This window comes from Notolepis coatsorum, assembly GCF_963971535.1.
Source record: "Notolepis coatsorum genome assembly, chromosome: 7".
Classification (NCBI taxonomy): domain Eukaryota; kingdom Metazoa; phylum Chordata; class Actinopteri; order Aulopiformes; family Paralepididae; genus Notolepis; species Notolepis coatsorum.
This window is the reverse complement of record NC_140171.1, coordinates 83,799,137-83,940,166: the sequence shown is the minus strand read 5'-3', so window position 1 is coordinate 83,940,166 and position 141,030 is coordinate 83,799,137. Positions and strand designations below refer to the sequence as shown.

Sequence of the window (141,030 nt, the reverse complement as noted above, 5' to 3'; positions counted from 1 at the left end):
ACACACACACACACACACACACACACACACACACACACACACACACACTAATGAATGGCAGAGGTCGTGTTCTAATCCATCAGATTAATTGGAAGTGCCTTGCCTTGGTTTGAGGAATTGTTCATCCCACCTCTCTCTCTCTCCTCCTCTATATCTCTCTCTGCCCCCCCCCTCTCTCTCTCATACAATCTGCAATTACTATTTTACTATTAGTCAAGTCAAGTCAAGTCAAGAGTTTTAATTGTCACGGCATACAGGTATACAATGAAATGCGGGTGGTCTTGCCCGCAACGATGTGCAATACAGTGGTACATATAATAGAATCAAAAGAAGAAAACAACATTGTGCAGTAACAGGTAGCAGGTAACATGGAGTGACATCTCGGTATCTGTACATAGTTATTTACAGAGCATGTGTGACATGCTAGTTAGCTTTGGTAGTGCAATACACTGTTCCTGTTATTCTAATTTAAAGTGTCCTTTCCTTTGGCCATAAGTGTGCGTGTGTGCGACATGAGTGTGTGCCCGCTCATGTTAAAGTGTTAAGTGGCTGCTCGTGTGTGAGCGTGCACAGTGTGCGTGTCGTGTGTGTGTTCATGTGTGCTTGTGTGTGGACAGTTCAATGTTCTGAGCACTCAATGTTCATTGTTCATGGCTCTGATGGCCTGGGGGAAGAAGCTGAGCCTAAGCCGCTCTGTCCTAGTAGCTGGGGTTCGCAGGCGTCTGCCTGACCTCAGCAGCTGAAACAGGCTGTTATTGGGGTGGTGAGGGTATTTCATTATCCTGCAGGCTCTGGATTTGCACCTCTTGTTGTATAGAACCTGCAGGGGGGGTAGTGCAATACCCGTGGTACGCTCGGCTGAGCGCACCACTTTCTGTAGGGCCTTCTTGTCCTGTGCCGTGCTGTTTCCATACCAGGCAGTGATGTTTCCGGTCAGGATGCTCTCTACAGCTCCTGAGTAGAAGGACTGGAGTATCTTCCCCGATACTCTGAACTTCCTTAACTGTCTCAGGTGGTAGAGACGCTGTTTCGCCTTCTTTACTACTGTGTCTATGTGTGTTGACCATGTCAGGTCCTCTGAGATGTGGACCCCCAGGTACTTGAAGCTGCTCACCCTGTCCACGGTAGCCCCGTTTATCATCAGTGGTGTGTGTGTCTCCTGCTGTCCTCTCCTATAATCCACGATCAGTTCCTTGGTTTTGCCAATGTTCAGGAGCAGGCTGTTGTCCTGGCACCAGCGTTCCAGTACCTCAACCTCCTCCCGGTAGGCCTTCTCGTCGTTGTCCGAGATCAGCCCCACCACCACCGTGTCATCTGCGAACTTCACTATGGAGTTGGAGCTGAACTTGGCCACACAGTCGTGTGTGTAGAGTGAGTACAGCAGGGGGCTCAGAACACAGCCCTGGGGGGACCCGATGCTCAGGGTGATGGTGTTGGAGGTCTGACCCCCCACCCTGACCGCCTGGGGTCTTTCGCTCAGAAAGTCCAGTACCCAGGCGCTCAGGGCGGAGCTCAGACCTAGCTCGATCAGCTTGTCCACCAGTCTGGTGGGGACTATGGTGTTGAACGCTGAGCTGTAGTCAATGAACAACAGTCTCACATAGCCCCCCCTTCTGACGGTCAAGGTGCGAGAGGGTGCTGTGCAGTACCTGGGAGACCGCGTCGTCGGTGGACCTGTTTGTCCTGTATGCAAATTGCATAGGGTCCATATCACTGGGGAGGGAGGCACAAATGTGGTCCTTGACCAGCCTCTCGAAACATTTCATGACCACAGAGGTGAGTGCCACCGGTCTGTAGTCATTTGGACATGCTGGGGAGGGTTTCTTCGGCACAGGGATGATGGTAGACATCTTGAAGCAGGCAGGGACCACTGACTCCGCCAGTGATTGATTAAATATGGCGGTGAACACAGGGGCCAGCTGGTTGGCACAGGTCTTGAGTATACGTCCTGTTATGCCATCTGGGCCAGCAGCCTTCCTGGTGTTCACCTGCATAAATGCTCTTCTCACACTGTGTTCCGACAACGAGAGAGCGTCCCCCCCCCCCTCGCGGTTGCCCCCCCCCCTCCACAACAGCCGGCGCGCCAGTGACGTCACTAGCCGGAGAGCCAGCAGCGCCACTGTCTACACCAAACCGAGCGTAGAAGGTGTTGAGCTTGTCCGCGAGGGAGGCGTCGTCGCTCCCCATTGAGGGGGCGCTGACTTTATAGTCAGTTATTGTCTTCAGTCCCTGCCATAATCCTCTTGTGTCGTTTTGTGCCATTTGTGTCTCCAGTTTATCAGCATATGTCCTCTTAGCAAGTTTGACAGCTTTGCGTAGAGTATAGACTGAAGCCTTATACTCCTCCATGTTTCCTGACTCTCTACCCAGGTTGTAGGCGGTGGTACGAGAGTTCAGAGCTGCTCTAATAGTGCTATCCACCCACGGTTTCTGGTTTGGGAAAATCCGCACCGTTTTCCTGAGGACAATACCATCAGCTATTGTTGTTATGTAGCACACCACTGTGTCTGCTAGTTCACTGACGTCACTGGCGCTTCCTATGAACATATCCCAATCCGTGTCTGCAAGCACGTCCTTGAGCGTGGCCTCTGATTCGTCGGTCCACTTCTTTGTCTCACGTGACACGACGGCGTCACGTGATCTCTGTTGATATGCCGGAAATAGCAAGATGGAGTCATGATCGCTCGAGCTTGTGGACCCCCGTTAATGGCGGAGCGGCTACTGCCTTGTAACCCGCTTTGAACGGGGAATAGCAGTGGTCGAGTGTGTTCTTCCCTCTGGTGGAGCAAGCGATGTGCTGGAAAAAGGACGGCATCACTTTCTTCAGGTTGGCCTGGTTGAAATCGCCGGCCACTACCATCGCTGCGTCTGGGTGTTTGATCTGGTGTCTGTTGAGATGATCGTGTAGTTCGCCCAGCGCTTTGCCCGTATTCGCGTGTGGGGGAATATACACGGCAGTCATGACGACTGCTGTGAACTCCCTCGGGAGGTGAAACGGACGACATAGGACATATTACTGTGTGTGTGTGTGTGTGTGTGTGTGATGTAACAGGCAGGTACACTTGATACTATATGTATCTATACCTGTACATTATCCAATCCAATCCAACTTTATTTATTAAGCGCTTTAACAGCCACAGGGGCACAAAGTGCTGTACAGAGGAAGCATATTAAAGTACCAAAAAGAGAAAAAAGGGGTAAACATAGGCAGCAATAAAAATGTAAATAGATCAGAGTACTTACAAAATATTTAAAAGCAAAGGACACAGTAACAATAACACAGTAAAACAATAAGATCATAAAATCAACAAGCTACATGGTGTCGAAAGCCAGAGAGAAAAGGTGGGTCTTAACACTTTGAGTGCCAGCGACATGTTATGTCATCTTTTCATGCCCCCCGTTGAGTGCCGACGACGCGAATTGTCGTTTGATGTTTTTATTAGCGATCTGAATTCATATTTCATCAACCGAGTCTCCCGTTGGTACAGCAGCCCCTCTAGGAGCTCCGATGGGAAAATACCGCCCCCTATCGTCTATCCCTGTGTAACTGCAGGCCATTCGATTATACTGATGGATCTGTGGAGGGGGAGCCTCCTTGCTCTACTATGCTGGCGAGGGATCTGATGACGAGGGAAGTGATCGCGAGATGGAAAGCAGCCTGGAATATATATTTAAAGCAGCCAATAATCAATCAATAAACGCGATCGATATTTGGAATGGCGATCAGGAATTGGAATAATCTTTTTGGAGAACATCTGATCTAAGGTAAGGAGTCTATGTTACCAGTTTTAGGATAATCAGAGCTGTCTTCACTGAGATAACAGCGTGTCCCGTATGTGTATATGTGTGTGTGTGTGTGTGCTGTTGAGGAAATGAGAGATTCGATTTCTCAGCTCGCTTCTATAGCGTGCATAAGTACACATATACTATCGATAATCTAGCGTTTATTTGAAAACGATTCATAAATAGGCAGACAAATGACAACGTGTCTAGTGTATTCGAGAATATTCCGTAAAATGCCGTTTATGAGGGAATCTTTCTATTTTCCGGAAGTTTTCGAGAAAACGATAGCTTTTCGAAATGCTATAAAAAGGATATGAACTGATTAAAAAACAATCCGTTTCGACAATGTTGACTGCAAACAAGTCATTGATAAGCGACGGGCAGATTAGACACATAGCCATAATTTAAAACATAGATTATGCGTTTTTAACGCTATCATTGAAGTGGATGCTGGCACTCAAGGACATTCATCAACGTTATGGCTGGCACTGAAAGTGTTAAGGAGGCCTTTGAAATGGGGCAGTGATGAGGCCTGCCTAATCTGCAGCGGCAGCTCGTTCCACATTTTGGGGCGACAACGGAGAAGGCACGGTCCCCCCTGAGCTTACGCCTAGTTGTAGGCACTACTAGGAGCAGCTGGTCAGCATTATCTCTTACCTACTCTAACTACTTGCGCCGCTGGCCAGTATGACTTACTACCATAGTGTATTTATACCTGTATCACTGTACATTATTAATATCACTACACCCAGTAGTACTAATTTATATATTGTATACCCAGTTTAATCACCTGTACATTGTATATTACTGTTACATTTGCACTCTGGTTGGATGTCAAACCTCTTTTTCTTGTACTGTACTTGTGCTGTACGATGACAATACATTTTACTCTAATGCAGGCATTAACACGTTCAGTGCCCAGCAGGGGGCGCACGATTTAGTGCTTGAATGCCCAGCATCCACTTCAATGTTAGCGTTAATATCGCCTAATCTATGTTTTAAATTATGGCTATGTGTCTAATCTGCCCGTCGCTTATCAATGACAAATTTTTCAGTCAACATTGTCGAAGCGGATTGGTTTTTTATCGGTTCATTTTCGTTTTATAGCATCTTGAAAAGCCCTCGTTTTCAAGGAAAATTTTAATATTCAATAATAATAATTCAATAATATTTATGAATCGTTTTCAAATAAACGCTAGATTATCGATAGTATATGTGTACGTATGCTAGTTTTGTCAAAAATATCGAAATATCGATACTGAATATTTAAAACGGTTTCGATACTCATTTCCCAAAATACCGATACTTTCTGCAGTATCGATACCAGCTGGCTTGCTCGCAGTGTTATACCGCAAGTTGTTGACAGACAGACACGCTGCTGCAGAGCACGCTGGCCCCTCCTCCGCCTCCGCTGCAGCCCTCCCCCTCGCAGACCTGTCTTCAGTTTGTAAACAAAAGATTTTAGCTCCGAAAATGGCCAGTGCAGAGCCTCCGCAACTTGTGCTTGTGGATAAAGAAAATAGCAGAAGTGCTGTTTGGAAGTAGTTCGGGTTTGAAGTAAACGACAAAGGAAAAGCTAAAGCGTTGTTACAGAGCAGTGCCAACGATAGCTATTAGCTAACGTTAGCTTATGCTAGCTAGCTGGCCACCTTTATAAGTACTTCATGGAAACAGAGTAACGTTAAGTCGAGTTCATACTAACTACACTTGTACACGTATGAACTCGACATAACGTTACCCCGTTTCGGGAAAAGCTAAAGATGCCACGATGCCCATTTGCAAGCGTTGTTACAGAGCAGTGCCAACGATAGCTATTAGCTAACGTTAGCTTATGCTAGCTAGCTGGCCACCTTTATAATTACTTCATGGAAACGGAGTAACGTTAAGTCGAGTTCATACTAACTACACTATTACACGTATGAACTCGACATAACGTTACCCCGTTTCCATGAAGTGTTTAAGTAGCAGCAATCTTGTTGAAAATGTAACGTTAATAAATGCTCCGAGTCCGAGCATAGCTCCGGAGAGAAATCTCTCTCTCTCTCTCTCTATCTTTCTTTCTCTCTCTCTCTCTCTCTCTCTCTCTCTCTCTCTCTCTCTCTCTCTCTCTCTCTCTCTCTCTCTCTCTCTCTCTCTCTCTCTCTCTCTCTCTCTCTCTCTCTCTCTCTCTCTCTCTCTCTCTCTCTCTCTCTCTCTCTCTCTCTCTCTCTCTCTCTCTCGCCGTCATGAAAATTGTTGTAATTGTTGTTTTAACCAAATAAAAAGCAGCAGCACTATTGCATAACTGAGTCATGTTTGCTATGTATTTCTTTCTTTAGGGGAGTTTGTTTCACAGTTTTAGCATGATGTTTTATAGATGGCTAGGTAATTAGATAATTAGATAATTTAGTTATTTTTAAATGTCTGATCTAAAGATAAACAAATGGTTTTAAAAGTGTTATATTTATCTTTTCTTATAGTACCAGAGAGAAGCTGAGGAGAATCAACCAGCAACAAAAGCAAAATTAGTTAAAAAAAAAAAAAAAAAAATATATATATATATATATATATATATATATTAGAGCTGGGCCGTTAACGGTGTTAACGTGCTGCGTTAACGCGAGACTAGTATCGCGTGATAATATAATTGACGCCGTTAATCTTTTTCTCACCGTTGGGTCTGTATTGTCCTTAAATACTTGCCGTAGTTCCCAGCTGTGGTACCAGGAAGTGATTGCACTACCGGAGCTGTAATCAGAATAATGTGTTAAACTAAAGTAGTCGTCCGGTAATCATTGTTATACAGGTGAGGTTAAGAAGTCCTCAGGATATAACACAATTCGGCGATGAGGACGTCTGAATCTGTGCAATGCAAGAAAGAAGAAGTTTGTTGCAAGCTTTGTTTACATCAGTGGTTCTCAACTGGTCTAGCCTCGGGACCCAACATTTTCCTTAGTCATTAAGTCGCGACCCAACATTTTTAACCACTATGATTTATGTAAAAAAATAAATTGCAGTAATACGCAATCTTTCAAAACATGAAATAAACACAAAAAAGTGCAACAAAAGTGCAACTATTGCTAAAAACCCAATGAAATAAAAGAATAATAAATAATATATGCTTCTTAGCAGATTTCTTAGCTTAAGTTTGCAACAAAAGTGAAACTAGGGCTAAAACCCAATGAAATAAAATAATAATAAATAATATGCTTCTTAGCAGATTTCTTAGCTTATCATAACAGACCTAAGTTTGGGGGAACTAATGGTAAATGGCTGCTTTTTTATATAGCGCTTTTATCCAAAGCGTTTTACAATTTGTTACTCACATTTTACCCATTCACACACCGATGGCGGAGGCAACCATGCAAGGTGCCAACCTGCTCATCGGGAGCAATTAGGGGTTAAGTGTCTTGCTCAAGGACACATCGACACGCTGCCTGGGAGGAGCAGGAATCGAACCGGGAACCTCCGGATTGCCAGACGACTGCTCTACCTCCTGAGCCACTGTCGCCCCTAATGGGATAACTGGGGTTGCAACAAAAGTGCAACTAGGGCTAAAAACCCAATGAAATTAAATAATAATAATAATAAATAATTATGCTTCTTAGCAGACTTCTTAGCTTAACATAACAGACCTAAGTTTGGGGGAACTAATGGGATAACTGGGATTGCAATAAAAGTGCAACTAGGGCTAAAAACCCAATGAAATAAAATAATAATAAATAATATGCTTCTTAGCAGATTTCTTATCTTAACATAACAGACCTACGTTTGGGGGAACTAATGGGATAACTGGGGTTGCAACAAAAGTGCAACTAAGGGCTAAAAACACAATGAAATAAAATAATAATAATAAATAATATATCCTTCTTAGCAGACTTCTTAGCTTAACATGCAGGGAACTAATGGGATAACTGGGGATGATGTTTGCTCCTGACAAGAGTCTCAAAGTCTGGGGTGATGGTAGACAAAGCAACTCTGAGGGCATGCTCAATGTCCAATATGTTCCCCCCGCTTTGTCTTCAGCTGGACCAGAGCTGAGAAGCCACTTTCACAAAGATAGGTAGTGAAAAAAAAAAAAATAAAAATTACTTTTTTCTTTTTCTTTTACACACACATCCGCGACCCACTCAAAATGGCCCCGCGACCCACTTTTGGGTCGCGACCCACCAGTTGAGAAACACTGGTTTACATTATTAACGTTAGTGAGTTAGCATGTTAGCTCACGTTGATCGGGCGGCACTTGCAAACATCTACAAGGGGAGGAAATCAACTTTACACACTAAAGGAAGGATCGACTGGACTATCGTGAGTGTTTACAACAGAAATGGCTTGGGTTATTGGAAATATTGGACCGTTTGATGACAATGTAGCCCCTTTCGTGACTGTGATGCACGGAGTGAATCCACAGTCACTTGCTCCTCAATAGGAAACCAACCTAGATTTACCATGAAGGACTGGTTCTGGCCGAGCCGTTCGTTATACAAGAATCACAGAGACGTTTCAAAGGTGCTCACAGTTGCACGAGGGTTTCGGACAGAGATACGGGATGGTTTGAAAGCTCTGCGTTGCTAATAAACATTTTAAATAATTTTTATAAACTGCTCAAAACGGCATTATTTCCGCCGTTGGGTGATCACAGCGCATGTGCACCATCCCGTATCTCTGTCCGAAACCCTCGTGCAACTGTGAATTTCTCTATACTTGTATAACGAACGGTTCGGCCAGAACCAGTCCTTCATGGTAAATCTAGGTTGGTTTCCTATTGAGGAGCAAGTGACTGTGGATTCACTCGGTGCATCACAGTCACGAAAGGGGCTAATGACAATGTGGAGCAATATGAAATGAAAATGGGGGACCCTGATGTAAACAAGTCAAACGTCTTTCTCTGGTCTGCATCCCCTTAACAATTGTATGTATTGAGCCGTACTGTATTGTACACATTCGGCAATCTGTTAAATAACGTTTTCATTCATTCATTCATTCATTCATTCATTCATGGAACTGTTACACTGAGCTTGCACTGAATTTGTTGAGAAACCTGCTTCTGCAGCAGTCTGTGTGTGAGCAACCAGTCAGCAGCATTGTGAATTTAGAGATTCACTAAAAGACACATTGAGAGACAGGTTTGTGTGTGGATTAAGAAATGAAGGTGCACAGAAGAAACTAATGACAGAGAGTGATTTGACACTGGAGAGAGCTGTCAATATCAGTGTAACAATGTTAATGGCATCAAAGGAAGGGCACAGAAAATTACGATAAATCTGGTTTTAAAAGAAACACTGGAAATTACAAAAAGAAGAGACATGTTCATGCTGTTGAACAAGGAGATAGAACAGCTAGTGACTCCTCAGATGAAGAGGAGAGGATAAATCTCCTCCTCTGGTCATTATTTGGGTAGAACACACCTATTTTGAATGCCTTTGGCAGACTTTTTTTTTTTTTTGCCATTTTAATCTAGATTAATCTAGATTAATTCCAGGATTGCAGGTAGATTAATCTAGATTAAACAATTGAATCTATGCCCAGCTCTAATATATATATATATATTTATTTAAAAAAAAATTATTGAAAATATCGATACTTTCGATACTTTTCAAGGTATCGTATCGAAGTCGAAATTCCAGTATCGTGACAACACTAACGTATGCACGCTATATAGGCAATCTGATATCTGCTCTGATATATTTCCTGATTGCTCGCACAGCCAAACAGCCATGTCAAACATAGGGGAAAAGCTTATATCTCCGTGAAAACAGGTCTGATTATCCTAAGACTGGTAAAATAGATTCCTTACCTGAGATCAGATGGTATACAAAAAGATTATTCCAATTCCTGATCGTCATTCCAAAAATCGATCCTTTTATTGATCCATCGCTACATACTGTAAAGACATATTACACGCTGTTCTGAGGCTCCACAATGACTAGGATCATCTCCGGTTACATGCGTGAGAAGTAAAATGTGGATTCTGGAGGTTTTTTTTTTATCCATTTTCATTGAGTCCATTCCAAAAGGGTGCATTACCATCTGGAAGACGATAGGGGGCGCTTTTTTCACATCTGAGCTCCTGATGAGGCTGGTTTCCCAGCGGTTGACTCGGTTGATGAAATATGAATTCAGATTGCTAATTAAAAAAAAATCACACGAATTGTCGTGCTGGGCATTCAGGGGGCGGGCTGTTAACACGTGTTATGTCGTGGCTGGCATTCAAATTGTTAAAGCGTTCCGTAAATTTTATTCTGAGTTCCGTCAATTTGATTCGGAGTCTGACGGATTTCCTGTCAATTGGCTACCTGGTATAATATGATTTGTAGATGCATACTGTAGCGGTGTCCACTTATAGTGCCTATAACATTCACCGTTGGGCGCCAGACACGGTCAAACCCTGCCAATGAAGATCAAATTACCTTTTGGATTTGATTAATTAGGCCTATAGCTCCGGCATAAGACTGTACCACATAATAGACAAATAATATAATAATTTGATTAATAGTAGGCCTGGACTAATGGCCAAGCTAAATACTAGATTAGTTTGCTAACAAAGAAACACTCAGGAGTCATGCTCAATTCAGAGTCAAAATGTCCATGTATTGGATTAAAGTCAAAATCATAAGCAAACATTTTAGAACACAAAACAATTCATTTTCAGACCAGCCTGTGGTTAAATTCCCATAAACCAGTCCGTTCACTCAGTTCAGTGCATTGTGTGAACAGGTATAGGCGTTTGCCAATAGTTCCAACTGTCAAGAGTTTGTGATGACCGCAACGCAACTGAGTGAATGAATGAAAAAATAGAAAGTCTCTAAAGAAAATATGTGTGTGTGTGTGTGTGTGTGTGTGTGTGTGTGTGTGTGTGTGTGTGTGTGTGTGTGTGTGTGTGTGTGTGTGTGTGTGTGTGTGTGTGTGTGTGTGTGTGTGTGTGTGTGTGTGTGTGTGTGTGTGTGTGTGTGTGTGTGTGTGTGTGTGATGCGAGAGCAGGGGAAAGAGAGGGGCGTTGGACTTGGGCTGGAGGGGGTAGAGAGAGAGATGTTTGCCTTGGGCTGGAGGGGTAGAGAGAGATGTTTGGCTTGGGCTGGAGGGGTAGAGAGAGAGATGTTTGGCTTGGGCTGGAGGTTGCAGAGAGAGATAGAGAGGCGCGTTTGGTCTGGGCTATGTGTCGCCGTCGTTAGGAAGCTTGGAGAGGGGAATGTTTGAGTCGGAGACGCTTGCGTCACAGCCTCGGAACAGGAGCAAAACAAACAGTGCAGCGTGTACCCTACCGCACCGAAGTTCGCGTTGGGTGAAGATGATCAGGTCGTAGATGTCCGGACTATCCACGTTGGTCATCCATCCCGTGTCAGGTAATGTTTACTTGCGCGTTTTCAACGTTATCTAACTACGGTTCACGCTCTCCTTGCTCTTTATATCGGCTGCACGTCTTCCTTCAGTGAAACAACATTCAAACTCGCCGCTCTCACTTCCGCGTCATGACTTCTCTCACGTCTCTTGTCTCACGTCTCACAAGGCCAACCCACCACCGTCTGACGTCTCACCTCTTATCCGCTATCAGATCCTAGATGAGCGCATCCGTAATTGACAGCCATAAAGGGACAGGCGCACTTTTACCAGGCAGGTTAAAGCCGCTCTGTTACACTCTCCCCCCATTGTGAAAAACCACCTTTGGTGGTGAACATCAGTTACTCAAAACCTAGGAACTCGTCTTCTGAGCTATCTTCATTTAGTATCTCCAGGACTTCCTTCTTTTCCTGTTCGTCCAAATCCTCCGCTGTAGGGTAGAAAGGTTTGAGGTTACAGACATGTACTGTTCTCACATCTCCACCAGTGTCCTCTCGTACAACTTGGTAGTTGGCGGGACCAGTTTGTTTTATTACGTGATAGGGTCCTTTCCATTTGCTGGCCAGTTTGGCAGTAAAGTTCTTGGCTGCACTGGACTGTGGAAAGTTCCTTACCCACACCCTTTCTTGGAACTTGAAACTGACATCCCTCCTGTTCTTGTTATAATTCCGTAGCTGTCTCACACGAGCCTTATTGCTACTTTCCTTGGCTTTGGCGTGGAGAGTCTTCAGCTGATGAACCACATCATACGCTTGAGCATCAGGAGGAAGAGTATTGCCTCTCAGGACTTTGTCCATTGGACTCTTCAGTTTCCTTCCAAGCTGTAACTCTGCAGGGGTAACTCCTGTGGGTTCTTGAACTGCCGAATTCAAGGCAAATCTGAACTCTGGTAAGTACTGATCCCACTTCCGGTGGTTGTCTTCCACGTAGGAGGAGATCATACACTTCAGAGTGCGATTCACCCGTTCTGTCATGTTCGTCTGTGGGTGATAGGCTGTCGTGAGTTTGGGTGTCACTGTCCATTTCTCGCAGAGCTCTTTGAATAAAGACGACACAAACTGTGATCCTCTGTCTGACAATATAAAATCTGGCACACCCCATCTCGTAAAGATTTATTTCTTCAGTATGCAGGCGATTGTCTGTGAGTTTGCTTGTCGCATGGGGAAGAATTCCACCCATTTTGTGAAATAGTCCACTAGGGCAAGAAGATATTCATTTTGTTCTGGACGGGGTCCCATTATATCCACTCCTAGCAACTCATTTGGTCCCTTTACTGAATGTTGCTGAATCATTCCTGCAGGCTTCCTGTTGTCGGACTTCAGGCTCTGACACTTCACACAGCATTTAACATGTGCCTTGACATCGGTCCACATTCCTGGCCAGAATGCCACTTCCTGAAGCCTCTTGTAGGTTTTGAAGATACCCCCATGTCCACATAGCGGGTTCTCATGGTAAGCCTGGAGGACTTGCGGAATCAGGGTTGCTGGGACATAGACCCGATAATGACACTGTCCATCTTGTCCTTGTGTTTTTCGGTACACCTTATCTTCCAGGACTGCGTAGTCATTTTCCACAGAACTTCCTTCCTCTGCCAGAGCCTTAAAGATGGTCTCAATTTTGGCATCTTTGTGTTGTTCCTCCCATATCTGTGCAAGGGATATCGGAAGTGTTCCAGAATCCTTCTTGCCGGAATACAGGTTGCATCCAGCACCTGTTGGAATCCTGGAAAGTGCATCTGGAGCACTATTCAGTTTTCCTTTTCGATATTCAATGATGAAGTCGAATCGCTGAAGTCGCAGAGCCCACCTGATCAAACGACTTGTAGTCTTCGTGGATATCAGGACCCACTGTAAGGCAGAGTGATCAGTGATGACAGTGAAGAGTCGTGGTTCCAGATAGTGCTGCCATTTCTCCAGAGCCCAAATGATTCCAAGGCACTCTTTCTCTGTTGCAGAATAGTTGCTTTCTGCTCGGTTTAATGTCTGACTTGCGTACGCCAGCACTTCTTCAGTACCACCTTCCTTCTTCTGTGTCAGTATGGCTCCAAGACCAGTATCACTTGCGTCAGTGTACACAAGAAAAGGATGATCTGGGTTGGGGTGACCCAAGATGGGAGGAGATGACAAACATTCCCTCAGTTTGTTGAATGCATTCTGGCACTCAGGACTCCATATGAATGGTCGCCCTTTCTTTTTTAGATAATTTATCGGCTCAGCAATCTTGGAGAATCCTGGAACGAATATGTGGTACCATCCGGCAAACCCCAGGAACCGCTGAACCTCTTTGATATTCTTCGGAACTGGATAGGTTCGGATGGCCTCAACCTTGTCAGGGTCTGCACAAACTCCCTTGGCACTGACGATGTGTCCAAGAAACTTTATTTCCTGGAGGCAGAACTTGGACTTCTTCAGGTTGATGGTCAGATTTGCTTTTGCAAGCCTCTCTATGACTTGCTGTAGATGCTGGAAATGTTAGGTCACAGACGTAGAATAAACAATGATATCGTCGAGGTAGACGAGACAGATATGACCACGGAGATCTCTCAAGACAGTCTCCATTAGTCTTTGGAATGTCGCAGGAGCATTTTTCAGTCCAAAAGGCATTACATTGAAGTGGTACAACCCACGAGATGTGATGAATGAAGTTTTTGACTTGCTCTCTGGATCCATGGGCACTTGCCAATAGCCGCTGTTGAGATCAATCGTGGAGAAGATCACTGATCCAGAGAGTGATTCAAGGATCTCGTTGATGTTGGATAGCGGATACACATCAGTTTTGGTCACCGCATTGACCCATCTGAAGTCCACACAAAACCGGTGGATTTCATCCTTCTTTGGAGGCAGCACCACTGGGGAGGCCCATCCTGAGTATGATGGTTCGATGATCCCCGCACTTAGCATATCTTTCAGTTGTTCCTCCACAATGGCTTGCTTTCCCGGAGACATCCTGTAAGGCCTTTGTTTGATCGACACATTGGTGGTGGGGTATATCTTGTGAAGTAGCACATCAGTTCTCCCCGCCTCATTTGTGCACACTTTGGGGTACGACTCAAGAATACCTTTTAACTGCTCCTTTTCATCATCTTGCAGTTGCGCTTGTGTGACAGCATTGTGGATATACTCCTTCGCATCCAGGCGTACAGGTTCCAGCGTCAACACAGGAGGAGGAAGAGCACTTATCAGGCATAATTTCCTGGGATAGTGTCGATTCTCCTTCCTAGGACCATTTGCACTACCTGGTTGAAATGGAAATACTTCGGCAGGGTTAGATTTGAAACTATACTCCCCGTCTGCCACGTTGATTTGTAGCCCACTGAGATAAATTAAGTCCAACCCCAGGACAACTCCAAAAGCCAGGCCTCTCTGATCCAGCACCACTACTGGTAAGGTGAAGAGTTTCCCCGTGAAGGTCGATTTCCAGCTTCCCCCAACCAAGTGGAACTTGTGCCTGTCCATTAGCAAGATACAAAGGTCCATCTTCCCAGGGAGTAAGCTCTTCTTTGGTTCTGTTGAGCTCCGCCCATAGATACTCATGGAGAAGGGTGTAACTTGCACCTGTATCCAAGACAGCCTTTCCCCGCCAGGCTCCCAGAGTGATGGGTACCACCAATAGGGTAGGTGGGCCACAAGGAGAACTTTGTTTTGAAGTACTCGGAGAGAGGTTCTCCACGGAAGGTTGTGCTGACTTGTCACGTCGTTTTGAGGTGACAGCTGTGGACACCAAGCTGTTACTTGGGTGTTGACCTTTCGGCGCAGAATAGGTTTTTTGTTGTCGATTGAAAGATTTGGAGTGGTCAGGAGGTGTATATTGGGGACAAGATCCAGGAGGATGTTGTCCCTTACATCTCCAACACATCACAGGCGGTCCATCCTGGACTCGATTTTGAACGCTGGGCGCTCTATTCTGAGTTTGAGGAGCTCTTAAGTTGGTCCTCTTGTCATACTCAAGTTGGAGCTTGTGATCCCTTTCAAGTTGGATTCCCAGACGCACCAACTCATCGGTGGTCTGAACTCGCCCTCGGAGTTGACTTGCAAGATACGGTTTGATGTTTTTCAAAATCATTTTTACTATGAGCTCTTCAGTGAGAGAGGGTTTCCACTTTTTACAAAGAGCCCTATAAGAGAAAGCGAAGTCTCTTATAGTTTCCTTCTCTCCTTGGATTTTTGTTCTGATTCGGTCTGCTAACTCATCTTCATAATCATCAGTTAGATAAGCAGACATAAAAGCAGTTTCAAATTGGCTCCATGTAGTTACAGAGGATCTGGCAATCTCCCACCAGTCACGAGCTGTACCATGAAGCACGGTTCTGAATGTTGCCAGGAGGTCCCAGTCGGATAAGGGCTGTAGAGCCAGAAAATCATGGCATTTGGTCAGATAATTCAGTGGATCAGGGTCATCATCCAGCTTTCCATAGGTTGGAAAAGTCAGTTTGATACTCTTGGTGATGACTGATCTTGTAGATAATGTGGTTGGATCAGTGGTTGGTACCGTGGTTGGTACAGTTCTTGAGCTGGCCGTTGCCAGCGGAGAACCTGTACTGAATGCTGAAGGTTGTGTGAAAATAGAGCCTGTAGGCAATCCCTGATAGGTTGGGGGATGAAACAGTGAGGTGGGAGGAATGTTAGTGAGTTTTTGATCGAGAGCATCCAGTTTCTTTTCCATAGAGAGAACTTTGCTCTCGTGGTTATCCGATTGTTCCTTCATCTTTACTCTCATCTCCTCCAGTTGGCTGTTTACCCGAGTCACCTGTGTAATACGGTATTCCACTCCTTTGGATATCCTATCCACTCCTTCCTGTGTGACTTGTTTCACCTCTTTGATTTCCTTCTGAACTTCTACTTGGGACTGTACCACCATGAAATTAATCTGCTGGGTGAGAGTTTGTTCAGATGCCTGATTCTCATCAGCCATTATGATTTTGGTGGTTTTGGCCAGATTATCCATTTCCTTTAACACATTATCTTGGAGGGTGACGATGCATGTCTTGAGATGATTATAGTTTGCCACTGACTGATTTCCAATAGCTTGGATTCTTAGGTCAGAGCGGGTATTGAAGTCCAGCACATATTTGGTCAATTGTTGCATTGTCAATTTCTGCTGATCCATTGTCTGACACAATCTCATTTGTATAACACCCCTTTGGTCAGGTCTCTCCGTATCAGACTTTAAGGGGGTATCAACATCAGGAGGGTCTGGTCCCTTTAGATCCAACCCTAGACCTTCTGTTTTAGTGTCTAGGTCTGGTGGGTTTGGAGGCGGGTTGCTTGGTGCAGGTGCAGCCTCTGCACCATTAGACATTGTGAAATCAGTGGGTGGAATGTGCTTTATGTAAAGTTATAAACCCAAAATCAATTATTTAGAGCAGCACACAGCACATTAATGAACCCACATAGTCGAGCAATGCTTCAAACCTTCACAATATAATTTGTTTCACCTTTCAAAAGTTGTCAACTGCACCTTTAAACAAAAAAACATAATGCACCTTTAAAGAAAATAGTGCCATGCACCTTTAAACAAAACAGCGTAATGCACCTTTAAGGGAGATAGTGCCATGCACCTTTAAACAAAATAGGGTAATGTACCTTTAAAGAAAATAGTGCCATGCACCTATAACCAAAATAGCATAATGCACCTTTAAAGAAGATAGTGCCATGCACCTTTAAACAAAAATAGGGTAATGTACCTTCAAAGAAAATAGTGCCATGCACTTATAACCAAAATAGCATAATGCACCTTTAAAGAAAACAACAAAGTAACATATATATATATATATATATATATATATATATATATATATATATATATATATATATATATATATATATATTTTTAACACAGTACCTTTAAACATTGGTTCAGTTAGGCCATCAGCCCCACGTTGGGCGCCATTTTATGTAGCGGTGTCCACTTATAGTGCCTATAACATTTACCGTTGGGCGCCAGACAGGGTCAAACCCTGCCAATGAAGATCAAATTACCTTTTGGATTTGATTAATTAGGCCTATAGCTCCGGCATAAGACTGTACCACATAATAGACAAATAATATAATAATTTTATTAATAGTAGGCCTGGACTAATGGCCAAGCTAAATACTAGATTAGTTTGCTAACAAAGAAACACTCAGGAGTCATGCTCAATTCAGAGTCAAAATGTCCATGTATTGGATTAAAGTCAAAATCATAAGCAAACATTTTAGAACACAAAACAATTCATTTTCAGACCAGCCTGTGGTTAAATTCCCATAAACCAGTCCGTTCACTCAGTTCAGTGCATTGTATGAACAGGTATAGGCGTTTGCCAATACTTCCAACTATCAAGAGTTCGTGATGACCGCAACGCAACTGAGCGAATGAATGAAAAAATAGGAAGTCTCTAAAGAAAATATGTGTGTGTGTGTGTGTGTGTGTGTGTGTGTGTGTGTGTGTGTGTGTGTGTGTGTGTGTGTGTGTGTGTGTGTGTGTGTGTGTGTGTGTGTGTGTGTGTGTGTGTGTGTGTGTGTGTGTGTGTGTGTGTGTGTGTGTGTGTGTGCGTGCGTGCGTGCGTGCGTGCGTGCGTGCGTGCGCGTGTGTGTGTGATGCGAGAGCAGGGGAAAGAGAGGGGCGTTGGACTTGGGCTGGAGGGGGTAGAGAGAGATGTTTGGCTTGGGCTGGAGGGGTAGAGAGAGATGTTTGGCTTGGGCTGGAGGGGTAGAGAGAGAGATGTTTGGCTTGGGCTGGAGGTTGCAGAGAGAGATAGAGAGGCGTGTTTGGTCTGGGCTATGTGTCGCCGTCGTTAGGAAGCTTGGAGAGGGGAATGTTTGAGTCGGAGACGCTTGCGTCACAGCCTCGGAACAGGAGCAAAACAAACAGTGCAGCGTGTACCCTACCGCACCGAAGTTCGCGTTGGGTGAAGATGATCAGGTCGTAGACGTCCGGACTATCCACGTTGGTCATCCATCCCGTGTCAGGTAATGTTTACTTGCGCGTTTTCAACGTTATCTAACTACGGTTCACGCTCTCCTTGCTCTTTATATCGGCTGCACGTCTTCCTTCAGTGAAACAACATTCAAACTCGCCGCTCTCACTTCCGCGTCATGACTTCTCTCACGTCTCTTGTCTCACGTCTCACAAGGCCAACCCACCACCGTCTGACGTCTCACCTCTTATCCGCTATCAGATCCCAGATGAGCGCATCCGTAATTGACAGCCATAAAGGGACAGGCGCACTTTTACCAGGCAGGTTAAAGCCGCTCTGTTACAATACAGATTGAAACTAAATTGAGCCAATCGGAGGCGTCAAATATCATGAAAAAGGGCATTTATTTCCTACCGCGGCTGCGCCAAGCAGAGTCATGGTGAGCAATAATGGCAGGACGCACACAGCGACTCGAGATAAATGTATAATAATCGCAAGATACATTCAGACTGTTGGATCTAGCGGAGGCGCGACGGTTCTACCGGAGTCCGTCAGCCTGTTATATGAAAATGTAATAATACTTAATAATAAGAAACGCATGTCAGAAAACATGAGTCTTACGACAGTCGCCTTTTTTGCAGCCCTCGCGTGTCAATTCTCTCCTTGTTTACCGAAGTCACATCCACCACCTGCTTGCACTAACGTTATGCACGCCTGCTATACCGATTAGCTAACGTTAGCATAATAACGTTAATGGAAGGAGTAAGCCGGCCACTAAAAAGAAAACCCACGCGGTGTTCTCAGACGAAAAGGATGAGCGGCACCACCCAACAAAAGAACGTTTTGAGAAGAATGGAAGTTTGAAGATAGCAGTGTTTCAAGAGACTAGCTAGGCTACAGTATGATGCAGGGGCTGTAGACAGTGGTGAGTTGTTAACTTGTTCCGTGTTACGCAACTATGTCAAAAAGAAAAAAGAAAAACAGAACACATTTGTCATTGTCGTGTTACTTCACAGTACAAATACGTGAGTCCTCTGCTGTGGTTGTGACGAGTATCCTTTATTAGCTTAACTCCGTAGCAACATCACACAGGTGTATCTGTAGACAGTCTCCTCCCCACCGTATATTCTCTCCCCACTGTATGTATCTTTTTTCTCCCACCCACCCACGCCCCCTAATGTACAGTCCTCCCCATCATAATGTATATAATCTCTGTTAGGATCTATGGGTAACAGTACTGTATATTTGCATATCGTATATGTCACAAATGTAACATTACTATATACCTGTATGTCATGTATGTCCCTATGCCATAAATGTTGTGTATGTCATAAATGTCACTATAAATTGAAAATGGGGGACCCTGTTGTAAACAAGACAAACGTCTTTCTCTGGTCTGCATCCCCTTAACTCTTTCAGTGCCACGCCTGGTTTTCCGTTTTACCGCTTGAATGCCACCATCGACGCCAATGTTAACGTTAATATCGCCTAATCTATGTTTTAAATTATGTCTAATCTGCCCATCGCATTATCAAAGACTATTTTCCAGTCAGTGCTGTGAAGACAGATTTTTTTTTATCGCGTCGTTTCCGTTTCAGAGCAGTTAGAAAAGCCCCCGTTTTGATATAAAAAACAGCTCATTCTGGAGCATTCTATGAAAATCGTCTTTTAGTGGAATATTCCACAACGTTGATATTCGTCTGCCTTTTTATGAATCGTTTTCAAATAAACGCTAGATGATCAATATTATACGTGCACGCAAGCACATTACGGCCGCGCACTGATAATCGCTCCGTTGATTTCCTCACAGACTTTTACAGTGAAACCGAAAGAAGACATTTCACAAAACAGCTTATAACTTCATCAAACTTACTCCGATTATCCTACCACTGATAACATAGAGTCCTTACCTGACATCAGATGGTATCCAACTGGTATATTCCAATTCCTGATCACCATTCGAAAAAATCTATACGTGTATGGATCCAACGCGACACAGTAGATCTCCATGATCCGCGGGGATCTGAGGCTCCAGAATTAACTGTGGTAACCCCGGCTGGATCAGTGAACTGGAAAATGTGGAGTACCGGATTTTTTCCCCCATTCATTTTCATTGAGTCCATTCCAAAATCACTTATGTCATCTGGGAGACGACAGGGGGCGCTTTTTTCCACAGTGATCACCGGCGCAGCTCGGCTATACTCGGGTAGGCTCGGGTGATGCAATAATTTTTCAGATCGCAAAAAATAATAATAATAATAATTCCGAGAAATCTCGTGAGTGGCACGCAACCACCTATAAAAAAAACCAAGAAATCTCGTGAGTGGCACTGAAAGAGTTAACAATTGTGTGTATTGAGCCGTACTGTATTGTGCATGCATTACCTTATGGTATTCTTGTTTTTTCTTGACGTTTCTTCTTGACTTGTTTAAAGAAGACGTGTCTCTGTTAAGCACTTTGAGTTGTGTAACTGAGGGGTACAATTCCCTGACTGTATTGATAAGTATGGTATCATTAAACCACTACCGCTTTATGTACTTTAACTACTGGCCATACAGTACACAATATATGAATATGATGAACACTTCCCACAATGAAATCGGTTCCAGTCAAAGGTATTAATCAAGTATTTAATGGAGCAAAAGGTACATATGATACTTATATTACATTTGATTGCACTTGTAAGGCAAATGAGTATTCGTAGGCAAATCAACACTGAATGTCCATTCTCTGGTTACGCAGGAGGCAAGTATACAACCTGGCTCTTAGGGAATTATATCTATGGTACACTTAATGATATAGCGGGATATACTGGAAGGGGTCCTCCCGGTTGTAAGCCGGCAGGGGGGGTAGGAGAGCTGTCGGTAGTAGAACGTCTGGTCAACGATATCTAGGGAGACTTCGAGTACAGAAGACAGTGCGATAGACTCTTGATCCGCAGACGAATACAGCTTGGTTCTCTTGTAGGCTGTAGCTCCACAGTGAAGAAAGCTAGGCGGCCTCAGGCTCTCTGAGCGCCGACTCGACCTTGACTCCTCTCGGGGGTAAATCCAACACTCACAGGCGTCGGCGATTATCCGCTCCACAAATCACAGTACCAAAGCAAATATATATTCCAGCCGCACAGGGCTAAGCAGTCATCGGGTAGGTAATCCAGTGTACATGTCCATTCGGTCCTCGCCTAGATCTCCTCGGATGAAAGCGCCATGTGGTCGGCCCAGCCTGGATAAGAATCTAGCTAACACGAGGAAGCGTTGGAGATGCTGGTCCCTTTAGAACTCTAACCGCACGATGCACCATACACAATAGACTATTATTAACTTGATAGAAATACGTCGCACTCGACGGTACAGTGCCAAACTCTGACAATTCAGTTATTAATTTGCACGCGGTCTCAATGCTATTCTGGGGCCAAACAGGCCATACTTCACCGCACGTCGTATCGTGGGTGAGGCTTCACGTTGGTTACTAAGTTTCTGACTAAGGTGCCTCTGTATTCACTTGCGCCATATTTATATGCACGGTGAACAAATAGTGCCACTCTCATTTCTGTCGCCGTATCCCTGGGCAGGGCCGGGGCTAGTACAGACATGTCTTGTCGGTAACTTTGAACTTGACTCCGGGGGCTGGTCCCCTGGCGCCTGGTCCTTTGTCCAATAGGAGAATGAACTATTATGGGCTATAGTAGGCTAAAGGGATATTCCGTGTATATGTACAAGGAATATACAAGGGATATCAAACGATATACAAATACTATTCAATATATATCAACAAATAAATATATATATACTCGGTTTAATCTGATCCTTCGTAACAAGTTGCACTCTGTGTATGAAAGGTGCTATATAAATGAAGATTATTATTTCTGAAATCTGTTAAATATTGATTGATTGATTGATTGATTGATTGTTATTAACAGATTGCAGAATGAGTACAATACAGTACAGCTCAATACACACAATTGTTAAGGGGATGCAGACCAGAGAAATACGTTCCTCTTGTTTACATCAGGGTCCCCCATTGTCAATTCATCATAACATACATGACATACAGATAGACAATACTGCTACATCTATAGGTTGGGTGGAGGGGGGGGGGGTGGACTGTACATTGGAGGTGGTTGGGTGGGTGGGGGTGTTGGGTAGGCGGGGTGGGGGGGGGGGGGTAACTGTACATTGGATTATCGACGAAACCGAAACAAGTATGCTCCCTTAAAACGCTAACGCTATTTAAAAAATAATACAGTGGAGGTTAAAATAAGAATATGACTTGGCCTGAAAAAAAGTTCAGTCAGGAGATTTGTTTTTTGCTTTAATCCCTGCTCTAATGTAATCTAATATGTGTAGAGCAAGACAGAGTGAGAAAGCTTCTTGCTGAGAGCAGGATGGAAGTTCATCTTCATCCACTCAAACATCTCCTTCTTTCAGAGCCGACCAAAGGACCTTTTAGGACCCAGGAGGTTTTTGAAGCCAGAGTCCCCCGTTCCGTTAGTTTGTCTTTTCAGCATCAGCTCCTGAGGATGTCCCACAACTAATTGTTCATAACTTGTTCACAGAATAACAGGCTTCAGATTTTATCCACAAATCTGCTAAATTAGCTTTCCTCACACACGGCTGTCCCGGGAATGATTTCAGTCCAGTAAACGATCTCTTTGCATCCAGCATAAATATATGAGTGAATATTCTTATGCCAGGGATAATTTTCCTGACATAACTGATAACAGTGTGAAACTGATTTAGAATGATGGGGATTTTGATTTTGTATTTAGTTTCAAGCAACATTCTGTATCATCATGTATCATGGTTAACACTTTGATCGCCATGGGTTAAATTCATAATTTACCATCCCTCGCCAGCTCTATTTGTCTATGGAGAAGTTCCCCTTCTTTGCAGGGCTATAACTTTTTAAATTCTATTGCTAAATTGCCATTATTATGGCCCATTCAATGTCCTATATGTATTGTTCAGGGTGTAGCAACGTTAAACTTTTTCATTCACATATTCATACTAAAATATGGTCTAAAGTATAAGTATGTTTTTTATCGTTTTCTGCAGCTTTCTCCAGAACTTGATTTATAGCTCCAAATGCATTATATTGATGATGAAATACAGTTTGATAGCAATCGGCGCGAGATAAAAAATTTCAACTAGACGTGGTTCTAGAAGTTACTACGTGTCATCTGATGATGACCGGATGGGCGGGGGATCGTTTATAATTCCGTGGGCAGCGTTAGATGATTCATCCAGAGTGGGTCATATGTTCATCATAGCAGTTTATATGGAACACGTTAGAATATAACGCTGAATCTTACCGTGGCTTCCTCGCGCCGCTGGCAGATGAGCGTGGAACAGAATTTTTTCTATTATGGGATGGAGAAATGCCCGATCCATTTCCAGGTTGTATAATAGTATATACGTCCAAATCATGTTGTTTTTTCGAGTTATTTGCACCGATCGATGTTCACTGTGTCAATACGGAGTCTCTCTAACGATAGCGAGTGCCCGGACCACATATGGATGAGCACTACCGGTTCAAAGGCTCATTTCCGGTTGGCGATCTGCCGATCGACCACCAGATGGCGCTCTTGAACCGCTAGAGAGTTGAGTGGAGCTTTGCAGTGTGTCTCAGGGCTCCGGAGGGGAAATATGATTTCGGTCACAGATTTTTGAAATATTGACATCAAAGACGAGTTACGGCGTCTTCGGCAGAATGAGCATGGCTAGGAATGACGTCTTAACTCGTCCCCGGCGATCATAGTGTTAACGATACCCCTGCCCCAAAAAACAACATAAAACTAAAATAAATGCACAACCTGATAACATACATATACAATATACAGCACATATTGGGTGTACTACCCATCTCTACTTCAACGTCACAGTACTGCCCATCCCTACCTCAATGTCACAGTACTACCCATCTCTACCTCAACGTCACAGTATTGTCCATCCCTACCTCAATGACACAGTATTGTCCATCCCTACCTCAATGTCACAGTATTGCCCATCCCTACCTCAATGTCACAGTATTGCCCATCCCTACCTCAATGTCACAGTATTGCCCATCCCTACCTCAATGTCACAGTATTGTCCATCCCTACCTCAATGTCACAGCATTGCCCATCCCTACCTCAATGTCACAGTATTGTCCATCCCTACCTCAATGTCACAGTACTACCCATCTCCCTCAATGTCACAGTACTACCCATCCTTACCTCAATGTCATAAGAGCACCACATTAAGTGTCTACTAACAGAAACAGTACAGAGCAAAGTGTCTACTAACAGAAACAGAGTACAGAGCACCACATTAAGTGTCTATTAACAGAAACAGATTACACTACAGAGCACCACATTAAGTGTCTACTAACAGAAACATAGTATACGCTTCCATCTTACCTCGTCTTTGCAGTGCTTCCACGTGCATCATGTCAATCAATGTATTTCGTAAATCATTGCGTTGATTACGTTGATGCTTCAGGCCAGCTCTAACACACGCACGCACGCGCACACACACACACACACACACACACACACACACACACACACACACACACACACACACACACACACACACACACACACACTTTAGGAACCACTGGAATAGACGACGTAGAGACAACCGGGCGGGTAGTGATCATTCAAAAGGAGATGATACTCTGTTTTCTGGTAAACAGCTCACTTTTGTTTATATTCACATTTCCACCCAGACAGTTTTCTATTGTTGTATTATAGACAAGCTGAATACATGTCCTACCTCATATAGCCTCTACAAAGTCTATGTTGGCTGGGGCAGCCCGGTTCAGCTCACTGTCACCAGCGACATCTGATGGTTAAAGCGTGAACGCACTCAAACAGCAGGTCTGAGATCAGTGTGACGTGCAACACTTGGTGCTTCCAATCACAACAAGCTCCAACTTCCATGCCTAGCAACATTAGCTAGCTAGCTAGCTACACAGTATGGTTATATCGTATATCCAGAACATTACCGTTGCTTCAAGCTGAAGTGATGCAGGTGAGGCAGCTGGAGCACGGCTTGGTGGCCTGGAGCACGGACTACCTCACCAACAGACTGCACGTCAGACTGCACGACAGTCATTCTGATGTGCTGGTGAGCAACACCGGCGCCCCCAAAGGAACTGTCCAGTTCACCCTTTACACCTCTGACTTCTGCCACAACTCGAGCAGGTGCCACCTGCAGAAGTTATCTAATGACTCCTCCACTGACAACAATGACGATGAGTATAGAGCCTTGGTGGAGCTTTGTAGGGTGGAGCGACAGCAACCACCTCCAAGTCAACATCAACAAGACCAAGGAGCTGGTGGTGGACTACCGGAGAGGCAAGAAGAGCCGACCCTGACTCCCATCACCATCCGGGGGGACACAGAAGCCTTCTACAGGAAGGGACAGAGCAGGCTGCAGTCGTTTTACCTGCTGCAGACTGCTGCAGTCGTTTTACCAGTCTGTAGTAGTCAGCGTCCTACAGCGTCCTACTGAGGAAGGCTAGCTATGTGGTGGGAGTCAAGCTGGTCAGACTAGAGGTGGAGGCAGAGAGGAGGATGAGAAGGAAGCTGGTCGCTATCCTGGAACCCCTCCCACCCCCTCTATGAGGAGCTAGTCAAGACGCGGAGCACGTTCAGCTGAAGTTGTCTGAAGTTTATGCAATTTTTTATTTTGTCAATTTGTGTGCTGATTTTATGCCCATGTAAATTTTTATTTTCTTTAAAAAAAAGTTATACTAATTGCTGTGGTGCACTCTGGACTGAGAGTACTATGTAGATAGCTATTAATATTTATTATTGTTATATTGTAGAAATGTGTGCATTGAAATGTCTGTAAAGTCTCGAAAGTCTTGACTACATTGAAAATGAGGGTGACCTCAATTGTAATTTCGAGAATAAATAAAGGTTGATGATGAACTACACGCACACACACACATATACTGTACACATTCACATATACACACACCCATACATCTACACATACACACACACACACACACACACACACACACACACACACACACACACACACACACACACACACACACAGTATGAGTACAGTACGAGAGCTTGACATGTCCTATATGCATGTCAGCATATCAGCAGGGTGAGTGTGTATTAGAAGAGACAGCTGCTCCGAGCCATGAGACTAACAGTGTGTGTGTGTGTGTGTGTGTGTGTGTGTGTGTGTGTGTGTGTGTGTGTGTGTGTGTGTGTGTGTGTGTGTGTGTGTGTGTGTGTGTGTGAGAGTGAATGAATGAATGAATGAATGAATGAATGACTTTATTTGACAATATAAAAAAAAATAAACATGTGACAGAAGAGCACAGTCAGGATATACTGCCAAGGATGAAACACAAACAAGCTCAGAGCTGTGTGTGTCTGTGTGTGTGTGTGTGTCTGTGTGTGTGTGTGTGTGTGTGTGTGTGTGTGTGTGTGTGTGTGTGTGTTTGTGTTTGTGTTTGTGTTTCTTGTTCAGTGAACAGTGTAAGTGGGTAATGGATTAGATCATATGACCATATGTTTTTTCTTTTGATTAAGTGTATTTTTAATACTGTTTTGACAACCGGCGTGACCCCTCGCTCTCTTTCATTTTCTCCCTCTCTCTATTTCACTTTCTCCCTCTCTCTATCTCTCCCTTTCACTTTCTCCCTCTCTCTATTTCACTTTCTCCCTATCTTTCTTTATCTCTCGCTCTCCTTCACTTTCTTTCTCTCTCTATCTCTCTCTCTCTCTCTCTCTCTCTCTCTCTCTCTCTCTCTCTCTCTCTCTCTCTCTCTCTCTCTCTCTCTCTCTCTCTCTCTCTCTCTCTCTCTCTCTCTCTCTCTCTCTCTCTCTCTCTCTCTATCTATCTATCTATCTCTCTATATCTCTATCTCTCTAACACACTCTCTCTCTTCCTCTCACACACTATCTTCCTCTCTCTCTCTGTCTTTTGTCTTGTGTTTGTGTATGTTCAAGTTTCAAGTTTGTGTATTATTTGTCACAAATAAAATACACATACTTTACATTGAAATGCCTTGTTCTGTATGTGTGTTTATATGTGTGTGTAATAGTCACATTGTGTGTCTGTGTGTGTTAGGGGTGTAACGGTACACAAAAACCACGGTACGGTACGTACCTCGGTTTTGAAGTCACAGTTCGGTACGAGTTTTCGGTACAGTGGGGGGAAATTTGGCTTTCCATGTTCCACTCAGGGGTGATGTAGTGTGCAGTAACTAATTGTACTTGTAGGGCTGTCAACGAATATTCTATATTGAAATTAATAATCGACTTGTAATATTTTTTTTATAATAATAATAATTATATTAGATTGTGAAAAAAACAGCCCCCGGTGGGCGGTCGTTAGTGGTTAACATACCGTTGTATTCATTCGGTACACTACACAGCCGTTCGGTACGGTACGGTACACACTGAAACTGTTCGGTTCGGTACGGATACGCGTACCTTTACACCCCTAGTGTGTGTGTGTGTGTGTGTGTGTGTGTGTGTGTGTGTGTGTCTCACTGAGTGGGCTGACAGGTCAACACAAGCCTAGAGACACATTTACAATCTGACGAGAATATAATAATAATAATAATTCATTTAATTTATATAGCGCTTCTCAATAACCCGAAGTCGCTGACAGTAGTCGGGAGCAGGGGTACAAACAAAGAAACGAAAGCAAAGAAACAAAAACAAAACAACAAATAAACAAAAACAAAAGGAACATGAGACCATGGGGGGAACGGGGGAGACAGCCTGATGGCACAAAAAAAGACTGGAGACATATCAATCAGGTTGGAGGGGAGGGGGGGGGTTTAGGGGTGGGGGGGGTTGAAGGCAAGGGAGAACAGGTGGGTTTTGAGGCGAGCTTTGAAGGTGGAGAGTGTAGGGGAGTCTCTGATGGACTGGGGGAGGGAGTTCCAGAGTCGGGGTGCAGTGCGAGAGAAGGCCCGATCTCCGAAGTTTTTAAGCTTGGATGTCGGGACAGTGAGGGAGGCAGTGGAGGAGGACCGGAGGGAACGGGTGGGGCGGTAGGGGAGAAGGAGATCAGTCAGGTAGGGGGGGGCCAGGCTGTGGAGGGCTTTGAAGGTGAGGAGTAGTGTTTTAAAGTTAATGCAGTGTTTGATCGGGAGCCAGTGGAGGGAGTGGAGGACAGGAGTGATGTGTTCGCGAGACCGGGTGTTAGTGAGGAGGCGGGCGGCTGAATTTTGGACCATTTGCAGTTTATGGAGGGAGCGGGAGGTGATACCAGTGAGGAGGGAGTTGCAGTAGTCCAGGCGGGAGGAGATGAAGGCGTGAATGAGGGATTCAGCAGCGGGGGGGGAGAGGCAGTGACGGATTTTTGCGATGTTGCGGAGGTGAAAGTAGGATGTTTTCACGATGGAGCGGACGTGGGGGTCAAATGAGAGGGTGGGGTCAAGGAGGACACCAAGGTTGCGGACTAGGGGGGAGGGGGTGATGGTGGAGTCGTTGATGGTGAGTGTGATGGGTCCGGATCTGGTGAGGGTGGTTTTGGTGCCAATGATGAGAAGTTCAGTCTTGTCACTGTTCAGTTTGAGGAAGTTGTGGGTCATCCAAGTTTGGAGTTCGGTGATGCATGATTCGATGTGACTGAGGGGTGGGCTGTGGGGGGATTGTGTACTGATGTAGATTTGGGTGTCGTCAGCGTAACAGTGGAAGTTGAGGTGGTATTTGCGGATGATGTGACCAAGGGGGAGAATGTAGCAGATGAAGAGCAGGGGGCCAAGGACTGAGCATTGGGGGACCCCCTGTGTGACTGGGGAGGGGGAGGAGGTGTGGCCAGAGAGGGAGATGAATTGGTGTCTGTCAGTGAGGTAGGAGGAGAACCAGTCAAGTGCTGTGCCCTCAACACCCAGTTGGTGCAGCCTTTGGAGGAGGATGGAGTGACACACTGTGTCAAAGGCTGCACTGAGATCGAGTAGGATCAGGATGTTGAGGGCACAGGAGTCAGCGGAGATGAGGAGGTCGTTGATGACCTTTACCAGTGCAGTTTCGGTGCTGTGAGCGGGACGGAAGCCAGACTGAAGGGGTTCATAGAGGGTGTTGGACTGGAGATGGGAGTGGAGTTGGGAGGCAGCAATACGTTCCAGTGTTTTTGAGAAAAAAGGAAGATTGGATATGGGGCGGTAGTTGGAGAGGCTGGATGGGTCAAGAGTGGGTTTTTTGAGGACAGGGGTGACAGCGGCGAGTTTGTAGGGGGAGGGGACGTGGCCTAGGGATAGTGACTGGTTGAAAAGGGCGGTGAGGTGGGGGATGAGAGCAGGGAGGCAGGCTTTGGTGAGAGTAGTGGGTAGGGGGTCAAGGGAGCAGGTAGTGGTCTTGGAGGTAGTCATGAGGTCCATGATGAAGGAGGAGTCAACTGGGGCGAAGGCAGTAAAAGGGGTTGGAGGGATGGAGTCAGGTGGGGGAAAAATGTTGGTGGGGGGGGCGAGGGTGGGGGAATTGGCGATGCGGGCACTCAGTGAGCTGTTGATTAAAGATACTTTATTATTGAAGAAGAGGAGAAACGAGTTGCAGAGGTCAGGGGAGGAGAGTGAGTTATTGTCCGGGGGTTGTAGGGGTTTCTTGACAGTGGAGAAGAGGGTCCGGGGGTTGCGGTTGCTGCTGTTGATGATGGTGGAGTAGTGGGCAGATTTGGCAGCTTGGAGTGCATCACGGTAGGAGGAGACGTGCTGTTTGTGGAGGTCGGCGTGGATGGTGAGGCGGGTTTTTTTATAGAGGAGAGAAAGGAGGTATAGAGAGATAAACATGCAGTAGATAGTAAGAGAGAAACTACATTGCCATTATGGCTCCCTTGTATATCAGTTTCCATCATATCAAGGCAAAAGATAGCATTCAGTGTGAAACCGGGCGTCCATTTTTGCTTCAGCTTTTTAAACAGCCTTTTTGTCTTCATTTCTGGTGCAGAGATTTTATTCACAAAGAAAATGAGGCGGGCAGGGGCGCTCCAGTAGCACATCATGTATCGCGCTGCGTCGCGAAGCGGCCGTCCCGGGTCCGCTTCCCACTCCCGGTGACTTCCATTTGTCGCATGTCCTCCCCCTCTTCTCCCGTTCATCCTCTCCTCATCTGTTGGTCATGTCTGACCATGAAAAGCGATAAACGCTAAAAAATGTATTTGTCCTTCTCCCTATTTGTTTGTACATGGGTGGACATTTGAGTATTTTTTCAACCTATCATGTATACTCCTGCTGCTGGCATGGAGAGAGGAATGTTTTGTCACATATCAAGTACTAGGGGAGATACATGTGGATTATGTCTCAATATACTGTGTATATGTACTGTATGTATATATGTATATATATATTTCCTTTTTCTATATTTCTGTATCTGTATTATACTATTATTCTATTGTGCTTCTATTTAATTTAGTTTATATCTCATTTTATTTATTTTTATTTACATTGGCCACTGGCTGTGGAACTGGGTAGATTCCAAGGTAAACATGAGGAGGGGCGGTTGTGTGTTCTATGTGATCTGGGAATGGTGGAGGATGCATATAATTTTGTTTTTCACTGCCCCTTGTACACCGATTTGAGGAGGGCTTTATTTGAGAAAATTCTTTGTAAATCCGGATTTTTTTTGGCAGTCTGAGAGTTGTATGTTGAGTTGTTTTTTTTGTGGAGGAGATTTTCAGTTTTGCAGGATTTTTGGAGAAAGCATGGCACTTGAGGCAAAACACATTATATCCTATATAATTGTATATGAATTATTCTTGTTTATTTGTTTACATACATTGTTTACAGCTTGTTATATTATGTTTTCTTTTGTTTTCTTTTTTTGTGGCCATCTTGGTATATATGCTTACTGTCAAGTATACTATATATTAATATTGATAAAACATCAATCAATAAATCAATCAAAATGTACAGCCATGGCCTATTTATTTTCATAATTATATTCTATTGTGCTTCTATCTTAACCTGTTAAGCTGTAGCCCTATTTTCTGAAATTTTGCCTAAAGGTACATGCCTAAGTAAATGGAAGATTGCTCCACTTCTACAAGGTCAATGTGCATGTTCTTGGTATCTAGGAACATCTAGGCACCTGGGGGTATGTTTTCTCAGTGTCAGAAATATTGTGTATGTTACTAGGCTTGAGTAAATTGTAATAAAAAAAGGAGAATATAAATTATGATTTTATTTAGCATCTGTGCCGGTGAATAACACCATGAAAACATTGAGCTAAGCAAATGAATAAAGGGAAGATGATTAAACAGAAGGATTTGTAGATACAGTAATAAATTAGAATCCATTTTAATTATGAATTAATATTTGACTTTGAACTTGACCTTGACCTTGGCCAAATCATACATCTATGGATAGGGAAAAGGCTCCTCTTTCCAATGGCAGTGTCTGGATTTAGTCATTTCCTCACAGTTTTACGATAAAATAGATATAATTAGAATTTGTTTTATACATTCTTATTTTCGGTAAATCTTATAAAACATTGGTAAACATGAAAATATACACTTCGACTGCTGTTTTGATATGGTTTATGGTTATTTACTCTTGGATAAAAAAATTATTTAATGAAGAAAATAAAAACATTCGCGATTTACGACACGCCACTTTGCCGACCTCTAGCGGCTCGGGTGTGCATTTCTTTTAATACAAAATATAGATAGAATTAAAGCCTTATTTGTTGCCTGTCGATTGCCCTTCCAGGTGACAAAATCTGTTCAGCGGTTCTCGAGTTACATGCCGATATGTGAGGCATATGCCAAAGTACACATTACCACCCCCGACTCCCGGGGCTCTAGCTCCGTCAATCATTTGGTGATCTCGAATTTTTTTTTACCGGGTTGTAGCCAATGAGTGTGGCTTTCCAATGATACCCCACATGGGGATCTAACATGGTCTCTATTGATCGATTTATGATAAAGAAAAGCAGGGTCCCCTTAAGCCTTTATTGCTGTCAGTCTTTGACAAGGCAACACGCATGTCATCCTCAAGGCTCAACTTGGCCCTATATTTTGTTTTCAGAGCTGTCATGGATGAAAAGCCAGCTTCACACAGATATGTGGTGCTGAATGGTATCAACACCGTAACTGCTGCATCATGAGATACTTGGTACTCAGCACCACACTCTGAAACTAGAGTTTGTGTCAGGAAGCTTTGTCTCAATGTTGTCTGTAACGTTTTTTTTTATCGAGAGTAACTTGGTGATCCTTTTCTGTGTTTTATTAAATAATGATATTTATGGGGGGGGGGGGGGGGGGGGTAGTTTATGATGCTTTGATTGCCAGTAACGGCATTCGTGTTGAACACTACAGAAGCCGATCAGCTGGATGGATATGAAAACATTGTTGGATCAAGCTAAAATTGATGTCAGATAGTCCTTACCTGTGGTCGGTGGTATTCCAAAAAGAATATTCCAATTGTCTGATCGTGATTTCCAGTATCGGTGTCTATCTGGTCCCGGACATAATTTGGCACAACTTTTGGATTGAGTGTGCCAGATGCGTTTCGAATAGGTAGGATGAAGCGACTAACTCGGCTCCGTCTAAATATAGCGCCAGGAGACATTTGAGAGTAACACAGAGTTAGATATAAGGTTTCAAAGGTTGGGCGACACTGCCATCTGGCAGGATGTGGCCGGTATTGCACTTTGGCAATCTCAAAATCCTTTCATATGGCAACACCGAGGTCAATGGATGAATAATGAATGAAAATAGCGAATAAAAGAAAAAACTACCAAAACCGAGGTATCTCGGGTTCTGGTCTCCAACGCATGGTGAGTTAACCCGAGATATCGCTGGTCTGGCAATTAAAGAGTTAACAGGTTAATTTAGTTCATATTCCATTTGATTTTATTCCACCTTTTTATTTGAGTATCTGTACGCTATTGTCGTACCGAAATCGACCAAAGCAAATTCCTTGTGAAAACTAGTTGGCAATAAAGACCTTTCTGATTCTGATTCTGATTCTGATCTGTATTGTTCAAGAGAAGTAATGGATCGTAACAGCAAAAAAGGGAAAATGAGACTATAATAATAATTTGCTGCTCCCCTGATCTCACTCTCCTACCTTCATTCATACCGTGGATGCTTTTAAAAAGGGCCTCAAAACACATCTTTTTAATAGAGCCTTTTGTTGATTTTTATCTAGTTTTAGTTCCACACACTTTATGTTCTTTTACTCTTTTACTAGTTTTAGCCCTTCTTATTATTTTATGTTCTTTTACTCTTTCTAGTTTGAGCCCTTCTTATTTTATGTTATTTTACTCTTTTACTAGTGTTAGCCCTACTTATTTTATGTTATTTTTTTACTCTCTTACTAGTTTTTCTGTTATTCTACACTAAGCGCCTTGAGATTTGTTCCACTAATATAAAGCGCCATTACAAATCAAATATATTATTATTATTATTATTATTATTATTATTATTATTATTATTATTATTATTATTATTATTATTATTATTATTATTATTATTATTATTATTCTTTGTGGCCCTCTTTGGTCCTCTGTGTCAAACTGGAGTGTCCCGTTTGCAGTGAGGTTCTGCCAAATTGCAATTATAACAATGTTTGACAGAGATCTCTCCCTCTCTCCAACAGAGCTACATCCACGGCAGCAGTCAAGCGCAGTTTGTAGCGGAGTCCCACATCATCCTCCTGCTGAGTATCCTTTTACGCTGACGACACCACCGTCTCTACGCGCGCGCGCGCGCGTGTGTGTGTGTGTGTGTGTGTGTGTGTGTGTGTGTGTGTGTGTGTGTGTGTGTGTGTGTGTGTGTGTGTGTGTGTGTGTGTACTTATGTGTGCATTTATCCGATCAACAGCAACAAGAAGTGTCTTATCTGCTGTGATAGCTGTCAAATTGTGTTTTTCTCTCCGCCTAGAGACCAGTTTTATTATCTTGCCAGGCTGCTTGTGTACGTGTGTGTGTGTGTGTGTGTGTGTGTGTGTGTGTGTGTGTGTGTGTTTTAGGGCTGATAAATGTGCACACTGTGTGTGTCAGGGCTTCTCAAAAGCGGTAAGATGACTGTGCGGTCGATGCATGTCAACTATAAACAGGTTCAGGAGCGGCTGCAGCTAAATGAAAATATATATATATGTGTGTGTGTGTGTAATGGTAGTGTTTAGTTATAATCACCATGTCGCCCACCCCTAGGCCTCATGGGAAATAGGAAAGCAGAGGCCACACCTGCTGCTCAGCGATGTTTGTCCACAGTATAGGTGTGTGTGTGTGTGTCTGCTGATGTACTGTACCTGTGTGTGTTAATATGTGCATCTGTATATGTCTGTGCCTGTGTATGATCACACAAGCAGAAACAGGTGTGTGTGTGTGTGTGTGTTGGAAGATACCCATCACTGCATCTGCTGTTGACCAATGGGTTTGTACACACACACACACACACACACACACACACACACACACACACACACACACACACACACACACACACACACACACACACACACACACACACACACACACACACACACACACACACACACACACACATACACACAGAAACACAGACAGGTTGTTCTGATCACAGATGAACACACTCTCTTTCTTCATCACATTCATCCCTCTCAATTTCTTCTCTATTTCTCTCCATCTCTGTATTTCTGTATCTCTCTATCTCTCTCAATATCTCTCTCTTTCTATCTCTCTCTCTCAATCTCTCTCTTTCTATCTCTCTATCTGGCTCTCTATTTCGCTCACTCTCAATCTAACGGAACGTAGACCAATCTCAGTCACTCTCTTTGTCTGGGACCAAATTCGGTCACGCCCCATTTTGTGCGACATCCAGGTTTTTTTACCGTCAGCGTTTGGGAATTTCATGTCGACAGGTAGATGAAGTGAAATTATACTTATTTTAGAATATATATATATATCAAATTTCATGAGTATTCATCTATATTTAGTAGGGATGTCCGATATTATCGGCATACCGATATTATCGGCCGATATTGGCATTAAAATGTGATATCAGAAAATATCGGTATTGGTAAAAAAAATTATTTTTTTACATTTCTATAACCTTTATTTAACCAGGCAAGCAAGTAAGAACAAATTCTGATTTAATTTATTGTCAAAAGTATGCATAATGTTGTGTTAATTCCACAACAAGAGATATGTAATGTTAATTACCTGAAATTATTCAGTTTTTTTGGGGGGGAAACCCTGCATATCGGTATCGGTTGATATCGGTATCGGAAATTAAGAGTTGGACAATATCGGTAAATCGGTATCGGTAAAAACGCCAATATCGAGCATCCCTAATATTTAGTCATCTAAAGACTATTAGATATGAACCTATGTACCAGTAAAAAGTGGGAATATCTAGAATGTGTTTTGGGCGACGGTGTTTACACGTGTGCGGGTAGCCTCTCAATTTAACGTTATAGACAACACTTTCTGTTGTCAGTAGATGGCAGCATTGGTTTAAAAGGTGAAAATGAATTAATGTTATGACTACAAAATGAATACAATTCCCAAGACCTTTAGCACCTAGTTCACAGGTCACTGGTCAGCGCCGGATTAGGAAAACGCGATCTGAACAGCGTTAAACTATTAATGGGACCTGAGTACAGTGATCGAGAATGGTCACCTAATTATCTTAACAAACGTGCATCATTAGCATTATGTTTGTTGTCTAAAGGGAAACATAATGGTACAATTTAAGATTTGAATGTTATCCGCATATAAAGGACAAATAAAACATCGTTAATTTGTAAGAAACCTCAATGAAAACGGCGCAGGGTAAGTTATATTCGCTATTGTTATGAAAATGTGATAGAATCCTATAAAAATGTGGATGCATTTGGTCACCGTGACGTTATCTCTGTCTCTCTCTTTCTCTCTCTCTCTATGTCTCGTTCTTTCTCCCTCTCTTTTCTGTTTCCCGCTATCTTAATCTCTCTTTCTCCCTCTCTTTCTCTCTCTCGTCTCTCTCCCTCTCTCTTTCTCCCTCCTTTCTGTTTCCCTCAATATCTCAATCTCTCTATCTCTCTTTATCTCTCTCCCATTTCATTGTATTTGTTGGGGCGTTCTCACATCTGCAGCTTCCCAGTGGACACAACCTTTTCTCCCTGCAATCTGTCTCTGTCTCACACACACACACACACACACGCACACGCACATGCACACACACACACACACACACACACACACACACACACACACACACACACACACACACACACACACACACACACACACACACACACACACACACACACACACACACACACACACATTCGAATCAATACCCATGTGCACATGAACACACAACACACAGAGGTATGCGGCCAAAACCGCGGACATACCCCAACACACACAACACACATACATGCACACAGACATACTGTACATATGTACACACAAACATACTAGTACATGCACAAATAAACACACTCACACATAAACACACACACACATGAACATGCGGTTCCTACATTGCAGTAGTAATAGAGAAACTACATTGCCATTATGGCTCCCTTGTATATCAGTTTCCACCATATCACGGCAAAATATAGCATTCAGTGTGAAACCGGGCGTCCATTTTGGCTTCAGCACACACACACATACACACGTACATACACACACACACACACACACACACACGCACGCACGCACGCACACACACACACACACACACACACACACACACCTCCTACCCCCTACACACACACACACACACACACACACACATATACACACACACACACACACACACACACACACACACACACACACACACACACACACACACACACAGTTACATGATGCATCTCATCCTGCGATTAGCAGACAGGCACACAGAGACCCAGATAGCCAGGTAGTCTTACCTGCAGGGAACAGGCTGTCTCCAGATCAGTCACATTGTTCCACCATGTTCCAGGTAGTCTTACCTGCAGGGAACAGGCTGACCACAGATCAGTCACTGTGTTCCACCATGTTCCAGGTACAGTAGTCTTACCTGCAGGGAACAGGCTGTCTCCAGATCAGTCACAGTGTTCCACCATGTTCCAGGTAGTCTTACCTGCAGGGAACAGGCTGTCTCCAGATCAGTCACATTGTTCCACCATGTTCCAGGTAGTCTTAACTGCAGGGAACAGGCTGACCACAGATCAGTCACTGTGTTCCACCATGTTCCAGGTACAGTAGCCTTACCTGCAGGGAACAGGCTGTCTCCAGATCAGTCACAGTGTTCCACCATGTTCCAGGTAGTCTTACCTGCAGGGAACACGCTGTCTCCAGATCAGTCACAGTGTTCCACCATGTTTCAGGTAGTCTGACCTGCAGAGAACAGGCTGACCACAGATCAGTGTTTCTAACAGAACAGGGGGACGTCTCACTTTAACGTGCAACACAACTCGCTTTGTGGCTCTCCATACAATCGTGACCCTGGGGTTCAAAATGTTGGTCATGTGATATCTCTCCTGTTGTCTGATAGGATAAAAAAAAACATGCTGGCTTCTTCGACGCTCCACATTCTCGACGACACAGAGAGCAGAGCGTGTTTCAACGTCGCAAGTGTCTTAATTTTGAACAGATGTATGGCGTGTTTCAAGCTGGTTCTCAACCGTCTCATAGCAACAGCTGGAGCACTGGCTAGCACTGTGTCCAATGAACACACACACACACATGCATGCACACACACACACACACACACATGCATGCGCGCACACACACGCAGACCTCAGCTGTGTGCCTTTTATTCATGGTTATTAAAAACCTTTCTCTTCCAGTTTTAATCACACTGCTTTGTTTATACTGGACTGGCCCAGACAAACACAACAACCACACACACACAACCACAACCACAACCACAACCACAACCACACACACACACACACACACACACACACACACACACACACACACACACACACACACACACACACACACACACACACACACACACACACACACACACACACACACACACACACACACACACACACACACACACACACACATTGAGGTCAGGTGGACATAACAACACTCCCCCAATGCACCAGCTTTCCAGAACCCGTCCTGTTGGATTTGGATGCCCTCCTGCTGGCTCCATCCAGAACTGAGCCCCATCACTATGGGCCTGTTCTTCACTGAAGGGGAAATATGTTAACCAGTCACTTTAGTCAGGTAACAGATGCCTTATCCACAGTGACTCACAACAAAGCACAACAATAGAATGGGCTCACATTCTACTAGCACCAAAATAGCAAATAGATGGATAGATAGAGATTGATAGATTGATAAAAATAAAAGATTGATAGATAGTACAGTATGATAGGTCGATAGATAGAGATATAGAGATAGAAATATCGCGAATAGATAGATACGGTGTGATTAGATATTAGGGAGGTGTTGTCTGACGTCACTGGTTGTTCCACCCGTATAGGGATTTATCATTGGGAAAATGGATTATCGGCTATTATAACAATTCTGCCGCATGAACATTGGCAAGCTTTCCATTTTTGCACAAAATGAGTTCCCTTCTACCACTAACATTATTGTTTAAGCATTTTTGGTTGAAATAAAGGTAGTTATAAGGTTTTTAATTTGTCGTAAAAAAAGAACTACACTTACCAGTAGGCAGCCTGTTGTTCAGTACGCTATGCTATTGGCCTGTTAGACTGTCGCATTATCCCTGTCACGGCCAGCTGACCAAGCTAGCTAGCTAACGTTAACGTTACCCCGCTAATTATGTCTACTGTCGTGAACCGTGAATAACGTTGTTATTTTGCTACCTTTACGATTAATTGCGAATATTTTCATGTTGAGCTATAGATTGTGGATGAATACGCACAGAAAGGTACACCATGCCAACGTTAATGCTTTATTTATCTAAAACGAGCCAATTTAGAAATGGTCAATGGGGAAATGCATTAACACATTAACTGCCACAGAGTTTGCCCGTCTCATACCACTCTCTGCCACCACTCTAAGCCTATGGAGATGTTCACCTTCTTTGCAGGGCTATAACTTTTTAAATTGTATTGCTAAATTGACATTACTATGGCCCATTCAACATCGAATATCTATCGTTCAGGATGTAGGAACGTTATACTTTTTCATTCATATGAAAATACCGTCTAGAATATAAATATGTTTTTATCGTTTTCTGCAGTAATTCCTAGAATGTGAGTTATAGGCATAAACGCATATATAGATGATCAACTGCCGTTTGTTGCCGATACACACTATATAAAAAATGTCAACTGTACATGATCCTAAACAATGATCCTAAATAATAATAATAATAAACGCCCAAATCATATCGATTATTGAGTTATGGCAGCGATCCATATACACGGATGTGTGTCTAGAGTCCCGCAACAATATGTGAGTGCCGGACGCATTTCCCAGATGCACGGAGATCACCAGAGATCCATCCACCAGGCGGCAGTATTGAAGCGTTGCAGAGTTGTGCAGGCTCCCACTGTATCAGCCGAGGCTGGGTGAGGGAATTATGAATACCATGGCGAAAAAATGAAATATGATATCAATAACGGAAAAACCGAAAATGACGTAACCACTATACCTCCCTATAGATAGGCAGATAGATATATAATACAAATACATCTACAAATGAATACATCTACAAATAAATGCATCCTACAAGTAAATACATCTACAAATAAATAGATCTATAGAATAAATACTACAATAATAATATATAAATACATCCATAGAAAACAAATGTACAAATACATAGAAAGCACTGTACTGTAGGCAATGTTTATGTGAGCTCTTGCACCTAAAGGAGCTTCATTCAGGTTCAGATCTTCTATAAACCTTGTTTTGGGTGCAAGGGCTCACACACACCACATGACCTCATAAGCCACATGCATTGTCTATGGAGCAGCCTCAGCTTTTACATCCCAGTGACATCACTGAGTGGAGGGTTCTCTCTCTGATGTCTAGCTTTAGGAGAGTGTGTTAACTGACTGAACTGTCCTGAGGCACAGGAAGAACATACTGACTGAACTGTGCTGGAGCACAATAAGAACATACTGACTGAACGTTCCTGGAGCACAGGAAGAACATACTGACTGAACTGTGCTGGAGCACAATAAGAACATACTGACTGAACGGTCCTGGAGCACAGGAAGAACATACTGACTGAAGTGTCCTGAGACACAGGAATAACATACTGACTGAACTGTCCTGAGACACAGGAAGAACATACTGACTGAACTGTCCTGAGACACAGGAAGAACATACTGACTGAACTGTCCTGAGACACAGGAAGAACATACTGACTGAACTGTCCTGATACACAGGAAGAACATACTGACTGAACTGTCCTGAGACACAGCCAAGGTGATTTAAAAAACGACCAGCCAGGCAGATCTTTTACCAGCCAAAAATTCAAAAACGCATTTGTGTGACATATATATAAAAAAAATTCAGTACATTTCAAGTAGATAAAGAGTTAAATAAGAGGCCAGAGTAACATTTTAAGCTAATTTTAATATATTGATTGATGATTGATTAATCAATACAAGTCTATTTTAAGCTTAAATTATAAACTAATGTTAAACATCATCAGACTCCTCACTCTAGCCTCTTTGCAGGATTTAACAGATCATAATGAAATGTGAAGGTTTTGTAAACCTAACTTAAACCTCCTCAATCATGTCCTCATCAGAGTCCACAATCTGATTGATTTACTACCAATGACTGTGGTGTTATGTCCTGGAGCACAGGACGGACATACTGACTGAACTGTCCTGGGACACAGGAAGAACATACTGACTGAACTGTCCTGGGACACAGGAAGAACATACTGACTGTGTGTTTGTTTGTGTTTGTATCACTCTCCTATCTGAGACAGTGTGTACACCAGTCTCTCTTTTTCTGGTTGTTGTTGTTGCCTTCACAACCTTTTCCCAGATGCTGCCATCACCATGGGAATGGTCCTACTGAACGAGGCTGCTACCTCCAAGGGAGACGTCGGCAAGAGGAGGAGTAAGTCTGTCTCTCTTGCTCTGTCTCTCTCTATCTGTCTCTATCTATCTGTGCCTCTCTCTCTGTGTCTCTATTTGTCTCTCTCACTGTCCCTTTATCTGTGTCTCTCTGACTCTGTCTATCCATCTCTCTCTCTCTCTCTCTCTCTCTCTCTCTCTCTCTCTCTCTCTCTCTCTCTCTCTCTCTCTCTCTCTCTCTCTCTCTCTCTCTCTCTCTCTCTCTCTCTCTCTCTCTCTCTCTCTCTCTCTCTCTCTCTCTCTCTCTCTCTCTCTCTCTCTCTCTCTCTCTCTCTCTCTCTCTCTCTCTCTCTCTCTCCCCCTAGGGTCATGATCAGATCATGCTTGACAGCTCTATGTTTTTCCAGAGCGCGTAGAGCGTGTATGAGTGGAACTGATCTGGCTGTGGACTGAGAGTGTGTATGACTGGAACTGATCTGGCTGTGGACTGAGAGTGTGTATGAGTGGAACTGATCTGGCTGTGGACTGAGAGTGTGTATGAGTGGAACTGATCTGTCTGTGGACTGAGAGTGTGTATGAGTGGAACTGATCTGGCTGTGGACTGAGTATAGGAGTGGAACTGATCTGGCTGTGGACTGAGAGTGTGTATGAGTGGAACTGATCTGGCTGTGGACTGAGAGCGTGTATGAGTGGAACTGATCTGGCTGTGGACTGAGAGCGTATATGAGTGGAACTGATCTGGGGTCAGTGACTCTCAGGGGCGAATTCACAAAGAATGGATTGTGCGGTAATAGCACCCTTAACACTTTGGATGCCAGCGACGACAATTGTCGTCTTATCAGACCCCCCCATTGAGTGCCGACGACGCGATTTGTCGTTTGTTTGCCGTATTTTTTTGTATTGGCGATTTGAATTCATATTTCATCAAACGAGCCTCGGGTTAGTGCTGCAGAGTCTCTCTGAGCTCAATTGGGAAGATACCGCCCCCTATCGTCTCTCCCTGTGTAACTGCACCCCATCAGTTCTGACTGATGCAGGGGAGTGGTCAGTTTCCTCATTTAATTTTTTCCCTCAAGGCATCTGAAGGATCGATTGTGCTCGCCGGCCCGGAAAACACATGGATTATGTATTTACAGTACTCAACACTGTAATCAATAAGCGTGATCGATATTTGGAATGGCGATCAGGAATTGGAATAATCTTTTTGGATAACATCTGATCTCAGGTAAGGAATCTATTTTACCAGTCTTAGGATAATCAGACCTGTTTTCACAGAGATATAAGTGTTTGCCCTATGTGTGTATGTGGCTGTGTGGCTGTGATCGCTGATGAGGAAATGAGAGAATCGATTTTTCAGCCCGCCTCTATAGCGTGCATAAGTACACATATACTATCGATAATCTAGCGTTTATTTGAAAACTATTCATAAATAGGCCGAAAATGACAAAATGTTTGTGTATTCTAGAATATTCCAGTAAATGCCTTTATCACAGAATCTTTATATTTTCCTTGAAAACAAGGGCTTTTCAAAATGCTATAAAAAGGATATGAACCGATTAAAAAACAATCCGTTTCGACAATGTTGACTGCAAACAAGTCATTGATAAGCGACGGGCAGATTAGACACATAGCCATAATTTAAAACATAGATTATGCGTTTTTAACGCTATCATTGAAGTGGATGCTGGCACTCAACGGGGTTTTCAATGTTAAATGGCCGGCACTGAAATTGTTAACTGCGCGTGATTTGCGGATGAGATACTAGCGCAAACCCGCCCATAGGTGTGCAATTTGCTCCTGATTTGCTCCAGCGCAGTTGGCTCGTTGAACAGTCTGCACCTGCCAGCGCTGTTGGCAGATATCAGGAAGGGGAAGAAATAAACCCGAAATGAGAAAGAGGAAATTAAGCTCTTAAATCCAATGCACACGGCAGGCGATTCTTGCCAGGCTGTTATTGCTGTTATTGCTTCCATTGTTATGAATGAGAAAACCCACACAGCAGGAGATTTTCTAGCGACAATCGTGCAGCACGTTCACAATGAGGAAATAACATGACTTCTACTGGTGTTTCATTTGTAATATGCATTTATTTATCAATACATTCATTGATCAATAACCTACGTATTATTACGATGCTATTTATGTTAGTTATTAATTAACTAAGTTAGTTTGTCATTTATATGTGCTGCTTAACACATTCTGCGCCATAAACGAGTTAACTCATTATTGGCCGCCATGCGTTGAGCGCCAGAAACGAGTTAACTCGTTTTTGGGATCTTTTTTCATTTATTCGCTATATCTATTCATAATTCATAGCTGCAGCCTCTGGTCAACACCGCCCTCTACTGCCAGGCGGAGCTATTGCATCTCATTGAAAATGGGTTGGTGTGTTTTAGGAGGCGATCTGAGCCGGGCGGGCAGGGTTTAAATACTCGGGCGAACCAGTTCTATACAACGTGGCATCGAGCAGTAACTCCGCCCGCCCGTCATTGTGAACTGGTCGGTAGTGTGGTGCGGACCTCCACAAGCATTATTTGGAATTGCGACCAGATATTTGGATTATCTCTTTTGCATTACATCAGATACAAGGTAAAATGATTATATATAAATTTGATCGTTGATCTGACATTTATTTCGACCGCGATCACAGCTATATGTGTGGACTGTGTATGGCTGTTTACCGTTGGCTGCGGTGGGGGTTGGGGGGAGCGCCCCGCTACGACGGTCATTTCATGTATGGACGAGGAGACCTACTAATGATAATCTAGCGTTGATTTCAGGATGATTAGATAATCAGCCGAAAAATTACAATGTGATGACTGGATTACAGTAAAACGCCTTTTTCTCGCCTTTTTCCTGGAATTACTGAAAAACACCTAAACCATACAATTCCAAAAGAAATAACGATTAAAACCCGACTATACTACGGGCGGCTGGGTGGCGCAGCGGAGATTGCGCTCATCACCAATGCGAGAGACTCCGGTCTCGAATCCGGGTGTCAGCATTGCCTCCGGCTTGGGCCAGCCGTCATACTAATTCGTTTGGCTGAGTTAGCAAGAGGGAAGTTGATGGGTGGTAATCTGGAGTTGTGGACAGCGACTCCTACAGGTCAGGTCTGGGCGCCTGCACAGCAAAAGACAGGAAGTGGTGAAGGCAGCGTGACCTCCCACGCGTTACACTTCACCAATGAGAGTCTGCGCTGTCAGGTGAAAAGAGAGCCGCTGGCTGTCTCCGCATGTGTCGGAGGAAGCATGTGGTAGACCTCAGGGCTCCCTAGACCGACCAATAGGGGGCGCATGCGCACAACGACCAGGTAGGGAAGGGGGGAATTGGCATAACGACTAAATTGGGATGGGAGGAAAAAGCACAGAAAATCAGGCAAAAAAAAAAACTACTATACTCGTGATTGCCGGTCAAGCGTCGGCGAGTTAACCCGACTATACTCGGGTCTGGCGTCCAATGTGTTAATGTATAGTGACTTGCACAGGGGCCGACTGCCTGCAAACAGGCCATCAGAATGTTTATTTATTTATGACATACATAATCGAATGTCCAATCTAATTGTTCTATTCATGCAATATTTGAAGCATTTTTAAGTAAGGTGACTAACCTCTCAAGCACGCATTGCTTTGTTCACTCACACTCATTTGTCATATTATTCAATAGGCAGTGTTTCTCAATTCTCCACTTGAAATAATTTATCAAAATGTCCAATCTAACGAATTTTGTTTGCCCATAATAGCCTACTGCTGAATAACATGGACAAATAAATTATAAATTATTTTGTGCAGACCGTGCATGGTGCAGAATCTTTAGACAGAAGTTAGGCACTGTGCCAGTGAGAATGTTGTATTTAATGTTAATAGTTTAGAGGATCAGTGACTCAGAGCGTGTATGAGTAGAACTGGTCTGGGATCAGTGACAGAGCGTGTCTGAGTGGAACTGGTCTGTGATCAGTGACATAGCGTGTGTGAGTGGAACTGGTCTGGGATCAGTGACAGAGCGTGTCTGAGTGGAACTGAAAGGCCTCTGGACCGTCTGCCTTCACACCATCTGTGTCCGTTCACTGTTGTAATTCATGTGGACATAAATAAATCGTTCAAATGAGGGAAAGATCGTCCAATACGAACACAAACACACTTCACATGTTCCTAATAGTGTGTAGACACATACATACACACACAAGCACACATACACACATACATTCACACACACACACACATACACACACACACACACACACACACACACACACACACACACACACACACACACACACACACACACACACACACACACACACACACACACACACACACACACACACACACACACACACACATACATTCACACACACATACACACACCCACACATACATACATACATACATACATACATACATACATACATACATACATACATACATACATACATACATACATACATACACACACAGACGCGTGGTTCCAGTGTTATCATTAGCGCCGCATTTATTTGCATAACTGTCAATTAGACGGAGCAGCTGTGAAGAGGAGCCTTCGTTTTGCTATCCAGTTAGTCACTGGTGGGTGGGGTGACCCACTCACCTCCTCATTACCGCCCGTGAACACTCCACCGCTGATGTTTAAATACGCCTGGCGTGCACACAGCACACATCCTCACCACGTACCCACACATTTAAGTACACATGAGATGGCTGTGATTGTGTGTGTGTAGGCTTGACATGTGCTAGATGTAGCTTGACAAGCATATTTATATGGATTTTATTTGCTTTAGTGTAAATGAGTGGTTTCCTTTTTTCTCCTCAGTGTTGTTTACTTAGTTTTTAACACTTTGAGCGCCACGCCTGGTTTTCCTTTTTACCGGCTGAATGCCACCATCGGCGCCAATGTTAACGTTAATATCGCCTAATCTATGTTTTAAATTATGGCTATGTGTCTAATCTGCCCATCGCGTTATCAAAGACTATTTTCCAGTCAGTGCTGTCAAGGCAGATTGTTTTTTTATCTCGTCGTTTCCGTTTCAGAGCAGTTAGAAAAGCCCCTGTTTTGATCTAAAAAACAGCTCATTCTGGAGCATTCTATGAAAATCGTCTTTTAGTGGAATATTCCACAACGTTGATATTCGTCTGCCTTTTTTTTTTTTTTTACTTTGACCAGACAGCTGGTTCTTTTAGCGTTTATCGCTTTTTTCTGGTCAAGCATGACCGACAGATACAGGTTGAATGGGGTATAGATCGGGGGAAGACACTCTGAGAAAATACGGCGAGTCCGGGAGTCGAACTCGTGTACCCCAGATCCGTGACGCGCACGGTTGTCCCCGACGCCGCAATAGCGCCGAGATACGCGGTGAGCTACTGGAGCTCCCCTTTTCGTCTGCCTTTTTATGAATCGTTTCAAATAAACGCTAGATGATCAATATTATACGTGCACGCAAGCACATTACGGCCGCGCACGGATAATCGCCTCGTTGATTTCCTCTCGGACTTTTACAGTGAAACCGAAAGAAGACATTTCACAAAACAGCCTATATCTTCATCAAACTTACTCTGATTATCCTAACACTGATAACATAGAGTCCTTACCTGACATCAGATGGTATCCAACTGGTATATTCCAATTCCTGATCACCATTCGAAAAAATCGATACGTGTATGGATCCAACGCGATACTGTAGAACTCCATGATCAGCGGGGATCTGAGGTTCCTTCCAGAATGAACTGTGGTAACCCCGGCTGGATCAGTGGACTGGAAAATGTGGAGTACCGGATTTTTTTCCCCATTCATTTTCATTGAGTCCATTCCAAAATCACTTATGTCATCTGGGAGACGACAGGGGGCGCTTTTTTCCACAGTGATCGCCGGCGCCGCTCGGCTATACTCGGGTAGGCTCGGGTGATGCAATAATTTTTCAGATTGCTAAAAAAAAAATAATAATAATAATAATAATTCCGAGAAATCTCGTGAGTGGCTTTCAACCACCTATAAAAAAACACGAGAAATCTTGTGAGTGGCACGGAAAGAGTTAAATAAACATAATTAAACTGGCCACACGCAACCGTTACTGTTGTGTTAGTGTCGGTGGGGCTCATTCTAAACTGCTACTCAAAAGCAGCTTGCGTGTCAGGGAAATTGATTTAAACGAGTTGAGTTAAATGATTTTGCAGCTGGACAGCTTGTGGGTTTAAAGGTTGAACTATAAACCTGTCCGCTGTATACAAACATACCGTGTTCGAGCCAATCGGCAATACCAACTGAGTCACGTGACTAAGTAGCCCCGGACCTGCGTGAGCTGCTGTGCTAAGAAAGTACAATGGGGCTCTATGGAGAAACCATGACACTCCCCTAACTAAAAGTAGTTTCAAACGAAAACGGATGGATGTAATTTTGCCAAATCAGCATGGCTGTGAGTGTGAGTCTTTCACCTTTTACATATCTAGTTTAGGCATGGATTGTCTGTACGCAAACTGAGTCTGACATGGACAGCGAACAGGTCTCTAATGAATGTTTTACATGGGCTCTAAAGCCAAGATGGCAGCAGGTAGCCGTCCATGTTGTTGTTGAAACACAGGTGTAACTGAGGGGTACAATTCCCTGACTGTATTGAGAGTATGGTATTATTAAACCACTACTTAGTTATGTACTTTAATTACTGGCCATACAGTACACGGTATATCTGGTGAACACCCACACAAGAATACTTCAATGACAAAGAAAGTTATATTTGGAGGGATTTATTATTATAGCAACGATAGGTTACAATATTGAGAATTATGAATTGCGCTTATATGGCGAAGAACACTTAAGTAGGTCAAGAGCGTAAGAGTCCATGAGCAGGGCCGCCTGGGAGAAATGCGAGGCCCTGTGCGAGATTTAACGCGAGCCCCCCCCCCCCCCCCCCCCCCAAAGGTAAAAAAAAATAAAAAATTATATATATATATATATATATATATATATATATTTTTTTTTTTTTTATATATACAGTCAACATATTCTTAAATAATAGCGCTGCCCGAGGCGGGGCATGATACAGTCAACATATAGCAAAAGAGAGAGCGAGAGAGAGCTCCCGTTCTACAGTCAATATACAGTGTACAGAGAGAGAGAGAGAGAGAACATGTGTGTTTGTCATGTGTGTGTGTGTTAGAGAGAGACTAGAGCATGTATGACAGATTCAAAAGGACAAAGATCAACACTTAAATCCAAGAGAGAGAGAGAGAGAGAGAGAGAGAGAGAGAGAGAGAGAGAGAGAGAGAGAGAGAGAGAGAGAGAGAGAGAGAGACATTGGAAAGAAATTGAAATGCTATTTGGCCCTAAACAGAGAGTACACAGTGGCAGAATACCTGAGCACTGTGACTGAAGATCCTTGAGCACAGCCTAGCCATCGAGAAAGGCCGCCATAGGCAGACTGTGTGTGTTAGAAAGAGAGAGAGAGAGAGAGAACATGTGTGTTTGTCATGTGTGTGTGTGTTAGAGAGAGACTAGAGCATGTATGACAGATTCAAAAGGACAAAGATCAACACTTAAATCCAACAAGAAGAGGGTATACCAGAGAAACCAAAGCAGCAAGGAGCCAATGGCCGACATCAGCTAAATAGGCTAGCCAGGTACTGTGACACCAGGCCACACACAGCTTTGGCCAATGGCCCAACGCTACCCAAGCTACACAAACGACCATTCACACACAGCACATGTCGTATCTCCAAATGTTGTGAAGTAGCATATGTTTTGCCTGGAAAAAAACATCGTTATTAACAAAACATTCGGGAGGGGAAGGAAGGAAGAGTGGGGTAATGTCATGACATTTTCATTAATCTTAGTTACCTGCACGAGGAACGCAGGGCGAAAGGCCGCAACACAGGTCTCCACGTTGACGAAAGGCCTCTCGCTGGCGGGACAAAAAGCTATGGCCAGAGCCTTGTCATGGTGCAGGCCCGACTACATCTTCTGTCAAAGGGCCTGCTATTCTCAAGGCTAACTGATAGCATCAAACGAACGTTCCCAGCTGACGCTAAACAGCTAACTGGCTAACAGTTAGCTCAATCAGGCACCTCAGGCTCTCACCACCAGGCACACACCGTTAGCGTTAGCTACTAGTAGTATTAGCTAGTCGACCAGTTTGGCTCCAGAGAGAGAGAGAAAGAGAGATGTCAGGTCCACGGCGGGTATATAATCATAGGTTGACTCACGTCACTCACCATAACGCAGTATCAACGTGGAAGGAGACTTTCTTGGCCCCACGGTGTAATTTCTTCTTCGAGTACTTTCCGGCAGACTGGACACCTTTCGGCGTATTGCTGCCTAACAGATTTATCTGCTCACAAGTTCTCTTCTCCTTCTTTTGAAAAGACATCCACTCGCCTCGCCTCGCTCCTCTGGATAGGTTAGCTAACGCTAGTTAGCCGTTAGCTAAGCTAGCTACTAGCCGACAGCATCATGGCTATCCCGACTGAACCACACGTTAGCACTCAATATTATAACGTAGCTAAAGCTAACTAGCTGTCCCTGTCTTTAGCCGGGATGGCTAGCCTGACTGAACTGTCTAACATGCAACAACTTTCATCTTCAGTCCATCTGCCGAACGATGTCCTCTTCACCTTGGCTGGGATAAACTCCAATGCTGCACGCACGGAATAGTCAGACGCTTTAGAATAGTGTAACCCCTCCCCTCATTGAAACCAATGCCTGCTGCAGAGCACCAGAGCTCCAATAGTGACCCAGGTGCAGACCCAGGAACAAGTCATTCTACAAACGTGTCTAATGTGAAATATATAAGCATATAAGCAAAACTAGATTTTAGGTCTGTGATGAAAAAGGGCCTCGCGGGAAGGGGGGCCTCGCAAAAAAATAAAAAATAAAATAAAAATAAAAATAAAAAAAAATAATACAAAAAAATAATAATATTTTTTTTTTTTTTTTTTTTTTTGCGAGGCCCCCCTTCCCGCGAGGCCCTGTGCGACCGCACTGCTCGCACACCCCCTGAGGCGGCCCTGTCCATGAGCATATTAAGATGGGTATAATTGACGCCACCTGTAGCATAAGAATTACATAAGGCACACTCGTAGTCAGCTGGAGATACTAAGGGGTTCCCTCCGGTTGTAAGCCAGCAGGGGAGAGGAATGTTCGAATGCAAAGTCTGGGTCAACGAGGAATAAATAAGCTCCAGCTACGGGAGGCGGTACATATACTCCCCTCGATCGGCAGACAAAAGCAGCAGCTATAATCCAGTATGTGCGACAGCATGGATGAAAGCCAGCCAGCCTCTTCCTAGAGACGGGCTCGAGTGATGCTCCTCACGGGTAGATCCCACACAGCAGTGGGGTAGACGATTCTCTGCTCCAGCAGCCACAGTACCGAAAGCAATATAATCCAGCCGGAAAAGGCTCTGCATTCGCCGGTGTAGACTCTCCGGTGCACTACACTTCACATTCAACTAGGTCGAACTTGACGTTATTTCACTAAGCTCTGACACTTTTACTATCCTATTCGCACGCGGTTCTAAGTGCTCTATTTAGACGCAAGGTTGCTCACTTCACTTGGTCGTTGACTTGTGGTGAAGGCTTTAACGTTTGATAAGACGATACGTTACTTTGAACGAATGATGAACTGAATGAACTGATACTTTGAACGAAGTGCTGCTGTTTCCACCTGCGCCGTATTTATACGTAAGGTGAATAATCTAGTGCCAACCTCAGTTCTGTCTCGTATTACTGCGCAAACCTGGACATGTTGAGACAAGCCTTGGCGGTGGCTTTGAACTCGCCATTGGGGGTATGGTCGTTGGCGCCTAGGGGTCGCTGTCCAATAGGAGAACGAATATTATGGTCTGGTTTGTACCTAGGCAAAGGGATATTCCGTGTATATATACAAAGAATATACAAGGGATATCAGACGATATACAAATATTATACAAGGGATATCAAGCAATAAATATATATATTTGGTTTAATCTGACCCTTTGTAACAACAGGCTATGGAGTTTTCTTTACTTCTGATCTAGAGTCCGAGATTATGGTGCAAAGTGAGGGCTTTTCATCACTTTCTCCTCTGGTCCAAGTTGAGTGAACTTACCATTGGAACCTGAGGCTGGTTCAGAACATGCTGCTAGGCAGTGGTGGAAGAAATACATAGTTCCTTTACTTAAGTAAAAGTATAAATACCCAGATAAATGAGTACTCTGGTAAAAGTAAAAGTCCTCCATTCAAATTCGACTTAAGTACATTAAATTGCAAATACTTATCTACTTTTACTTAAAGGAAAACTCCAACATTTTGGGAAATTAGCTTATTTAACATCTTCCCTGGACAAGAAGATACATACATTTTTTGTCTCTGTGCATGCAGTAGGCTTAGGGAACGCCTGCACCGTTAGCGTAGCTTAGCTTCATCGAGAGGGCCTACCTGGAAGAGGTAGAGAATCTGTCACAGTGGTGTCAGGAGAACTGCCTCTCCCTGAACGTCAGCAAAACAAAAGAGATGATTGTGGACTTCAGGAGGTCGGGGGTCAAGGACTACAGCCCCCTCAGCATCGACGGGGCACCGGTTGAGAGAGTGAACAGTTTCAAGTACCTCGGAGCCCACATATCCGAGGACTTGACATGGACCACACACATTGACAGTGTTGTGAAGAAGGCACAACAACGCCTCTACTTCCTCAGGCGCCTAAGGAAGTTCCAAGTCAGTCAGAAGATCCTTAGGAACTTCTACTCATGTACAATAGAGAGCATCCTGACTGGCAACATCACCTCCTGGTTTGGGAATAGCACTGCACAAGACCGTAGCAGACTACAAAGAGTGACACGTTCAGCCGAACGCACAATTGGAGGGGGGCTTCCCACCCTCCAGAACATTTACAACAAGCGGTGCAGGGGGAAGGCTAAGAGAATCATCAAGGACTCCAGCCACCCGAACAACTGCCTCTTTGAACTGCTGCGGTCAGGCAAGCGATACCGGAGTCTTAAGGCGAGCACAGAAAGACTCAGAAGAAGCTTCTATCCCCAGGCCATCAGGCTGCTAAACGAACAATAAACACTATGCAACAACCATCAAATGCACACAGCACACACACACACACACGCACACACTCACTTAAACAAACAACACTCCACACTTTAGATCACACAAACACACTTTATATTTATTGATAAAGGATTTGCACTACAACTCGTACACCTACTGTAAATTGTACCTAAATTGCACCTCATCCCATTTCTGCCTTGCACTATATAGTATTGTATATTAGTACACTGCATAGTATTGTATATTATATGGTAACTCAGTTACGTCTATTCTGCATCGAACATTGTACATATGTCTATACTGAACACTGTGACCTCATTTTTTTACTTCTAATTTACATGCTATACTATGTTATTTTATTTCATACTTATCTTGTCTTGCACAGTCTCTGGAGCGAAACAGTAAGAAGCATTTTGTATAAAAGTATTCTGTACTTCTGTATGACAACTATTAAAGAAACTGACACTGGAAGTGGGGCAGTCCTTTACCCTGAAGTTCCCTACAGTCCCCTACAGTCACTAAATACACTCCAAATACAACTCCAAAACGTTCCTGTAAACATGTTGTGACCTGTGTATTTACCACGTGGAGAAATAAAAAATAATTGAATTAGACATTTACGTTTTCTAAGCAAATATACTCGGAACTATTTTTTGCCTAACCACTCCTCTCTGGGCGCAGTGATTTCACGCAACGCAGTGCTACTTTCTAACGTGACGCCAGTGTTTGTTTACATTTTCATTTCATTCAAAGGATCCGAACCGATTGAAGTTTATGGATACCATGACTGTGGTAACTTTTAATTTATGTTTTTAGATGGAAGGCTGTATTCCATCTGTCTAACGTTAGGGTGACCAAACGTCCTCTTTTGCCCGGACATGTCCTCTTTTCACGCCCTGTCCGGGGCGTCCGGGGGGGATTTATAAATTCATGGAAATGTCCGGGTTTCATTGTTTTTCAGTTTCAGTTTCAGTTTCACGGCCCTTTGCGAGCATCTGAAGGCTCGGGACTGCATTTTTCGCCGAACATATAAATTACAGAATTAAAGCGCCATTCGTTGCCGTTCGAACGCCATCTGAATCATGCCGATATGTCAGGCGTGCGACTTTTTACACGGCGCGCCAGATTATCACCCCGGAGTCCCGGAGAAGCATGTGAGGGCCGCTCAGCAGCGCCACCCACCCAATGGCTGAATTGGAGTATTGCACTGTGCGGGCACAGCTGTGAGATCCGCGCGAGGCCAGAGGATGTTTTTGATTGATTGATTGATTGATTGAAAACTTTATTAACACATTGCAGAATGGGTACAATACAGTACAGCTCAATCAATGTACATACTGTATGAGTAAATTAACTATACTTTTGCTCACACAATATCTTGAATGAATGCGTTTATTTATTTCGAACATAAATTGAAAATAAATAATAATAAAAAACAAGTAATAAACAGATTAAAAAACAAACAAGCAGGAGTAGGATGAAGCGTAAACGTATGTATTCCTACTAGTGCACTGCAACCCTGCCCAAGCCCGACGGGGCCCTACCCGACCCGACGGGTTGTCATCAGATAAACATTTGGATGTAATTACCGCAGCGCGCAGGGAGAACTCAGAGGAGAACTCGAGGGAGAACAGTGATGACCCTCAGGTGGATTGATGAACAAATGAACCGGACCGAAGTGGCATTGGTTGTGTTGGAACATAGCCAGTTGGCGAACGTTTTAATTTGTTCTTGGATGTATGTAGCCGGTTGGCGAAGTTTTGTTAACGTTGTTCAACGCGTTGCTGACGTCAACAGCGAAGTGGTGAGTCTGATGTTTATTATTTACTGGGTGCTGCTGCCCTGTTTTGTTGTGCTTTCATTATGTTGCTCTGCTCGAAATCTGATTTCTGTTTTCTGTTTGTTTGTATAGTGACTGAGTAGGCTATTGTGTCGTGTGTGTGTGTGTGTGTCAAAGAAGATTATATAGCCTTCAATACGTTTTACGAGGCTGTCTAATAAGCGAGCACTGGGACGGCATTCTAATAAGAGCGAAACAGGCTATGTAAATGCTTCTTAGTTTTCAGCGTGATATGTGTTATTTAGGCAGACCTATTGGACATTTTCGTTTTTGTTTATTTATTAAGTTAATATATAAAGTGTTTAGAATATTTAAAACAAAAAAATAATTTTATATTGGACTATATAATAGAATTTGCGAATCAGGCTATAGAATGGTTTATTAGTTTTCAGCGTGATATGTGTTATTTAGTTAGACCTATTGGACATTTTGTTTTTGTTTATTTATTAAGTTCATATAAAACAGTGTTTCGAATATTTAAAACAAATACAAAAAAGATTTTAATAATAATAACAATAATTTTTTTTTCAGGGTTTCACGCGGGCTAGGGCTTAAAATATTATTTACAGTCGGGCTTATTTTCGGGTAGGGCCTGAAGTTCACGGGCTCGGGCTGGGCACGGGCTTTATTTCAAGGCCCTTGCAGACCACTAATTCCTACTAGGGATGCTCGATATTGGCTTTTTTACCGATACCGATATTCCGATATTGTCCAACTCTTGATTTCTGATACCGATATCAACCGATATCAACCGATACCGATATATGCAGGGTTTCCCACCCCAAAAAACGGAATAATTTCAGGTAACTAATCATTTCACTGGATATATATATAACAAATATTGTTATTGTTTTTTTCTTTTTTTAAACCGATACCGATATTTTCCGATATCACATTTTACTGCCGATATCGGCCGATAATATCGGTCGGCTGATAATATCGGACATCCATAATTCCTACCCCCTTGATTGATTGATTGATTGATTGATTGATTGATTGATTGATTGATTGATTGATTGATTGATTGATTGATTGATTGATTGATTGAAAACTTTATTAACAGATTGCAGAATGGGTACAATACAGTACGGCTGCAGACCAGAGAAATACTTTCGTCTTGTTTACATCAGGGTCCCCCATTTTCAATTCATCATAACATATATGACATACATGACATACAGATAGACAGTATTCAGTATACCTTCACACTCTATTATCTTATGCAACTCATATTCACTCCACAAACTGAAATATACATACATTGTTGAATCAACAGCCTGTTTCTTGAAGTTAGACTCTCCTCTAAATTGTAACCCCCTCTCTATAACAGAATTTTTGGATGTTACCCGGGAGTGAATTGTTTCGTGCTTTAAACATGATTTGTGCAGTCTTAAATTCAGCCAGGTCCCAGAGTTTCATGGCATGTGATTTAAAAAAATGCTACTCTATTTCATTAGCACTAACAGTGATTTTCCTTTTTTGCATTAGTAACTTCAGAATGTTATCTTTCAAAAGAGACCAGGCTTATGCGTGTGCTAAGCATAACGTATAAAGATAAGCTTTGCAAAAAAAGAATGCAGTCCTCAAGTTCAAGTAAAAAAAAATGTCCGCTTTTCTGGGTGCATGTTAAAACAATAAAGGCATCTTTGAGTAAACTTAATAATAATAATAATTTAGGACCTGCTCAGAGGTCATCAATCGGCACACATGCGATGCATGTATGCGATTTGTCTCTGCGATTAACCCATCCCATCATCCTTCCCCCCCAAGGGCAGCCGGGAGCAGACAGGCGTCAACGTGAGCCGCGCCAGGGGACCAATCCAAGTGCTCCTGTCCGTCTTCGTCAAGGACGCCACAGCGTTAGCGATCTTGTTGTTGTGCATGTTTTTCCATTGGGCTTATCTTATCGGGGGGGAAACCCTTGCGAGCACGGGGAGAACATGCAAACTCCACACAGAAAGGCCTGGGCCCTCATTTATCAAGTTTCCTCAGAAAATGTTCTATTTCCACACGTAAGCACAGAATTTAGAATGTGTGCATGCACAAAAAAAACAGGATTTATCACACGTGCGTACACAGGTCCTACGCACACCTGTCATGATAAATATCACCTTGCTTCTACGCTAAGGCTCGTGCACACTTTCACGTATTTGCATACCAAAACCGCCCCGATGAACCATATACGGTAATGGAACACCCCCATGAAATGTGGAAAAATGGACTAAACCGAGGGAAGCGTGTTATGAGACAGGCTGACAGACGTGTACACGTACGGTGATGTCGGATATGATATCTATTAACCATTGCTGCCTGGGCAGCGCAAACACTAATAAAGACAGTTTTTTTTCCGTTTTGTTTGATTAATACCCAGGGATTAAAGTTCTCCTCAATTTTATTCCAAATCGTGACGGATTTTCCGTAAATTTTCTACCTGCTGCATATGATTTCTAGAGGCATACAATCTATTTTGATGTCAGTATTGGGTAGCCTATATAAACAATAATACGAGAGCATATACAAGAACAATGAATCTCACTGCCATGTATGATGTAGCCTGCCTATTATATGTGATCAATACAAACTGAATTCCATCATGTTTGTGTGCGGGAGCTCACAAGGCTGTTGTCACAATGGGTGGTACAGTAATAACAGTCTACACAATATCACGATGGACCATGCCATGTAGCCTATGTTCTATTATGACATGATCTGTGACGACAAATGTTCTAGAATGTTTGATTATGACACCATACTCTGACAGCATGCCTATGATCAATAAAAACGCGAACTTGAATCCCATCATCATATTTACATAGTCTGTCCACTATCTTTATTACTTTGTTATTCCCCCCCCCCCATCTATGTAAAGCGACCTTGCATGGGTCTCTTGAAAGGCGCTATGTAAAATGAAGCTATTATTATTATTGTTGTTATTATTATTATCATGTCTGTGTGCTGAGCTCAGTGAAGTTTCAACGGAGCGAGGTAATCTATTCTAATCAACAAATTGAAGTAGAAAGCATTCCGTTGTGGCCAATCTTATTTGGAAACATGACACAAAATAATAGTATGTCGCTTTTTATTTGAAACAATATTTAATGGCGTTTGGAGGTGGGTGTTCTGCTTCTGCCCCCTATCTATCTAGGTCGTCCTCGGACGGGCCCTCCATCGGTGCTTCCAGTCATCCCGATCCTCCATGCATCTGGCTAGCTCGCCGGTGCTTTCTGTTCCCACATCTCTCCTGAGTACGTCCACGTAGGTTAACGTGGGACGTCCTCGTGATCGATGCCCGTGTGTTGGTTCCCACAGTACAAGTTTGCTGGTTGGCATCTCATGGTGTCTCTGGCAGTGACCTGCCAGCCTCATTCTCCTGACTGCCACTTTATCGCTCACCTTTAGCACCCCCCCATACAAGTTTGCATTAGTGACATGCTCATCCCTGTTGATGTTGAGCACCACACGCATCATTCTGGTGTAGCACCCATCCAAGGACTTCTGCAGGGTGGGCTTCAAGGCCCAGCATTCACTGCCATACAAAAGGACAGACTCAACTGTTGCATGAAAGAAGTTGAGCTTGATTTGACGGGGGAGGTTGGATTTCCACACACTGGTCATGCCGTTCAGAGCCCTCCACGCAAGTGCCTTCCTCACTTTAAGGTCTTGCTCGGACGAGTTGACCCACGAGCCCAGGTACTTGAAATCACTGACTTCCTTTAGAGCAGAGCCTCCTGTTGTCCTTAGAGGTGGATGATCCGGGAGGATGTTATACATTATGACCTCGGTTTTCTTGGCATTTAGCCTAAGGCCAACCTTGGCGCACTCCGTCTCCACTCTGCACAGGAGTTCCTGTGCCTGCTCCACCTGGTCAGAGAGCAGGCTGATGTCGTCCGCGTAGTCAAGGTCTGTTAGGACTATGGCGGGGGTGTAGTCTCGATCTCCTTGGGGTTATTGTGAGACCAAGTTCCTGCTCCCGTCCATTGATGGCCTTCCTGAGCGCATAGTCGAGGACTATGACGAAAAGGAAGGGGGCAAGGGTGTCCCCTTGCATCACTCCAGCCAGGATGTCAAATTCTTCACTGTTGCCGTCTGGGGTTACCACCTTGGCCCTTGTACCCGTGTGCATGGTCCCTATGGCCCGGAGTAGATTGGGAGGGACTCCGTAGGCCTTGAGTATCCTCATCATCACGGCTCTGTGTATCGAGTCAAAAGCCTTTTTGAAGTCGATAAAGCACAGTACCGCTGTCAGGTTGTTCTTCTTAACCTCCTCGATGATTCTTCTCAAGGCCAAGATCTGGGCCACAGTGGTCCTCTTCTCTCGGAAACCATTTTGGTTCTCCCTGAGGTGGGGGTCGATGGCTTTCCTTATCCGGTTTAGTATCATGCGATTGTACATCTTTGCAATGACACATGTCAGACTTATGCCACGGTAGTTGTCTGGCTTCGAGAGATCTCCGGACTTAGGCACTGGGATGATGTTAGAGAGAGACCACATATCAGGCTGGTTGTTTTTCATCAGGGCATGGTTGCAGAACTCCAGGATGATGTTGTCAAGGTCACAGTTCTTATAGACCTCTGGGGGAATGCCGTCCGGCCCAGAACTTTTCCCCTGCTTCAGTGTGGATTTCACTTTGGTAAACTCCCTGGCTGTGAAGGGACCATCGTCAATAGTGAGATTCGTGAGGACGGCAGGTATCGTCTCCTCATCTTCATCCACTGTCGAGTGTGTTCCCAGTAGATTTCGGAAGTGAGTGAAGCAGGAGGTCACCCTCTCCTCTGGGCTGTTGCCTTCTACCTGTCCCTGCTTCGACCTTTTCCTCCCACTCATCTCATTGATGACCCTCCATGCCTCCCCATACTGCTGTTCACCATGCGCTGCCTCCACTCTCTGCACCTTCTCCATCAACTCCTCCCCCCTTATCTTGTCGTAGGTATCGAACAACAAAAAAAAAAAAAAGTTTGGCCTTTTTCAGTACCTTGCGATTCTCTGCAGTCTGCTCATGCCCGTAGCCTCGTTGTGCCTCCTCCACGCCCTCACGTGCCACCATGACTTCTGGGTGTTTGGACCTCCGGGAGACCCCATTCCTCTCCACCACTGGAACACACATCCTGGCCGCCTCTTCATTCGCAGCAACGAACCGCCTGTATTTGGTATTAGGCTCCTCCCCCTCACCTAGCAGCTGAAAGCGATTCCTCACTTCCACTGCGTACCTAGTTTGAAGGCCAGGGTTGACTGAGAACGCCTTCCAGTCATACCGCGTCTTCAGGCTTGGTTTGGGGACCCTGAGGCTCAGTCGCACCCTCATGGAGACCACTCGATGATCAGAGCCCACAGAGTTGAACGTGCTGTAAGGTTCAGCATTCAGGATGGAGTTCCTCCACCTTCGTCTTACTAGTATGTAGTCCAGTTGACGTTGCATACCGGTAGCCCGATCCTGGAAGGTCCATCTCTTGCCCCTTCTTTTCTGGAACATGGTGTTCGCAGCCCGTGCCAAACAAGCAAGCCAACCTCTTGTTCCCGCATGAGCCCGTTATAATTACACTACTGTCGCTATTTTACAATGAACTATAATGAATTACGGGTCATACAGAAGTTGAACACGCCAGTGTTGGAAGTAATGCACGGAAGCTTATTTCCGCGTTGAAACTAATGCATGAACTGAGGAGCGCATATGCCGTAGTAACGATATTCTACCACTGGCCGTCAGCTAAGCATGCTCAGAGCTGTGCGTAGACATAAGCACAAAGTCAAGTTCAAGTTCGAATTGATAAATCCCACACTTTGCTTAGAAATGGTCGTACGCACGGGTTAAGCACATTTCTCTGCGTACGTCACGTTGATAAATGAGGGCCCTGAACTTTGAGTAGAGATTCAAGATTCAAGAGGTTTATTCATCACATACAGTACAGTACATACACAAGACATAGTGAAATGAAGGTGGCCATGCCTGCTTCGATTGTGCAAAGTATCATTAAGTATCTCGAGGCTGGGGCCAGCATGTCCTATTTTTTGGAAATCTAAATATGGTCACCCTATCTAACGTTAGCGAATATTGTGAGATTGATAAATAGGACATAACGTTGCTGAACTATCGACCTAGTTAGCCTAGTTAGCCCCACGTCTACAGGGTTTGGGCGAGTGAATCCACACTCGTGGTATTATTATAACTAATTTATTGTGTAACGCTAGCCCCTTAAAACTTACCACAGTCATGGTATCCATAGTCAAGTCAAGTCAGTTTTATTTATATAGCACATTTCCAGGCAGCGGCAGCTGATACCAAAGTGCTTCACAAGCAAGTTGATGAAAACAAAATAGTGTGATGCAAGGTATAAGATAAAAAAAAAAAACATAGCAAAGCAATGAAAGCAACAAAAACAAAACAATATGGTGCAAGATATAAGATTAAAAACATTATAAAGCAATGAAAGCAATAAAAACAGGCAGGACACAGTAAAACAAAGAGGATAGAGGGGCCAGGGGTCTAGTGGTGATTAAGTAGGGGGGAAGGCCAAGGAGAACAGGTAGGTTGTCAAGAGTGATTTAAAAGCCTGCACGGTCTGGGCAGTCCGTACGCTGAGGGGGAGGCTGTTCCACAATCTAGGCGCTGCGGTGGAGAAAGCTCTGTCTCCCCTAGTCTTGAGCCTGGTTCTGGGTACCACCAATAGCAGCTGGTCAGCTGATCTGAGGGATCGGTGGGGGGTGTGGCGATGCAAGAGCTCGGACAAATAGGAGGGAGTCGTGCCATTTAATGATTTAAAAACATTTAGGGCTAATTTGAAATCGATCCTGAAGCTAACAGGCAGCCAGTGGAGCGAGGCCAAAACTGGGCTGATGTGTTCGTGTTTTCTTGTTTTGGTGAGGAGGCGCGCGGCTGCGTTCTGCACCAGTTGTAGGTGGCGGAGGAGGGACTTGTCGATGCCCGTGTACAGAGCATTGCAGTAGTCGAGGCGAGTGGTGACAAAGGCATGTATCACCGTCTCTAGGTTACTTTGGGAGAGGTATGCCTTTGTCTTCGCCAGGAGTCTAAGGTGGTAAAAGCTGTTTTTAACTACGGCGCTGACCTGTTTGTCGAATTTAAAATTGCTGTCGAAGATGATCCCGAGGTTCCTGACAGAGGTGGAGAGGTTTGGACCCAGGGGACCAAGTGCGTCAATGAGGGGGGCCGGGGGGGCACTATTAAAAACAATGACCTCGGTTTTCCCTTCGTTCAATGTCAGGGAATTTTCGGACATCCAGCACTTGATTTCTGCCAGGCAGTCAAGCAGTGGTTCTATTGACGTCTTCCCTTGGGTGGGCTTTAAGGGGAGGTAAACCTGCACGTCATCGGCGAAGCAATGGAATGAGATATTGTGTTTTGCCAAGATCTGGCCTAGGGGGAGTATAGGAGGAAGAGAGTGGGACCCAATATCGAGCCTTGGGGCACCCGGCAGGTGAGGGGGGCCACAGAGGAAGTGAGGTCACCGAGTTGGACAGAGAAGGTCCCATTACTCAGGTAGGACCGGAACCAGTCTAAGACGGGGCCCCTAAGGCCTACGTAATGCTCGAGGCGAGCTATAAGGATGTGGTGATCTACCGTATCAAAGGCGGCTGAGAGGTCAAGGAGTAGTAGTAGCAGCTGAAATCAGGTCGTTTAAGACACGGAGGAGGGCCGTTTCAGTGCTGTGTCATGGTTTAAAGCCAGATTGGAATTTATCATGGATGTTGTTTTGTTCAAGGAATGATTGTAGCTGTATGTAGACTATGCGCTCCAGGATTTTTGATAAAAATGGTAGTTGTGAGATGGGTATAAAATTGGCGAAGACAACTAGAGGGGTAGCCATAGTCGTCAGACGCAAATTAAATATCGAATTGAAAGGGGTATGGTCGGATGCTGAGGGGCGCATAACTATAGCTAGGATTATACACAATAACAGGAAAATTGCATTGGCAGCGGTATATGCCCCGAATTTGTACGAAGTGGGTTTCTTCACTTCACTAACAGGAGAAATGTTAAACCATCCCGAGTACTCATATATAATAGGTGCGGATTTTAATGCCATTTGGAACCCAAGGATGGACAAAACTTACCTTTCCTTCTCCAGCGAACAAAAGAATTCATCTAAAGCATTAAAAGATTGGTCGAAATCAACAGGAGTAACTGATTTATGGCGTTCACTTAACCCCATGACCCGCAAGTACTCCTGTCGTTCGGCGAGACACAACACACTATCCAGAATTGATTACGTCTTTGCATCCCCGAGAATATTTGATAAATATGAAGTGGAAATGACACCCAATGCGCTATCAGATCACTGCTACTTAATCCTGAAAGCAACATTTGGTACACTATCTACCCGGGCCCCAAGATGGCGTTTTAATTCGATGCTGCTTAACAACAAGGAATTCATTACACAAATTAAAGAAGCTCTCACAGTATTCCTACAAGATAATGCTAACTCGGTGCAAGATCCCAGAATATTATGGATGTCGGTAAAGAATATGATCAAGGATTTCTCGGATAGATTTACCTCCATATTGCGCAAAAATCAAAACACAAAACTGTCTGAAATGGAAACGCTTTACTCAACGCTTTTTAATTCTTTAAAATACAACAACTCTACTAGACTAGATAACCAAGTTAACATTCTAAAGACAGAGATCAAAGCAATGTACAGACAAAAATCGGAATTGCAAATACGCAGCACTAGACAACAGCAGTACTTCCAAGGTTCTAAACCTAGTCACCTATTAGCCATGCGACTAAGAATTAATGCAAAATTTGCAGATATAACTGCCATTAGGAAACAACAAGCTCTAGTAACAGAACCCAAAATAATAAACGATACATTCAAAGAATTCTACTCCGATTTATATAACTCAGAAACGACCTTTGATCAAGACAAATTAGACACATATCTTAATCAAATTACTCTCCCTAAACTTACGGATGAAGACGCTAAACAGTTAGAAGTACCGATCACATTAGAAGAACTCAAGAAGGCCATATCCGGAATGAAAAACGGCAAAGCTCCGGGAATTGACGGTATCCCATCAGAAATGTACATTTCTTGCTGGGACATATTTGGACCCTTATTACTAAATATGATCTTATACTCAGTCAAAGAGGGAAGCTTCATTGAACACCAAAATACCGCACTCATTTCAGTTCTTCACAAAAAAGACAAAGACCCCACTGAGTGCGGTAGTTACCGTCCTTTAAGCCTCCTCGGAACCGATGTCAAACTGTACTCTAAGATATTAGCCATCAGATTGCAAAAGCATATGACGTCTTTAGTTCATCCGGACCAAACAGGCTTCATAAAAGGTCGCCTGATCAATGATAACATAAGGCGAATACTGCACGTACTAGATACAGACAAAGAGGACATCACACCTAAGGCGATACTATCCCTGGATGCTATGAAAGCATTTGACAGGTTGGAATGGTCGTTTCTATGGGCAGTATTGGAAAGGATGGGGTTAGGAAAAGGTTTCATTGATATGATTAAAGTACTATACAAGGACCCATCGGCCAGGATTACAACAGGCACATTCATCTCCGATATCTTTCCGGTATCACGCTCAGCCAGACAAGGTTGCCCTCTTAGTCCCGGACTATTCGATCTATCATTAGAACCTTTAGCACAATTTATAAGACAATCCCAACACATAGAACCAATAGTAATCAAGGGCACACATCATAAAATTAGTTTATATGCGGACGACGTAATATTGTTCATGCAAAACCCCAACAACACATTGCCGCTTATACTCAAGTTGATAGAGAACTTTGGTGATTTATCGGGATTTAAAATAAATTGGCCTAAGTCGGCTTTTCTTCCTCTTAACACCAGTGCAAAAAAAGAGACAACCCTCCCAGGTGCGATACCCATGGTCAAACATTTCAGATGCTTGGGTGTGGAAATATTTCCCACCATAAGACAAACGGTGAAGCACAATTACACAAAAATACAGAACAAAATCAAAGACGACCTGGACAGGTGGGCAAAACTTAAAAACTCAGTACAGGCAAGGGTATCAATAGTTAAGATGGATGTATTACCAAGAATCAATTTTTTCAGCTCAATGCTTCCGTTACCTCCTCCAGAGGGCTACTGGAAAAGATTACAAACCTCCACATACAAATTTATTTGGAATAACAAACCACCTCGCATAAAAAGATCCACCGCACAGAGAAATAAAGCAGACGGTGGCATGGCAGTCCCAGATTTTTTACAATATTTTAATGCCTTCACATTAAGACCATTGAAGAAGATATGGTTTGACCCCGAGGCTTTGGTATCTTGGAGAAAATTAGAAGAAAACATAGTAGCCCCACAGAGATTGAAAGACATAGCATACACTAAACTTTCAATCAAGCATTGTGAGCGAGAATTTGGCCCAATAATTACCCATGCAATCAGGACATGGCGGGAAACACAAAGGAAATTTCCTAACCCTCAAGTATGGCATAATCACACTCCCATATTCAATAACAATGCTCTCTTAATGGGAAAACGACCTATAAGATTCCCTATATGGGAAGAGAGAGGCATACACTCATTAGGGGATATTTTTAATAACAAGGGCCTCTGTAGTTATGTCGAAATATGCATAAAGTTTAACCTCACCGAGTCCACATGGCTTTTTTACATACAGTAATAAAAAAAAAAAAAAAAAAAAAAAAAAAAATTGGCGAAGACAGAGGGATCGAGGTTGGGCTTCTTTATCCGGGGCTGGACCACAGCATGCTTGAAGGCAGCCGGGACACATCCAGTGCTGAGGCAGGCTTTTAGTAGGGGTAATAATGTGAGGAGGACAGGGTCAGGTACTTCCTTTAGGATGCGCGAGGGGAGTGCGTCTGAGGGGCAATTTGTTGGTCGCAGGTGTTTAATGGCATCGGAAAGGGAGGAGAGGGAGACCGGGGCAAACTGGTCAAAAACAGCAGGCAGTGGTTGGGAGGGGGGGTGGGGGGGGGGGAAAGGGGGAGAGATAATCTAAGGGCAGAGACTTTGCTGATGAAGAAGTGTTGGAAGCCTTCACATAGAGCTAATGAAGGTACGACAGAGGGGGTGGCACGGGTTGGTGAGGGAGTTTAGGACTTTGAACAGGGCCTGGGGTTTGTTTGAATTTGCTATGACTAAGTTGGAAATGTAAGCTGTTTTTGCAGTTTTGACAGCCGTTTGGTAGATGGACAGAGCGCTGTGTAGGATTTGGAGGGAGACATGCAACCTGTCCTTCTTCCACTTCCTCTCGGCACATCTACATGCACATCTGAGAGTATGCATGGATTCATTTAGCCAGGGTGTGGGGAGGGGTTTTATGCGTTTAGTTTTAAAAGGTGCTACAGTATTTAAAATATCGGTGCATGACTCGTTGAACATGGAGAGATAGTCATCGATATTTGGGACTCTGTTTGCATTTAGGACACAAATTGGGGAGCTGGAGAAGGCTTCAGAAAAGTGGGCAGCAGTGTCAGAGGTAAACGTGCAGGATTTTTTTGTAGGTACATGAGGGGAAATAGCAGAGCAGGGGATTTTAATGGAGAAAACAATAGGTGAGTGGTCAGAAAAAGCAGCAGCACATACAGTATGTCAATTATATTGACAGATAGTCCAAATGACAGAACGAGATCAAGTGTGTGTCCTTTTTCATGTGTTGGTACTGTGACAGATTGGGTGAGGTTGAGAGAGTCAATGAGATTTAGGAAATCTCGCGACAGGGGATGTGATTCGCAACACACATGGATATTAAAATCGCCGCATAGGAGAATGTGATCGTATCTAACCATCAGACCGGAGAGGAAGTCCATGAAGTCATTTAAAAAGTCCTTGTTGTATTTAGGCGGGCAGTATATGACGGCGCAGAACACGACGGATGACAAGTTTAGTTCAAAAGATTGAACTTCGAAACTAGCGTACTTCGCTGCCAGCTGTGAGAGGCGGCAGTGGAACGTGGATTTGAACACCGAGGCTATTCCACCCGAGGGGTGAGGGGTGTTGAAGAAAGTGCATTCGGGATGGGAGAAGTTCGGAGAGCGGCAGTAGCTCGCCAACTTGGAGCCACGTCTCGGTAATGAACATGAAATCCAGGCCACGGGAGGTGAAGAAGTCATTTATAATGAACGTTTTGTTGGCTATCGACCTAGCATTCAACAGGGCTAAGTGGAAGTTTAGCTCTGGGTTAGCCGGCGGTGGGGCGCGCTCCAGCCGCTGAAGGACATCAAAACACACACCACCGCTCGGCCTGCGGGCCCATGGAATACAGCGCTGATGCGGGGGGTCCCGCGTCAGCCCAAGGGGAGCAGGGCCAGGCGAGGGGGCGACGGCAGACAGTCCCGGTCCCGAGAGTAGCGGCAGGGGCTCGGGAAGAACAGCACAGAGCCAGCGGTCTCTGGGGAGCAAAGAGCGTTTGGCTGCAGGGAGATAACATCCATCATAGAGGGGACCGACGTTGATCCTGGACAAGGAGGCCAGCAGGTAGACCCTAATCAGTCAGGCTTCAGGACTGGTCACTCCACAGAGACAGCCCTCATTGCGGTCACAGAGGCACTTCACTTAGAAAAAGCGAAAGGCCTCTCCTCTGTCCTGATTCTCCTAGATCTATCTGCAGCCTTCGACACAGTCAACCACCAGATCCTCCTTGCGGCCCTCGCAGGAATGGGAGTGGCTGGCTCTGCGCTGACATGGCTGTCATCATACCTCAATGACCGCTCCTACCAAGTGTCATGGAGAGGGACCCTGTCGGCCACCCGCCCCCTGCGGACGGGTGTCCCCCAGGGCTCGGTTTTAGGACCCCTTCTCTTCTCCCTCTACACTAAATCACTGGGTAACATTATCACGTCTCATGGCTTCTCCTACCATTGTTATGCCGACGATACTCAACTCTTCCTCTCCTTCCCACCCTCAGATATCCACGTCTCTGAGCGGATCTCGGCCTGTCTGTCCGACATCTCCGCCTGGATGACGACCAACCACCTCAAACTGAACCTAAGCCAAACAGAATTGCTCCACCTGCCGGCCAAATCCTCCCCCCTAACCGACCTTTCAATCAACCTTTCAATCAGTCGAGAATGCAGCTGTGACTGCGTCCCCGACCGCCAAGAACCTTGGTGTTGTCCTCGATGACCAGTTGAACTTCTCTGCTCACATCGCAGCGACGACCAGAACCTGCCGATTCCTCCTGAGCAACGTCAGAAGGATCCGCCCCTTCCTGACAAAAGAAGCCACCCAACTCCTCGTCCAATCAACAGTCATCTCCCGCCTCGACTACTGCAACGCACTGCTCGCTGGCCTCCCGGTCACTGCCACTAAGCCTCTTCAACTCATTCAGAACGCAGCGGCCCGCCTGATCTCAAACCTACCGAAGTCGGCCCATGTCACCCCACTTCTTAGGGACCTGCACTGGCTCCCCATTGCTGCACGAATCCGCTTCAAGGCCCTCGACCTAGCATACCGTGCGGCAAAGGGAACCGCTCCCGCCTACCTCCGGTCAATGGTCTCTAACTACACACCCTCAAGACCCCTACGCTCTGCATCTTCTGGCCGCCTCAGACCTACTCCTATCCAAGCTCCGGGAGGGTCATCAAAGAGAAGTCACCTATTCTCAGTCCTTGCCCCACAATGGTGGAATGAACTACCCACCCCAGTTAGGACAGCCGAATCATGTCCAATCTTTCGCTGTCGACTAAAGGCGCACTTCTTCAACCATTATCTGAATTAAAAAATTAATTAAAAAAGATCTAACCCTAACTAACCGGACTGTCATGCACTTATAATAAACTAACCTACACTGTAGCACTCAACACTTTGATGAACATTGTTGCTCAGCTGATAGAGTTGTGCCCTTCCTGATGGCTTGTCGTACAGAACTTGTAAGTCGCTTTGGATAAAAGCGTCAGCTAAATGACTAAATGTAAATGTAAGGTAGGCCTTGATTTTGACGTGTACACCGCCTCGTTTTACCCTTCTCCTGTAACGTTTTTTTTACGTAGGGAGGCACAGGGAGGACGGCGTAGGTGAGCAGGGATATTCAGGAGAACGGGGGGAGACTTGTCACTTTCTCACCCAAACAATGTGATGAAAGCGTTTTGCTGAAGGCTCTTTTAAAAGAGGTTTAAAAGAGCTTGTCGATCATAAACCAATAGGGTGGAGATGTCTCGGCAGATACATAGAAGCAGAGTAATAATAAACTTCAATCGGTTCGTATCCTTTGAATGAAATGAAAATGTAAACAAACACTGGCGTCACGTTAGAAAGTAGCACTGCGTTGCGTGAAATCACTGTGCCCAGAGAGGAGTGGTTAGGCAAAAAATAGTTCCGAGTATATTTGCATAGAAAACGTAAATGTCGTATTCAATTATTTTTTATTTCTCCACGTGGTAAATACACAGGTCACAACATGTTTATAGGAACGTTTTGGAGTTGTATTTGGAGTGTATTTCGTGACTGTAGGGGACTGTAGGGAACTTCAGGGTAAAGGACTGCCCCACTTCCAGTGATGAAGCACAGCTATGCTAATGGTGCGGGCGTTCCCTAAGCCTAATGCATGCACAGAGACAAAAAAGGTATGTATCTTCTTGTCTTAACTCCAGGGAAGATGTTAAATAAGCTAGTTTCCCAAAATGTTGGAGTTTTCCTTTAAGTATTTAAAATAAAAGTATGCATTCTACATGATGTTTGTTTTAGCGATGTTTGCGGACCCATCGTGTGTTCTGTATTATAGCTATGGAGACAATAGTATGGCTCATTTGACAGGCATTGTTTATAGTCCAAGACTGACTAACCAGTTAATTTCTACATACTGTAGTTTGTGCGCTATTCCATGCTAAACATCGGCCCTTTCCAAAATAATCCAGTCTTTTTTCATAAATCGCGAGATATGACACGTTATATGCATTATGCCCAAACCGTTCAGGTTGCTCACCTGAAACCCCAAATACTTCAAAATCAAAGGTATATACCATATACATAGGTGTCTTCACAAAATCATCAAGGGGGGGGGGGGTCGTTTTAACTCGAAATTGCGATTGTTAACAAAAGCATGTTTTAGGTCCGGTAAAATACGACACTGTGATCGGTACAAAAACATGTTTTAGGTTCGGTAAAATAGACATAGAATAGACCTTACCTTAGCCAGAAGGTACTCCAAAAAGAATAATCCCAGTGATCCCATCGGGATCGTGATTACTCGTGTATACGGGAAACAATAGGTTTGAGGCGAGAAAATCTCAGAGCGATCGCTCTGTCCTGATTCCCTCTGAGGGGGAGGAGTTCTTGCAGTGTGTGTGTGTGTGTGTGTGCTAATGTGGCCCCACACTAAACTACCCCAGTTCAAAAGGTAGGCGATACTGCCACCTGGCGAGATTAGATTGTCATTGCAATTCCAACGTAGACAGCTGTGCCAGGGAGACTCAGCGAGCTCCGGCCGAGTGTTTAGAACGGGGATCAAAGGAAAAAGATCAAAGGATCAAAACCAGAGAAAAGTCGGTTTGGCGTTCAACAATTGGCGATGAAACATGACTTTTCTCGGGTTTGGCGGGCAAAAAGTACAGTACTTGACAAAAAATACTTTTCACCGCTGCTGGTAAGCCTGTATGTGACCTCTCTCTGGGTCTCCAAACCATAGCTTTTCAACCACTGGCACAAGTAGTCAAATATTCTGTGTGACTGTAATTATATTCCATGCAGAGGAGCCAAAAAACACACCTGAATCATAGAGAGACGCAACATGATGTATGTGTGTGTGTATGTGTGTGTGTGGGGGGGGGGGGGGGGGTAATTAAATGATAATGACTTTATAACAACATCAAGCCTTGTTTTTCACAAGGAGACATGATCCTGGAAAACACACACGGACACACACACACATCCATATGTAATTACCATATGGAGATAATGATCTCAATAATTATCACATTAGCTCCATGTGTAATAATATTATACAACTTACATCATACTAGAGTGGACTAATCTACATGTAGTCTCCATACAGTAAATCCATCTCTACAGACTGTATGAATAAAACACACATACACGCACAGTCACACATACACGCACATACACGCACATACACACATACACATACTAATGCATACACACACACAAACACATACATGCACATACACACATTCACACATACTAACGCATACACACACACAAACACATACACCCACATACAAACACATACACACATTCACACACACTAACACATACATGCACATACACACATTCACACATACTAACACATACTAACACATACACACATTCACACATACACACGTTCACACATACTGTACAAACGCACATACACACACACATACAAACACATTCACACATGCAATAACTGACTCTTATTTGTATTCAATCTCTCTCCTTGTATAATTGCTTCGTTACAATTTCAATGCAATGTCATTTCATGCACATACACACAATCACACATTCTAACGCATACACACACAAACACATACACCCACATACATACACACATTCACACACACTAACACATACATGCACATACACACATTCACACATACTAACACATACTAACACATACACACATTCACACATACAACCACATACACACGTTCACACATACAAACGCACATACACACACATACAAACACATTCACACATGTAATAACGGACTCTTTCATTTTTATTCAATCTCCCTCCTTGTATAATTGCTTCCTTACAATTTCAATGCAATGTCATTTCATGCAGATTAGCTTTAGCTCTGCCCCACACTTCCTAAAGCCAAAATACACACATGTGTACAAATAGACACATACGTACGTATGTACGTACATGTATACACATACACACACACAGACAGGACACGGTGTACATCTATACATGCCTGCATGTACATCTATACACACACACAGACAGACAGGATACAGTGTACATCTATACACGCCTGGACACTATGGGTGTGGACATTTCTCGATTCTAAGATGCATCGCGATGCAGACGTGGACTTTTCTGCATCGATGCAATGACAGAACATAATCGATTATTATAGCCTACTAACGTTGATGTGTGACTTTAGGCAAAATTTGTATGCGCACATTTACGCATATAACGTAGAACAATTTGCGCAAAATTGCTGCGGTGTAAAATGGTTAGTAAAAGTTAGACGTACGTAGTACCTACTTACTGGTCAGAGGAGTCTTCAATAACGTTTGGATGCTAATCCATTTTGTGAATCCATTTGTTGAAACAACATCTTTGTTGGCAGACGGCTCCTGCTATCTTAACGTTAGCAAGCTAAGCATGCATAGCGTGATTGATTGATTGAAAACTTTATTAACAGATTGCAGAATGGGTACAATACAGTGCGGCTCAATACACACAATTGTTAAGGGGATGCAGACCAGAGAAAGACTTTCGTCTTGTTTACATCAGGGTCCCCCATTTCCGTGACCTGTGTAACATTAATCAACTTGTGTTCCGCTGGGAAATACTGTTCATCACTGCATACAACTTGGTTTAATCTAGGGATGCCCCGATCACGTCTTTTGCCACCGATACCGATCACCGTTCGTCTATGAGCGATATCGGCCGATACCCTGCCGATACCGATCGTTTTTGGTTTTGTTATACTGTAAAAACTGGGATTTGGGTTAATTAATATTTATTAAATAATTATTAGTAACCTATACATAATAAAAAAGACTGTGCCGTGTGAAATCGAATTGAGCTGAATTCAATGAATTTTAACCATTTTCATTTTCATCTGTATTATCTGCGAGACAGCGCCGCCAACACACAACAAGTAGAAATGTTCCGCTCTCTCTAATGCAAGCAGCGTCTGACTGTACTGTTTGTGTGTGTGTCTGTCAACTCTGCTTTGGTCCAATCACATTCCCCCACCCACAGTCTGCGAATCAGAGGCAGAGTAGGGCGGGTCTTAACAGCATGCTAGTTGTCCCTTTCAGTGACCAGCTGGGAGAGTGTAGCGGGGCTCGCTCAATGTGAGAGAGTAGTCCGTCGTCTCGACTACACTTAATGGCTGGTCGTCCAGCCCTATTAATTTCATGACTTGTCTTGTGATCGCCTAGCCTTCTAACTATCACAGTTATAAGCACGGATGCTCTCTAAAGTGGTTTGCGTTAGTGGTCCTTTTGGTTCTTAATCTGCCTTTTTCTTTTTACTCCGCGCCGTCCGCTGTAAGCTTAAACTATCCATGCTTCTCTGGGGGACTTCAAGTGTCTTATTAAATTTTTTTTTTTTTTTTTTATTATTGCAAAACAAAACTTATTAAAAGTCAGTACTCAACACACAATGTATAATGAAACTTTCAGTAAAGGTGGTTAAAATATATGCAAGTACAGAAACAGGATAAAACAAAAATAGTCAATAATAACATTTTAACCGTATACCGTGTATATCCAGCGAAGTTACAATTATATAAATGTTAGTATATAATATACCCCGAATACCTATTTTCTAAAACCCTACACACATATGCTCCAGCTCAAATCCCCCCCTCCCGGACCCCCTCTTGGATAGTACCTCCATTATCCCTCACTCCTAACCAGACATCACCATTATAGGCTAGCTTTTATTCTCTCCACCACTTCTAACCACATTAACATTTTGGATTCATTGAGCCCTAGAATTCTTGCTGTTGATATTTCTTGATATATCACATCAAGATATGTAAGAAACCACACTTTCCGGCAAATTTTTTCCGGTTGAAACCAACGTGATGCAATCAGTTTTTTAGCTACTGTGATACCCGATAAAACCAATCTTTTTAGTTGTGGGTTCACTGCAAACTCAAAAACATCATTCAATAGCAATACCGCGGGGTGTACAGGTATATTCCAAAATACGAGTATTGATAATTGTTGGGACACATCTTCCCAGAATGCCTTAACTGGTGGGCAGTCCCAATACATGTGCATAAATGTTCCTTCGTCCCCATTTGTACATTGGGAGCATTTGGAGTCTTGTATAAGCCCCATTTTGCACAGCCTTATAGGAGTCAAGTATGTCCTGTGAATATAGTTCAGATTGATTTGTTGATGATCCGGGTTCCTTGATGTAAGTCGGACATTTGCCCAGGCTCCTTGCCAATCAAAGTCATTTTCCAGGTCTGGTATATCCCTCCTCCAGACATTGTCTAGTTGAAGGGTTTCGTACGAGGACGTTAGTAATTGATAATAAAAACCTGATACAAAACCTCCCAATGTATCCCTGTCATAGAAAAATGTGTGGTATCTGTGGTGTTCAATTGGTATGTGTAATGGAACACCGTGAGATCTCATACAAAGTCGTAACTGTATGTAAAAAAGCCATGTGGACTCGGTGAGGTTAAACTTTATGCATATTTCGACATAACTACAGAGGCCCTTGTTATTAAAAATATCCCCTAATGAGTGTATGCCTCTTTCTTCCCATACAGGGAATCTTATAGGTCGTTTTCCCATTAAGAGAGCATTGTTATTGAATATGGGAGTGTGATTATGCCATACTTGATTGTTAGGAAATTTCCTTTGTGTTTTCCGCCATGTCCTGATTGCATGGGTTATTATTGGGCCAAATTCTCGCTCACAATGCTTGATTGAAAGTTTAGTGTATGCTATGTCTTTCAATCTCTGTGGGGCTACTATGTTTTCTTCTAATTTTCTCCAAGATACCAAAGCCTCGGGGTCAAACCATATCTTCTTCAATGGTCTTAATGTGAAGGCATTAAAATATTGTAAAAAATCTGGGACTGCCATGCCACCGTCTGCTTTACTTCTCTGTGCGGTGGATCTTTTTATGCGAGGTGGTTTGTTATTCCAAATAAATTTGTATGTGGAGGTTTGTAATCTTTTCCAGTAGCCCTCTGGAGGAGGTAACGGAAGCATTGAGCTGAAGAAATTGATTCTTGGTAATACATCCATCTTAACTATTGATACCCTTGCCTGAGTTTTTAAGTTTTGCCCACCTGTCCAGGTCGTCCTTGATTTTGTTCTGTATTTTTGTGTAATTGTGCTTCACCGTTTGTCTTATGGTGGGGAATATTTCCACTCCCAAGCATCTGAAATGTTTTACCATCGGTATCGCACCTGGGAGGGTTATATCTTTTTTTGCAGGGGTGTTAAGTGGAAGGAAAGCCGACTTCGGCCAATTTATCTTAAATCCCGATAAATCACCAAAGTTCTCAATCAACTTGAGCAGATGAGGCAATGTGGTGTTGGGGTTTTGCATGAACAATATTACGTCGTCCGCATATAAACTAATTTTTTGTTGTGTGCCCTTGATTACGATTGGTTCTATGGATTGGGATTGTCTTATATATTGTGCTAAAGGCTCTAATGATAAATTGAATAGTCCGGGACTAAGAGGGCAACCCTGTCTGGCAGAGCGTGATACCGGAAAGATTTTGGAGATGATTGTGCCTGTTGTAATCATGGCCGATGGGTCCTTGTATAGTACTTTAATCATATCAATGAAACCTTTTCCTAACCCCATCCTTTCCAATACTGCCCATAGAAACGACCATTCCAACCTGTCAAATGCTTTCATAGCATCCAGGGATAGTATCGCCTTAGGTGTGATGTCCTCTTTGTCTGTATCTAGTACGTGCAGTATTCGCCTTATGTTATCATTGATCAGGCGACCTTTTATGAAGCCTGTTTGGTCCGTATGAACTAAAGACGTCATATGCTTTTGCAATCTGATGGCTAATATCTTAGAGTACAGTTTGACATCGGTTCCGAGGAGGCTTAAAGGACGGTAACTACCGCATTCAGTGGGGTCTTTGTCTTTTTTGTGAAGAACTGAAATGAGTGCGGTATTTTGGTGTTCAATGAAGCTTCCCTCTTTGACTGAGTATAAGATCATATTTAGTAATAAGGGTCCAAATATGTCCCAGCAAGAAATGTACATTTCTGATGGGATACCGTCAATTCCCGGAGCTTTGCCGTTTTTCATTCCGGATATGGCCTTCTTGAGTTCTTCTAATGTGATCGGTACTTCTAACTGTTTAGCGTCTTCATCCGTAAGTTTAGGGAGAGTAATTTGATTAAGATATGTGTCTAATTTGTCTTGATCAAAGGTCGTTTCTGAGTTATATAAATCGGAGTAGAATTCTTTGAATGTATCGTTTATTATTTTGGGTTCTGTTACTAGAGCTTGTTGTTTCCTAATGGCAGTTATATCTGCAAATTTTGCATTAATTCTTAGTCGCATGGCTAATAGGTGACTAGGTTTAGAACCTTGGAAGTACTGCTGTTGTCTAGTGCTGCGTATTTGCAATTCCGATTTTTGTCTGTACATTGCTTTGATCTCGGTCTTTAGAATGTTAACTTGGTTATCTAGTCTAGTAGAGTTGTTGTATTTTAAAGAATTAAAAAGCGTTGAGTAAAGCGTTTCCATTTCAGACAGTTTTGTGTTTTGATTTTTGCGCAATATGGAGGTAAATCTATCCGATAAATCCTTGATCATACTCTTTACCGACATCCATAATATTCTGGGATCTTGCACCGAGTTAGCATTATCTTGTAGGAATACTGTGAGAGCTTCTTTAATTTGTGTAATGAATTCCTTGTTGTTAAGCAGCATCGAATTAAAACGCCATCTTGGGGCCCGGGTAGATAATGTACCAAATGTTGCTTTCAGGATTAAGTAGCAGTGATCTGATAGCGCATTGGGTGTCATTTCCACTTCGTATTTATCAAATATTCTCGGGGATGCAAAGACGTAATCAATTCTGGATAGTGTGTTGTGTCTCGCCGAACGACAGGAGTACTTGCGGGTCATGGGGTTAAGTGAACGCCATAAATCAGTTACTCCTGTTGATTTTGACCAATCTTTTAATGCTTTAGATGAATTCTTTTGTTCGCTGGAGAAGGAAAGGTAAGTTTTGTCCATCCTTGGGTTCCAAATGGCATTAAAATCCGCACCTATTATGTATGAGTACTCGGGATGGTTTAACATTTCTCCTGTTAGTGAAGTGAAGAAACCCACTTCGTACAAATTCGGGGCATATACCGCTGCCAATGCAATTTTCCTGTTATTGTGTATAATCCTAGCTATAGTTATGCGCCCCTCAGCATCCGACCATACCCCTTTCAATTCGATATTTAATTTGCGTCTGACGACTATGGCTACCCCTCTAGTTCTCGTAGCAAAAGAAGAGTGACCAATATTATGGTATATGTTATCCGCTAACGTATTTATGTCTCCCTCTAAAATGTGCGTTTCGCTTAATAGTGCCACGTCCACATGTTCTTTTTTCATCAGTGTAAGCACGCTTTTGCGCTTGTGTTGTTTGTTTATCCCACCGGTGTTCCATACCATTATATTCAAACTAGCCATAGTCTATGCATGTTTTCGTGTAGTTTTTGGTAATGTTTCTGGAGTATGAAGCTACAATAGATGCACATCCAATTAATGAGGTCCCGTTGAGAGCTGAGCTTAAAAACATATATATATACAAATAAAAATCCCCTATTTTCCCCTCTCCCAGAAAGTCGAACATGCCTGTGTTCCAAGAACACATCCTCCGCGATTGACTTTCTCCCATGGTCCACCGGATTGCCCAACCTGAGCATTGTAATCCTAATTTTCCTATGCTCATTGCCATAGGATCTAACATTTCCATTCTATTGCAATAGAATGTCGCTTTTGGTCTTGCACCTTCCCTTACTGTAATGAAGTATTGTGATAAATAACCTAAAGATAAAAATAAAAAATAAAATAAAAAGAGAATAAACCTTTATCGACATATTCCTTTGAACCCTCCACCAACGTGTGGGGGAAAAAAAAAAGGAAAAGATTGTAGATCAGTATTGACACCTTAATGTGAAGAACATTGGAAAAGAATAATGTAAGTTACAATATATTTAAAAAATATATGGTAATATTGACACCTTAATGTGAAGAACATTGGAAAAGAACAATGTAAGTTAAATTATATTTAAAAAATATAGGGTGATGAGAAGAAAAAATTTAATAAAATAAAAATCAATGGAAAGATATAGATAAGGAATAAGAGATAAATAATTATCAACGTGGAGAAGCCACTAGAACCGATTTAACTGATTAGATAAGATAGAAAAGCAGCGCCTTTTAGCGCTTCAATGTGCCTTTACTGGAGTGATTACTTAAATTGTTAGAATAACCTTGCTGTGCTCATACGTTTATGTGTGGATAATTTTAAAGTATTATTAAGGGCTGATTGCACTTCATTTAATTTATTATATGCTATGTGTATGCACACCGAATGTTATTGTTAGAGTTGTATGCTTCGTTGTCATGGTGCCTTATATTCTAGAAGGTTGTAGAATATACTAGTGCCTAGACTATTTTACATTCCAGAATGATCTAAGAGACCCAGGGCATTTGAGCGATAAACCCAGAATATTCCAGATAGATCTTTTTGCATTGATATTTATTTGTCCCCTCAGAGACCAGAGACTGAAATTATAATGTATTATGAATCGTATTATACACAGTACACATTGTTATAGACGACTTGCATATCGTTTGCTACTTTGGTGAACACAACAATGTTATTCCAACACTGGTGGAATGACCTCATTGATGAACACAATAAAGTCATTCCAACACTGGTATATATTTAGAGAGAGGCTTAACTGATTCCGGCATTTCCGTCATGCTTTGGGTTATTTGCTGCATTTTGAATCAGGAAATCCTCAGCATCAAAGGGTGTAAATGGACCTGACCTGCGGCCGTTATTGTCCAAGAATGATAACAGCGCCGGATATGCTAGCCTTGGCTTGTGGCCGGCTATGTACAGCTTTTGCATCACAACTTTGTATGGTTGACGTCGGATGATGGCCTCTCTGCTCAAATCTTCGTAGATAAATATTGGTTTATCACCATACTTCAGCTTCCCACGTTGGTTGCGGGCATATTTGATGATTTCATCCCTTGTTGTAGTTTTCCGCAGAGTGACAATGATGACTCTCGGCCCGTTGATATTTTGCCCCTGGGAACCAATTCTGTAAACTTGTTCCACTTCTGGCACTTTGTTTGGATCGGAGTTTTCCAAAATCGTTGATAACTCGTTTGGAAAGTTGATGTCATCGCAGTTCACTGATTCATCAAGCCCCACAATGCGGATGTTATTCCGCCTGTGGTAACGATGGGTTTCTAGTTGCCTCTCCATCACTTCGTTTTTAAGCAATTTTATTTCCCTCCGGTATTCATCTTTAACTTTTTCCATCTCTTCTCCCATCTCTGTCATGATACCTTCGTTCGCCTTGACTGCTTTTGTGTTTTCTGTCACCGAAATCTCCACTGTCGTGATTCGCTTTGACTGTGCATCGAACGCTTTCTTGACTTCTTCTAGTTTCTCATCGATGTGATCGAATTTAGCCTCGATGCGATCGAATTTAGCCTCGACGTTTGCCTCGAGCGCCTTGATGTGTGTAATCTGCAGGTTAGACTGTTCTACCATCTGTTCTTTCATCAGGTTAGACTGTTCTACCATCTGTTCTTTCATCAGGTTAGACTGTTCTAACTGTTCTTTCATCAGGTTAGACTGTTCTACCATCAGGTTAGACAATGTGTTGAAATCGGGTGGATTTCTGCTTTCTTCAGTTGACGGCATATGGTAGATAGATGCAGTGACGTTGGAATCCATAAATCTGACTGCTCTCCCTTTCACGGAGCTTGAATCTGTACCTTCTTTTATGTTGGTCTCTATTGACTCTCTTTCGGGGACCGTTATCGATGATCCCGGTACGTTGTCCTCTTCCTTCTCCTCCTCGGAGCTTGTCGCCGTCGGCTCAGAACCAGCGACGGTTAGGACGCGTCTATCTCGTTTTTTTACGTCCTGCGCCGTTGAAGTTGCCGTAGTTATTTTCTCTGCCTTCTTTCCACCTTTAACCATATTGTCTTTTGATATGGTTAGTAGAGGGTCTTAACAATACATACGATGTGGTCTATTCTCTTTCTTTACTGTCCAAATAATGTTTTTAAACTAAATTAGCGTTAGTGGGAGCGGAGCAATTGCAAAATGCGTGTGCTACATGTTGTAGCGTAACCGGAAGTCTTATTAAATTTGTTGTGTTGAAATGTTTTACATTGCTTCCCTCACAAGGTATTTTATCCTGGCATACATTGCAGATCTGTCTCAGACACTTTGTAATAGTTCCACACCGCCGACATCATGTTTTAGGTTACTTAACATGCGACAATGACACAAACTCCGCTGAGAATTGGTCGTGTCATCGATCGGTTTTCACAGTCGGCGAAAAGAAAGCATTATCGGAATTCCCCAATCTCATATTTATACTGAATATCGGCCGATAATGATCGCTGGTCGATCGATCGGGGCATCCCTAGTTTAATCCAAACGTCCATTCAGAAACTTTGTATTATGAAATAAGACATTCTGTGATATCTGTGAATATTCCTATGCCTTGGTCTGTGTTCAGCTGACACTGTTGACACGCCCACTATAAAGCTAGTGCTCCGGTCATACACAAAATACAGCATCAGGCTATTCTAGTATATAAAATTATTGATACTAATAAAATGGAGTATTGAACCGGTATCGAGATACCTTTCTAGTATCTGTGTACCATGCAACACTAGTAAAGACATTTATTTTGACATTCTGATTTAAGAACTTTATAAATAAAAGTAAATTTATCTGACTGCTTGTATTAATTGATGAAAAAGTAATATAGATTATAAAATTGAGGATGTAATATATTATTGAGCTACATCAAGATGCATCGTAGAATCGAATCTAATTGTGAGGCCAGTGAAGATTCACAGCTCTACTGGACACACACACACTTACATACACACATAACAATAAAGTAAGTATGTGGTAAACCACACTTTCTCACATGGACACACACACACACACACACACAACAATAAAGTAAATATATGGTAAACCTCACTTTCTCACATGCATACACACACATTTACATACACACACGCACACACACACACACATACACACATAACAATAAATTAAATATATGGTAAACCTCACCTTCTCACATGTATGCACACACACACACATGTACATACACACGCACACATACACACATACCAATAAAGTAAATATATGGTAAACCCCACTTTCTCACATGCACGCACACACACACAAATTAAATAAGCGCATGGTGGAGCAACATTACAGATTGCCATATGTGTGTAATAGCAGGGATTAGGTGTGAGTGGTGGTAGGCCTATTAAAACACAGCTGCTGCTAAACCCTTAGGCGTTTACCTTCTATAGTGCTGAGCCCTGAGCTTTCTACCAGGCAACACATACATACCAGCAGGCATCACATATATATGCAGTTTAAGCACTGGGCGAGATGGAGAGAGAGGAAGACAGTGGGAAGGAGGGCGAGATGGAGAGAGAGGAAGGCGGTGGGAAGTAAAGCGAGAGACATAGAGAGGATTACATTGTGAATGTGTAATCATAACATATGTATGCATGCCTGGGGGTCGGGCAGTTTACTTTCCTAGTTTCATTGACTAAAATGCAATCCATTGCAGATGTGGTTGATTATATGCGCATTGTAATGTATTTCCATTACCGATTAATGATGACCTGAGTAATATATTGTGTTATATTACAGATTACACATTTATCTTCACCAGCCAAGCGATAAGGTTTTCAGTCTCTCTTGCGTGTGTGTAACACATGGTCACCAATTCCATTTTCAGCCTATGATAACGTTGTCCTGGAAGCACTACAATCCATTGATAGCAGGAAATCAACTGGAGATGATCAATTGGATCCTTGTTTCCTCAGATTAGTTGCACCTTACATTTCAGAACAAATAACACATATATTTAGATAGAAGTGACCTATATAACTATCGAACAATCTCCAAGTTATCCGTTTTGATATGATATGATATGATATTAGCATTTATAATGCGCCCCCCAGACAATCTTTACATCGGTCCGGGGCGCAGCCCAGGGAAAAAAAAGAATATGAATAAATGGACAGGTCAAAGAAACAGGGAACCAGGCAGACGGACAGACAGAGAACATAAGAACACATCAGACACACAACACAACAGCAAAGTAACTAGTGATCATCCTGAGCGAAAAGGTGGGTTTTAAGCAAGGCCTTGAATGTCTGTACGGTGTTGGCAGACTTGATCTTGAGGGGGAGCTTATTCCACAGTATCGGCGCCATCACTGCAAAGGCCCGGAAACCCTTTGTCACAAGTTTGGCCCGCGGGACCCTCAGACACAGTTGGTCAAGAGTTACTCAATGTAGGCCGGAGCGAGACCATTGAGGGCTTTGTATGTGAAAAGCAGAATTGTAAAATGTATTATCTTCCTCACTGGGAGCCAGTGGAGAGATGGACTGGGGAGATGTGGTCCCTCATTCTGGTGCCTGAGACCAGCCTGGCAGCAGCATTTTGAATGTGCTGGATGGAAAGGATGGTTTTGTCCGGGAGACCAGAGTAGAGGGAATTGCAGTAGTCCAGTCGTGAGAAAATGAGCATGGTGATGACTTTATGAAGGTCGCTGGGGGAGAGGAAGGACTTGATTTTTGAGATGATAATAATGTAATGCAGGACCTGTTGCAGAGGTCTTTTATTCGGCATGCAACGACACTCAATGTTTTTAGTGGTACACACAGCGGTTTGTTTAGCACACACACCGGAACACACACGCATGCATTGTCTTTTTAGGATCGCCGATGCGATTTGTCTCTGCGATTAACCCATCCCGTCGTCCTTCCCCCCCAAGGGCAGCCGGGAGCAGACAGGCATCAACGTGAGCCGCGCCAGGGGACCAATCCAAGTGCTCCTGTCCGTCTTCGTCAAGGACGCCACAGCGTTAGCGATCTGTTGTTGTGCATGTATTTCCATTGGGTTTATCTTATCGGGGGGGAAACCCTTGCGAGCACGGGGAGAACATGCAAACTCCACACAGAAAGGCCTGGGAGATACCCCACCTGGGTACCTGGCATCATGGAAACCTGGTCCCCAAGCGGGAATCGAACCCTGGACCTTCTTGCTGTGAGGCGACAGTGTTAACCACTACACCACCGTGCCGCTAGGGAAGGGCAGTTGGAAGAAACAGGGCTGTACTACTGATCTTACTTGTTTATGGAAATTGAGATCTGAGTCAAATAAGACCCCAAGGTTTGTCACATTGGGTTTCACCAAGGAGGAGAGGCTTCCCATGTTTCTGGAGCTCTGAGTGACTGCGGTGGGGGTGCCAAACAGAATGATCTCCCCCTTGCTCTCATTAACTGCAGGTGGTTTTGTGACATCCACTCCTTTATATTGCCTAGGCAGGTCTTCAGGTGGTCTAGGCCGGTGGAGGTGTTGTGAGTGGGAGGTATATCTGAGTATCATCGGCATAGCAGTAGAAGGAGATGTTGTGCAGAGTGATGATTTGACTGATATCCATATCAGCCCATATCAATCAGGTTTTAGAGAAAAGCATAATTTCAGCCACTTCTTTAGTTATAAATGACATAGTATCCTCCCTTGATACAAGAAAACACTGTGCTACCCTGTTTCTAGATCTGTTGAAGGCATACACAGTTGACCTCATTCTCTTCTATTGCAAGATTAATACTAAGTGGTATGTGTTTGTGCCCTGATCAGGCGTTCCTAGTGTGATGTGTTATGTCTAGCTGTAGTTCCCTGTCATGGTTTTGTAGTCCTTATCGTTTTCCCTTCCAGGTGTACCCATTTGTAATCAACCCAGGTGTGTCTCGTCTCGTCATTCCCTCATGTATAAGTATTCTGTCTTCCCCTTTGTCTGGTGCTAATCCTGTCTGTGCAGTTATGTGTTCTTGTCTGTCATTACTTTATATTCCCTTTTGTTCAACCATGGTAACTATTAATTAAATATTCTTTGTTGAGTACTTTGGCTAGCGTCTCCTTATTATGTTACATTGACCAGACATCGAGCCTTTTAACAGTCAATGGTAACGTAATACTAAGATTACGTATTGTTGGCGTTGATACAAATGCTTGCAGTTGGTTCAAAAGCTACTTATCTGAGACTGTGTAAAATCAGGAATTGTTAAAAAAATGTGTTCACCAAAAAAAGGAATTGTTTCTGTGTCAGAGTTTCTACCTATTTAGGTGTCCCACAAGGATCAATCCTGGGCCCTGTCTTTACTTTATATTCATAATATTTTCTCATCTTTGAGCAGTTTCCAAGTTCATCTTTATGCGGATGACACTATTGTCTATTGTATTGCAAATTCTGTTAAACTGGCCAATAAGAATCTGCAACTATCTTGTAATACTTTGCAAGATGTGCGTATTAGTCTCAAACTGGTGCGTAATGCTAGTAAGATGCTAAAACCAAAGATATTGTTTACAATGACTTGCATATATCTCCTGCGATCTGATATTGAGAGAGTCTCCAAATATAATGTGTTGGACGACGGAGATATCATTTATAGACATGTGGTGGCTATACATTGTACTGTATAGTAGGGTTGGATGGTCCTGCATTGGCATCTGTGTCTCTATAAAGCCATGATTGGATATCGCCTGCCTTGCAATTGCAGTTTACATCTGCCCTATGGTATACAATCCAATGGCAAATATCATAAAGGGTTATTTTTTTGTAATCAGATTACTGTAATCCAATTTCATGTCAATCATTCCTCCCTATAGGAGGATGCATAGGAGAGAGGGAGTGGGAGGCAGGGAGAGAGACATACAGTAGAGGGAGAATCATGAGGAGGGAGAGAGAGCGAGATAATGAGAGGGAGGAAGGGAGCAAAGATGGAGAGTGGGAAAGAGGGTGAAAGATAAACAAATACAGAGGGTGAAGTAAGTAGAGTAGAGTAGAATAAATAGAGATAATGATAGAGAAAAGGAGATGGGCTGATGTGGAGGAAGAGAGAATGAGAGATATATAATAAGAGAGGATGAGAGATAATATGGAGTAGCCTATAGTTGGAGAGGAGGAGAGAGGGGGGTAGGGAGGGAGAGAGAGATACTGTATGGGTGCAGCTCAATAAATTTGAATATTGTGGAAAAGTTATTTTATTTCAGTAATTCAATTAAAAAAGCGAAACTATCATAGATTATAGATTCATTACACACAAAGTGAAATATTTAAAGCCTTTATTTGTTTTAATTTGGATGATTATGGCTCAAAGCTTATGAAAGCCCAAAATTATGTATCTCAGAAAGTTTGAATATTATAAATATTTTTTATATAGAAATGTCAGCCTTCTGAAAAGTATGTTCATGTACAGTATGTTCACTCAGTACTTGGTTGGGGCTCCTTTTGCACAAATTACTGCATCAATACAGCAAAATATATAGACTTCCACAATATTCAAATTTATTGAGCTGCACCTGTATAATGAGATGGAGAGAATGAGACAGAGAGAGGATGGTGAGATAATATGGAGTAGCCTCCAGTAGTAGACAACTCATTGGTTTCCCCTTCCCCCCAAGTCAAGAGTCTGGGTGTCGTCCTCGACAGCACCCTATCATTCCATTCCCACATCAATAACACCATCCGGTCCGCCTACTTCCACCTTCGCAACATCAACCGCCTCCGCCCTTCACTCACTCCCAACAGCGCCGCAATCCTGGTCCACTCCCTCGTCACTTCCCGCTTGGATTATTGCAACTCCCTTCTCCTTGGTCTCCCCCACAAACTCCTCCATAAACTGGTCAAGAACGCTGCTTCCCATATAATAACCAGAACCCCTGTCATCAGTCACATCACCCCATCCTACGCCAAATACTCTGGCTTCCCATTAAACACTGCATAGATTACAAGATCCACTTCCATACATTCAAGGCCATCCACAACCTCGCCCCTCCATACCTGTCCGACCTCCTCCACATCAACATTCCCACCCGGTCCCTCAGGTCTGCCTCCTCCATCAACCTGACCGTCCCCCAGCCCGTCTGTCCACCATGGGGTCAAGAGCCTTCAGCTGCTCTGCCCCCCGCCTCTGGAACTCCCTCCCCCCCGACATCAGGAACATTGACTCCATCATCCCATTTAAAACCCACCTCAAAACCCACCTGTTTAGGCAGGCGTATGTCTGATTTAATTTTTTAAATGGATTGTGATTGTAAATGAACTGTTTTTAAATTGTTGTACGGCGACCTTGAGTGTCTTGAAAGGCGCCTTATAAATAAAATGCATTATTATTAGTGTGGGTGACCTGGCGAAGCCAGGTTGCCACCCACACTATAGTAATCTATACTATTTTTATTTATTTATTCTTTATTTATTCCATCCTTGCCAGAGCGTTTGCGCCCCATACACGTGAAAGGTATCAAAAGCGACCGGCTTGCCTATGGCAACAGCGCTATTCAAACTCGGAAAGTTTCACCGCACCGTTTGGCTACGAATCGACTTTAAACAGGATCATTTCTGTCCCATTGGAAATGCATTGCAAGTTAGAGTGCAATCATTTTTTTTCCACTACAAGTTTCAAGTTTCTTTAATAGTTGTCATACAGAAGTACAGAATACTTTTATACAAAATGCTTCTTACTGTTGCGCTCCAGAGACTGTGCAAGACAAGATAAGTATGAATAAAATAACATAGTAAAATTAGAAGTAAAAAAAATGAGGTCACAGTGTTCAGTTTAGACATATGTACAATGTTCGATGCAGAATAGACGTAGTTACCATACAATATACAATACTGTGCAGTGTACTAATATACAATACTATATAGTGCAAGGCAGAAATGGAGAAATGGGACGAGGTGCAATTTAGGTACAATTCACAGTAGGTGTACGAGTTGTAGTGCAAATCCTTTATCAATAAATATAAAGTGTAAGTGTGTTTGTGTGATCTAAAGTGTGGAGAGTGGGTGCTGCAGTGTGTTGTTTGTTTGAGTGAGTGTGTGCGTGTGGGTGTGTGTGCTGTGTGCATTTGATGGTTGTTGCATAGTGATTATGGGTAAATTGCGAGAGTGGTCTCAATTTTGGACGTAGAAAAAAAAAAACACACATCAAAACGATGACACGACTGTCTGTTCGCTCACAAAAGAACATTTCTATCTCAACTGATGACCATTTGTTTGAAGGTTCTCCTCCCCATAGACACCAATGTAATCCCACTCTAGAAATACGATGATTTTTGAGCTTTTTTCCCCTTCTGTTCCGATCGCCACCAGGGCCACAATTGTTGACGGAATGCCACAATATCGCACACAACCCTTCGCCTACTCCTTGAAGTGCTCATGTGCGCTTCACAATGCTTCATCTCTTATCGTTTGCTTTTAATCATCGTGACAATGCAGTCATGCATCTGCCCCCATTGGAATACATTCAAAGTGAAAATGCAAAGTCATTCGTGATTGCATCACCTGATGCATGATTGGTTCAGCCTAACAGCTGTGAGGCTCATGGCTCAGCTGACCTGCCAATGACCTCCCCTGGACTTAACCCTTAAAGTGGAGATGAAGCAGTGAGCAATGTGATCCTAGTTTGTTTGTTGTGTACCTTGTGTAAGACAGGGTTCTATAATCAAATGTGAAATCTATCTTATTTGTCTGAAAAATATAATATAATATCCCTGTTTTCAACATGGGCGCCGCCATTTTGTTGCTGACGTCATGGCTGACGTCATACCGTGGCTTGGGTGTATACACTCTGGTTAGCTGCCTATATTGAATGGGTCGGTCAGCAAATAAAATGTTGCCTACAAAACAACGGGACCGCGGTGGTTCTGTTTGTATTGCTCCTGGCTGTTCAAACTAATTTTACCATGTGAGAGAGAGGAAAGTTGGTTAATTTCCACAAACTACCAGTGAAAAAAACAGTGTTGTTGACATGTTGGCTCGGGCTGCCTGCACCCAGACGGCGCGACCAGCCTGTTGGACAGGGAAGGAGGATCTGCAGCGAACACTTCATTGCCTCGGATTATGTTGTTGGGGTGGGATGTTTGTCCAGAAGACCACTAATCAGCTGAAGCCGGACGCGGTTCCCTCGGTCTTCGACAGACAGACCGGCGTTAGCTCTCGGGAGCTAGTTGGCACCAGCCGGGGCCAGGCGTTAGCTCTCGCTAGCTAGCGTTAGCAACCGGAGCGTCGCGGAGCATTCAGCCTGCTGGCTACCTAGACCCACTTCAACCAGCGTCGCGGAGCATTCAGCCTGCTGGCTACCTAGACCCACTTCAACCAGCGTCGCGGAGCATTCAGCCTGCTGGCTACACAAGCTGTGTAGCCAGCAGGCTGAATGCTCCGCGACGCTCCGGTTGCTAACGCTAGCTAGCGAGAGCTAACGCCGGGCCCCGAGAGCTAACGCCGGTCTGTCTGTCGAAGACCGAGGGAACCGCGTCCAGCTTCAGCTGATTAGTGGTCTTCTGGACAAACATCCCACCCCAACAACATAATCCGAGGCAATGAAGTGTTCGCTGCAGATCCTCCTTCCCTGTACAACAGGCTGGTCGCGCCGTCTGGGTGCAGGCAGCCCGAGCCAACATGTCAACAACACTGTTTTTTTCACTGGTAGTTTGTGGAAATTAACCAACTTTCCTCTCTCTCACATGGTAAAATTAGTTTGAACAGCCAGGAGCAATACAAACAGAACCACCGCGGTCCCGTTGTTTTGTAGGCAACATTTTATTTGCTGACCGACCCATTCAATATAGGCAGCTAACCAGAGTGTATACACCCAAGCCACGGTATGACGTCAGCAACAAAATGGCCGCGCCCATAATGCTAAATGCTTCAGAAATGTACACAACAAATCGTTTTTTCTTAGAAACTGCTTATTTTTATAACGTGACTTCTTCTGTGGCTTATCTAAATACTAATGTGATGCTATGAATATGTATTTATGCTCACTGCTTCATTTCCACTTTAAGTTACCCTCTGTGTTGCAGTACTGAATTGCTTGACAGCGCCATCTGTCTTGCGGGTTGTGTCATTGTACTCAGTAGGGATATCCTCTTTCATTGGTCGATGTTGACCACCTTTCATTGGTCGATGGTGACCACTCCCCCGATCATTAGACCACGCCCCCTTAGGCCACACCCCCTCAGTGTATCTCTTGAACCATTTGTCGTAGAGACTTGCGGGTTGTTGCATTGTACTCGGTAGGGATATCCTCTTTCATTGGTCGATGTTGACCACTCCCCCGATCCTTAGACCACGCCCCATTAGGCCACACCCCCTCAGTGTATCTCTTGAACCGTTTGTCGTAGAGACTCTGCCATCAACGCATCATGGCGCGACCCGAGTCAGTCGCCGTGGGTTTTGCTCAGCAACGAATGTGCACATTTTTAGTTATTATGTTTGTTTTTACTACTTTTTTTATCGAAACATCACTGGCGGGGACGTCATACGACCGCCAGTCACTTATTGACCTAAACTCCGGACTCAAAGAGGAGTTTAGAGACACTTTATCATGCCAAGAATGGCCAACGGAGATCAGAAAGGACAAAGAAAACGCGGGAGACAGAGATGGCCGCAGGACAAAGAAGAAACACAGAGGGAAGAGGAGCGGGATCAGATTAAGACTAAGAAGATCTGCTTACCGTCCGGCTATTCCATCTATCTTCCTGGCGAATGCATGTTCGCTAGAGAGTAAGATGGATGATTTACGAGCACGGGTCCGATTCCAGCGAGAGATGAAGGACTGCAATATCCTGTGTTTCACGGAGACCTGGCTGAAACCAGTGACTCCTGATCACAGCATCTCTCCCTCCAACTCCTTCACCATCTTCAGAGCGGACCGTACAGAGGCCTCCGGGAAGAGCATCGGCGGGGGTCTCTGCCTTATGACCAACAACGGCTGGACTAGCCCCGGGGAAGTGCAGATACTCTTCCGTTCATGCTCCGCTGACATGGAACACCTCTCGATCCAATGTCGCCCCTTCCATTGTCCACGCGAGTTCACTGCGGTAATCATGACTGCAGTGTACATTCCCCCCCAGGCGAACGTCGGCAGGGCGCTAGCGGAACTACACGACCATCTGAACACACACCAGATCAAGCATCCAGACGCGGCCATGATTGTGGCCGGGGATTTCAATTAGGCGAATCTGAAAAAAGTCATGCCGTCTTTCTTTCAGCACATCGTCTGCTCCACAAGAGGAGGAAATACACTCGACCACTGTTACACCCCGTTCAGAGCCGGATACAAGGCTGTACCGGCTCCACCATTAGCGGGAGCGACGAACACGTCGGATCATGCCGCCATCTTGTTGGTCCCCGCTTACAAACAAAGATCACGTGACGCCGTCGTGTCACGTTAGGTAAAAATATGGACCGACCAATCAGAGGCCACGCTTCAGGACGCACTCAATGACGTCGACTGGGGAATGTTCGAGAGAAGCACCAGTGACGTCAGCGAGTACACAGACACTGTGGTGTCCTTCATAACAACACTCGCTGACAGTATTGTCCCCACAAAAAAGGCGAGGGTGTTCCCGAACCAGAAACCATGGGTGGACAGTACTATCAGAGCAGCTCTGAACTCTCGCACCACTGCTTATAACCTTGGCAGAGAGTCAGGAAACATGGAAGAGTACAAGACAACAGTCTACACTCTGCGCAAGGCTGTTAAACTTGCTAAGAGGACGTATGCCGACAAGATGGAGGCACAAATGGCACAGAATGACACAAGAGGCTTATGGCAGGGACTGAGGACTATAACTGACTACAAAGTCAGCGGCCCCTCAATGGGGAGCGACGACGCCTCCCTTGCGGACCAGCTCAACACCTTCTATGCGCGGTTTGGTGCAAACAGTGGCGCTGCTAGCTCAACGGCTAGTGACGTCACTGGTGCGCCGGCTGTTGTGGAGGGGGGGGGGGCATCCGCGGGGACGCTCTCTCATTGACGGTACACAGTGTGAGAAGAGCATTTATGCAGGTGAACACCAGGAAGGCGGCTGGCCCAGATGGAATAACAGGACGCATACTTAAGTCCTGTGCTAACCAGCTAGCCCCTGTGTTCACCACCATATTTAATCGATCCCTGAAGGAGTCAGTGGTCCCTGCCTGCTTCAAGATGTCTACCATTATCCCGGTACCAAAGAAACCCTCCCCAGCAGGTCTCAATGACTACAGACCGGTGGCACTCACCTCTGTGGCCATGAAATGTTTCGAGAGGCTGGTCAAGAATCACATTTGTGCCTCCCTCCCCAGTGATATGGACCCTATGCAATTTGCATACAGGCCAAACAGGTCCACTGACGATGCGGTCTCCCAAGTACTGCACAGCACCCTCTCTCACCTGGACCGTCAGAAGGGAGGCTATGTGAGACTGTTGTTCATTGACTACAGCTCAGCGTTCAACACCATAGTCCCCACCAGACTGGTGGACAAGCTGATCGAGCTGGGTCTGAGCTCCACTCTGAGCGCCTGGATACTGGACTTTCTGAGTGAAAGACCCCAGGCGGTCAGGGTGGGGGGTCAGACCTCCAACACCATCACCCTGAGCATCGGGTCCCCCCAGGGCTGTGTTCTGAGCCCCCTGCTGTACTCACTATACACACACGACTGTGTGGCCAAGTTCAGCTCCAACTCCATAGTGAAGTTTGCAGACGACACGGTGGTGGTGGGGCTGATCTCGGACAACGATGAGAAGGCCTACCGGGAAGAGGTTGAGGTACTGGAACGCTGGTGCCAGGACAACAGCCTGCTCCTGAACATTGGTAAAACCAAGGAGCTGATCATGGATTATAGGAGAGGACAGCAGGAGACACACACACCACTGAGGATAAACGGGGCCACCGTGGACAGGGTGAGCAGCTTCAAGTACCTGGGGGTCCACATCTCAGAGGATCTGACATGGTCAACACACATAGACACAGTCGTAAAAAAGGCGAAGCAGCGCCTCTACCACCTGAGACAGTTAAGGAAGTTCAGAGTATCGGGGAAGATACTCCAGTCCTTCTACTCCGGAGCTGTAGAGAGCATCTTGACTGGAAACATCACTGCCTGGTATGGAAACAGCACGGCACAGGACAAGAAGGCCCTACAGAGAGTGGTGCGCTCTGCCGAGCGTACCACGGGTATTGCACTACCTCCCCTGCAGGTTCTATACAACAAGAGGTGCAAATCCAGAGCCTGCAGAATAATGAAAGACCCTCACCACCCCAATAACAGCCTGTTCCAGCTGCTGAGGTCAGGCAGACGCCTGCGAACACCAGCTACTAGGACAGAGAGGCTTCGGCTCAGCTTCTTCCCCCAGGCCATCAGAGCCTTGAACAATGAACACTGAACTCTCCACACACAAGCACACATTAGCACACACACGACACGCACGCAGTGCACGCTCGCACACTAGCAGCCACTTTAACATGAGAAAGCACTCACTCATGCTGCACACGCCCACACTTTGGCCACAAAGGAAAGGTCACTTTAAAAATAGTATAGTAACAGTGTATTGCACTACCAAGGGACCTACAGTAGCATGTCCTTCATGCTCTGTAAATAACTATTTACAAATATCGTGATGTCCCACTATGTTACCTGTTTATTGCACAATGTTGTTTATTGGATTCCATTATATGTTGTACTACTGTATTGCACATCGTTGCGGGCAAGACCACCCGCATTTCATTGTATACTTGTATGCCGTGACAAATAATACTCTTGACTTGTTGTGCCATTGTACTCGGTAGGGATATCCTCTTTCATTGGTCGATGTTGACCACTCCCCGACCATTAGACCACGCCCCCTTAGGCCACACCCCCTTAGTCCCGAAATTTTTTAAAAACATGGAAAAGTCAGATTTTTTTTTTAAACTCGGAAAAGTCAGAAAAATTTCAAAAACTCTGAAAAGTCCGAAACATTTCAAAAACTTGGAAAAGTCCAAAAAAAATGTAAACTCAGAAAAATACAAAACATTTCAAAAACTCGGAAAAGTCCGAAAAATTTCTAAAACTCAGAAAAGTCAAAACAATTTAAAAAACTCTGAAAAGTTCGAAAAATTTCATAGACTGAAAAATTTCAAAAACGTCAAAAACTCGGAAAAGTCCGTAACATTTTTAAAACTCTGAAAAGTCTGAACATTTTCAAAAACCAGGAAAAGTCAGATTTTTTTTTAAAACTGAAAAGTCAGAAAAATTCAAAAAACTGAAAAGTCAGAAAAATTTCTAAAACTCGGAAAAATCTGAAAAGTTTCAAATGGTCTTCAAATGGTCTATGTTGACCACTCCCCCGATCCTTAGGCCGCGCCCCCTTTTTGTATCCTTTGAACCATTTGTCATAGAGACTCGCGAGAGACCCTCTCCCGTTGGCCGGCGGTGCACAGGCGTCACCCACACTTTCACAATTTCCCCCACACGGAATTGTCTAGTTATTATTATTATATATCTCAACGTGTGTGTGTGTGTGTGTGCGTGTATGACGTTAGCGCTGACCAGGAATTAGATAATCGATTTTTCAGCCCGCTTCTCTAGCGTGCATAAGTACACATATACTATCGATAATCTAGCGTTTATTTGAAAACGATTCATAAATAGGCCGAAAAATGACAACGTGTTTTGTGTATTCCACTAAAGAGCTATTATCACGGAATCTTTTTTTTTTTTCTGGAAATTTTCAAAAACCTCAGTTTTTCAAAACGGTATCAAACGGAAATGTACCGATGAAAAAACAATCCGTTTTGTACATGTTGACTGCAAGCAAGTCATTGATAAGCGACGGGCGTATTAGACACATAGCCATAATATAGAATATAGAAATAGCTCCGCGAAAATCATGAAATATCGGAAAATCAGTCCAAAAAGGCTGGCATTCAAGCGATAAATAGTGCGCCCCCTGCTGGCACTCAATGTGTTAACTTGACAGACTGTGTTCTCCATGTTCTTAATGGCTTTATTTGGGAGGAATCATAGTGATTGCTTCATGTCAACCCTACAGGCCTCCTTGGAATGAATTACTTAATCATAATTAAAATAAATATGACAATATTTGTACGATAAGAAATTACGCGGATGTCGGTAAAATAAATAATATGGATTCATCTGATCACAGGGCAGCTGGATTAACCATATCTGAACCAGCTATTTTGGACAAATGTATAATTACTTTAATTACTCAGATATTCAAACACAATTATGCAATTATTGTGAAATGATTGAAAATAATAATGATTGAATGCCTTCTGTGGAATTTGTATTTCTTATTTGTTACATATCTGTTTTATTGATTAATTATACATTTGAAAGAATGCAGGTTATAGCCAACATGCAATATATCCCATGATTGGTACAATGGGACAGACATTTGTTTGATATAGCTATAACTTGCATTCCTTCAAATATATCATTAATCAATAAAACAGATATTGAAATACACTATGTAGCCTACTACACCAACACTGCAAATGACAGTGGATAAATAAATAAATAAATAAAAACTAAAGCTAATCGCGTGGAAATAGACTGCATTAAGCCTTGTGTGCGCCAGTATAGCCTACATGTCTAATGAATGAACAGTAGGCTTGTATTATTCTAATTACTTGTTTCATTAGGATTTAGTAGATACTATATATGCTCTGCCCTATATGTACAGTAAGTACAGTACACATATTAAGGCCGCCAGAGTCAGGCAGCTGACTGGTCGACTGTACTATGCAGTGCAGTATCTGCAATCTAATAAAACAAGTCATTAGAATAATATAAGCCTACTGCGTTCATTCATTACGCACGTAGACTATACAGTACTGCGAGCGTGTGTGTGGGGGGGTGGGGGGGAGGTGCACGCGCTGCGGCAGGTGGTGATGAGTAGTAGCCTGTATTCTGTATAATGATGACAATACATTAATCTAATCTCATTTTGATCGGTCGCAAAGCGCTTCCGCCACCATTTCCATACGGCTGCATCATTAGTTGCATTTAATGAGCTGGACAGGTGTGTCTAAACTCTCGACTTTTCTCGATTTCATTTGCACACGGCACAGAGCCTGCCTTATAAGGAGCTCTGGAGGCGTTGTTTTGTATGCAAATGACCTAGATGGGAACGCACGTTCATGTTTCAGAATGGTGACATTCCTCATCGCCGGTATCTCAGCTGTGATCGTTTGAGCCACTTAAGACATCTTCCCCACGCGTTGGGGACTCAGAGTGAACTTGTCGTCGATTCTGTCTGTCGGTTCCAAGAGAAGTCTTTGGGAAATATTGGGGAATGAGACCCATTGTGTCTGGGTTTGTTCACCATTATAAATCCTGTGTTGAAATAAGACAATATCTGCAGTCTGGTTAGTTAGCCTCAAACCAGTGCAAAGTCAATGGGGTCAGCGTGTCTGTACAAGCTGAATGGTAAATGGTGCATTTATATAACAGCTTTTATCCAAAGCGCTTTACAATTTGTTCCTCACATTTTACCCATTCACTCACACACCGATGCCGGAGTGCAAGGTGCTGACCTGCTCATCAGGAGCAATTAGGGGTTAACTCTCAGAGGTCGGAGCTGTTTTGTGATGTTTTAGGTTTGCCTGGTCAACTTTTATAAAACTGCTTGTAAAACCCCAACCCTGTATTGTACAATGAAGTGATGTACTGTACATATTTATTTTCAGAACAACCTGGGCTATCAGAATATATGTGATTCAGTTTAGTCAGATCAAGGTATACATGCGTTTTACCACTATTATATAAATATAAAACATATATATAAAGATATATATATAAGAAATGTATTGAAAAAAAACAGAGCACAATAAAGAACTAGATTTCTGTCTCCAAAGATGTCTTCTATCAAGACTTAGGAATCAGGGGGGGGGGGGGGGGGCAAAGTAAAGTCCTAACTTATACGCATAAAGAATTAGACATGTTTGCCATAGAAGTCAGTTCATTTTTCATCTGTATTTTTATACCAAGTTCAAGGTAAACTTTTATAAAACTGCTTGTAAAACCTAAACCCTGTATTGTACAATGAAGTGATGTACATATTTCTTGTCAGAACAACCTGGGCTATCAGAATATATATTATTCAGTTACGTCACATGAATGTAGTAAGTATTTATATCACTATATATACAAAAAAACTAAAACCGGTAATTGAATATCACATAATAATTTTCTTTATTATTATTATTATTATTATTTATTTTTTTATGATAATTTTTTTTGCATTTTATTGCTATATTGGACAGGCCCGGCAGAGAGAAGATATGGGGGAAGGACATGTGGCAAAGGTCTCCGGGTCCGGGAGTCGAACCTGGGATGGCCGCGTTGCACTACAGCGCAGTCAGTGATGGGCAAGCTACTTGGAAAATGTAGCAAGCTACACTACAAGTTACTCTCGATTAAATATAGCTCAACTACAATGGAAGCTATCCCCAGATAAATGTAGCAAGCTACACTACAAGAACATGGCAAAAATAGCTAGCTACATCGGCACTACTTATATATATATATTTTTTTTACTTCATGATCAAGTTGCCACCAAACAAATAGGCAGGCAAAAAAAAATCTCAGTTTGATTGTTTATTATAAAACTGAAACAAGCCCTCGGTCTGGCTTTTTGTGTCATCATTTTAACATGAACTTGTATTATGTACAAAATCCAGGAAGGCAAGTTTAGCTGGGTGCAGCCTCTACAAAAGAAAAGAAAGAGACCATTTGGTTTGATCAGTTTTTATAGTATAGTTTGTTGATTACTTTTGATGCAGTAATGGTCTTTTTCTTTTCTATTCTATCTTTATGTATTATTTATCCCTAAACTCTGCATCTTCTGGCTGCCTGATACCCTCTCCTAGCTGAAACCTGCCCACTTTATCAACCAAAAACACACTTCTTCAATATCTGAATTTTAACTAATAATAACTGTCTTACTGCATTTTACTATTATGCTACCATGTCTATACTACCACCAACTATGCTAATATGTCTATACTACTACAGTATAGTATGTACTCAGAGTATAACACTCAAGCTTGACACTGCTAGACAAACAATACTATTTATCCTTGTCTGCTAGATATGTACCACTCCTGCTGACTTGCTGTACACAATTTGTAAGTTGCAAATGTATTTAAATATGTAACAGATTAGAGTTTGTCACCATTTGCATTGGTTTGTGGCTAACTAGCCAGAGCTAGCAGGAGGAACAGCATGGTTTGTGGCTAACTAGCCAGAGCTAGCAGAAGGAGCAGCATGGTGTGTGGCTAACTAGCCAGAGCTAGCAGGAGCAACAGCATGGTTTGTGGCTAACTAGCCAGAGCTAGCAGGAGCAACAGCATGGTGTGTGGCTAACTAGCCAGGGCTAGCAGGAGGAACAGCATGGTTTGTAGCTAACTAGCCAGAGCTAGCAGGAGGAGCAGCATGGTTTGTGGCTAACTAGCCAGAGCTAGCAGGAGGAACAGCATGGGTTGTGGCTAACTAGCCAGAGCTAGCAGGAGCAACAGCATGGTTTGTGGCTAACTAGCAAGAGCTAGCAGGAGCAACATCATGGTTTGTGGCTAACTAGCCAGAGCTAGCAGGAGGAACAGCATGGCTGCTGAGAGAGGACTCTACTGATCAACAACATCATTAGTAAGTGGGAAATAGGGATAGGAGTTAAAAAAAAGTACCTGAACTCTCCCTTTAAATTAATGCTATTTTAACACGTAGTTTGCAAAAGTGCCTTTCCCAGACATATGCGTAGTGAGTAGGTATCATGACGGAAGTGTAAGGAGATGGAGAGAAAAAAGAGAGAGAAGGGACAGAGGAAGGAGGAGAGACATAAATAGATATAGTGAGAGACAGATGGGTGACAGAGAGAGAGTGAATCACAGTGAGAGAGAGAGAGAGAGAGAGAGGGGGAAAGGGGGAAAGCGAGGGATATATAATGAGAGAGAAGGAAAATGATAGTGAGTGGGAGGAAGGGTGAAAGAGGGGAGTGAGGGGCTGAGGAATGGATAGTAATGAGAGGAAGAAGAGAGAGCGAGAGATAGGTATATATTAGGGATGTCCGATATTATCGGCCGACCGATATTATCGGCCGATATCGGCAGTAAAATGTGATATCGGAAAATATCGGTATCGGTTTAAAAAAAGAAAAAAACAATAACAATATTTGTTATATATATATCCAGTGAAATGATTAGTTACCTGAAATTATTCCGTTTTTTGGGGTGGGAAACCCTGCATATATCGGTATCGGTTGATATCGGTTGATATCGGTATCGAAATTAAGAGTTGGACAATATCGGAATATCGGTATCGGTAAAAAAGCCAATATCGAGCATCCCTAGTATATATATATGTAACGGATGGTATCGTGAAGCGCAGTCAAGAAGGGCTGGGGTGAGTAGCGGTGCTATGGGTTAAACTCACTCTCACATTCTCAAAAGACGCATAGACCCAGTACTTAGAAGTGAATTCACCTCTTGGTATAGCAGTCTGTGTTGCTGCCCGCGGTGTGGGAGACCGGGGTTCGACTCCCACTCGGGGCATCGAAGTTTGAGGTGACGTTGTCACAACCGTTACAATGGTGCCGTGACCCGGATGCCTTGGGTGGAGTGGAGTGAGTTTGAGACGGTGAGTGTAACGGATGGTATTGTGAAGCGCAGTCAAGAAGGGCTGGGGTGAGTAGCGGTGCTATGGGTTAAACTCACTCTCACATCCTCAAAAGACGCATAGACCCAGTACTTAGAAGTGAATTCACCTCTTGGTATAGCGGTCTGTGTTGTTGCCTGCGGCGTGGGAGACCAGGGTTCCACTCCCACTCGGGGCATCGAAGTTTGAGGTGATGTTGTCACAACTGTTACATATACACCCCACATGCTTTCAGTGTATGTTTCATGTTCATGGTATCAGTGGCGTGCACAGATCGTGCCGAAGGGGGGCCTGAGCCCCTGCCCTTTTTATTTTTTCAAATATGAAGAGTGAAATGTATACTACTAACCACAAGAAATATTAAGACAGAAAGGTATACTACTATCCACGTGAAATATGAGCCCCTGCCTCCCAAATTGTCTGTGCACGCCCTGCATGGTATACAACATGACAGATACCATCACATGTGAGTATAATAGATTCACACACACTCCACGTGATGATTGCATGACAGAAACATGCCACATGTGATCGCTGTGAACATTTTCAAAGCTCACACAGAATCATCTATCATAAATATCACACACACACACACACACACACACACACACACACACACACACACACACACACACACACACACACACACACCCACACACACACAAACGTCCACTCAGTACAGACTACTACTTTCATTGGTCTTAGTTAACCTCGCCCTACTGCTTAAGCCTCACCCCTATACATAAGCCTGCCCCTTTCATATCTCATGAACCATTTGTCGCAGAGACTAATTGGGAGGTGTCGATGAACAGATTAATACTTTCATTTGTCTAGGTTAACCACGCCCCCATGATTAAGTCCCACCCCTACACTTAAGTCCCACCCCTTTCATATCTCACCAACCATTTGCTGTACGAGATGCACGTTTGTCTTCATGTCAAATTGATGAACCGGGTGAGAAAGGGAGGAAAAGAGAGGATAGTGTGCGTGGATAGAGAGAATTAGAGAGAGTGAGAGGCGAGAGAGAGAGAGAGAGAGAGAGAGAGAGAGAGAGAGAGAGAGAGAGAGAGAGAGAGAGAGAGAGAGAGAGAGAGAGAGAGAGAGAATAACAGAGAAATAGAGAGAAGATAGTGGACAATAGAGAGGTAATGAGGAAGAGAGAGAGAAGGCGATAGATAATGAGAAACGGGATGAAATGAGATGGAGAGAATGTGTGTGTGTGTGGGGGAGTCATTACCATCTTTGTCATTGAGGCAGTTCAGTGTTGCCCCCAAAATAACTCCTCATTTACAGAAGAGGCATAAATCACTATTAAAATGCTGGAGTGGGGAAAACCGGTGTGTGTGTGTGTGTGTGTGCTACAATTATCAATGTATGAGTATGTATGTATATAATTATAATGCAGGACCTGTCGCAGAGGTCTTTATTCGGCATGCAACGACACTCAATGTTTTAGCGGCACACACAGTGGTTTGTTTTTTTAACACACACACACCGGAACACACACGCATGCATTGTCTTTTAGGATCGTCGATGCGATACTCAAGTTCAAGTTCTTTAATAGTTGTCATACAGAAGTACAGAATACTTTCATACAAAATGCTTCTTACTGTTACGCTCCAGAGACTGTGCTAGACAAGATAGTATCAAATAACATAATAACATAATATAGCATGAATTTAGAAGAAGAAAAATGAGGTCACAGTGTTCGGTATAGACATATGTACAATGTTCTGAGTTACCATATAATATACAATACACAATACTATGCAGTGTACTAATGTACAGTACTATCTAGTGCAAAGCAGAAATGGGATGAGGTACAATTTTAGGTACAATTTACGGTAAGGTGTACGAGTTGTAGTGCAATCCTTCATCCATAAATATAAAGTGTGGGGAGTGGGTGCTACAGTGTGTTTGTTTAAAGTGGGTGTGTGCTATAAAGTGTGTGGAGTGGGTGCTACAGTGTGTTTGTTTAAAGTGAGTGTGTGCGTGTGGATGTGTGTGCTATGTGCGTTTGGTGGTTGTTGTTGTGTAGTGTTCATTCATTGTTCGTTTAGCAGCCTGATGGCCTGGGGATAGAAGCTTCTTCTGAGTCTTTCTGTGTTCGCCTTGAGACTCCGGTATCGCTTGCCTGACCGCAGCAGTTCAAAGAGGCAGTTGTTCGGGTGACTGGAGTCTTTAATGATTCTCTTAGCCTTGCCCTTGCAACGCTTGTTGTAAATGTTCTGGAGGGTGGGGAGCCCCCCTCCAATTGTGCGTTCGGCTGAACGTGTCACTCTTTGTAGTCTGCTTCGGTCTTGTGCAGTGCTATTCCCAAACCAGGAGGTGATGTTGCCGGTCAAGATGCTCTCTATTGTACATGAGTAGAAGTTCTTAAGGATCTTCTGGCTGACTTGGAACTTCCTTAGGCGCCTGAGGAAGTAGAGGCGTTGTCGTGCCTTCTTCACAACACTGTCAATGTGTGTGGTCCATGTCAAGTCCTCGGATATGTAGGCTCCGAGGTACTTAAAGCTGTTGACTCTCTCAACCGGTGCCCCGTCGATGCTGAGGGGGCTGTAGTCCTTGACCCCCGACCTCCTGAAGTCCACAATCATCTCCTTTGTTTTGCTGACATTCAGGGAGAGGCTGTTTTCCTGGCACCATCCCGCCAGGACCTTGACCTCTTCCAGGTAGGCCCTCTCGTCGTTGGCAGAGATCAGGCCCACCACCACTGTGTCGTCAGCAAATTTGATGATTGTATTGCTACTCCGCTGAGCCACACAGTCGTGTGTGTACAGGGAGTAGAGGAGGGGACTCAGAACACAGCCCTGGGGGGCCCCTATGTTGAGGGTGATGGATGAGGAGGTGCAGTTGCCTGCTCTCACCACCTGGGGTCTGCCAGTCAGGAAGTCCAAGACCCACTGGCAGAGGTCATAGCCCAAGCCCAGGTCCCTGAGCTTGGCTATGAGTATGGAGGGGACTATGGTATTGAATGCCGAGCTGTTGTCGATGAATAGCATTCTCACATAGTTCCCCTGCCTCTTGTCCAGGTGTGATGCTGCTGTGTGCAGCACATGGGATATGGCGTCCTCCGTGGACCTGTTGGGGCGGTATGCAAATTGCAGGGGGTCCATGTTGATGGGGAGGGAGGAGCAGATGTAGCCCTTTACTAGCTTCTCAAAGCACTTCATGGCTATGGAGGTGAGAGCTACAGGGCGGTAGTCGTTGAGGCAAGCAGGCTTGGATTTTTTGGGTACAGGGATAATAGTGGACTTCTTCAGGCAGGTGGGGATGACAGCCTGTTCTAAGGACAGGTTAAATATGTCAGTGAATACTGGGGCCAGTTGGTCGGCACAGACTTTTAGGACGCGGCCGGGGATGCCGTCCGGACCTGCTGCTATGCTCCTATGCGCGTAACCCATCCCGTTGTCCTTCCCCTCAAGGGCAGCCGGGAGCAGACGAGGGCTGTGGCGTGGGCCACGCCCGGGGACCATCCAAGTGCTCCTGCCCATCTTCGTCATGGACACGTCTGCGTTAGCGATCTGTTGTTGTGCATGTTTTTCCATTGGGTTTCTCTTATCGGGGGGGGGGGGGGGGGGGGGGGTGGGGGCCTTTGCGAACACGGGGAGAACATGCAAACTCCACACAGAAAGGCCTGGGAGATCACCCACCTGGGTACCTGGCATCGCGGAAATCTGGTCCCCAAGCGAGAATCGAACCCTGGACCTTCTTGCTGTGAGGCGACAGTGTTACCACTATGCCACCATGCCGCTTTATTGATATTGATATTGTATTATTGAAGAGGAAGTGTGTGTATGTGTGACAGACAGACAGACAGACAGACAGACAGACAGACAGACAGACAGACAGACAGACAGACAGACAGATAGACAGAGAAATAAAACTGCTCTCAGATGAGCAGTGGGAGATACATCCCACTGTAGCTAATAATGATACACATGCATGTACGTCACTCAGTCACTCAATTAATGTCTCTCTCACGCACACACACACACACACACCCCCCCCCCCCCCCCACACACACACACACATATTGAGCTGTGTATGTGACAGCAGTTGTAACTAATTGATGTGACACTGCAGTCATAATCCATCTACCACAGACACACACACACACAGAGAGAGACACACACACACACACACACATAGATGAGACACACACACACAGAGACACGCACACACACAGAGACAAGACACACACACACAGACAGACACACACACAGAGAGACACATACACACAGAGACGAGGCACACACACAGAGACACAGACAGACAGACACACACACACAGAGAGACACACACAGATACGAGACACACACACACAGAGACACAGACAGACAGACAGACAGACACACACACACACACATATGCAGATACATAGAGGGCCCATGCATTCAGCTGTGTGTGTGTGTGTGCGTGTGTGTGTGTCTCTCTCTCTCTCTCTCTCTCTATCTCTCTCTCTCTCTCTCTCTCTCTCTCTCTCTATCTCTCTCTCTCTCTCTATCTCTCTCTCTCTCTCTCTCTCTCTCTCTCTCTCTCTCTATCTCTCTCTCTCTCTCTGTGTGCATCTGGTGTTTTAAATGATAAATAACACATGGTAAGTGTTGTGTTTAGAGAGAGAAGGAGTAGCTAGTGACCACAGCCCCTGCCAGAGGACCTGACTGCTCACATGTCATGGATGATAATGTGGACGAGTAACACGACCGTGTTGCAGTAGATTGCAGTTAATGAACAGTCAACCAACAGAGACAACAGAAAACTGAAACCACACTTCTCTCATACACTGATTTAAAGCAGCTACTAGGAAGAATACTTCCCAGGATCACTGCCGAAATATGTTCAATTCAAACCTTTATTTATTCTCAAAGGACAATTGAGGTCACCCTCATTTTCAATGTCGTTGAGAAATGTCAATGCATACATTTTTTACAATATAATAATAATAAATATGAATACATATGTAACAGGTACAACCTAGTACCTGCCACGAAACTTTGACCGCGCCTTGAGTGGGAGTCGAACCCCGGGCGTCCGCACGGGGGGAAGCAACACAAACCGCTGCGCCAAGAGAGGTATTCCTCCCTAAGCGCTGAGCTTGAATGCCTCTGGGGAGTGAGTTTTACTTCCATGCACCGTAGTCACACTATCGCGGTGCATATCCGTTACACTCACCCCCCCTAAACTCACACCACCCAAGGCATCCGGGTCACGGCACCACTGTAACAGGTACAACCTAGTACCTGCCACGAAACTTCGACCGCGCCTTGAGTGGGAGTCGAACCCCGGGCGTCCGCACGGGGGGAAGCAACACAAACCGCTGCGCCAAGAGAGGTATTCCTCCCTAAGCGCTGAGCTTGAATGCCTCTGGGGAGTGAGTTTTACTTCCATGCACCGTAGTCACACTATCGCGGTGCATATCCGTTACACTCCCCCCCCCTTAACTCACACCACCCAAGGCATCCGGGTCACGGCACCACTGTAACAGGTACAACCTAGTACCTGCCACGAAACTTCGACCGCGCCTTGAGTGGGAGTCGAACCCCGGGCGTCCGCACGGGGGGAAGCAACACAAACCGCTGCGCCAAGAGAGGAATTCCTCCCTAAGCCCTGAGCTTGAATGCCTCTGGGGAGTGAGTTTTACTTCCATGCACCGTAGTCACACTATCGCGGTGCATATCCGTTACACATACATGGACCGAGTGCCCCACAGCAAATAGTATAAAATGAACATAGGCATGAAATCAGCATATAGTTGACAGAATAAGGATCCGGGGCAACAGTGGCTCGGGAGGTAGAGCAGTCGTCTGGCAATCTGGAGGTTCCCGGTTCGATTCCCGCTCCTCCCGGGCAGCGTGTCGATGTGTTGAGCAAAGACACTTAACCCCTAATTGCTCCCGATGAGCAGGTTGGCACCTTGCATGGTTGCCTCCGCCGTCGGTGAGTGAATGTGTGAGTGAATGGGTAAAATGTGAGGAACAAATTGTAAAGCGCTTTGGATAAAAGCGCTATATAAAAAAGCAGCCATTTACCAATAAAAAACAAGGCATAAGATGCAGACATAAGAATAGGTATAAAAGACATGTTGAGACTGAAAGACCGTGACGGGTCCATCAATATCTTGTATTTTCTATTGTACTCTTGGGTCGGATCCACAAGGGTTCTGCTGAAGGCATTACAGTACAGAGACAGTGTTCTTATGTAGCTTAGATACTATTGTTACATGTATATATACATTCATGCCAATTATTCGCCTGTTCTATTCTCCATCCATCTATCATCCATTGCAACACTATATTATCACTAGGGCTGTCACAATTGGTCGCCCATGTCGACGTCATCGACTATGAAATTTCGTCGATTTGCATAATCATGATCGACGCATTGTATGGTTAATTGTATGTGTCTTTTGCGGTGGAAATGGCTGACAAAGTCATAACATGCACAACGTGTAATCTAACTAATGTGCAGTGAATCACATTCAAATGATAAATAACTTCTCCTAACCTCTTCCGCCCGTGCGGTCCGCCAAATGACATCATGTCATAAATCAATCTCTCCAGATTGACAAAAGTATCGGTTTAATTTTTTCAAACGTATTCAAGTATAAACATCATAACCATGTGGGCGGCTGGGTGGTGCAGCAGACTAAAAGCTCATCACCAACTCGTGAGACACTGGTATCGAATCCGGCTGTCAGCGTTGCCTCCGGCTTGGCCGGCTGTCATACTAGATTAGATAATTTCGTTTTGGTCAGGGTTATTTCGCAAGAGGCGACCATTTTGGAAAACTTTGAACCATGGGGATTGTAGTTTTTTGACTGCCATTTTGTGAAGGACATCGCTAGCTGTCGATCTGCGTTGGAATTTTTCAGAACTACACTTCCTGAAAGCCTATGGGGTTTCAAGCGTCATACCTCTGTATGAATTTTTTTAATATCTCTTATTATTCGGGATAAGAAACCACAACACATAATGTTATTGCATTATTTTGAAGCACAGTTAGTTTATCTTCCCTATTTTTAGCATGCAGCAACAATTAGATTTGAAATTAGTTTCAAAACGGTTTCACCCTGCGGCTGGGTGGTGCAGCGGACATTGCGCTCGTCACCAACACAAGAGACACTGGGTTCAAATCCGGCTGTCGGCATTGCCTCCGGCTTGGGCCGGCCTTCATACTGGCTCAATTGGCAGAGTCAGCGCGTGGAAGTTGGGTCGGTTGGGGGACGCCTGCACAGCAGAGACAGGAAATAGCGGGGGTAGTGTGAGCCTCCCACACGTTACACCTCGCCAATGAGAGTCCGCGCTGGCAGGTGAAAAGATGTGACAGGCTGCCTCCTCGTGTACCGGAGGGGACGCGTGTATCCTTTCGGCAACTGGCTTGTCCTTCCGCGTTGCTCTGATTGGCCAGCGATCTACGCTAGTTTCGCCCCTACGCCGGTATGAGCATGCGCATGAGCCTAGATAATGCCCTCGCACACATGCAGGTTTTTGTTTTTGCCCCCACACGCTCACACACACGCAGGTTTTAATAATAATAATAATGCGAGAGCCCTCGCACACACGCAGGTTTTGCCCCCACGCCAATAATAATAATAATGCGAGAGCCCTCGCACACATGCTGAAATGGGTATCGCAGAACACGCCATATTAGCATGATAATACCTACCTGCATCAGATAATACCTACCTGCATCAATATACGCTGCGCTATATACTGCAACGCCTAACTAACTAAGATGGACGATCACTGCTATTCAGCCAAGCCAAAGCAGAGGTACATTTTAGTACATAGTTAACCTAGTCAATTCGGTAGAAGAGTCTGGTGGGCGAGATTCGCACCAACAACAATCTATCCACCTACTTTGAACTCCATAGTGGTACGAGACAGGGATGTCCTTTATCTCCACTCCTTTTCGCGATCGCAATGGAGCCCCTTGCGCTGGCTCTGAGGCAGAACACCGATATCAAAGGGATCATGCGCGCGGGCTCGGAGCATAAAGTCTCGCTCTACGCGGACGACATGTTGCTGTACATATCACAACCCCAAACGAGTCTTCCTCGTTGATGACCCTACTTGCGGACTTCGGCAAAATATCCGGATACAAAATCAACATTCAAAAAAACTAACTGATGCCCGTCGGCACCTCGGCAGATCGGATACCTCTGAGCACATTCCCGTTTAAAATTAGCCCTAAAAAGTTCAAGTACCTTGGGATATGGATCACGCATGAACATAAGGACCTATATATGGCTAACTATCAACCCTTACTGTCCAACCTGGCGAGAGATATTGAACGTTGGGACCCCCTGTCGCTATCCCTGGGTGGGAGAATCAACACAATAAAGATGAATGTATTGCCAAAATTTCTATATGTATTTCAGAGTCTTCCAGTCTTTCTGACCAAAACATTCTTCTCCAAGATAAACAACCAGATATCTTCCTTTATCTGGAACAAAAAACCGCCCTGGATCAAAAGATCTATGCTGCAGAGACCCTGCGTAATGGGTGGGATGGCGCTTCCAAACTTTATTTACTACTACTGGGCAGCAAACATAAGATCGTTATTATACTGGGTAAAGGCCCCTGGTGGACAGTACTGGAGAGTGCGTCGGTTAAATCCACCTCCCTATCTGCCTTGTTATGTGCTAAGCTCCCGTTCACACAGCCCATATCTAGCTTTACCTCGAACCCAGTTGTCATCCACTCGATAAAAGTGTGGAACCAATTTAGAAGAACCTTCTCCCTCAGGGAACTATCACTGGCTGCTCCGATCACAAGAAATCACATGTTTGTCCCATAAACGATGGATAAGGCCTTTGACAGTTGGGTTGGGAGTGGAGTGATTACGCTGTCTGACCTCTATATAGACGGCAACTTTGCCTCCTTTGATCAGCTAGTACAGAAATACAAGATCCCTAGGTCACACTTCTATAGATACTTGCAACTCCGGAGCTTCGTAACTTCGAACTCGGACTGCTACCCAGTGTGTCCTCCGGCCTCCCTTTTAGACTCAATCTTGAACTGTAAACTGATCCAGAAACAGGCTATAAGCAGAATTTATGAACTACTTAATAGACATGAGTGCATGCTTACCAACTGTCCGTCTGCAACACTACTATCACCAACATCTAAGAAGGGAGATCCCCCCTTGAATGGCCCTTCTAAGGTTTCTCTCCTCCACACTGCCTGTGGAGCTTTTTTCCCTATTGTTAGGTTTTAGTGAGTTTTTCCTTACCTTCGCGTGGGGTATGTCTGGGAGTGCTTGCATTCTTTCATTTATTTGCATTCATCTAAAAATGTTTGGACCTTATGGTGTTCTTGTTCTGTTCTTGACTTATTGTTATGTTTTCTTCTTGACTTGTTTAAAGAAGACCTGTACGGCCCATGGGGACATTAACGTGTGTTGTCGGGCCCTATAAATAAATTTGATTTGATTTGATTTAGAAGCAACTCGACACCTTTAGACCTCCTCAGGGGCAGATGGGAGACTAACTTAGGTGAACCAATCACAGAGGTCACATGGGACAAGATAATACAGGGGATTTTCTCCTCTTCCATTTGCCTTAAACATGCGGTTATCCAATTTAAAATTGTACACCGACTGCATTGGTCTAAAGACAGGCTCTCTAAGATATATCCCGACATAGACCCTCTATGCGACCGCTGTAGACAGGCTCCAGCCACTCTGCTCCACATGTTCTGGACGTGCCCAAAGTTGCACACCTACTGGCAGACCATCTTTGACACCTTCTCTAAGATATTTGGAAAGGAAGTGGAGCCATCACCATATATTGCATTATTCGGAGTGGCCCCAGTGGACATCCACTTTAGATGGTGGGAATCTAGAATGTTGGCCTTCTGCTCACTTTTGGCCAGAAGGCTGATACTGTTCAAATGGAAGGACCCGGGACCACCTGTCTACGGCCACTGGATGAGAGAGGTCATGTATCATATTAAACTGGAGAAGATCAGGTATACTATCAGAGATTGTACCGAAAAATTCCACAATATTTGGGATCCTTTCCTAACTTTCTTTGAGGGTATGGAGGCGGATGATCTGACGGAGGCGATCTGACTGGCTTCCCTGGTCTCTCAGCTTGTTACGGTTTATTTTTCCTATTATGTTCTTACTTTTCTTCTTCTCTATCTGCAGAATACAAGGGATATGTGACTGCTGTCGGGTGATTTAAAAGCTAAAAGGAAAAACAATGATTAACAAACTATCTAAGATACTGTAGAATGATTTTGTCTGGTATAGGGGTGGGGGAGGGAGGGAGGGCCTTATTTTATTTTTCTTTTCTTTCGGCCCATGTGGGACCACCTGTAAAAACAAAATCTCAAATAAAAAAACCTTGATCAAAAAAAAAGATGGACACAGTCCGGACAGAAACGACTGGCCTCAGGAGAGTTACTGCTGTACTCCGGACACGAAGAGGACAACACCTCCCACACCCAAGGAGTAGCACTGATGCTATCTAAAACAGCACAGACAGCGCTTATAGTATGGGAAGCCCATGGTCCAAGGATCATCACCCATTTCGAACCAAGAAGAAGAGGATCAATATGAACATCATACAGTGCTACGCTCCTACCAATGACAGCGAGGAAGCAGACAAAGACCAGTTCTACAACAGACTGCAATCCATTATAGAAAAGCACCCAGAGAGAGACATCACAATCCTGATGGGAGACCTTAATGCCAAGATCGGAAGTGACAACAGGGGGTACGAAGATATAATGGGAAGACACGGATCGGGGGCCATGAATGAAAATGGGGAGAGGCTGGTGGATCTGTGCGCTGAAGGGATGAATGAAAATTGATTTAACAGATTGCAGAATGGGTACAATACAGTACGGATCAATACACACAATTGTTAAGGGAATGCAGACCAGAGAAAGACGTTTGTCTTGTTTACATCAGGGTCCCCCATTTTCAATTCATAGTGACATTTATGACATACACAACATACATGGCATCATGACATTTATGGCATAGGGACATACATGACATACAGGCAGGGTTCGAAATTAACAGGGGCTTGGGGCAAAATGCCCTCGAAAATGGACCAAATGCCCTCGAAAATCAGTTAAGGGGGGCAAAAAAAGCCCCAGACAGTTTACTAATTATATATATAATTATATATATGTTCTACAGTGCAAGCATTTCACTGGCATTTGCCCCTAAAAATGTGTGTTGCGAACCGGAAAAATCATTTACTCGCATAGTGTGCGGGACGAGTGAAGATTACAAACTCTGTAGATAGTGCTTTTTTCACTCCGCTGCTAATCGTTCAAAAACTACAAGTCCCACATTCCACAAGCCGCATAAATGTTCCAATCACAGGAGAGTTTCCTGTGGTGACGCGACTGGTTTCATGCGGGAGAAAGGAAACGATAACACAGTACGCGCTGGAACAGAAAGTCACGGTACCGGCATAGGCAAGTTATACATTCAGACAACGCAAAAAATTCAGCCAGCCAGGAAGCCCATTCATTTTTATTTTGAGCAAAAGAGAGACGAGGAGAAAGAACTATCAAAACATACACGGACTGTGTATGTGCGTGTGTGTGTATGTGCGTGTGCAAACGGGAACTAGCACACACCACCAAAGTCACTGGCTGGCCCACAGTGTGAGTGTGCTAACTTTGCTAGCGGTATCCGCCTCAGTAACATTAGCTGCCTCGCCACGGACCATACACACACACACGCACACAGTAAGCCATCACTGGGAACGCATAGTGAGGGAAGGGGGGACTGAGAATATCTATCTGTGTGTGTGTGTGTGTCTCGCTCTCTCTCCCTCTCCCTCTACATCTCTCTCTCCTGAACCCATTTCATTCAAAAGGAAGATATTGATGCACAGTAGCCAGGGCCGGACTGGGGAAATAATTCATACCGGGAGATATAGCGCGAAATATAGCCCCAATCAGGCCACTTTTTAAGCAGGGGGTCTGGGGGTCCCCCACCAGGACATTTTTTGTTACAAAGACTTAATTTCCTGCATTCTGGTGAATTTTAGTGCATGTGAATCTCAAACTAATGAGCCAACAATTGCTTAGTACAATGTACTGTTATGGACCTCAAATAAAACTGTTGTGGCACTAGCAATGATACTCTCTCCACCTTCAAAAAGAAAAAAGCAAGAGCACAACATATTTTTCTATTTACTATTATAATACAGTTAACCACTCTCTCCTGTAAGGGCCTTTCTTTTTCTTTGTTTTATCCCTCTCTCCTCCACCCTTTCTCTTTCTTCCACTGTCCATCTTGACATCAACGTTAATTGACTTTCGCTCTACTGTATCTCTCCCGAGTCCCTCACTACCTGGCTCACTGCCTGGCTGTTATTCTGCATCTGAGTGCTGTCTGCAATTCCATTCGCCGCCTCCGCTGTCAATCAGTTGTATCGCCTGGTCCCGCCTCCACCAATCACAAGCGGCAGCACGGCTCCATTGTGTGTGTGTGATCCGCGTGAGGGAGAGAGTCAGATAGTTCTCCAACTCTGTCGCAGACAGTGAAATCCTGGTTGTTCCCCACCCACCTAGGTTATCTAACTATCGCGCCGCGCCGCCGCCACAACTAGAAACAATGGCCTGGCAATTTTTTTAAATAATAATAATAATAATTTTTTTTTTTTTTTATATATACTTTTTTTTTTTAATCTGTGCAGGCCAGGCCACCGGGAAAACTCCCGGTGCTCCCAATGGCCAGTCCGGGCCTGACAGTAGCTATAGTATAAATTATAGCTCAGTAGCTGTAACAGAATAATTGCATTAACTATTAATTAATGAACTATTATTCAATAGAGTTTCAATTATAATGAATTAAATTATTGTATAAAGAATTTTCCATGTATTGTCATCTAATAATATATTCCATTACCTTTCCTATCTGTATCAAAGTCAAAATGTTGGTATTGTGACAACACTACAACATACAAAAGCAGCTTGACAACCGATATCCTTTGCGTCTATAGTAGGCATGGGCCAATGTGTGATTTTGGTGGTGTGCTATTTGCACAGATGTTTGTCCCTTAGTATGCACACGCACAGTATAATATGCATGTAATAAATAGTTTGTTAATAAACTCTGTTACTTGAAAAATGTTCACTGTGCTCCCAAACTTCTTTGTGTGCTCCTAAATTTTTATTTAGATTTTATTTATTTAAAATGTATTTAGGAGCACATGTGCTCCTTCGGAAAAAGGTTAGCGTAGAGCCCTATATATGGAGACAGACACGTTATCAAACAGACACGAAGACTGTAAAATAAAAATACAGCGCTTTGCACCACCAAGACAGCTGCAGCCACAAAATGGCATATGGTAAGTGTCAACAATGTTTTATAATTTTTATGTACATTTTCATCATAAAAATTCTGTGCCCCCGAAATACAAAAAAAGACCCCCCAAATCAATTAAAGGGGGGCAAAAAAAGCCCTGGAAAAAAAAGTTTATTTCTAACCCTGCATACAGGTATATAGTACCGTTACATTTGTGACATATACAATATGCAAATATACAGTACTGTTACCCAGATATCCTAACAGAATGACTTGGTCATTGGCGGTAGGGTTTCTCCCCATAAGAACATCCACAAGGCCACTTGGGTATCGCCAGACCACATAACCGAGAACCAGATTGACCACGTCTGTATCAGCAAGAAATTCAGGAGGTCCATGCAGGATATAAGAGTAAAGAGAGGAGCAGATGTGGCTTCAGACCACCACCTCGTCGTAGCCAGCCTGAAGCTGAAGCTGAGAAATAACTGGATATCGGCACATACAACACGACACAGGTACAACACAGCTTTCTTGAGAGACGCCAGTAAGCTGGAAGAGTTCAGAGTAACACTCAGCAACAAGTTCCAAGTTTTACAAGAGCTGTTGGAAGAGGACGAGTGCACCCTGGAGAACAGTTGGAAGGAGATAAAAGAGGTAGTAACGTCTACCTGCCAGGAAGTGCTTGGCCCCAAGAAGCACCAGCACAAGGAGTGGATCTCAGGGTACAGTCTGCGAAAGAGAGGATGGAGAAGAAGGCGGCAGTGAACAACAGCCGGACAAGAGCAGAGAAGGCCAAGGCACAAGAAAGGTATGCAGAAGGAAACAAGCTAGTAAAGAAGAGCATCAGAGCAGACAAGCGAAGGTATGGACGACCTGGCAACAGAGGCAGAGCAAGCAGCAAGAGAGGGGAATATGAGAGAACTGTACAACATCACCAAAAAGCTGGCAGGAAAGTACAGCAAACCAGAACGACCTGTGAAGGACAAAGAGGGAAGACCGATAACAACGGGAGAGGAGCAACAGAAGAACAGATGGATGGAGTATTTTGAAGAACTTCTAAACCGACCAGCACCACAGAACCCACCAGACAATAGCCTGCAATGCACCAACCAGGGAAGAAATTAGGAAGGCTATTAAGCAGCTGAGGAACGGAAAGGCTACAGGACCAGACAACATCCCCACGGAGGCACTGAAGTCAGATATAGAAACCACAGTGAAGATTCTCCACCCACTCTTCAAAGGAAGAAGACGTGCCAGGAAATTGGAAAGAGGGCTACCTCATCAAGATCCCAAAGAAAGGCAACCTTAGCAATTGCGCAAATTACAGAGGGATCACACTGCTATCAGTGCCAGGAAAAGTTTTTAACAGAGTCATCTTGAACAGGATGAAGGACCTCATCGATGCACAACTCCGCGATGAGCAACCTGGTTTCCCCAAGGACCGATCCTGCACAGACCAGATTGCAGTGCTGCACATCATCGTGGAGCAGTCGATAGAGTGGAACTCGCCCCTGTACATAAACTTTGTGGACTATGAGAAAGCTTTTGACAGCCTAGACAGAGAGACCCTCTGGAAGCTTCTCCGACATTACGGGGTGCCGACCAAGATTGTTTCCATCATCAGGAACTCCTATGAGGGACTGACATGCAAGGTGGTCCACGGAGGGCAGCTCACAGAGGCATTCCAAATGAGGACCGGGGTCAGACAAGGTTGTCTGCTCTCGCCCTTCCTCTTCCTGCTGGCCATTGACTGGATAATGAAGACCTCCACAGCACAGAGAAGGTACGGGATTCAGTGGACACCTTGGACGCAACTGGACGACTTGGACTATGCTGACTATTTGTCACTACTGTCACACACCCAACAACAGATGCAGGAGAAGACCAACAACTTGGCATCCACTTCCGCGCAAGTGGGACTCAACATCCACAAAGGCAAGACTAAGATCATCAAGACCAATGCAGCAAACAACACCAACACAATCATTAAAAAAAAAAAAAAAAAAAAAAACTATTTAACCTTTATTTATCCAGGCAAGCAATTAAGAACAAATTATTATATACAAAAGCAGCCTGTCCAAAAAGCAAAGGCCTTTTGTGGGAAGGGGGGGTGGGAGGCTTTATTTTAGCTATTTTTTAGTTCTAGAGTGTATAGGGAGGTGTAGTGGTTATGTCATTGCTGTTTCCGGCGGGTCCACCGTCTTGAAAACGCAATGTATTTCCCCATTGCCCATTTCTAAATCGTCTCGTTTAAAACAAATAAAGAATGGGGGGAGCTCCCGTAGCTCACCGCATATTTCTGTCGGTCATGCTTGACCAGAAAAGCGATAAACGCTAAAAAAGAAAGTTTAAAAAAATAAAAATAAATAAAGAATGAACATTTGCATGGTGTACCTTTCTGTGCATATTCATCCACAATCTATAGCTCAACATGAAAATATTCGCAATAAAATCATAAAAAACACTTGTCGAATTTTATTTCAACCAAAAATGCTTAAAGAGGACATGCATTATAAATGGCTTTTTTACAGTATTTACCATTGTTTTATAGCAATAGGGGTTAGTATCAATGGGTCTGTGTCTCTAATTACCATATTGACTCATCAGTCTAGTCTCGAGTTCACGAGATCTTCCCTCACTCAACTAAGCCGTTCTGATTTGACGGTATTCCTGACGTGAATAGGGTACTGATCTGCAGTAACGCCCCCTCTATGGTTGTAGGCATAGTGTAACCCGACACTTCCTCAAACAGGTTTTATCAGGCAGAGAGAGAGAGAGAGAGAGAGAGAGGGGGACGGCGGGAGGGACTGCAGAAGTGTGTGTAAATGTGTGTGCGCCATCTCTCTCCCTCGTCGGGGACACACACACACACAAACTTGACTGTGTGTGTGTCGGGGACCTAGGCATAGTGTAACCCGACACTTCCTCAAACTGAGTTTGACAGGCAGAGAACGAGCGAGGAGAGAGAGGGAGAGAGAGAGAGAGAGAGGGACAGCGGGAGGGACTGCAGAAGTGTGTGTAAATGTGTGTGCGCCATCTCTCCCTCGTCGGACACACACACACACAAACTTGACTGTGTGTGTCGGGCACGCGTCTATATTTATCACAGCCGAAGAGTGCAAGAGAGCTTCCGCATTCTTCGCCATACGCCAGTACGGTAATGCGCATTTCCTTTTCCTTCGCCGCGGTGCTCGCCGCTGCGCATGCGCATGAGGTCGCCGCTTGGTTCGACGCGGTTCAGACCCCCATTAATCACAGATGCCAGAATGCGCCATATGCCATATTAAAGCCGCAGCCTTTGGTTCATATTAACGCTGGTCAATCACATATTAACACGCCAAAGCCTTTGGTTCATATTAACGCTGGTCAATCACATATTAACACGCCATATTAGCACACATTAACGCTGGTCAATCACATTAATTGCTATTGCTATTGCTATATATTGCTATTGCTATATGCTATTAATACTAATACGGTATATATATACACGCGATGGACGCAGCAGGCGATCACTGCTACTGTTATTCAGCCACGCCAGCCACCGCGCCGCGTAGCATTTGTGTGTGTAACGTACTGTAAAAAAGAAATGTTTTTTCACAGGAAATTCACTATTATTTTACAGATTACTTTTGTTTTTCTACTTTAAGTGTAAATGCCATACAAATATAGTAAATGACCTTTTATCAAAATATTAACCATTAAATAAAGGTTGTAATTAGGGCTGTCAGTTTATCTGTATGTCATATATGTCCTGATGAATTGAAAATGGGGGACCCTGATGTAAACAAGACGAAAGTCTTTCTCTGGTCTGCATCCCCTTAACAATTGTGTGTATTGAGCCGTACTGTATTGTACCCATTCTGCAATCTGTTAATAACATTTTCATTCAATCAATTTCATTCAATCAATTTTATGAATGCCCGAATAACGTTACATTTCATTCAATCAATTTTATGAATGCCCGAATAACGTTAGCGTTGCGAGTGAATCGCGTCGCAATAATATACATGTATTCCATTTGGGCGTCTGAGCGGGGGAAAAGAAAATGGGCATTTGGAGGGCGTTACCGGGGCCAATCAGGGCAAAATGCGGAAGCTCTCTTGCACTCTTCGGCTGTGATAAATATAGACGCGTCGGGGACGCATCTCTCCTCTCTCCCTCGTCAGAGCATTACACACAAACTTGACTGCGTGTGTGTCGGGACGCATCTCCTCTCTCTCTCCCTCTCTCTCTCTCTCTCTCTCTCTCTCTCTCTCTCTTGCTCGTTCTCTCTCTCGCTCTCTCGTATGTATCACGCTGTGTGGGTGACTGTCACTGAAAGTGCTTATCGGCGGAGCCCATCCAATAACAGCCTGAAATCCTGCGTCTGGAAAATGATGCTTTTGAGTACTCCATTAGAAATATAAAACAATGATTTTTTTTTAAAGGTGACATGCATTATAAATGTCTTTTTTGAGTCTCTAGCATTGTATTATAGTAATAGGAGTTAGTATAAATGTGTTTTTGTGTCTAAATACCATATTGGCGGATTGCCATCATTCAGGTCATTCATTTCCTGGTCCATTTTAATCAGGTCGTTCTGATTTGACTCGCATGGTGACGTCACGTGGCGAGGATGGAGCGGATAGTGAGCCGATTGGCTCTGTGGTTGTAGCGCACCAAACGGGGTTTGACAGAGAGCGAGTGAGAGAGAGAGAGGGAGAATCAGATAGACCCTCGCGACAGAGCACACATACACACTGTGCCGCGCGCTTATGCTCCCGAATCGAGAGAGAGAGAGAGAGCGCACTGTGTAAACATTGCAGGTCCCCTTCTCTATCTCTCTCTCTCTCGATTTGGGAGCATAAGCTGTAGCAGTGCACAGTGGTAGACTTCCTCGAACGGGAGAGGGAGAGAGAGAAAGAGAAGGGGACCTGCACGCAGAGTGTTTACACAGTTCTCTCTCTCTCTCTCTCTCTCTCTGTCTGCCACTCACATGAATTGTGTAAAGTTGCCTAAATAGTGCTAGGAATAGCAATGCAGGTCCCCTTTAAATAAACCTTACAGATGTGTTCAATAGACTCACAGTAATTGTGTAAAGTTTCCCAAATAGTGAAAGGAATAGCAATGCATGTCCCCTTTAAACAATAATGTTAGTGATAGAAGGGAACTCAGTTTGTGCAAAAATGGAAAGCTTGCCAATGTTCATGAGGCAGAATTGTTACAATAGCCGATAATCCATTTTCCCAATGATAAATCCCTATACGGGTAGACCTCGCGGGCGGTCCAAAGTGACGTCAGACTTCATCTCCCTATAACAATATCTACCAATTTAACCATGTATGTACTACAATATTTAATACAATAATACATTCGATATTTGAGAGTCCTTAGAGGGGTAGGGATATATCAACAACTAAAGCCCTTATTGACACAACGCACGAGAGAGAGAGAGAGAGAGAGAGAGAGAGAGAGAGAGAGAGAGAGAGAGAGAGAGAGAGAGAATGATTGTGACAGATGATGCCTTTCTTTCATGTTGGTGACATCTGGGAGAAATATGATTTCACACACAGCACTCTATCTCTCTCTCGGTCACACATACATACACACTCTACTTCTCTCTCTCTGTCACACACATATACATATTCTGTCTCTACTTCTCTCTCTCTCTACCCCTCTCTGTCACACACATATACACACTCTACTTCTCTATATCTGTCACACATACATACGTATTCTGTCTCTATTTCTCTCTATTTCTGCTATTCTTCATAGCGATCACTTACTATACCTGAGAAACACAATGAAGCGTGTTCCATATGCACACAGACACAGAGACACACACACACTCACACACACGCACACACACACACACACACACACACACACACACACACACACACACACACACACACACACACACACACACACACACACACACACACACACACAGAACACACAGAGACAAACAAACCAACCAATCAACCAAACCCCACACAGATCAAAGCTGCTTCTTCCGCTGGAGGCGACCATCTAAGCTGATAATTGGAAACAACACAGCTCCACATGGCTGGTAATGAGAGTGGTACTAGCATGCTAATCAGAGGATAGCTCTGTTTAGATGCAGAGAGGTGTGGTGCTAGCATGCTAATCAGAGGATAGCTATGTTTAGATGCAGAGAGGTGTGGTGCTAGCATGCTAATCAGAGAAGTCATTAAGTACGTCGGTGCGAATTAGCTCAGGTTATTATTGAGTATAAGTAGCTTTTGGTATAATTACTTTTTTTTGTATTTAGTTTTGTTGTTTTGATTAATAATAATAATAATAATAATTCATTTATTTTGTATAGCGCTTTTCAAAGATCCAAAGTCGCTGACAATAGGCAAAAAAGAAACAAAGAAAACAAAGAAACATAGAACCACAGGGAAACGGAGGACAATAAGAATACACAGGAACATAAAACCATGAGTAATGGATAACAAATGCAGGAGTGAGTAGAGGAGACAGATTGTGTGTGTGTGTGTGTGTGTGTGTGTCAGGGTTGAGATCAATTCACTTTTAATTAAATCCATTCTAAATTGAAACAGTAATCACCCTTTACTTGCTGATGATGATACATCCATTCTCATTTACTCGTGAGACGAACGTCTGTCACTGTTTGGAAAGAAGAAATATCTCCTGAAGCCAGTGTTGTAGGACTCGAGTCCAGGACTGCTTTTCAGGACTTGTGACTCGACTTGGACTTGAGCACTGATGACTCAGACTTGGACTTGGACTCGAGCATTGACTGCATTCAGACTTTTTTTGTAATAGGCCCTAATTGATATAAGATAGGATAAGATATTGATGGCTATATTAACACATTGGGCGCCAAGGACGAGTTAACTCGTTTTTGGCCGCCAATGCATTGAGCGCCAAGGACGAGTAAACTCGTTTTTAGATCCTGTTTTCTAATTTCCTCCGGGCGCACAATTTTGGTACAGGCAAGCCTAGCGGTTCACCCGATCACATTGGAACGTGTCCAGGACACTCGATACATGTGTTGTGCCGGATTATGTCGGGGACACGATGGACACCAATACTGGAAATCGTGATCAGACAATTGGAATATTCATTTTGGAATACCTCCTAGCAAAGGTATGACGTCAATCCTACTTTGATCCTACAATGATTTCACATCGATCGCAACAATCAACGTATGTAGTATTCAAAACGTATGTCGTTGCTGACGATCAGAGCATCACAAAACAACCCCCCCCCCCTTTGATGCCTTCATGATGAAACATAATACCTATTATATACCTTTGATTTGGAAATAGTATCGTGTCCAGGGGAGCAACACGAACGACTTTCGCAAAATGCACATAGCGCTCCATAACTCTGCTTCTAGGAATTACCCCGGATCACTATGAAACTATACAATATTCTTCACAGGATAACACGCAAACGTATACATGAAGAAATGTACTCTTTTTTTACATGTTGGACGAGAGATAGTGACTGTCAAATGAGCCATAGTATTGTCTCCATAGCTATAATATAGAATATAGATATAGCTCTGCAAACATCGTGACGCACCGTGAAATTGCCTATCTTTTAAAGCGTGGCCCATTGACAGCAGGGATGGGGATACACGCTGGCGCTGAATGAGTTAAGCGGCGGTGGACCGCAAATGACATCAGGCCATAAATCCATCTCTACAGACTGTTTTCTTTTCAAATGTAGCCAAGAGTAAAGACCCTAACCCTGTCAAAACAGCAGTCAAAGTGTATATTTTCAGCAATACGTTTGTTTACCAATAGGTTAAAGTGTTATTAGTGAAATATGAGTTTTGGAAATCTATTCAGAAACTAGCGAATATCGACGCAAGGAAATGCGTGCCGCCATTTTGTTTGTAGTCATATGAGGAGAGGAGACCCAGGGCTTTCGATGGGTGTTGGAATTTCGAAAGACGACACTACCCAGCTCAAGCATATGACTTGTGGATTTTCTTTTTTATTTATCTTATTTTTCAGGATTATCTACCACAAACCTGAACATTATTGGCATAAAGTAGAACACAGTTCTGTATCGTTAGTGGCTTAGCTTGGCATCACACTGCACTATCTCGCGTACGTGCACGCGTACTGAATAAACCACAAATGTACCTCTAATACCAGTATTAGTCTGACCACACCCCTCATCAGCTTACCTTCATAAGCAGGTGTGTGGTCACCTGCTCTCCTCCTTCTCGCTTTCACCACAAGGAAGAAGTGCCTCGGTAGATCCCCACACTTGACACCATGATGGAAGAAAGGTTTAGGAGCAGCTTTGGGAAACAAGGATACGTTGACATCATATCTTTATTTTCTCTCTCACTATTTTCGAGAAAATACGGCGATATTGTCTTCGTACTGGAGTGTCTGGAAGATGATGATCATTCTAAAAACCCTCCACCGGTTTTCGTATTGGGAGCACGCCGCTGCATGCTTCTCAACTGCAGTTCCTTGCTGTGTTTGTTGGGGTGAAACCTGTCAGGCCACAGCTGAACTGTCGGACATGCCGCTGTTGTGAGAAGCGGTGCGTTCCAGGTTGGGTGAGTAGTGTTTGCTGGCGGGCTCCACTTGTCTGTTAGTGCTATGGGGGCTTCTTGACAAAGTTTATGGAAACCGGCCCCAGGCTAGGGTCCTTTGTTTAGCCGCCTAGGCGACAGAAGGCCTTGGTCTGGAGACCATTATAGTTTTAACTAGTGGGCCGCGACCATTGACACTGGTGATCCCTGTGTGTTCTGGACGAGTGGATTCTCTCTGTCACCGTGTTAAGACCCCATCTTTCATATCCAAATGAGAGTATTCCTTCACGAGGGGATATGTGCATGTAATGTGCGATAGCGGCAGATTCATGTTCAAAGTCAGCTACACAGGCCAGTTGGTACTGTGCTGATTCCGTCGGATGTGGTAAAGTCACCGTTGTGAAGCGGTGTTGACATCTTGTTTTCTCTTTTCTCTTAAAAAGTGAGGAGAGGTTCAGAACGGCGGCCTGTCTGGGTGAGTGTTATGTCATTGTTTACATGTTCATAGCTTGCGGTTAGCCAGTCAGCTGTTAACTGCTGCGTTAGCCTGCTGGATCGCTGCATGGCCTGCTTAGGGCCTACTATTAGCCAGTCAGCTGTTAGCTGCGGGGCTAGCATGTCGTGGTCGCTAGGTAACGTTAGCTTGCTGCTATGGCCATGGCTGGCGCGGGGTAGCTTAGCTTCTCGCGCGCCGCCGTGAGCTCGCTTCTGATCGCCGTTAGCTTGATGCTATTCTGTTGAACGTGCTTTGGTTTTAACATGTTTTACACTCTTGACCGCGACGTCATCCTTGACAGGGGATGTTTCGTCGACCCTGCCCTGAGCCTGGACGGCAAGGTTGCATCAACGGGGGACTGTAGTACGGGTTGGGGCGGTGACGCTACCCAGTTCGGACAACACAGGACGGCTGTGTTCCTACGGTGTCTGTGACTGCACTTCGCTGATCTGCGTTCCGGGTAGGAACGGGGTTGACCAGACCTCATAACACGTCTTCTGGTTTTACTTTGCTAAATGTATTGTGAATAGCGGTGTTTTTTCCCAAAACGTGTGTTGTTGCAATGCATTTAGGATACGTTGCGGGTTATGTGTGAGCTGTTTTTTGTCACTGGCAGTTAGCTTCTCCGTGCAAATCGTGATGTAATGATCTGGTTGTTGTGTGAGAAACATCATGGTGTTTATGTGTACCGTGTACTCACTACTAAGGCAACTAACCTATGAAGCTATGCTTGGTGACAAGTGAGTAAAAGAATGTTCTTTCTCAGACTGTAATGACAATGAACAGTGTGTTCACACATTAACAGGTTTTAACCTGTTTTAACTGGCCGTATTGAGGGTAAAATAGGAGGATTGTGTTTTCCCCCCCGGTTCCCTGGGGACTTTTTCATCCTCCTGTCAGACATGTTGTGCATTAATTGTGTCTTTTGTGTGGTAGGGATACGATGTAACTCTTAGCTTGATTGCTGAGGTTGTGCTAAATCTGCTGGAGAAACTTATTTCCTAAAGGGAAATTGGTTTGGTTGCTGTCATGTGTGCTTAGCAAGGCCTGTGGTCGATACTAATCAAGAATGATGTATTCTCTCATTGTGAAAGAAACGGCGTTCCTCTGTTGAGTGTTTTTGCCATTTTTTTTTGTAGGTGATGATGGGTTGTGTGTGTCATGTGACCTACAACTGGGTTGTACTGGCCACAGAAGCACATGTGTATGTTGGACCGGGGTTCTTAGAGCCCTCTCTATTCTGTGTTTTTCCTTAGTAAAAATCAGATAGCAGGTTAGCTCATGCGCTGTGTGGAGCTGTGAAACGCTTCATAGAGCTGACTATGACTGTGTCATATTCTCTTTTTGTCGTTACATCGTATCATGGGTGTGGGGTCGTAAAGGGGTGAACTGGTAACCTTTCCTCTCCCCATTGTTCTGTCGGTCAGGGGTACACCCCCTGTCCTTCAAGGTTCCCGTCACGTGGCGGTTCGGCACGTTACGGGGGGGGGGAGGGGGGGGGGAGGGAGTTCCTGGTCCCACGGCCTGGTATATTGGGCGTGTGCACCGCAGGAATTCCCCCGCCATAGAGTACGTCACCGTGCGCGTCTCTGTTGGTAGGACTTCCGTGTGCTGTTCAGGTCCATGTGATGGATCTGTTTTCAGGGGGGGTGGTCAGGGCTCCTCCTCACCAAGCGCCTATTCAGGCCTTCTGTGAGTTCGGACTCCTTCTTCCATGTGAGGAAGCCTCCATCAGAGTACAGAGCCTTCCTCCTCAGATTGTCAAAGTGAGTGGACCCTCTAGAAGGGTCCTTTTCTATTGTATGTATATTCGATTCAATTCGTTTATTGAGTGTGTATGGGTTCAGTGCCTCTTCCCCGGAGGCCCTAAAACCAGTTTTTTACATGGCTCAAGGTGCAATATATTCTTTTCAATCTGTACAGCTCGCGTGGGAAGTCTCTCTGGGGATCCCCGTCTCTTTCCTATGGGAGGGTGGTGGGATGTAAAAATGTGAACATTTTTTACCCCGGCTGTGTAGACTGGGATACATACTGTTGATGCTTCCTTCTTTCTATTCCAGAAGTGTTGGAGTTAGGGAGTGTCACACCCCTCTTGTCGTTCCCCTGGGCGCCTTGGGGATTCAATGACAGGTCTAATTAGCCTGTTCATTGATGGGGGTGTGTCCCGACGCACGTATAGTGCTAGCTCGCTGTAAACAGGCGATTGACTGGCACGCCTTGGTTGCTTGTGGTTGAAACAGCGTTTTTATAAAGCAACTGAGATGGGGGTTTTTCCTCTTCCGACGACCACATCCCATGACCTGGGTGGGTTGTCGACGGATTCTCGTTCATGTCTGGGGGATGATGACGGGATGGATCTGAACATATGTGGTGGGGTCTCGCGCCCTTGGGGTGGGCCACCAGGCGCGGTTCGTCCGAACGTCTGGGTGGCGCCTTCTTTTCATGTTAAGATCAACACGCATATCTGCCCTTCTCCTGGAGTAGGCATGTCGGCGTGGTTAGGGCACGGGACTGGTTCTGGTCACGCTGGTCCAGATCAGTTGAACCCGTTGTCCGCCGGGGATGCAGATCTGCTGTTCTGGTACCCTGAGGGACTTGGGCTTTTTTCAGGGGGAAAAATGCCAGGTCGGTCTGGGTGTCACAGGGTTAAGCGCTATGGAGACCCTGGTTGGGTATGTTTTTACTCAGCACTGTCGTCATGGCTTACAGCCATGCCATTCTGTACGCGCTCGATCTCGTCGGATCTCGGCCGCTACACAGGTTGGTCCTGGTTAGTACTTGGTTGGGAGACCGCCGGGGAATACCAGGTACGGTGTGCTTAGGGGCTGGTTCTCCATTATTTTTCGCTCCTCTCTCACGCATGGCGAAGAGGGGCCTGTGGGGGTGGTTTTTTGACCTCCTCTGGTGACCCTGTGCTTCCCGTACCGCCAGGCCCGGTCCGAAGTGATGTTTGCGACCCGTAGGCCTGGGTTAACCCTTTTTGGAAACTGAAACACTTGTACTGCGGTATAGCCGGTGTATACCCGCAGGTGTGTTTTGGAGTTTTTTCTTGAGGGGTTATAGGAACAACCACCGCATTGGGTAACACAGAGGTGGTTGATTCCCTGGTGTGTTGGAGCAGTGTCAACTCCCGGGTTCACCGTTTGAGGGTGCCCCTGCACGTTCATGACGTCTGCCAATCGTGTCAGCCTTCTCTGCCTCGACCCCTCTGGGTGGGGGTTTTTAAATGGAGGCTTGGTCATGCAACACCGCCAGCTTACGCTCCTTCCGCCGGGGCGGCTGTGTTCAGCTGTCCCCTCTGGCGCCTGTCTCGTCCGCAGTCTCCAGGCTAGGGTTAACAGCCTGTTGCCTGGTTTTTCCCCGGTGCGCTGCCTGCTTCCGTTGGTTAACCTTTTTTGTGTGCTTACGGCCATGCTGACTGCCTGTTCTGCAGGGTCAGTGTGCCAGGCGGTGTACTATTGGGAGGACGGGGCCCGCTCGGCTTACGGCCATACCAACCTGAACACGCCCGATCTCGTCCGATCTCGGAAGCTAAGCAGGTTCTGGCCTGGTTAGTACTTGGATGGGATTCCGCCTGGGAATACCAGGTGCAGTAACTGAGGGGCCTTTGTCCGAATACGCTGGCGATGTGGGGGGCGGGGCACTACGTGCCCACCTGGTGGGGTCTTGATGCTGGCATCATGGACTTCTCCGGGCCCCCATTCTAGGGAGTCCAGTCCTTTTGGTGGGTCTGGGTCTTCCTTCGTGCTCCGCTGCTACGGCCTTGCCACGGGGTTGGGTTTGCCCTTGACCCCGTGATTCTGGGGGCAGTAACGAGGTTGTTCCTCCGTTCGTTCCCGGGTGGCATGCGGGTTGTGCGTGTGTGTAGTCGTGGGGTCAAGCCACGGTCTGCTCACCCTGTGCGTTGAGTTGCTTGAGTGCCTCTTCGCACGGTCGGGTCCGTCGCCCTCCCGTGACGTCCCTAATAGGGGGGCTACCCGCCATTAGGGGGGGTCGGGGGGGCTCGGCCCTCCCTGTTCTGATGGTTGTGGGGGGGCTGTCAGCGGGGTGTATTTGTCAGCCAGTGGCTCCGCTTGGCCTCCCTTGTGCAGTGTGATGCCAAGCTAAGCCACTAACGATACAGAACGATAGGTTATGACTATAACCAAGTTCTGTTAGTTAGGGGCGATGCTTGGCATCAGACGGCCGCTGCAGCCCTTGTCCTCACCTTGTGGTGAAAGCTTGGGAAGGAGGAGAGCAGGTGACCACACACCTGCTTATGAAGGTAAGCTGATGAGGGGTGTGGTCAGACTAATACTGGTATTAGAGGTACATTTGTGGTTTATTCAGTACGCGTGCACGTACGCGAGATAGTGCAGTGTGATGCCAAGCATCGCCCCTAACTAACAGAACTTGGTTATAGTCATAACCTATCGTTAATTTGTCTACCTTGCTGTGAACGTCTAGCAAAAAACTGTGTTGCAATCTGATGAAAAATGGCGGAGACATTTCCATTATAAAAAAGTAACTGTACTTACAGTAGATTTCATTCACGTTTTTTCACGGCCTGGTGATACTAAATCCAGATTGAACTCTGCCATTGGAAAGAGGATATTTGGCCCGATCCAACTTGGCCATAATAAGGTAATTTATAGGCCTGATATTCTATATTCTATAATCATATTTAAAATTGCATGTGTCCGGATGGCAGAATTCAGTACTATATCTACAAAACCTTCTGTTTAATAATCTTCCCTTTATTAATTTGCTTAGATTTTTTGTACACGTGATCTCAAGAAGGTGCTGAACGAGCTCAGTGGCAGTTATTCATGTCTGGTCATTTTTAGCATGGTGTTATTCACTCTCAAAGGAATTTTTTTTTTATTGATATTCTCCTTTGGTTCATTACAATTTACTCAAGCCTAGTAACAGTCACAATATTTCTGACACTGGGAATACATTCCCTGATATCAATAGATGTCCCTAGATACCAAGAACATGCAAATGGACCTTGTAGAAGTGGAGCAATCTTCCATTTACTTCCATTTGGATCAACGCAAGATTGATACTATATAGCCCTTAGGATGTACTGCAAAAAGAATATTCCAATTATCTGATCGCCATTCCAAGTATTGATGTCGATCGTGTTACCAACATAATCCACCAAAGAACATGAATCAGCGGTGCTTGATTCTCCCCAATCCATGTGTTATAAATGTTACTCCTGCCCGACAAGGAGGGTAGCCAGAGGGTTTCCAAGGATGTGCAATACCGGCCGCAAGGCGTTAGGCGGCGGTATTGTACTTTGCGATCTCAGACCCATTCCCAATGATAACATCAGGCTCCCTCGATGGATTATGAATGGAAATAGCGAATAAAAGAAATAACGACCAAAACCCGACTTTTCTCAGGTTTGGCGCTCAAGCGATGGCGACTTAACCCGACTTATCTCGGGTCTGGTGTCCAATGTGTTAATGTAGACCTTTTTTTATTTGTATGTCAGCTCTTTGACTGTCAGAGTGGAGTGGACTCAACCTTGATGACTCGGACTAGGGTAATGGGGACTTGGACTCAAACCCTGAGGACTCGAGACTCGACTCAGACTCGAGATTCAAGATTTAGTGACTCGACTACAACACTGCCTGAAGCAGATGAATTGAAAGTGAATTGATCCCAAACCATGTGTGTGTTTGTGCAGTAGCGGAACCTATCAGACCCTGGCCGGGGGGCGGGGCCACATGACCGGGCCCTTTAAACCCAATAAAGCTTGACATTATATCGGGAGTCCGGGGTGGTAATCTGACGCTTGTGCGTAAAAAGTCACAAACAGTCTAAGATTACAATTTAAAACAATGTTTGAAAGAAAACTAACCAAAGAAAAGGTGTAATATTTAAGATTGCGTTTCTACAAAGGCTATAGAAACGAAATATATACAGATAATGATATAACATGACATAAAGCCAACAAACTACAAGAACAATGAAAACATAGCCTAATAAAATGATTACATTTCTGCAGACCACGAGAGCACAGAGCAGTGTATAGTCAAATTGGCACGGCGGCCCATACAGAGTCAGAAATAAGATGAAGGCTGTGCAAACCTCACTGATGGTAGATGTTACTGCTGGGTTGTAAACAATGAGCATTTTTACGAGATCCGCGATAGATTTCAGTTTTTGTATCTGGTCCCTGAAACAGGTTCTGAAAGAAAGCAGCTGGTCAGAGAAGCTGGCGGCGATGTCCCGACTATGGTGCTCTCCTGTGCTTGCAGTAGTGTGTTGGGGTGAATTGCCTCAAACATGTTCACAGTTGCATTTAAGCTGGTGAATCTTTGGGACAGTTGCTGGATGATTATATCAAGACATGCATTGAAAACGTTCCCCCGAAAGTTGCTCTCTGCGTCAGTGAGGCGGCTGTCTTCAGAAAGTTCATCAAAGTGACGCTTAACTTTCCTGGCCCTGCGTTGTTTCAAACTGTGTTTGACTTCCCCATTTAGTAGCCAGGGCAAGAGTGGCGGACTTCGCCTCATCAAATTGTCCCCTATAGGCTACTCCACCAAAACACTGATGGTATTTTGCAGTAGAGTAGATGCTTTGAGAATATCCGCGTCTTTTGCTTGCAGTAACTGTGAAGCACAATTTATGCTTTCCAAAATATTGGTCTGCATGTTGACCAAAAATAGAAAGCGAAATTTGCTTATGGTATTATTGAGTGCACTTGCAGCATTGCGCTCATCCTTTTTGTCACTGGTAAGGGATATTTTGACGAGGGCTTTTATAATGTCTCCATATCTGTGCCTTAACGCAACAAGCACATCATGGCGAGATGACCAGCGAGTGGGACGTTTTAATGTGATACTACACGAAGTAACAACAACCATATGATATCAACATTTACCACAAACTCAAGTTTTTTTTGTTGACAGTGTGTGTCCGTGATTGTAGCCTACCTGTAAATCTGGCTCACCCCCACTAACGTTGTTGGCGGGCTGGGGCTCTTCAACAAATTCAGGTTCCTCCCGCAGGAGGAGAGTAGGGTGGAAAAAATATACATCTAGCTTGGACAATTAGTCTTTTCCTTGGTCCTTTTCATCTTTTTTCATGTTTTGTCGCTCCACTTTTGTGTTTATAACTGCTCATGCTTAGGCAGTGCTCTGTTGACAAGTGATTGATGATGATGTTCATTTACGTATGTTGATGGACGGCTGATGACGATTTTACCCAAAATACATTTGAAGATGGAGACAATAGAAGGGATTCACTTGCAATTTTTCATGTTTTAACGTTAAATGTGGGTGTGAAAATAGCAGCACAAGTTCAACTCTAGTCATATATTATAGGCTACAATGCTTTATACCTAATATGACCACAAACGTCAGTGCACTGAGTGGCGCGAGGCAGCAGGGCCCGCCTCGGGGGGGCGGAGCCTGCTGCCTCGGCGACGGGCCCCTACAGCCCCCCCTGAAGCCCCGCCCCTGTGTTTGTGTCTAGGGGTGTGTATGATATTTTAATGTTTTATTTGAACTCTCTCTCCCTCTCTCTCTATCTCTCTCTCTCTCCAGTCATCTGTCTGGTGGGCCTGGGTCTGGTCGTGTTCTTCTTCAGCTTCCTGCTCTCCATCTTCAGGTCCAAGTACCATGGGTACCCTTACAGGTAACTATGGCAACCACACAGCACCCTGCAGCATATTCTATCTATTGTTTAAATTAATATATTGGCATGTTCCTTTCAAACTCCTCTGCAGTCCACTGCAGCCTCTGAGAGACTAGTAATGTCAGGTTTATTCCGCAACTCTGTAAAAGCTCTGTGGATGTATTATTATAAAAAAATTATTAGTCTACATAAAATGTTATCTATAGCACCTTTAAAGGGGAATGCCACTGTTTTTGAACATGCACCACTCTCTCCTGAAGCCAAATAATAATAATAATAATAATAATAATAATAATAATAATAATAATAATAATAATAATAATAATAATAATAATAATAATAATAATAACAATAACAACACTCTGAACCCTCCAAACTGGAATGTCAAATCTGGAGCTGCTCTTTAGACAATGACTGAGGCTCTGACTTCATGAGGCCATAGAATGTTAGTGTAGCTCTCACACTGAATGGACGCTTCTCATACAGTCATTCCCCATTAACACTATAGGGACCACGAGTGGACCACTCGTGGCAAGTTGTTATTGTTTTATTCCATATTAATAACGCTATTCCCCGATCGACTTGCAGGACCTACCCGCATATTTGATTTTCAAAACATGCAATACCGGCCAGATCCGCTTAGGGGCGCCATCGCTCCACTACAGTATCATTGAGGGCAATTGAAGAAAAAAATGTTTACTGTCTGTGGGTGTTTCATATGAGCCTCGGTCCCAGCCGAACATACTCCATCTTTGATCCCGTTACCGAACGCAGATTTCAGCCTGGAATAATGGGATTTATGATCAACCAATGGACATATCGATCTACCAGATTCCGATGACTAATGACGAAATGCTGCCGGCGATCACATGGGCTGACGGTAGGATACTATTCCCCCAAATTACAGCTGGATTGGACATTGTTTTAAAACGCAACGTGATCGATCAGTGTAAATGGCTACGTGAACGCACACTGTATTGCTAACCAATAATAGTAATCGGCGTTCCCCGCAGCCCCCATTTCATCCATAGATGCTCTGTAATAGTCCGGATGCTACGCAGTTTGTTTGATTTCATTCGTATATATACAGCAGAAATGCCGTTTGATATAACGTGACTAGCCTTTAGCCTATTATCTAGCTCCCCAGAAAAAAGACTAGGCGAAAACTGCGATAAACCTTATATTCACGGCGCTATAAAATTACAACCAACCGATGGATTTTTATTTTCTTTAAGCCATTATGAAGGCACGGTTTATGCACTCAAGTGACAATGAGAATGGACAGATAGCAATACTATAAAGTATATATATAGCTGTTAGAAAGTACATCGGTTTGTTGACAACGCTCGGTCCTCTGGCCTATAAATCGGCGTGGGACGCTGGTCGTCAATGTGTTAACCGCGTGGCACTACTGTATATTAACCACGTGGCACTATATTAACTCTTTCTCTGCCACGCTGGGAACGGGATATGGCTATGTGCTGCCACGCATTAAACCAATGGAGTCGGTCACCTTGTTTGCAGGGCTATAACTATATTCTATATTATAGCTATGGATGCAATACTATGGCCCATTTGTCATCGAGTATCTATCGTTCAAGATGTGAAAAAGAAAGAATTTTTCCATCCATACATTCCCGTTTTATACCGTGGTGAATATAAGTATAGTTTTAGAGCGGTTTAGGGTAATTCCTGGGAGGCTAGTAATAGCCCGCAACCTATATTATACTTAATCCATTGGCATTTCGTCCCTACACAAGCTACAATAAAAAATTCAAATGCATATGATCGGGGGCGGCTAGGTGGTGCAGTGGGCAAGGCACTCACCACCAATGCTGGAGACGCTGGGTTCAAGCCCAGCTCTCCACATTGTTTTCAGTTTGGCTGGTTGTCCGTACTAATACAATTGGCAGTATTAGGGGGAGGGAAAACTGAGGGGTGGGGACGTTGTGGACAGCGACTCCTACAGGTTGGTTGGTGTGCCTGTGCAGTAGAATCAAGAAGCGATGGGGGCGGCGCCCCTCCAAAGCGCAGACCCCTGACGCTGAAAGATCGCGCCGCGCAGGTGAAAAGATGCGACGGCTGCTACCTCGAGTATCGGAGGGGACTCGTGCTATGTATGGCTTCGTCCACATTGCAGCCGGCTTGTGGGAGGCAAGAAACAGCGTTGGAGACAGGGGAGGGTTGAATTGGACGATACGAAATTGGGATGGGAGAAAAATAGAAAATGGGAGAAAAAGTGGATCCAAAAAAAAATGCATATGATCGGTATATAATGTTCCATCATGAATGCATGAAAGGGGGGCGCATACCACCAGGCTGCGGTATTGGACCTTTGCGATCTCAGACACATTGCCACACAGTACCACAGCCTTGCTGGGTGATTTATGAATGGAAATAGAGAATAAAAGAAATACCGATCCAATAACATATATATACGTGGTTGCACAACATTAGCTCATCAAACTAAATCAGGACGTTGAACATTTGGAAACAGGTCCTGATTTGCTGGTGTGTATTCTCAAATGTGTTCTTGATTTTTCCACATAAACATACACACACACACAGGTCCGAAGACCGTCACTGTGACATCATGATCGAAAGTGTACGTAACTATCTTCGTCAGTAGTTTGTACAAACAAATTTACAAAAGTCCTCCTCCGGATGCCTGAATGCGTGAAACGGTGTTCGTAAATGGCCAAAATGTCCCAAAATTAAGAACGTCACTCTGAAACTGAAGTGTGTTCTCGTACACCTGACATTTGCATACAGAAACGCCCCGCCAGCTCCTTATAAGGGAGAGAGAGGCTAAGCACGCCGGTCGTGCTGACCCACGTGAGGACCGTGTGCACAGGACCGCGTCCACAGGCAACGCAAAGGTAATTTGCGACTGATCAAAATGAGATTTGATTCGATAAAAAATTAAATGTATTGTCATTATACAGCACAAGTACAATACAACAAAAATACGTTTGGCAGAGTACAAATGTAACAGTAAAGTGCAATAGTAACATACAATGCAGAGGTGATTAATATAGAATATAGGGTATAGAATATATAAATACTACTGAGTAATCAGTAATCAGATGCATGTACACAGTTGTAGTATTAATATGTAATAGGTATAAAGACCCTATAGTAGTAAGTCATACTGTACAACATGACATCTTATTTAATAGTGTCAATACGGGTACAAGGCCACCCAGAAAAAAAAAGTTTGATCATGCCAAAATCGGCCCGAGAAGTTCGTACGTCTTTATAAAAAAAATTACAATTTCACATTTACAGACGAAAACAATTTAAAAAACAAACATATACAGTAGCAATTAACCATTTCACTGCCACACAACAGAAGGTTAACCCTTTACTATCACACAACCGACGGTCGCCGAAAATGTCGTGTGGCAGTGAAAGGGTTAACCTTCTGTGTATTTTCGCAGTGAAAGGGTTAACCGTTTTGGTAGTGCGGCGGTGAAAGGGTTAAAACAAAAACAAGGACAATTCACAGAACCATTTAAAGTCAGTCAAAAGATCTGCAGCCAGATGTGCTGGATTCCATATCGCTTAGAAGGGTTTTAAAAGCAACCAGTGAGACCAGCTCATGCAGGTTCAGCTGGTTTTGTAGCTGATTCCAGGTGGAGGGAGCTGCATATCTGAACACCCTTTTTCCCAGTTCAGTACGGACCCGGGGGACAGTTAGTAAATATAAGCCCTGGGAACGAAGACCATAACTGCCCATACTTTTTTGGAGAATGTATATCTGTAGGTAAATTGGCAGCAGTCCAAGAATTATAAATAAGGATATGCCAATGGTTGAGTCTGCGGGTGGACAGGGCAGACCATCCCACCCGAGAATACAAAGTACAGTGGTGAGTAAGAACTGAAAAATGTGTGATGAATCTCAGCGCTCCATGGTAGACAGAATCCAGTGAGTGTAGGCATTTCGAGGATGCATGCATGCATGTATATAACATCACCATAGTCCAGCACAACCAGCCTCTTTTTAGCCTCGAAGGAGAAACAAGCCTTGTTCCTAAAATAAAACCCAGTTTCAACTTCAGTGGAGTTACGAATACATTTCCGTTCGAGCACGAGGACCGATGTCTGTAACACAGCTGGACATCGGTGAGCTCCAGGCATTAATCCAGTATCAACGGTCCAGTTCAGAAAGACTGCAGATGTATTTCCATGTAAACACACATCCTTATATTACTATTCTGGCTGGTCTGCCGACCACCACCACCAAGCCTCTTCAACTCATTCAGAACGGTCTCTAACTACACACCCTCAACACCCCTCCGCTCTACATCCTCTGGCGGCCTCAGACCCACTCCTATCCGAGCTCCGGGAGGGTTATCAAAGAGAAGCCGCCTATTCTCGGTCCTCGCTCCACAATGGTGCAATACATTTTTCGCCGTTGTCTAAAGACACACTTCTTCAATCAATACCTGAAATGAAGATTTTTTTTTTTTTTAATTAAAATAAACTTGTTACTGTCCTCTACTGTCATGCACTCTTCCTAATATACTAACATACACTCAACACTGTAGCACTCACGTTTGAACACTTTGATGAACATTGTTACTCAGCTGAAAGAGTTGTACCCTTCCTGCTGACTTGTCATACAGAACTTGTAAGTCGCTTTGGATAAAAGTGTCAGCTAAATGACAAAATGTAAATGTAATTGTATTCAACACAGAACACAGTGTGTTAGTAGCAACATTCATGAAAACCCATTCAATCTAAACACAACACACAGCTTTCTTTGTGAGCGCCGTCACAGATGACACGGGTTGGAACAATGGCCGCTGGGTGTGCAATACCCCAAGAATCATCTTGTGTGTCTCTCTCTCTGTCCAGCTTCCTTATCAAGTAAAGCGCAGCAGTGAGGAGGAGCAGAGGAGAAAGCTGAACCTGTGAAGATACTTGAAGAGGAACCAGGGTCTCGTCTGCATGGTGTTTATATCAACTCTAAAGTCTGAACATAAAATAATTCATGATTCTGTCTTAGAAATAAAAGTATTCCTGTCAGTTTCTGATTGATTGATTGACATGCGTGTCTTTTTTTTGTCCATTGTGTGAGGTGTTATCAACGAGCTCTAAACAAACAACACCAAATGCTCCAGAATGTCACCACAGCTGCAGCTGCCTGGTGGTAGTACTGGCTTAATATTTATGTTTATTATCAATATACTCTGTATTAGTGAAATAATTTGTTGTGGCTATTATCACGCTCTATTGATGTGTTGCTATGTTTACCTCATAGCATGTAGTTTCACTGTAACTCCTCCAATAGGCCTAGGGAGTGAGGTTCCACTGTGATGTTCCCCTGTTGTAGCCACCCGTTGAAGATCAAATTTAAGATCAAAGTTTTACAGCCAAACCGTGTAGGTTCATGATATTTGACGGAGGGATGGATTATTTCATTATTTTACTGTTGCAACTAATAAAAGTCAATGTTTTAACTTAATCTTTGCAAACATTTCTTTTATATTGTAATCTTTACTTGTTTCCATGGTAACTACTACACCCACTACCCATAAGCCTCAACAATCTTCCACCAATCACAAGAAAGCTGCTTCAACCTTTGTATCCCTTGCCGTTTTTAGATTTTTGATTTGATTGAAGTTTATTTCAAATATGCAACATAACAAACAAACATCAAGTACATATATAGCCATAAGCCGTTCAAATAATAAATGTATATAAAAAATAACAAAGAACAAACAAAAAAAGTCAAGCTTTTTTTTTTTTGTCATTTACATATTTGAAAAGGAGTGGGAAGAAGCATACACTTATTTAATCCCACCTATTTACTCATCAGAACATACTATAATATTTTATTTACTAATTCATACATTACTAGACTTATATTGAAAAAATTTACTTAGTTAACAATAATCTTTTTAATAATACCTTATTAATATTTGCTAAAACTGTATGCTACCCTGTATAGTTCCTCTAGCCATTTTTATACATATATACAACTATATACCTACATACAGATCCAGCCAGAATTTGTCATGGAGCAGCTGTTTGCCGGCCGGTTTGACGCCGTTTTGTGTGGTTAATGTTAACAATGACCAGCGGGGGCGCTCTCATACAGCTGGTGACAACGTGCTGGACGAGCTCCGCCCTCCCTCAGAGGCAGAGGAAGTAAATATCGCGTCTCGTCTGTTGGCAGTGGATTTAGCTCTCAATCGGTAAGCTCTTAAAGGGGAACTATCTTATAAATGGCCTTTTTGAGTGTTTAGCATTGTTTCCTAGCTATGTGAACTTATATTAATATGATCTATGTCTCAAAATTCTCATATTGGCGCTTTCTTCCAATTCTCCTCTCACAATATTCACCCTCACTGAACTGAGTCGTTTGAAAATGTGCCTATATGTGATGTCATATAGTCACTGCTGCATGTTAATGTGGCTCCTCAGGCACCAGCACCTGCACCCCAGTCCACATCAGCTCAAAACAGCTCGAGATCTTGAGGTAGAAAAATGCTGTTTTTGAGGACTTGATTAGAAATACAAAACAATGAATAAAAAAAATATATATATTACAGAGGTGTTCCATAGACTCACAGGAATTGTGTAAAAGTGCCCAAATAGTGAAAGAAATAGTAAAATAGTTCCCCTTTAATATACATTACTATTGAAATGCATTTTTACTTAACTTTACAGCATTATTCAAACGTGATAGGAAGTTATGAGTCATCAGCCGTTTATATGCAGTACGTTTTTGCCTACAGATTATACAGTACATGGCAAATGGTGTAGCCGGCTCACATATAGTAGACTAACGTTACGTTACTTTCTCAGATAGCAATCTGTGTGTGTGTGTACTTATGTGTTGTACTAATTGTACTAATAATAGTGTTTACGTTCCATGTGTCCATATCCTGGCTGCCAAGAGGTGCGAGGAGCTGGAGAACACTGGAGAGCAGCATGTAAATATCCTAACCCAACCCCCTCCAATGTACAGTCATTTACCTAGTATGGTTTTGTCAATAGTCCAATGTACAATTTTGTTTGTTTATACAGTGTCTCCCCCCCCCCCCCCCCTCAATGTACAGTTTTGCTTGTTTATACAGTGTGCCCCCCCCCCCCCCCCCCCCCCCCCAACCACCTCCAATGTAGATTACCCAGTATGGTTGTCAAGATGTCTAATGCCAGGTAATGTGAATTAATGTCACAAAACGAATCCCTTGGATAGGATAAAACAAAGCATCTACTGTATTACTGTGTGTTTATATTGTGAGCAAGTCAAGCAAGTGTAATTGAACACAATACATGCCTTTTTTTAAATCAACCAAGATAATGGAGAAATATCAGTCAAGTCCGAAATCGACCATGAAACCATTGGCAACGGAAGTTTTGTTGAGGTTGTTGTGATTGTTAAGGTACATGTCTCTTTTATTTATTTATTTCCAATAATAATGATTTAAATTACTACTACTAGTCTTAGCAGTAAGTAGTAGTAGTAGTAGTAGTAGTAGTAGTAGTAGTAGTAGTAGTAGTAGTAGTAGTAGTAGTAGTAGTAGTAGTAGTAGCAGTAGTAGTGTAGCAGTTGTAGTAGTAGTAGTAATAGTAGTACTAGTATTAAATATGAGCCTAGCAGTAAAGTTATCAATTATCTCTTCTTCCTCTCCTCTCCTCTCCTCTCCTCTCCTCTCCTCTCCTCTTCTCTTCTCTTCTCTTCTCTTCTCTTCTCTTCTCTTCTCTTCTCTTCTCTTCTCTTCTCTTCTCTTCTCTTCTCTTCTCTTCTCTTCTCTTCTCTTCTCTTCTCTTCTCTTCTCTTCTCTTCTCTTCTCTCCTCTCCTCTCCTCTCCTCTCCTCTCCTCTCCTCTCCTCTCCTCTCCTCTCCTCTCCTCTCCTCTCCTCTCCTCTCCTCTCCTCTCCTCTCCTCTCCTCTCCTCTCCTCTCCTCTCTTCTCTTCTAGGCTACTGAGGCTAATCTGAACATCCATGGGGTGTATGCCTTCACCACTGCAGAGGTACAGATCAGAATTCTCGACATAAACGACAACAAACCCGAATTCTACAGGTGCGAAGATACATGTGTCCCGCAGGACACCTTCACAGGAGAGATTATTGAGCACTCATCAGGATCCATCCCCCTCGACATCACTGTCAGAGATGCGGACCAGGTCACAGGATTTTTTTTTCTTTTTTTTTTTAATTCTTTAAAAAGATAAACAAAAACAGAGAGATTGAAAAGAAAAAAACAGTCTCTAATTTGATGTTTATTAGATTAGATTAGATTAAAATGTATTGTCATTATACAGCACACGTACAGTACAACAAAAAGAAGTTTGGCATCTAAACAGAGTGTACCAGACTGTAACAGTTAAGTGCAATAATAATATACAATGTACAAGTAATTAAATGTGATATATATAACAAGCTACTGGTAATATATGCAACATGTATTTACAGTATAATTATATAAAGTGATACAGGTAATGTACTAAGATAAGATAAGATATTCCTTTATTGATCCCCTTGGGGAAATGCGGGCATCATACAGTAGTAGCATGGGGGGGGGGGGGTACATGGGAGAGGGGCATGGTAATAGTATAATACATTAATATAGGCAATACAACTATTGTAATGATACAAATAAGCAGTGTAAACAATATAATTAACTCTGAATATAAGAATATGGTGGTAAGCCATGCTGGCCAGTGGTATAACTATTGAGAGTAGGTATGGGATATATACAGATATAGATATAATATATACTGTACATATTATTAAATTTTATTATACAGGTATGTGAATAGGGAGGGATATATGCAGACATATCCAACAATTATAGATACATATATATACAGTATATACTGTATAATATAATTATTATCACTGTTTCAAAACACTTCAATGAAAAAAGCAGAGACCATGTTGTCCTGTTGTACTGTCCAACTGTATGACACATAACAAGACCTGAGTGGTTACTTGTGATTAAGTATGAATCATTATGTTTATTGTGCAGGGAGGACAAATCAAGCTAACCCTTGGAGCTGGATTTTGAAAAGAAAGAATTTATGGTTGTGCAGGTAAGGAGATGGAAAATGTAAGAATTGAAATATCAAAGTTGCTTTATGTAGAGTAATCATTAAAACATCACTACTTCATACAGTATGCTGTTCGGTTGGTACTGTGTACAGTCAGTACATCACTACTTCATATGTTCTGTTGGTACTGTGTACAGTCAGTACATCACTACTTCATATGTTCTGGTGGTACTGTGTACAGTCAGTACATCACTACTTCATACAGTATGTTGTTCTGTTGGTACTGTGTACAGTCAGTACATCACTACTTCATACAGTATGTTCCGTTGGTACTGTGTACAGTCAGTACATCACTACTTCAGTGTTGTAGTCGAGTCACTAAATATCGAGTCTGAGTCGAGTGTCGAGTCCCCAGTGTTTGAGTCAGAGTCCAAGTCCAAGTCACCAAAGAAGAGCCCAAGTCGAGTCCCCATTACCCGAGTCCGAGTCCAAGTCATCAAGGTTGAGTCCACTCCACTCTGGCAGTCGAAGAGCTGACATACAAATAAAAAAAGGTCTACATTAAACATAAATGACACAGCGTTCACCATTTAAAATGGAGTTTATTTACTTTGTGACACAATAGCCACAATAAATAGACACAATAAAGAAATCTAACCCTAACTAACCTTACTGTCATGCACTTGTCCTAATAAACTAACCTACACTGTAGCACTCAACACTTTGATGAACATTGTTACTCAGCTGATAGAGTTGTACCCTTCCTGATGACTTGTCGTACAGAACTTGTAAGTCGCTTTGGATAAAAGCGTCAGCTAAATGACTAAATGTAAATGTAAATAGCCAAACAAATGCACTAGCCATCAATATCTTATTACAAATGATTAGGGCCTATTACCAAAAAATAACTAAATAAATAACAAAATAAAAACGAAAATAAATGTATCAATTCACAAGTCCTTGTCTGCACCTTCCGAGTCCGAATGCAGTCAATGCTCGAGTCCATGTCCAAGTCCGAGTCCTCAGTGCACAAGTCCAAGTCGAGTCACGAGTCCTGAAAATCAGTCCAGTACTCGGACTCAAGTCCTGGACCCGAGTACTACAACACTGCACTACTTCATATGTTGTTCCGTTGTCAAGATCTTAAGCCGTTTTGAGCCTGGGCTCCAACCACAATGGTAACTGTGCTTAGTGTGTGAGTCTCAACATGCAGCTGAGTCTCTGACATCACAAATCAGCACATTTTCAGATGACTCAGTTCAGTGAGGGTGAATATTGTGAGAGGAGAATTGGAAGAATGCGCCAATATGAGAATTAGAGACATAGATCATATTAAAGGGGAACTATTTTACTATTTCTTTCACTATTTGGGCACTTTTACACAATTCCTGTGAGTCTATGGAACACCTCTGTAATATATATATTTTTTTTATTCATTGTTTTGTATTTCTAATCAAGTCCTCAAAAACAGCATTTTTCTACCTCAAGATCTTAAGCCGTTTTGAGCCTGGGCTCCAACCACAATGGTAATGGTTCTGGTTCGCCTGAACATTATCATGCAGCGGTGTCTTTCTGACATCACAAATCGCGCACATTTTCAAATGACTCAGTTCAGTGAGGGTGAATATTGTGAGAGGAGAATTGGAAGAATGTGCCAATATGAGAATTTTGAGACATAGATCATATTAATATAAGTTCACATAGCTAGGAATCAATGCTAAGGATAAGGGGAGAGGGATGAGGGGGAGAGAAAGAAATGAGACAAATTATTTCTAATCTATTTCTTTTTTCTTTCGCTGCAGCTCCCACTGTTGCAGCGACCACAGACCAACCCAACAACATCCCTGCCTGTATCCTCTCACTGTACCAAGACCATCCCCATGCCCCTCTCTCCAGACATAGGCATACCAACACCACAGCACATCCAGAGCTTTGATCTTGAGGAAGCAAGACAACTACAACTGCAAATGACGGGACAGGCTGCATGTCCACTGTGGCACAAGGAGCGAGAGGGCAGGCTGACTGCATCAGAATTTGGCAAGATACTAAAGAGAGAGAATTTCAGATGCCTTCATACAGTCCACATATTACCCCAAGCCCTTCACTGCTACAGGCTCAGCTGAAGGAGGAGGAGGAGAACAGACAGGCAGCCCGAGACCCAGTCTTGCAGGAGCAATTGGGGGTTAAGCGTCTTGCTCAAGGACACTTACATTGGAATGCGATGGCTGCAACCCCCACACCATTGAAATGCTAATTGTCCACCACCTAGTATTTATCGTTGCCATTTGAGAGTTCACACTCTACCATAGCAGTCATCAAAAAGGATCATGGATCATCTTTAGACAAATAAATTGATACTAATAATAGATTACTTTGAACCTTGCACCTTATTAAACCTTGTTTTAAGATTAGATTAGATTAAAATGTATTGTCATTATACAGCACAAGTAGGTCCATGCAGGAGCAGCAGCAGGCCACCACCCAACTCTTCCTGCAGATGATGGGGACTTTTGCAAGAGCCATATTGCCTCAATCTCAGACCCCGCCGGCACCACAGTGGAAGTGTACAAAACTTACCTGTTGCTACCTCTTCTGTAAAACTGTTTACAGACCTTACAGTATATATATTTTTTTATATATAATTTGGCATCGTTTTTGACTGAATATGTAATTGCACACATATACACTACCTCGGGTTAATTGCACACATGTACACACTACCTATAGTGAAGTGTACAAAACGTACCTGTTAAGCTACCTCTTATGTCTTGTTCATAATTACAAAACTGTTTACAGACCTCATACAGTATATATATATTTTTTATATATAATTTTGCACTATGTTTACATTGTTTACTGAATTGATTGATTGATTGAAAAGTTTATTAACAGATTGCAGAATGGGTACAGTACAGTACAGCTCAATACATACAATTGTTAAGGGGATGCAGACCAGAGAAAGACTTTCGTCTTGTTTACATCAGGGTCCCCCATTTTTAGCTTGTCAATCAGAATGGTGTGATTGACAGTGTCGAAGGCCTTTTGTAGGTCCAGCATGACCATGCCGCAGTATTTGAATAGGTAATAGCACACATATACACTACCTCGGGTGAAGTGTTTTTTTTTCTTTCTCAAATACAAACCTACAGCAAATGTATATTTTACTAATCACAATTTATAAAATTGTTGCACTGTTTCTCGATGCCAGCATTTACAACCGTTTTTTCTTATTACTGTAAATCATTTTACATCATTTTACATCTATTGCTGACTACATTTGTTACAATAAAGATGCAAATAATTGTTATCTCTTGTTAAATCAGAATCATTTTTTTTTATTACAAAACATTGAGATATCAAACAGAAAAAACTGAAGTGGTACATATAGTAACAAAACAACCCACAACCGTGTAAATAGCAGAACATACATGAGAATGAATGGCTTCAGTTTCCCTCATGAATATTTGTCATGGAACTGATCAGTTCAACTGACAGTATGGTATGGGGGGGGGGGGCAATACTTTTCCACACCTTTCTAAAAACTCTGTGGATCTGTTATTATTATTATAGTTTTTTTTAATGATTAGTCTAGATAAAGATTTGTATCTATAGCACCTTTAAAAATAGAGACTATTGATACGACTTCTTGACGTGAGAGGGTTGACCTCTCCTACCTATTAACATGTACTGGAGAGAATGAGAGCTCTATCAATAGCAAATAAACATTTTCTTTAATACAGAATACTTTTATATTAAATGCTTTTTGCCCTGAAACAACGTGCCATTCTGGCCTCGATGATACAGCGAGGAGTTGGCCAAAACTCTGGCATCATGGACTTTACCTGGCCAGCCAACAAGGTTTTTCTGGCGCAATAAACTAACAGTGGATGTATGTAACAATCTCATAGCTGGCTTGGCAAAAGTGTTGCCACTAGTCATAGCAAATAATGGAGGTCAAAGTGGTAAATAAGCCAGTTAACGTGTAACCTTGTATCTTGTAATTTGTGTGTGTGTGTTTTAATACAATTCTGAACTCTTGACTTGACTGACAACTGCTGTTACTGTACTGTACAATCTTATAGTAACAAAACAATACACAAATTGAATATAGTTTTGAACGTTTTATTACAATAGTATTTACATTTTCTGATGACACTGCCATTTTAGCTCTAATTAAGAATGACAGTGACCTAGCTGACTATTATTTGGAAATCCAGAGGTTTGTGGGAGATGGTGTTTGACCCCAGAGGTGTTGGGGACCACAGGCCTGTGGTCATCCACACACAGTCCATCTCACAGGTCTCTTCATATAAATATCTTGGGATTTTTGTCGATAACACACTAACCTGGAACACCCATGTAGATAGGATTTTATAGTATGTCTGCACTTTATGTGCTCATTTCATCATTCATCAGTTTTGTGTCAGTCTTGTTTATCTGATCTTATTTCTGAAGATGCATTTCCATTGGCTAATGGTCGAGATATAAGTCACTTGTTACTTGATATTACTGTAAATCATTTGACATCTATTGCTGACTGTTCATACATTTGTTACAATAAAGATGCAAATAATTGTTATCTTTTGTCCAATCAGAATAATTTTTTTTATTACAAAACATTGAGATATCAAACAGAAAAATTGTCTTGTTTACATCAGGTTCACAGTACGGGGAGATTTATTGATTGATTGAACATTTTATTAACAGATTGCAGAATGTTGTCTGCAGAAGAGGTCTACAAATATACAACATACTTGTTCACATGTCATTTTTCTTTCACTCTAAAGGAAATATGTCTCACATACAGTAGACCCCCCAGTAGCCTACTTTGTGGAGACGAAGATGATGAGTACCAGTCTTCTCCTCAGACATATAAACTGTACATTGGAAGAGGTATTTACCTAGTATAGCACCTAGTATTTACTACTC

General features: G+C 43.7%; 1 protein-coding gene across 1 annotated transcript; it reads left to right on the top strand.

Annotated features, from left to right (window-relative positions):
• Positions 1–25,231: 25,231 nt before the first annotated feature.
• Positions 25,232–132,492, top strand: LOC311231688 (dolichyl-diphosphooligosaccharide--protein glycosyltransferase subunit TUSC3-like; the record flags this gene model as incomplete). Its single annotated transcript, XM_084318316.1, has 6 exons — positions 25,232–25,334; positions 26,476–26,483; positions 33,563–33,626; positions 40,866–40,940; positions 127,001–127,091; positions 131,952–132,492. The coding sequence occupies 6 exons, from the start codon at positions 25,232–25,234 to the stop codon at positions 131,965–131,967; spliced, it is 357 nt and encodes a 118-aa protein (XP_084174442.1). The 3' UTR covers positions 131,968–132,492.
• Positions 132,493–141,030: the final 8,538 nt, after the last annotated feature.